This window comes from Bradysia coprophila, chromosome II (assembly GCF_014529535.1).
Source record: "Bradysia coprophila strain Holo2 chromosome II, BU_Bcop_v1, whole genome shotgun sequence".
Classification (NCBI taxonomy): Eukaryota; Metazoa; Arthropoda; class Insecta; order Diptera; family Sciaridae; genus Bradysia; species Bradysia coprophila.
In genome coordinates, this window is record NC_050735.1 from 1,922,866 (window position 1) to 2,035,413 (window position 112,548).

At 36.2% G+C, this 112,548-nt stretch overlaps 13 protein-coding genes across 27 annotated transcripts; 9 read left to right on the forward strand and 4 right to left on the reverse strand.

Moving 5' to 3' along the window:
• The first annotated feature begins 1,237 nt into the window (after positions 1 to 1,237).
• LOC119084567 (facilitated trehalose transporter Tret1-like) lies at positions 1,238 to 14,652 on the forward strand. Of its 2 annotated transcripts, XM_037194639.1 has the most exons (12): positions 1,239 to 1,485; positions 1,546 to 1,585; positions 12,215 to 12,344; positions 12,423 to 12,576; positions 12,647 to 12,875; positions 12,931 to 13,087; positions 13,153 to 13,447; positions 13,503 to 13,573; positions 13,639 to 13,762; positions 13,833 to 14,013; positions 14,086 to 14,226; positions 14,299 to 14,652. In XM_037194639.1, coding segments are annotated over exons 2-12 (1,692 nt in total). In that variant the 5' UTR covers positions 1,239 to 1,485; positions 1,546 to 1,583; the 3' UTR covers positions 14,507 to 14,652. The 2 variants fall into 2 exon arrangements, with proteins under 2 accessions (XP_037050613.1, XP_037050534.1); XM_037194718.1 differs by having other exon boundaries at positions 1,238 to 1,585; positions 13,153 to 13,441.
• A 2,276-nt stretch (positions 14,653 to 16,928) lies between these two features.
• Positions 16,929 to 21,107, forward strand: LOC119084438 (gamma-tubulin complex component 2 homolog). Of its 2 annotated transcripts, XM_037194448.1 has the most exons (9): positions 16,929 to 17,065; positions 17,145 to 17,627; positions 17,686 to 18,574; positions 18,638 to 18,806; positions 18,865 to 18,974; positions 19,037 to 19,245; positions 19,423 to 19,527; positions 19,944 to 20,095; positions 20,943 to 21,107. In XM_037194448.1, the coding sequence occupies exons 1-9, from the start codon at positions 17,048 to 17,050 to the stop codon at positions 21,016 to 21,018; spliced, it is 2,211 nt and encodes a 736-aa protein (XP_037050343.1). In that variant the 5' UTR covers positions 16,929 to 17,047; the 3' UTR covers positions 21,019 to 21,107. The 2 variants fall into 2 exon arrangements, with proteins under 2 accessions (XP_037050343.1, XP_037050426.1); XM_037194531.1 differs by lacking the exon at positions 19,423 to 19,527.
• Positions 21,108 to 21,118: 11 nt separating this feature from the next.
• On the reverse strand, positions 21,119 to 21,740 carry LOC119084708 (glutaredoxin-related protein 5, mitochondrial). The gene has a single exon (XM_037194816.1). The coding sequence runs from the start codon at positions 21,623 to 21,625 to the stop codon at positions 21,191 to 21,193; it is 435 nt and encodes a 144-aa protein (XP_037050711.1). The 5' UTR covers positions 21,626 to 21,740; the 3' UTR covers positions 21,119 to 21,190.
• A 1,638-nt stretch (positions 21,741 to 23,378) lies between these two features.
• Positions 23,379 to 24,904, forward strand: LOC119074214 (beta-1,3-galactosyltransferase 1). The gene is made up of 2 exons (XM_037180216.1): positions 23,379 to 23,808; positions 23,882 to 24,904. Exons 1-2 carry the CDS (start codon positions 23,565 to 23,567, stop codon positions 24,775 to 24,777), a joined length of 1,140 nt encoding a protein of 379 aa, XP_037036111.1. The 5' UTR covers positions 23,379 to 23,564; the 3' UTR covers positions 24,778 to 24,904.
• Positions 24,780 to 27,019, reverse strand: LOC119074204 (acid phosphatase type 7). The gene is made up of 9 exons (XM_037180204.1): positions 26,719 to 27,019; positions 26,496 to 26,653; positions 26,239 to 26,432; positions 26,011 to 26,160; positions 25,747 to 25,947; positions 25,549 to 25,682; positions 25,406 to 25,491; positions 25,209 to 25,346; positions 24,780 to 25,061 (listed from the first exon to the last, which is right to left on the reverse strand). The coding sequence occupies exons 1-9, from the start codon at positions 26,825 to 26,827 to the stop codon at positions 24,924 to 24,926; spliced, it is 1,308 nt and encodes a 435-aa protein (XP_037036099.1). The 5' UTR covers positions 26,828 to 27,019; the 3' UTR covers positions 24,780 to 24,923.
• Positions 27,020 to 28,594: 1,575 nt separating this feature from the next.
• Positions 28,595 to 30,171, forward strand: LOC119078855 (arsenite methyltransferase-like). The gene is made up of 3 exons (XM_037186605.1): positions 28,595 to 29,020; positions 29,579 to 29,766; positions 29,829 to 30,171. The coding sequence occupies exons 1-3, from the start codon at positions 28,675 to 28,677 to the stop codon at positions 30,120 to 30,122; spliced, it is 828 nt and encodes a 275-aa protein (XP_037042500.1). The 5' UTR covers positions 28,595 to 28,674; the 3' UTR covers positions 30,123 to 30,171.
• A 320-nt stretch (positions 30,172 to 30,491) lies between these two features.
• Positions 30,492 to 31,778, reverse strand: LOC119086025 (60S acidic ribosomal protein P2). The gene is made up of 4 exons (XM_037196601.1): positions 31,619 to 31,778; positions 30,960 to 31,231; positions 30,698 to 30,775; positions 30,492 to 30,625 (listed from the first exon to the last, which is right to left on the reverse strand). The coding sequence occupies exons 2-3, from the start codon at positions 31,228 to 31,230 to the stop codon at positions 30,711 to 30,713; spliced, it is 336 nt and encodes a 111-aa protein (XP_037052496.1). The 5' UTR covers position 31,231; positions 31,619 to 31,778; the 3' UTR covers positions 30,492 to 30,625; positions 30,698 to 30,710.
• A 2,616-nt stretch (positions 31,779 to 34,394) lies between these two features.
• On the forward strand, positions 34,395 to 36,958 carry LOC119085881 (probable protein phosphatase 2C T23F11.1). Of its 5 annotated transcripts, none has more exons than XM_037196397.1 (6): positions 34,395 to 34,529; positions 34,945 to 35,031; positions 35,097 to 35,172; positions 35,592 to 35,804; positions 36,174 to 36,599; positions 36,662 to 36,958. In XM_037196397.1, exons 3-6 carry the CDS (start codon positions 35,104 to 35,106, stop codon positions 36,953 to 36,955), a joined length of 1,002 nt encoding a protein of 333 aa, XP_037052292.1. In that variant the 5' UTR covers positions 34,395 to 34,529; positions 34,945 to 35,031; positions 35,097 to 35,103; the 3' UTR covers positions 36,956 to 36,958. The 5 variants fall into 5 exon arrangements, with proteins under 5 accessions (XP_037052292.1, XP_037052312.1, XP_037052301.1 ...); XM_037196417.1 differs by having other exon boundaries at positions 34,475 to 34,701; XM_037196406.1 differs by having other exon boundaries at positions 34,475 to 34,593.
• Positions 36,959 to 39,734: 2,776 nt separating this feature from the next.
• On the forward strand, positions 39,735 to 42,180 carry LOC119085632 (probable cytochrome P450 9f2). Its single transcript, XM_037196073.1, has 7 exons — positions 39,735 to 39,891; positions 39,948 to 40,221; positions 40,290 to 40,425; positions 40,645 to 41,262; positions 41,318 to 41,747; positions 41,819 to 41,842; positions 41,906 to 42,180. The coding sequence occupies exons 2-7, from the start codon at positions 40,010 to 40,012 to the stop codon at positions 42,073 to 42,075; spliced, it is 1,590 nt and encodes a 529-aa protein (XP_037051968.1). The 5' UTR covers positions 39,735 to 39,891; positions 39,948 to 40,009; the 3' UTR covers positions 42,076 to 42,180.
• Positions 42,181 to 45,693: 3,513 nt separating this feature from the next.
• On the reverse strand, positions 45,694 to 48,571 carry LOC119085657. Of its 2 annotated transcripts, none has more exons than XM_037196108.1 (5): positions 48,421 to 48,571; positions 46,755 to 47,914; positions 46,595 to 46,691; positions 46,395 to 46,523; positions 45,694 to 46,030 (listed from the first exon to the last, which is right to left on the reverse strand). In XM_037196108.1, the coding sequence occupies exons 1-5, from the start codon at positions 48,445 to 48,447 to the stop codon at positions 45,890 to 45,892; spliced, it is 1,554 nt and encodes a 517-aa protein (XP_037052003.1). In that variant the 5' UTR covers positions 48,448 to 48,571; the 3' UTR covers positions 45,694 to 45,889. The 2 variants fall into 2 exon arrangements, with proteins under 2 accessions (XP_037052003.1, XP_037052009.1); XM_037196114.1 differs by lacking the exon at positions 48,421 to 48,571 and adding an exon at positions 48,098 to 48,399 and having other exon boundaries at positions 45,699 to 46,030.
• Positions 48,572 to 51,686: 3,115 nt separating this feature from the next.
• On the forward strand, positions 51,687 to 53,383 carry LOC119085745 (carboxypeptidase B-like). The gene is made up of 6 exons (XM_037196223.1): positions 51,687 to 51,820; positions 51,881 to 52,093; positions 52,158 to 52,569; positions 52,656 to 52,757; positions 52,814 to 52,968; positions 53,032 to 53,383. Exons 1-6 carry the CDS (start codon positions 51,750 to 51,752, stop codon positions 53,336 to 53,338), a joined length of 1,260 nt encoding a protein of 419 aa, XP_037052118.1. The 5' UTR covers positions 51,687 to 51,749; the 3' UTR covers positions 53,339 to 53,383.
• A 3,110-nt stretch (positions 53,384 to 56,493) lies between these two features.
• Positions 56,494 to 104,816, forward strand: LOC119085200. Of its 7 annotated transcripts, none has more exons than XM_037195991.1 (10): positions 56,494 to 57,134; positions 79,655 to 79,798; positions 101,372 to 101,634; positions 101,709 to 101,861; positions 101,924 to 102,458; positions 102,518 to 102,923; positions 102,986 to 103,144; positions 103,208 to 103,533; positions 103,683 to 103,829; positions 103,891 to 104,816. In XM_037195991.1, exons 3-10 carry the CDS (start codon positions 101,373 to 101,375, stop codon positions 104,186 to 104,188), a joined length of 2,286 nt encoding a protein of 761 aa, XP_037051886.1. In that variant the 5' UTR covers positions 56,494 to 57,134; positions 79,655 to 79,798; position 101,372; the 3' UTR covers positions 104,189 to 104,816. The 7 variants fall into 7 exon arrangements, with proteins under 7 accessions (XP_037051886.1, XP_037051606.1, XP_037051679.1 ...); XM_037195711.1 differs by having other exon boundaries at positions 56,542 to 57,134; positions 102,986 to 103,150; XM_037195784.1 differs by having other exon boundaries at positions 56,542 to 57,130; positions 102,986 to 103,150.
• On the forward strand, positions 73,138 to 75,166 carry LOC119085932. Of its 2 annotated transcripts, none has more exons than XM_037196495.1 (2): positions 73,138 to 73,604; positions 74,239 to 75,166. In XM_037196495.1, exon 2 carries the CDS (start codon positions 74,255 to 74,257, stop codon positions 75,077 to 75,079), a length of 825 nt encoding a protein of 274 aa, XP_037052390.1. In that variant the 5' UTR covers positions 73,138 to 73,604; positions 74,239 to 74,254; the 3' UTR covers positions 75,080 to 75,166. The 2 variants fall into 2 exon arrangements, with proteins under 2 accessions (XP_037052390.1, XP_037052382.1); XM_037196487.1 differs by having other exon boundaries at positions 73,139 to 74,131.
• Positions 104,817 to 112,548: the final 7,732 nt, after the last annotated feature.

Below are 112,548 nucleotides of genomic sequence, written 5' to 3' on the forward strand. Positions count from 1 at the left end.
CATGATCTCTTTATGACAATAAACTTAGCCATGAATTTTGACTCCGAAAAAGAAAGCAGCATCGATGTGGTCAAACGAACGGTGAACTGCTGCCAACTATTCAAGGAATCCTCATACGCGCCGGAACTGCAGTATTTTTACAAAATATTGTTGAACTATGGACATTTTCCCGTGCAATGCCCGGTGAAGAAGGTCAGAAATTTTTGAAGTTTTTCTTTTCAGTGCAAAAAGCGAAACTGAATGGCGAATTTTAGGGTTTGTACTACGTTGAAGATTTGACGATGAATCCGGAAGGACTGCCAGTAGAATTGGTGAATGAAACAACCGCTTTTTTGACCATAAAATTTTCGGTTAAAGAGAAAAATAGATTCAAAATTTTGGGCGCCTACCAACTGTATTTTACAATTAAAAAAATTGGGAATGCCGCTGACTAATGAAACTAATTCTGCAGATCGCTTAAACATTAAATAAAATTTGTGTGTTTTAATTGCACTGTATTGTATTGTGAATTATTAAATGGACCGAAAGATTGTTCGAATTCCAAAACAATTTTAGGTTTTTTTGCGATTGAAAGACTAAACGCTGTGCGACCAGGACATATAGTTTTAAAATTGCTAAAGTTTCCAAAATTTGCTGTTCAGATATTATTATGGTTGTGGGTGCCATATCTTCGCTTCGAATCTCTAACGGTTTTAGGCTGAAAACACACGGGTAATTTTGCGCTGCTGTGATGGATAATTGTGCTGCGTCTTCCATTGTAATCCGATTAGTAGCATGGAAAACGCAGACTACACCCGATTACACTACTGTGAAGTAAATAAAAATTCGAAATTTCTTTATCAACAACCGGTTAAATTGTAATTTGCGTTATTGCAGAATTGTTTAACATAACTCGATTCCACTATCGGTTAAATGAACCACAATTTTCATTGATATTCGTAACATGTGTAAGTGTGTTATGGACAGTCATTTTAGCATAATACGAGTAATTGCAACGAACGGCGCTTCGATTTCAATTAAAAACGACAATTCTCTCTCTACAGTCAGATATTTCGTAACAATAATCAAGATTTATAAACAAGACACGTGTACTATAGTAAGTGCACCTACAAAAAACCAGAAATTATATGCAAAAATCACCTCGACTCTCTGGAAAGTTTTCTCTCATCAAAGCTTCGTCAATGAGAGGAGCATTGTCAACCTCACCTCACATAGACCTCACAGCAGAAACACTGTTCGTTGGTACCCATCGCACTGTTGATAGTTCAGTACAGATCAATCATTTGATCGGTTACAATGTTAAAGGTTTTGTGTTGGATTTTGATATAAAAATTGAATAGTCGTCTGTGAAGTTACTATTGTCATCAGTGTTTTTGTTCAATTGTTTTAATTTTTTGTCATTTTTCGACCAAATAAAAAATATTTTTTTTTTGTTATAAGCTTATGTTACAAGTTGATGGAGTTTGTGATCACGTATGGATATAAATCGTAATTTAATTTGTGCGGCAATTTTAATGACGAAAAATTGAATTGAACTTTGATTTGTTTAAAAACACAAATATTTCACACAAAAAGTTGCTGAAATGTGAGTTTTTTGTGTTGTGTTGTTTTATTTTTTGTTGTTTGTTTTTTTTTTTTGGTTGTTTATTTATTTTTTGCTCCATGTAAACACCAAGTCTTGCATGCATTTTGATATCTACAAATAATATGGATAATTGTACGAGACCTCTATGTGAATGTTTTTCGAAAGTTTGCTGGTTATTGACACACCTGTGCTTTTCAAATTGATTTATAAAGTTCAATCTTCAATGTGTTTACTATACCAAAGTTAATATGCTTCGAAGAGTATTGAAAATAGACTGAACAAACATTGCATTTAGGCTAATTTAATTTTTAAAAAAAGTTATCTTTTTATCTACCTAACAAGATATGTGTGAAGTATCTAGTTTTAGGGGACATTCATCCATAAAGGACGTTTGTAATTTAGTGTTGTCATACAGATTTATAACTCGAAAATTATGAATTTTTGAAAATCAAATTTATGTTCTATTTAGGAAGAGGGAAAAGGTATATTTATGAAGAGGGCGGAAATGCATTCTACAGAAATTCTACTTCAGAAATTCAGAAATTTATGGAGTTATCGTATCCTATACCTTTCATCGGTCGAGCACTTGTTTTGACGTTCTTAACATTCAATACATGACGAAATATCACGTTTTCGCGTGATTATAGACGTCTTTGTCGCCTCGATCTTTCAACTTTTTCTTGGTAGTTTCATAGTAGTTTCCATCACCTTTTCTATCTCAATATGCCCAGATCCCTCAAGGAGAACCAAGCTTTAATAACAAGTTTTCCTGTCAATGTCCTAAGTGGAGTTAACTACGAAATACGATGAATGGATGAATAAATACATTTTCATCATACGATGATTTGGTCGTTGCTGGTATAATTGACAATCTATTTATCATCGATTTTTGAGGGTTCAGTAACCATATTTGGACAAGGGATCTCGGGGGATTCTATCTCAGTCCCATAGATAATGAATTTTGTGTTTGAAAAAATTACATCTTAGGCTATTCAGACGGGCTAAAGTATTAGGGGTGGTGAGGGTTTTTTTAGAAATGTGTTTCTTTGGTTAGGATATAGAATTTAGTGTGAATGAAACAAAATGACATGTTTCGTCTTTATCAACGCAATCTGAGACTAAGATAGAACATCTTTCGTATAACTCATTATTTCCTTCATGCGAATGCATATGTTTATGTAATCCATAATGATGGAGTGAACGTAGACTGAATGCAATATACTCAAATCAAAATGTTAGATAAACATCTGGCGTATTTTTTGATCTTCTGTGCTATTGTTTTTGTTGCAATGACGATTGTCTTATACATTTCGTTCAACAGAGCATTTACAGAAAACAATATCGCGAGCCAGTAATTTTTGAACTGATGAAACGTTTCCCACATTGGTCTGGTAAATTAATTGTAATTTTGTCACGAAATTTTTAAACTTATATCGGAGACATTATTGTACATTGTACACAGAAAACATATCTGTGTAGATTGTTTGATTGCACAAAACAGTGAGACTAAGTAAAATGTCTTTGTTGACTGTTTACAATAAATATAAAAACAATTTTTGATAAGATTAACATTTATGAGGAATACCACTGATGTGATATTGTCTGCTTTTGTTTAATGTATACATACGGGCTTAGAGCCTAGAGTATTAACATTTGTAAACGACAAGCGTTTCGCGATATAATCAATATGTAATTTCTTCTATTCGAAGTATTGTACAGTCTTTGATACAGAATCTTAAAAAAAAACTTTTATTGAAACCTCACTTGCATTGGAATCTTCGGATTTGGGATATTTCATTAGATGAAACGCATGATTATAAAAAAATAATTTATTGAAACTGCTTCTCACAAATTATCATTTCGACTGACTAGATTTTCATCCCCTATACTACTACGATTATGCTAATGAATTTGATTCTGTGATCAACACTCCAACAACTTGTTCATCTGAGGAGTTGTCTTAGATTTCTATGTAAGAAAACAAGAGAAGACATGACGACAGCGTACAGCCGCTTCGACGTATATGGTCAGATGTTTACTTAGGATAAAACACACGAAAGATTAGACATTCAAATTTTCTACTATCTTCTCCGAGTTGTTTAGTGATGAATGATTGGTCAACTTTTCCGAAATAAACCAAAATAGACCAAAATAAACGATGATCTCTGTTTAGTTTGCTATCTCTAGCTATATCCCTCTCTGTGTTAATTAGAGTGTTCGGATGGGTAAACTAATGAGATTAAAGGTTTTGGTTCAATAGAAGTAAAATATTTAAGTTTTATAATAATTCACGCCATAAGCGCCCTTTCATAATTTGATTCGATGAATCGATGGATGAACCAATGGACTGAAAAATATATTTCAACGCAATCAATAACAACAATTGGCCATTAACATTAAGTATTATTAACTGAAGATAGAAAAAATAAAAGTACCGATAGAAAATGATGAATTATCGATAGAAAATGATGAACTACCGATAGAAAATGATTAATGATCGATAACCCGGTACCAGTTTATAGTTTAGTACTTTTCATCGGTAAAAACTTATTTGTAGCTTTGAATATTTTTATCGGTTGGTAATTTCGCTATTTGTACTTTATTATTTTTTTATTATTTTTTATTATTTTTATTATTTTTTTACCGTGTTTATCTGTCATTTATTATTTTTTATCTTTAGTTTTGAATTAATTTATCGGTCGAATATAATATCCCGAATATGCATACCTCCTCCACTTTTCGCATCAATTTTCTCTACTCGACGCAAATTACGTTTCGTGGTTATTGTATAGTAGCAAAAAGCTTCCGAATTACAGCCAATAAGAAGTGCAGTCTGGACCACCGGCTTAACATGACTTTAGAACCATGCATTAAAGTATTAAAAAAAAAAGTTAGGTGCTAATTGATATCTCGCCTTAATGAAGGCTAGACCACCAAACACAATGCGACTACCCAAAGTAAAGCTTGAGTGAACTTAAGACCTTACAAATGCGATTAGCTTGAAAATTCAATGTCGAATTGTCTGGCACGGGAATCGAACCCGAATTATTTTGGAAGAAGGCTAGTACGTAACTACGACGTTAAAAATACCAGACATGGGAATAAAGATTCACGGATGTTTTCAATATAAGTGCACGTACCCTGAATGTTATGACTTAATTCATTCATTGTAGCATTTGCAACATCTGAAGAATTTTCACGTACATACCAATTTCCTCGAACTTTTGAAACAATAATTGAATAGTTTTGTTCCGGAAACTGAATTCGTGTTCGACTTCTTTGAAGCTATGGAAGGTCTTAATTAAAATCACGTTCTCGATCTATACATTTTAATTTTTCAAATTTGATGTTCTTCTATGCAAATTATTAATTAAAATCACGTTCCACTGCTACATTTTTTAATTATTTTTCCTTTAAATTTTACATGCGTTCGTACAGTAACTGTGGATTTACATAGCAACGTAAAAGTGACAGATGCAATGTTTTTTAAATACTGCAACCCGAAATTTCATTCATAAAATTAAAATTATGAATGAAATTTCGAGTTGCCGTATGAGAAAATTTTTGCATCTGTCACTTTTACGTTGCTATGTAAATCCACAGTAACGCTAAATAAAAATTAAGGTCAGATGAGTGTTGACATTGTTGAAAGTGTATTCCAATAATATAAAATAATAAAGAAAAACCAACGATCTGAACAATAATAAATTCATTTCCATTTTTATCACTTTTTATATTATAACTTTGGACAATAACATTCTCGGTACTTAAACAATAGATTTTTTTTATTGTTTCTTATCGTATAAGTTCAACAAAAATTAAGTGCAATTTTCCAAACAACAACTGTCGCGAGGGGTAACCGATTCGGTCTTAAATACTGTCAGATGGTAAAACAAATGCCGATGAAATTCCATTAATTTACGAAAATTATAATATTATGCTGCCTTGACACTCCACAAACAACGATGCGCTTGCTGGTAAATTGTGCGAGAGCTTTACCTACACACAACACTTTACTAGACTAGACTAGGCTACCATACGCTAGCAAGTCAACTGAGCAAACGAAAGCAAAGTGCATTTTGGAGGCTTACTATATAGAACAAGATTTTTATTTAGAATCTTAGAATTTTGCGTCGATTAAAAATAACTTACAAGAAGTTGTCCCGACTAATTCTGTCGTGTTAAACCAAAATATCGTGTTGCATGTGGGGTGGGCTCTGAAGAGCTTTCGAAAACTTTGAAATTCTCTTGGATTCCATTGGAAAAGTGGAATATTTCAGTGGGATACAAAAGAAGCTTAAAGCTCTCGAAAGCTTTTTGAAAGCAAAGACATCAACTCGATACGTTGGTTTAACGCGAACTTGTTCATGTTCATTTATGGACAAACTTCTGTAAATAACAAATACCAAGCAAATGATGGTAAATGAATAATTAATGGTGGTAAGATAAGGACGTGTTCAAAGCATAGGTGCGAGCTTTCGCGTAAATGTCCAGAAATTGCAAGGTTTCCCCTCGACGAGTCGCCTATGCATGTGTACAACATACGTTTAATTGCGATCGTTTTTTTGTTAAATTTTGTATTTAAGAAAAAAATTAGCGATGAGATAATTAATTGAATGAGAAAACATTCATTCACAATAAAGCTGCGCCATTATTATACACTGCATATCGAGCTATGACATGATTAATAACAAAATGTTGAGAGAATGTGGAAAATGAAAGTTTGACTAAGATATGATTTGAATTGTTTTTATCCAAATTTCGTCTTTTTTCTGTTTCTTTCAAAGAGCTTTAAGCTCTTCTGTATTCCACTGAAATATTCCACTTTTCTAATTGAATCCAAAAGTAATTCAAAGCTCACCAAAGCATACACGTTATTTTGGCTCAATACGGTGCGTTTGCTAATTGCTACTCCAATTGTAACTTACTTCAGTTGGATTCTATACCCATTTCGTTTCCGAAGTCGCTACCCGTTAAAGTATAGCGCAGCATCTGTTCAGCGGAAGTGTTTTCTTTTGTCAATTTCTAAATTTGAATAAAGTATAGTTTCCACTTAAAAAGAGCACTCCGTTTAGCCTCCGTTTACATGACAGTTGTAAAATAGAACAAAAGAACTGTCACGCAAACGGAGTGGAAATTGAATTTATTTGAATTTTTTACTCCGTTTACGTGACAGTTCCTTTGTTCTATTTTACAACTGTCATGTAAACGGAGGCTAAACGGAGTGCTCTTTTTAAGTGGAAATTATACTTAAGAACTTGCAAGATCTTTCTTTTCAGTACCACATCTGAGTCAAAATATTACCTTCTTGTCTATATTATTTATACCGTCTATGTCATTGAGTATTAATTGTTCGTTTGAGAAAATTCGAACCACTGAAAATTTAGGTCGAATTCATACTTTTAATGAGTAGAATTATACACGTAGCTCATTCATGCTATTGGTACTCGAATGAAATTCGATGAAAAAATTTAAATGCGAGCCCTAGTCGTAAAATTATGTCAAATTTGTAATGCCGTACTCTAAGCAACATAGACATAACAATTGCACGAGCTCACAAAAGTGTATATTAGGAACGGAAATAGCTAAATATTTCTGCTACGAAGATAAGACATGGTATAGAACGCAATTAATTAATTTCTAGTTTTTAGCTCGGTTCTTAGCAACATTTAAGACATCGATGGTACGTCGGTCGGTCGGTTTCTCCTTCTGAAAGACTGAATTGTAAACTTGTTTATCGTTATGTATACGAATCGAAGGCTAATCTGTGCAAAAATTTTATAGCGGAATTTCCTGAATGTTTAATTCGTGTCTCGTCACTGTTCATCGAAAATTACAGAAAATAAATATTGAAGAAGTTCAGATAACCGTTCTTTGTTGATCTGTTTACCATATTACTGTTTCTCTTTACTGGATTGCTTCTCACAATTCTCATTCTTATTCACAATACAAAGAATCACATCTAGTAAAAAGTACTTGACGATAGTAGATTACGTCCTTGCTAGTTCAATAATTCGATTTGTTATCTTACGTTTGGCCTCGCTTCCAATCGGCAATGTCCACAGAAGAAGTTCCACTTCCATCATATTTGTCGCATTGACAAGGGACTAAAGGGATTAGCGATGATGTGAAAAACAACATGCTGCTGTAACTCTAGAGTCAGCATGTTGTTTTTCACATCATCGCTAATCCCTTTAGTCCCTTGTCAATGCGACAAATATGATGGAAGTGGAACTTCTTCTGTGGACATTGCCGATTGGAAGCGAGGCCAAACGTAAGATTAACTCTAGAGTCAGCATGTTGTTTTTCACATCATCGCTAATCCCTTTAGTCTTCTATAACCTGTTGCTCACTATTTACCAGAAATTCTGAATCTGACTTCTTATTAATATATTTCTTGGAGGAGAACGAACTGAAAAAACGTCAAATTATATATATTATAAACGAATTAGTGCTTTGTTAGACAAGTTATAAATTATTATAAATTCAAATATCATTTAGTCTGAGCATTACAGAACAAAAAAAGAAGAAGCTTTTCATGTTAAATCGTGTGTGTATGTGTATGCTATTGTAAAGATCCCAATTTAGTTGTGCAAACTATAATTTTTGTTCGATTCAACTCAATAGAGTGGATCACACTTCTTCAAGGTTGTAATGCTGACGTTTTATTTTTTATCCGGATCATTACAGTCTCCAATTAATTTTGTTTGTGCACAAATGTTTACAAAACGTATTCGATTGGTTCGAGAGTACACCTGATTTTGAAGGGGAACTTTCAGGCTTAATTTGATTATGTGCAGAAAGAAACCAGGGTCGTTGGCATGGATAGTACATCTGTGCAGACTGAGTATGAAAAGAGTGAAAATCAACTCTTTGAAGAATAAGAGATTTCAGAAAATTTTCTATTTGAACAAAAAAAGTGTTTTCTAATAAGAGATCTTTCATGCAAGTAAATACAGGTCGTACCAACAAAATGCAATTAGGTATAGGTTACCACCTGTCGTTGTGCCTATCAACGTTATCATAGGACTGTTATAGTTTTGGTCCTGGATTTTTGTTGAATAACTGAGTGCAGATTGTTAAAACATCTGTGAACATAATTCACAGCAAACCACAAAACAAAGAATTTTATATTGGCATGAGCTGTAAGAAGTGGCGACCACAGTCTTGCTACGGTCCTGTCGTAAGCGACTGTAAACGTTTATAATTTATTTATTTTACAACATCATCGTGTTGTCATTATCTTCAAATATTGCACTTGGCTGTATTATAACCGTTCACACAACCTTTATAGGATAAAGAGTCTTTTCAACTTGGCATTTAACATTTGGTTTTTTTTATATTGTATATTCAGATTGTCGGAATAACTAAAAGACAAATTTCTTATTTTTTTTATTGGTTTACGGCTACGGGAGAAAATTTTAATTTTCGGTTTGGTAATTCCCAAAAAACCTTCGACCAAACAAAAAGGTGCAAAGTTAACAACGCTGATTTATCGATCTTTTATCTATGAATCATCATCACTAGATCAGGGCCTATTTTTGGTATTTTAGTACTGAAAAATTCCCGAAAAATTTCGAATTCTAACTTCTAACGAGGGATTTGTTTCTTTAAACAGCCTACCGAAATCGGACGCATTTTCCAGTGGACTTTTTTATATGTGTCTAGAAAGGTATTCGACCCTAGAAGCCAAAACCACGTTCAAAAAAATTCTTCGAAGTTTGCCTGGCTGGTGAAAGGTGATCAAAAACCGAAAACTTGCACTTTTCATACAAAAATTTCTCCAGTTACACGAGCCTTACAGGGTCGTGTGGGGTGTCATTAGAAAGGTGATCACATGTACTATTGAGCCGAATAGGGACTTATTGAGTTTAAAATTCATCGACACTGAAATATGTGCAGTTAAAGTTTTCAATCGAAGACTACTGTTCTTACTGAAATTTCTCGAGTTACACAAAACGTACATGGTCGTGTGGGGTATCATTTGAAAGGTAATTTAATGTGCTTTTGGGCCAAATAGGGACATAGGGAAGTTCTTATGAAGTTTGGATGCATCTATGATGAAATATGTACACCTAAACATTTCAACTTCTATTTCATCGTAGATGCATCCAAACCACATAAGACCATATTTGGCCCAAAAGAAAAAAACTGTCAAATGACACCCTACACGAGCATGTACGTTTTGTGCACCTAGAGAAATTTCAGAAAGAACAGTGTAAGTCTTCGGTTGAAGCACACAACAAATGTCGAATTTGCCGAATTTTCCGTGTGCACATATTTCAGTGTCGATGAATTTTAAACACAATAAGTTTTATTCGGCTCAATAGTACGTGTGATTACCTTTCTAATGACACCCCACACGACCATGTACGGCTCGTGTAACTGGATAAATTTTTGTAAGAAAAGTGCAAGTTTTCGGTTTTTGATCACCTTTCACCAGCTAGACAAACTTCGAAGAATTTTTTTGAAAGTGGTTTTTCAAAAGAATCCCTCAACATCTTTTTCGGAATTTCCCAAAAATAAGCCCTGCTAAATACATCATCAACCGTTTCTCATCTCTGCGATAATTTGCTGCGATATTTCGTAATTCCGTAGTTGTGCATGTTTTACTAAATTTATATTACCAATTACAATAGAATCATAAAAATGCAACAAATAACTATCGAACATTCCAGTAGTGTAGATGCCGTCAACTAATTATATTTGTGAACAAAAATCTAACTCGAACGGTATATTAATCCACCTGCATGCTTGCGAATGTATTTTTTTCGATAGCACGTAGGACCTACGTCGTAGGTCATACTTGGTATAATATATATTCAATCCCATACTACCTTACGCCTAACATCGTAAGCACAGCGATTATCGAAATATTGCGAAACAGAAGAACAATTCTCATTACTTACTTAAAATGTCGAGCAAAACCCTGACGATTTCACTCAACTATGCAACGTATGCTTTTATTTATACATCGGAAAATTGCAAAACACGAGCATAATTATTCTCATTATTGCATAACTAAAAATTTCGAGATTGACCTTGATGATTTTATACTCAATTGAATGCAACTGCTCATCGTGTTCTACAATTTTGAACGACTAGAATTATTCTGAGCGTAATATAAATTTAGAGTTCACGTGACTAAATTGTTCCGCAATCCAAACTTTTGGTATCGAATACCATCAAGTTATATAACAAAAAGTGGTTGAAGTGAAAAGAGACCCAATTTAATTCAATAAAGTTCAGTTCCGTTCCAATTTCCTGTGTCATGCTCCTCAAAGCTGGAAAACTAAATCATTTTCAAAATAAACGAACGAATTCACTTTACTGATAATGTTTGAAATTAAATTTGCACAACTTTGCCACTCATTCAGTATTATGTCGCTACCTTGTGGTTTAATAGCCCAATAATTAATGGAACTATTTATACAATCGACGATGTGTTTACAGACACAATAACAATACCTGTTAAGCATATGTATATGTATAAAACGCTACACTGATATGACATTGATAATGAAAATTACGTACTGTTCCAAGGACGGACCAGTCTATACTGTATGTCGCTAATAACCGTTAAACAATTAACTCAAATCAAAATATTAGCTCAGAAGCTTTATGCAACATTATGATAATTTAGTAAATGCCATGTCAATGTAGCATTGGATTTCTTTATTTCATGTGAGATATGAGCTTCCTCTTTGTTATTCAAGAGTCTAATGCCAACAAAATCTGTGTTTAAGTCAACTTAAGCTTGTTAAGCCTGTCCCGGTGATGCAATCATACTGCTTATACAGTTTTACCAGTACCGCAATCTTAAGTTAAACTATGAAAGTTGTGTAAGGACTTATATGTCTAGGTTCTCAAAAAAACCAGTAATGACACCTCTTGGGTTAATATAGAAGGAAGTGGGAGAAAACGTTTCTAGTGACCCTTCAATGGACAAAGAAATTAATAGGAAAGGGACGGGATGGCTTAGTGGATGTACAAGCCTTCCACCGATTCGGATTAGTCAATTCCACATGAACATTTTCTGACAATTATATCGCATTTGTAATGTCTTGAAATTCACTTAAGCTTCATAATGTGGGTAGCACTTAATTTTTCTTAGACTTGTTAAAGACTATTAGTGTGGTGTCTAAATAAACAAACAACTCTGAAATGAACTTGTTCAGTCAAATCGAGCAGGCTTCCACCAGAATGATCACGTCAGACAATTCCACATGGAATTCTATCGATTATATCGCCTTGGTAACGTCCTATAGTCAAGCTTATCATAATTTGGGTTATTGTAGTGTGTTTGGTGGCTGCGACGATGTGCACACCGAATGGCACGTAGCCCAAATACGATAAATTAAATTTTTGAGCATATCCCCAGCCTACATTTAGGCGAGATATCAATTAAGTAATCTAATTTCCTCAGAGAGGATTGTCCTATTGCATAGTTCGAGTCGTGGTTTAGAAATCACGTTAAGCCGGTGATCCAGACTACGCTTGTTGCTGGCCGAAAAAGGCCGTTAGTGAGGTCTCTAAACAAGCATACAAACGTCTTCCCATAATGAGAGATTTCGGACTCATTCGTTCTTCTGGTCACGACTTACAAACGATTTAATTTCCTAATTTTAGGAAGGCAACATACAGTGTCAATAACAACAATTCCGTGGTTGATGCAAAAACTCAAAACCGTGATGGCAAAGCAACTGACTCAACAGAAGACTTTAAAGAGGTCAGCTCATTTCGAACGATTTTCCCACAGGTAAGAACAACGAGTACGCTTTGACCAAGATAATTGATAAAATCTTTTTTATCGAACAAATTGTGGTTGCATTCGCAGGTATTAGCTAGCTCGGCTAAGAATTTGCTACTACTAGATCTGGGCCTAGCTGCTGCCTTCCCGACAATCGTTATACCAGCATTGCGTGGGTTACAAAATGAAAAAAATCCGGATGAATTCTTGCAATTTTCGGCTGTGCAAGCGTCGTGGTATGGTAGGTTTTCCGATCGACATTTTAACTCTATGTATGGTCTCATCCGAATCTGATTCTGATTTTATCACAGGTAGCATGGGTTATATTTGCCAACCGATCGGAAGCGTTTTCTCCGGATTAGTGTCAGAGCCGCTCGGTCGCAAGAAAGCAATGATTTTGGTTAATATTCCTCATATCATTGCATGGACAATGCTGTACTTTGCGTCGTCGTTAGAGGAAATTTACATAGCCGCTGTTTTACTTGGATTGGGCATCGGATTCATGGAAGCTCCAATCATAACATATGTCGGAGAGATTTGGTTAGATGAAAATTTGATAAACATGCTCACTAATCGAATCCCGTCAATTTCGTAGCCAACCGACCTTAAGAGGCATACTGACGTCATGTGCTGGAATTTCAGTGATGTTGGGTTTTTTCATTGTTTTTTGCTTGGGAAGCATAATGACATGGCGATATGTGGCGATTATTTGTCTTATTGTTCCGTTGATAACAGTTGTGGCGATATGCTTTGTAATGCAACACTGCACACAATTGTATCACGACACATCACTTATTATTGTTCCTTGTGTGCACAGGTTCCCGAAACGCCCATGTGGCTCCTATCAAAAGATCGACCAGATGATGCATTGAAATCACTTCAATGGCTTCGAGGATGGGTGCCAGCGAAAAATGTCGAAAAAGAATTCGCTGAAATGAAACGCTACAGCGTTTATTCGAGCTCGTGCGCGTCATGCCAGAAAACCAAGTCAGTTTGTGAGCATCCACCGCCAACATTCATACAAAAGCTGCAAGAACTCACTAGGAAGAGAAATTTGAAACCGTTCGTCCTGGCGCTTCTATGTTTCGCATTTGCGCAGCTCTTTGGTTTGGGTTAGTTTGGCTGATTGATCGAACATGAATTTAAGTAAAAATTTAACGATTTTAGCTCCCATTCGTCCGTATATGGTTCAGCTTTTTACCGTTTATGGAATACCGATGGATGTCAATTGGGCAACGGTACGTCGACTTTATTTGTGACAAAGGTGTAGTTGTGTTACATTAAATAAAACAAATGTTTTCAGTCTGTCGTAGCACTATTGGGACTGCTAGCAAACATAGTTTGCACTTGCATCATAAAAGTAACCGGAAAACGAAAATTATGGTTGGTATCAATGGCAGGCACTTTACTGAGTTGTTTGGGACTGGGTGAGTCTACCAAAAAAAGAAACGCTCTGTTTATCTAAATTGAAATCAATTCGAATGACTTGAATCACAGGAACGTACGCCTATAACTTCATACCGTCTGGATGGAGTTCGTTCGACAAACATGAACCGATTGTAGTCGAAGGACATTTTAACTACATTCCGATGATATTGTTCTTCACGTTGGCATTTTTCACCAGCGTTGGAGTAACACCCATTCCGTGGATATTGTTGAGTGAAGTGTTTCCGTTCAAGTAAGCAGTGAAGCTGAATATGGAGTGGAAATTTTGGATTTTTTTTTTTTTTTTTTTTCAACGATGAAACAGATCGAGAGGATTTGCAACTGGCATAACGGCAGCCATAAACTATCTACTCACATTCATATCTGTAAAGACATACCTAAACTTCGAAACATGGTTCACACTATCGGGAATTATGTGGATTTATGGAGTTGCCGGATTATTTGGGTATGACTGCAATCATAACACTATTGCTGTGTAAATCCAATCATACAATCCAAAAATGCACTTTCTTTACAGGCTGTTTTGTGTGTACAGATTCTTACCGGAAACGGAGAATCGAACATTGGAAGACATTGAATTGTATTTTACGGATAGTAGACGCAAGTGGACGGACATTAAAATAGTTAAGCAAACGAGTATCGATGGAAATGTTGAGACTACCGACAAGGATAATCGTTCCGAGAAGGGCTGTGATAACAAAGCTTTTGTACAAAATCTATATTAAGTTTTTAGAATTTTTAAATTTTACCCATATTTACGTAGATCTAAGAAGCATTTTAAGCGACGTCCTTCATTCTGTTAATATTTAAAAAGTATCTCCGAATACATGGTGTCTCTTGTCAGCGTTTTTTCTGACATGTTTTATTGAAAGTCTTCTTTAAATGATCGTTGAGTGTTTTAAAGATTTATTGTATACATTCACTAAACCAGAAGCTTGTGCTGAATCAGCACCAGCTGATCAACAAACTCTACTTGTATGATAAACAATCAAAACAAAAGGTATTGTCTTTATCGACCAGATGGAGATGTTCAGTTGTTCTTGATTCGGCACAAGCTTCTGGTTTAGCGAGTGTAATTACCGTTGTCGTTTTTGAAAAATAAATGATAAGATTATATTAAACTGCCTCGACTTTCATTTAGCATTAAATATATGTTAAGTATGAAGTTGGTGACAATACAGTACTCAAGGAGAGAAAACACGGCAGAGTAAAATAAACTTTGCTCTGTCGTGACAGCAAATAATACTCGCAAATAATATGGCGTTTTCGATGTGCTGAGGCTTTTTAAGAATTTTAACAAGTAAATGAACAATTTCTGTGGAACATTTAATACTAGAAGCCTTAAACGTACAAATCAACAACTACATTGGATGCAGCGGAAGTATACGGTTTGTATACCCGAGCCGAAGCCGACGTTTGGAACTAGTCAAAATAACAGCCACTTGTGAGCACTTCACGCATGAGTGGTACTCTAAATAGGGTTCTGAAACTTAACATTGTGTCGCCCAACTGTAAGACATTGTCTAAAACCATTTCATACAAAAGAGTACACTATTTGGCAGCAGTCAACTACGATCATTTTCGCCCTGCAGTTGGTTTATCACAAAATATTACCGAATTAATGAATTACTTCCCAGTTTTATTTTGACGAGTCTGCAGCTCGAGCCGAAGGCGAGGAAGGCAAAAATAGAGGTCAGAATAACAATTTCCATTAAGCAGTATATTTTACTAGTGAGGACCTACGGAAAAAAGTTTTATCGCATACGGTGTGTGTATTGTAGAGAGCTAAAGGTTTTGCAAGCAAAATTATATCACTAGAAAAAGAGATGTTTGCCTACAGCAATAAAATACCTCACTGATATAAGGCTGTATATAAGAGACTCGTACTAATACTTGCGCAAGCGCTCGTATACGTACACGTCTCTTATATACAGCCTTATAGCAGTAATGTACTATTAACGCTACTGTCATTGAAGGAAAACGAGTTTCCGGTGGTGCAGTGAGTAAAATTTAATCACAGTACCAACGATACCATTAGCAACGAAACATCAAAGAGGCTCGAAATGAATAGTGGAGATGGTATTTTTTGTGTTGAGGGACAAGTGAGTCAACTATCGACAATATTACTGAAGCCCTAGGATACTTTTATTCACCACTGGCCACATGTTTATTTAGACACTTGGGGAGTTGTTGCATGAGCCGAAGGCGAAAGTTATAACCCCAAGTGTCTAAATAAACAATTGGACAGAGGTGAATACGTTATTTTATCTACCGACGGCGAAATAATAGCACTTTTTCACTGCTATTATTTCACCTAGGTAGATAAAAGAAATTGCTTTAGCATAAAACAGAAAATTGTTGTGAACTTAGTTGGCTGCAAAGAAATATGAGCTCGAAGGCAGGAGGTAAAACTTAGACTCAGTGAATAATCGTACATTACTATACCAGTGAAGTAATTTGATATCTCCTATCCAGATGAGTCGTGATACGAGGTATCAAATTATTTCACGTGTAAAGTATAACGTTTTACTTTACGAGCGAGGGAAAAGGTTTTCACTAGTGAGGGAATAGCCACTTTACCACACTAGTAAAGTAAAATTACATTTTCTGCAACGGCGCTGCGAAAACTGAACTTTTTCATGCGTGATTTAGGTGGCGATCGAATGGTCTTTTTTTCTCTGGTTTTCTATGTTTTACTTTTCACCACTGGTGGTGAAAATGGATTTTTATATATGTTTTTCGTAACTAGTGGTGAAATGGATTTACTTTTCACCACTCCTTCTGTCGGCGTGGGGTAATTTGGCACAAGGTGCTAAAACAACGCATTTTTCATCTACGTAACAGCCGAACTCACACAGAATTTTTTGATACCAAAATTTTGTAAAAGGAGTCATTAAGTCGATGACATGGTTAAAAAGCATTTGCAGCTATAAACTTGCGTGTGCGAGTTCACATTTTACGTAGTTTAAAAGTGCGTTCTTTTGGCACAGTGTTCCAGATTCACCGATACCATCTGAACCATTAACCGTAAAACTCCAAGATTTCGTAAATATACAAAAAAGGCAACACAATTGATAGAACCAGCAATTTTCCTTCAAAGTGAACGTATACACAAATTGAAAGTAGACGTAACACAACTACTACGCCCCTGGGTTTTAATGTTTACATGAATGTCATCAGTAGTTTAGTATCTGTCATCAACTATTTGTTATGTTTTTTCAAACCCACAATGTTAATTTACTAAATTAAATTTAAATTGACGAGCTATGGACATTGCCAAAGAGGTGCGACTACATTTACTCCCCGCTTACTTCAATTAATTTCATCTTCACCGAATCCACTCATTTTCTTCTGTTTTTACAGATCAAAGAAAGAGTAACGAAAGCAGCGTCGGAGGGCCTAAGTCAAATAGCCTGTGGTTCCGTACCGAAATCATCACGAACTCGTAGTTTCTCATCGCAAATTAGTGACATAAGTCATTCAACTTCCGTGAACAGCTTCAATGACTTTGTTCAACTCTCCACACACAGCTCGATAAGTGCTCCTGTGATACCTGTCATCGATCAGGAAAAAGTTGTCGTCAAAGAGTTGTTGTATTGCTTGATCGGTGTCGGTGGCAGTTATATTGTGCCAGTTGAATGTACGGTCGATGGCATTGCAACGATTAAATTCAACATTTCAGATAAGATACAAACGTCGCTGAGGGACATCTTACAGGAAATACTTCCACTAGCTGGCTACTATTATGTCGTTCATAAAAGTGTTTGTGTTACTAGTTCCACAGACAGTGGACTGGTGATGAATGCTTTCAGTGCGTCCCTACGTTCCCTGATTAACGATTATTACGTGAGTACCAAAGGAATGATTTGCTCGAAATATCCTTTCATTTGAATCATAATCTCAGCTCTCCTTGGTGCAACTGGAATCAGAATACCGTGAACGATCATTGAGCCTACAAAAGTTACTGTACTTTGTCCGTCCAACCATGCATATATTTGAGATTCTAGCTGGAATTGCCGGTCAACTCGACAAATACGATGACCTCAACGGTGCGAACTTATTGACATTCCTTTACGAGAAGATCACTTCACTGACGGGTGACCTAAATTCACAACGCATTATCATCCATCTGACAAAAATGACAGCGGCTCCGTATATCGAGAAGCTTCGATTGTGGATGCTCAAAGGGGTAATAATCGATTCTCAGGACGAATTTATGGTCAAAGACAATGAAATACTGCACAGGGACGGTGCCGATTTGAATCACTACTCGGCCGAATATTGGGAGAAACGCTACATATTGCGCCGAGACAAAACGCCCAAATTTCTGGAACCATTGTCTGATTGTATACTGCGCACGGGGAAGTATCTGAATGTGATTCGGCAATGCGTTGACCATACAAATGCATGTGACAATGAGCTCATTTTCTCGCCGGACAATCTGACGACACTCACTCATTTCGTACAAAATGCGTACAAAGTGGCATCGGAAACGTTGCTCAAAGTATTAGTCAAAGACAACGACCTAATGGGACATTTATTGTCAATCAAAAAGTATTTGCTGTTGGAAGCTGGTGATTTTATCAATCAGTTCATGGACGCAAGTGATCGAGAATTGGCGAAAAATGTGGACAAAATCTTGCCAATGAAATTGGATAATTTGCTGGGTTTGACGCTACGAGTTGCATCGACCAAGTTTGATGAATACAAAGACGATTTACATTGTCAACTGTTTCCGTTCGAGTTAGTTAAACAAATGGAAAAAATTCATCTGGCTGGTTGTACGTATGATGGTATGTGTAACTCCTCCAGCTCTATGGGAACTTGCATTTATCAAACTTACATTTCATTTACAGATTACTGGCATGGTGACAAAATTAATTTGACCGGGCTGGAGTGCTTCTCATTCCGGTATGATGTGAAGTGGCCCATTTCGTTGATCCTGAATCATTACGCCATCATACAGTATCAAATGCTGTTCCGGCAGCTGTTCTACTGCAAACACGTTGAACGACAACTGTGCAAGTGAGTATTGTGCCATTCAACTAAACATTCAATCGACTTATGAACCAATAACCTCCAGATTATGGAAAGACAACAACAATACGAAGAAATTTTCACCTGAAACTGCAGAGTTGTACCGATCGGCTTTCATACTTAGACAGAGGATGATGAGTGCTATTCAAAACATAGGTTTGTGTCCACCAGCTTAGTATCATTCTTTCAGATTGGTTATTCAAAATTCCGTTTTGCAGAATACTACATGATGATCGAAGTGATTGAACCGGCCTGGTTGGAATTTGTCGCTAAAATTGGTAAAGTGAGTGACGTGGACGATGTTCTGTTGATACACCAAGACTTCCTGGAAGTGTGCCTACACAATTGCATGCTGAAAAGTCCAGATCTGTTGCGATCGGTGGTCAAACTGTGCAACATTTGTTTGAATTTCTGCAAATTTATGCAGGTGAGTCGAAAATACTTTTCGCTGCCATTTCTCCTTATTCGGTTAATTTTTTGGTAAATTTCCTTTTCGTTCCAATTCGCTGCATTTTGGACGCTGGAATTGATTGATGTTTGTTGTCGTTTTTGAATTGTAAATTTTAAATTATTTTTGCGTTTAAAACAATTGTGCGAACTGTAGCGGGCACAGCTTTACTTTATTGATGCCGAATTAACCTCGATGGTTCAGTCAGATGACTCAAATGATTCGGATTCGGATGCCGAACCGTTGAGTCATATGCAGCAGGTAAGCTATAATTTGTAATGAGACTGATGATTGTTCTATGTGTCGCGCATCCATCGTTTACTAATCAAACGTCCAAACATTGTTAACCAAAGGTCTCTCAGTGTCCAGTTCAAAGTTAACAAACTAGGGCTTTGAGTTCATTTTTATGTAAATATCAGTGATAAGAGATCATAACATTTATAGGTGGCATTGACAAGCGACAAGTAATGTTAATGACACTGTTATCACCATGTAAATAATTCAAACCGAAAATTCATTTACATTCTCAACATGCTTTCGATTGTATACTAGCTAGAAATGGAAAGTGTGTGTTGAAAATTAACAAAATCGAGTAGCGACACGCCGAGTGCACGACTCTAATATGAAATTGTGCATTTAATTTTCCATCATCTGAAAAGAAAACTATCATTTTACAGAGCGAATCATCGTTGGCACCCACCGAAACATTTTCCGAACGAATCAAACGATTCGATTTGGAATTTACATTTCAGCTGATTGGACTGATGAAGAAGATCAATGACTCTGCTTTTGATACCCACTCAAGTAAACTGGTCAACTTAGTGCATAGGTACGTAAACAATATTTATGTTTTAGTGGCCGCATAACAGTTGTGGTTTATGAAATGAGAGTCTTGAATTGCAAATGTTCATCGTTCTTGAGCTGATCCACCTTTAGACACTTTGACAAAAATATATGTGAATATCGTCACACCACTGAGCTGATCCTAAATCAGACGGGTTGACATTTTTGGATCGGGTTTTACAAAATAATAAACTGTCGCCCGATAGAACGCTGTCGGATTCAGATTTTTTTCCATCGAAACAGTCGAGGACAGAGGTTTGACTAAATGCTAGTCCTGAATCTCTTGATAGTGTGTAAGGCTCAGTACAACATGCAGTAGATTGGAATTCACATGATTCGTAGTATGCATCACCAGCGTCCCGTTTCACACATCGTAATCGTAGTGATCGTATCCAAGTTTGGATCTCCGATCTGGTCAACTTTAAGTTAACCCTGAAGTTGACCTGTTTAGAGACTTAAGTTTAAAAGTGTTGCCGAGCTTTCTATGAGTCGATTGAACTTTGCGAAACATGAATTTAACCCCTATTCCAAACCTTAACAGTGTGAACTGAAACAGATGCTAAAAGTGAAATTTCAAGGAATTGAGACACACAAGAAAAACAGTTGATTCTGCTACACCATTAAAAGGACGTTGAAGTTCAAACGGTTGAACATTTACTGCCAATCAGAATTTACTGTTAACATAACTGTTATGCTTGCGACACTAGACTCTTAATCCCTTTCGTCTTTCATACATTCAACGATTAACCCTTTCCCCTCTTATCACCCTAGACAATTCTAGATTCAATTTCAAAATTCAAAGTGGTTGCTCTAAAATCTTTTCTTTTTAACAGAATTAACTTCAACTCATTCTACAAACAACAGTTGGAGCAGATATCATGCACAAATGATATCAAGATTTCATTGTAGGTTGTATATATAACATGTAGCTCAGTGTGTTCAGTGTAAATTTAGTTATAAGTCAACGCGAACATTATATAGATCTCACTCACAATGAATAAAAATAAAATTTTTAAATGGATCACCAACAATTTTTATTAATTCCTCGTGAAAAATCATAGTCTAACCCTAACACAATCGCTCATTTCTTCTTATCATCACTTTCGTCGACCAAAGCACTCTTGATGCCCACTTTCGCCAACTCTTCCACCAATTCCCCATTCTGATGCATTTGTAACATAATGTCGCAGCCACCAACAAACTCACCATTGATAAAGATCTGCGGTATTGTCGGCCAGTTTGTATAATCTTTGATTCCCTGCCGTATTCCCTCATTGTCCAGTACATTATGACTGTCGTAGGTGACACCGTGCATTCTCATGATTTGGACGACCGCATTGCTGAAACCGCAGCGCGGAGCCTCGGGTACTCCTTTCATGAACACAACAACTTTATTGTTTTTCACCAATTTCGTAATCTGTTCCTTGTCGACTGCTGCTGGAGTTGAGCTGCAGAAACGTTTCGTTACGGTTGGAATAAGTCCGAATCGAATTGACGATCGAAGGATTGAATTCATTTTTGTAGTTTGTCCTAGGTTTTCTTTTCGAATTGTTCAAATTATTTACGAGATCTTTCGGTGAAAATTTAACCTCTGATTTTTGTTTTGATAAGTTATGCTATGACAGTACCTGTCATTGCACGATGATTGCATAATTTTTTGTGGAACGTGAAAACTCTTTCATGTAACAAACGCGCAAACCGTTACAAATCATTTTTCATGCTTCGGGGCCGAAAATGAGGGCTATTTTTCGAATTTTCTCGGGTTTCCGGCCCTCTGCATGAAAACTTACATGTGCACCTGTTTGGGACGGTTTATTTAAGGCACTTTCGCTTGTAAGCCTCACTTCGTTCGGCCTACAATCCGCGAAATTGCCTAAAATCAATCGTCCAAAACAGGTACACAAACAACCATTCATGCCTTGAGCATAAATTACGGAATTTTTCTCGTAATTTAGGCCCTCAGCATGAAAAGTTGTATACGCATCTGTTGTGGACGGCTTATTTTAGGCACTTTCGCTTGTCCGCTTGTCGCTTGTACAACCCGCGAAATTGCTTAAAATATACCGTCCACAACAGATACGTATACAACTTTTTATGCTGAGGGTCTAAATTACGAGAAAAATTCCGTAATTTATGCTCAAGGCATGAAAATGATCCGGACGCACTTTTAGAATAAATAGAAAATTGACTTGTCCATGTGTATGCATTCACAATGGTCGCCATTTTCGACGGGGCATTATTGTTGGGAATTATTGTTATTGTTGGACATTATCGTTTTTGTCCAAAAAAGCTGGCGTCCTCTAATAGTTATTCCGTAATTTATGCCCAAGGCATAAACAATTATGTGATCACCTCGGGAAGAAATAGGAAATTCCAACTCGAGCTTTTGCTCTTGTTGTAATTTTCTATTTTCTCCCCTTGGTAAACAAATAACTATCGTTTCACTTGAAATAAATCGAAATAATTTATTGATAACGACGGCGCATTGAGCGCTGGCTAATGTTCTCTAACTCAATAATTGTTCTCTAATACAGAAGGTAATGGTACCGGTTACGAGTCTCCTTTATTCTAGCCACGAGGCACTATTTTATCTCGCTCACTCATACACTTGCATCACTCGAACTTCTTTTTCAATGCTCGAAACTGGAAGAGGTGTCGTAACCCTAGCAGACTGCATGCTGATACTATTGAAGTAAAAGATTTGGTACATCAAAGTCTTGCATGTACTTTGAACAATAGACGGAGTAGAAGGAACATCTATGTGTCGCAAATTGTTGTGTTTGAAAGCACAGCCTTTACTATTTCCCTTAACCGACTCATAATGACTCATAAGCAATTGAAAGGGAATGCAATTGACTTAGCGATCGGAACTCGTATACTGTCCCTCTTTTAATTTTTAACTGTTGTGTGAGTACACCTTCTAATTATACTTACCTAAAATTGTATAAAAACACTTTTAGTCAAGGCCTATTTTTGGGAAAATACTTTTCCACATTTTCCTTATCTTTCACAAAAAATTTTTTTTGGAAAATTCTGAAAAGTGGGGGAAAATCTAAGAAAATATTTTCCCAAAAATAGTCTCTGCTTTAAGTTCTTATTATTTCATGAAAAGAGTTCTTCATTCCACGTCATCTACATCATAATATATCAAGATCAGCAGAAGACAACTGGCATTCATTAGGACCAAATATTTTTACGATACACTTGGAGACGCCACTGGTGTTTTTTTTTCTCATATATTATGACAACCAGTGGAATGAATGTCTTAAAGTATGTTCCGACAGGTCCCAACATTCATATCCGTTCCAACACTTGTTGATATTTACATTTTTTGTTTGTTGTTCGTTTGCTTTTTTGATCTAATACCGTCGCGGTAACGTTATCTGTGATAAAAATGACATAAACGTTCGAAATGTAATTTTGTTAACGGAAAAGAATTAACGAGAACTGAAGCAATGCCGCGAATACTCTTTAAATTTAAATTCATTTTCGTTGCAACTCTCGCATTGCTGACCTTAATTTTGATTTATTTATTATTTTCTGAAAATTTCAACAATTATGACGAATTTGTTGTTGTCAGAGCAATAGAACCGTACGACGACGATGAAATTTCTCCGTCCAATTTGGTAAATTTCACAAACTTTCAATACAAAATCAAACCAGATTCATTGTGCAATAATTTCGAAGATGAACTACTTGGTGAGACGTGCTGCACGATTTCTCAAATCAAATTTTTGTGCTAAAAAAATGTAAATTTGTGTCGCACCTCTAGGTATTATTATCGTAACATCTTATGTTGGTCATGACGAAGTGAGGTCAGCTCATCGACAAGCACTGACCCAGCAGAAACTACGCTCAATGGGACTGTTGCGTGTCTTTCTCCTAGCCGACATTCCGCCAACCGAAACGTTTATCGAACAAAAATCCATCTACGACGAAAGCGATCGTTTCGAGGACATTGTGCAGGGAAATTTTGTCGAAGCATACCGGAATCTCACTTACAAACATGTAATGGGATTACGTTGGGCTGCGTCTGAATGCTCGGTAGCAAAGTATATTATCAAAGTCGACGATGACACAGTGTTCGATGTGTTCTATCTGCAGACTTATTTGGAGAATTTAGAATCGACACTGGACTATGCCAACGAACACATACTGGCCGGTTATATTTTGGATGGTAAAAAACCGATACGACTACAAGCGAGCAAATGGTACGTTACGGTGCAAGAGTTTGGTGATAACATTTATCCGGACTATCTGTCCGGATGGTTATACATAACAAATCCTCGCACAGCCCGGGCACTTGTTGCCGAATCTCAAATTCAACCCTATTTCTGGATCGACGACACATGGGTTACAGGCGTGCTTCGCGATAAACGAAATATTCCGTTGACCCGGTTAAACAATTGGTTTTCGGCCAATTCCCAGTTTTTGGATTGTTGTGTTGCCGATGCGCGGAAGTACTCTTTCAGATGCGATTATCATGTAGGGCCCAACGGTGGCGATGTTAAATTGATAACGGCTTTTGTGGATGCGATGGAAAAGTGCTACGAAAATGATTGTGTTGAACGGACACCGACTCAATCGGTTAAGCAAACGTGCGTCGGACAAGTGAAGAACATAATTGGACAGCATGGTGAAGCGGTGGTCAAATCGATTAAATTGTGATCTTTTACTTAACTAATGAAACTTAGCCATACTTCGTTTATTTAATCAAAAATGTTTCTATCACATCGTTCTGATAAGAGTAAAATTTTCTAATAAAATCCGAGAGAAACGAACATTTTACGCACCCCCATTCTTTGGTAACTTTTTTAAGCTTTGGTGTATTCTCCATGGGAATCTTTAATGATCCAAAAAGAATCGATTACCTCTCCGTCTTTATCCACAGAAATTTGCTCGAAATACAAATGGGTTGTGTTGAAGGCCTTCATTCTAGTGTAACCATAGTCCTAAAAGTAATGTCAATCAGTCAATCAATAGAACGATCAAAGGGGTAGTCCATTTTCTTAGTATTTTACGAGACGAGAGTAGAGAAATGACATCCAGGGAGTTAAACGTATCTCATACAAATTAACCCAAGACAACGATCAATTTACCTGACTGTGAAAAGCGCTCCATTCCGGAATTTTCCCAATAAAAGGTTCTCGACCTTCTTTGCAACCAGCAGATCCTGTGACCAGGTGAACAGGCGCACCAGGATTTGTGTACGGAGCTTCATGCGATCCATTATAAACCTCAAAAGAAATTTTCAATCAATGATCGAGAATCGGGAAGATGTAAAGCTCAAACATACTTTGTAGTCATAAATCGGCCATAAACGCTCATAGGAATGCTCGTGTGCCCATATCTCCACATCAACTCCGTACTTGTAGAAAAGTTCTATTCGCAAAATTTAAATCTGATTTCTTTCCGAGTAACTAAATTCACATTCCATACCTTCAAGACCGAAGAAATGAGTAAACGGTAGCCCGACTCGAATCAACGTTTCACTGTGAGTACAGTCATTGTCGTTGTCATTACTACAATACATCGGTCGATGACCGAATGTGATAATCCATGGTCGTACTTTTCTGGTGAACAATGGACAGTCGGATTCAATTATGTTAAAGTGTAAATATTGATGAACAGACAAACCTGTTTTCCGGCTTTGTCGCCTCAATTAAATCTTTCTCGAGCCATTCGTATTGGTTAACCAATGGTTTCAGTCCGTAATTCATGAAGTAATACAATTCCGTTGAAATGCCAATGAAATGGACCGGCCCCATATTAAACGAATACATTAAACTGTCCGTGTTTCCGGGCATGTTGAAACGTGCTCGGTAGTTGGAAAAGTTACTGGATGAGGAAAAAGACAATCGTTATTTTCTGAACGTCTTAAATGACCTCTTGCCCCCTTACTATTTTTCCTCATGATTTCCAGCACAGACCATATACGGTGCATAAGCGGCTAAACTTTCAATTTGTCGCATAAACTGATCACCAACGAGTGCATTTTCCGAATTCATGTCGTACGCGAAGTCACCAACATGTATTATGGCGTCGTACATTCTGTTCCATTAGATTAGGAAATTACGCTTTAGCTAGACGAAATAGCCTGGGTGGAACAAAAAGAATAATTTTACTCACCGACGTTGAGTATCTTCTTGCAACCTAGCCAACGATTGAGCATTTTCGTTACCCATATCGCCGAATATAGCAACATGAATGGGTGCGGTTGTTTCGTCGGATGTTGTCACAAACCAGAATTCAGGGGACCAGCCCAATCTGCTGCCACAATGATACACGTACTTTGAATCTGGCGACAAATTGCTCAACGTAACCTGCGGATGGAATATCGATTTTGTTTTGAAATACCGCACCGAGTAGGACCGACAATGTCTTACCCTATGAATATACTGTGAATGTTTCGCCTCGCCACCGTCAACAAATTGTACGGATTCACCCGTAGCAGTTAAGGCGTAACCATTAATTCCGAATTCGACAATTGATTCCTTTGAATCATCCATGGTTGACCATGTAACGACAATTTCGCTGACATTGTCTGAATAATAATTACGGAAATAAAATTCTCGATGCAATCAAATCGGTGGTATTTTATCACTTTACCTCCGAAGGCGATATGAACTTGCTGCGGTTGGTAGTCGAAAACTTTACCATCAATCGTTCCATAACCAGAAAATGTTAGGAACGCAAAAATGACTAATTTAATTAACATGTCGCAGAATATTTGTTTTTCACAGTTTACGCCTTCAAATGCAGATCGACAAAGGAATGACGTTCAACTGAATTAAAGTGGCAACAATTTATGAATAATTTTAATGCCACGGAGATTTGTTTTGATGTTTTTATCAGTTTTTTTTTGTTTGTAATGTTTGTTTATATTCAGTCGTCTATCTACCGTCAAAATGATTTTCATAAAGAAACAGATGGCGCTGCCATGGAACTAAAGAGTGGGACATAATGTCTAATCAGTTTGAAAATTTGGAGGGACGGGACACTTAGAGAGATTCTCTTGAAGATCTACCTACAGAGAGGATCGGACGAAATTTCCAGCGGACTTTTTATGTGTGTCTAGATAGGTATTGGTCCTTAGCAACCAAAAACATTTTTTTTTGAAAATTCTTCGACGCTTGTGTGCGTAGTGAGACGTGGTCGAAAAAAACCCGAAAACATGCACTTTTCTTATGGCGTCGCATCCGCCTACAGGAAACGTACGAAGTCGTGTGAGATGTCATTTGAAAGGTAATTGCATGTTCTTCCGGGGCAAACAGCGTCTTGTTGCGTTTGAAATTCATTTAAACTGAGTTTTGAGCGCTTCAAAATAGGGGTAAAAATGCGACTATTTCGGCGAACTTCTAATGGTTGCCCTGTAGCGGAAAAGCCTGCATCTTTGAAGTGTCCACGGTTTCGATAACAACGAACCAAAACCAATACAAAAGACTGTTCAACATTTGCGCAAAACTTGCATTTTTTGCCCCATACAGTATGTATTGGTAACGATAGATCAATAGACAATTTCGATGGGTACGATGATCTTGGTAATTCCCTTGACTGAAAATCAGGGTCAAAAATGTTCACTATGATTGAAATAGTTATTTGAATGACAAGGAAGCGAAAGTAAAAAAAAATCAACCGTGTGCGAGAAGGCAAGCATGAATTGTCCATCCCTTGATAGCACGACAACTTGAGTAATTCTGAACGGATTTCAGGGAGGAAATATTACTAAAACATATCAACTGTCGATATTGTACTAACGATACCTGCTGCGCCCCAAACTGTCCCATTACCTTATATTTTTTTTTTTTTATGAAGCGGCTGCTGTGGAACCACAGGCGTCATTAAGACCAACAGATGCGAGTTTCGTGCTCGGGGCACCGAAATCTTGGATACTTATTAATGGATTGTTCCCAAGGAGAGTCTAATTTCTGATTAGAGGGTTGGTCTAATCTAGTCGTACGTCATTGTTTATCGCATCTTATTATTTACACATAATTCCACTTCAAGACCTTACTTATCTTGACACGGATGTTGTTTCCACATAAGAAACATAGTCATTTTCATGCTTCAGGGCCGAAAATGAGGGCAATATTGGATTTTTTCTCAGCCCTTTGTATGTAAGATAACATCTTGGACGATTGTTCGGACACTTCGTTCGGACAACTACTCGCGGAAATTGCCCTAAATCGATAATTATATTTAGGGAAGTAAAGCTTAGTTTCAATGTTTGTCTAATATAATTGTGGATAGGCCCGTAATCACTTTCATATTATGCAACTGTTGATTTCTCTTTCGATTTTTGCTGACAACCATGCTAAGGACGTTGAAAGCAATGCTAGGATGTGCAGAAGTACACTTTTCTGCCCTATAACATGCAAAAGTATTGTTTCTAGAAATGTACAACGCGGGTCGTATAATGATAGCGCCAACATCTTTATCAGTAATGTAAATGAGACGACGTTTTCTTCTAGATTACAATTTTTCTACGTTTTAGTTTATTGTCAGTAACCAGCAAAGACAGTCGCACATTTTAAACGCTCAAAATATTTAATCGAACGCAACAAAATGTCAACCGGATGCTGTAATAAGACCGTACCGTCCAATAACGAAGACATCAAAGATGCTGTGCGTAAAGCATACGCGGATGTAGCCGTTAAAAATTCGGCTGGTGAAGTAGCAGGAAATCCTTTAAGTTGTTGCGGTGCTCCGAAAGAAACGGACGTCAACTACTCAAAAACGTTAGGCTATTCCGAAGAAGAGATCGGAAGCATTTTAGATGGTGCTAATATGGGACTGGGATGTGGAAATCCGACAGCAATTGCGGCGCTTAAGTCAGGTGAAACGGTGGTAGATTTGGGGAGTGGCGGCGGATTCGATTGCTTTCTGGCTGCGAGAAAGGTTGGAGCGTCTGGTAAGCGTAATACAAATAGTCCAAACGCGTTATGGCTCCGTACGCAATCCACTTTTGCAATGCTGTACATTTGTAACTCGATTTTTCTGATGAACTTTCTTTCGAAGAAACCAACCCGTAAATTCGTCCAACAACCTGCAGGTCAAAGGCAACTGGGCTTTTATTGCAAACACTCAAGAAATCAACCAGTTAATTCGTCCCAACTTGGTTTTTCTTCCGAACTCTTAAGACATCCATCGGTATATCCAACCGACAACCCACATTGATCAAGGGCAACTTGGGTATCTTTCAAACTTTTAGTAAATCAACCAACTTCGACCAACTACCTAAACGTTAATGTTGGTTTTTCTGACAAAATCCTAAAAAATCAACCGATAACTTAGACCAACCACCTAGAGACCGTGATCAAATTTGGTTTCCTAGACACTCGTAGAAAAATCAACCCGTAAATTCGACCGACAACCTCCAGGTCAAGATCCACCTCGTCTTTTCGTACAAATTCACCAACCGGTGTATTCAACCAACGAACTTTGTGACAAAAAATGTTCCACATTGCAGGTAGAGTCATCGGAGTAGATATGACACCCGAAATGATCAACAAATCGAGAAAGAACGCGATGAAAAACGGTCTCGATAAGATTGCAGAGTTTCGACTCGGCGAAATCGAGTACCTACCTGTAGCTGATGGAATTGTCGACGTAATCATATCGAATTGTGTGCTAAATCTTTCGACGAATAAAAATCAGGTAACTGAAAAGTAGTAGGCAAGATGATGAATGAAGACTTAAAGACCGTTGCACATTAACAGGTGTATCGAGAATCATTCCGAGCACTCAAAAGCGGTGGACGATTGGCCATTTCGGATGTGGTAGCAACAACGGAAATGCCAGAAGCGATCCGAAAAGATTTGGAACTGTACAACAATTGTATGGCTGGTGCAACACCAATCAAAGATTTGAAGGAAGGTCTAACCGCTGCGGGTTTCGTTGATATTCGAGTTATAGTGAATGAGCAGAGTCGTCAGTTCATTGAGAAATGGTCGTACGATAAAGGAGCTGAAAACTATGTCGCGTCTGCGAGCATTGAGGCGAGAAAACCGTAGACATGTGTTCTGAATTTTGCGTAAATAAATTGTGATTTGAATAGCTGTACGATCTTTGCAATTGTTAGGTTGATTCGAACTGCCTTCTAACTCATTCTTTGAGGACATTCCATGACCTTGACTTTTAATGAACATTTAAGGCATCGCGAATTTTGAGCCCCAAGGGCCTAAGGTGAAAGGTATTGATATTCGTCAGAGCCGTCTAGCGATTATACTTCGTGGAATCATTACATTTAGCTTAGCTCATTGCTTCTCTCAAAAATCGTTGACTCACCTAATCATCACTGATTCTCACTTCGCGCTTTTACATTCCATGCTTCCGCAACAGCTTCGATTCATCAGAATTAACAGTCCGTAAGGAATAGACAATTTTTGCAGTCACGTCAACATTTTATTCGTAAATTACTTCATAGAAATAATTTTAGTAAAAAAAATATTTGGAAACAATACTGACCACCGTCAAGGTGGAATTTTTTGCAGTCAGTACTGTGCATACTGTCTCTCTGAAAATGGAAAAGGGAAATCGATAAGTCAAATGCTTCGAAATTTTTAAGGTGTTTTTTGCACCGCCTTACCTCGATAAAATGTTTATTCGAATAGACCGAAACCCATGTCGTCGTCTTCCGATTCAGATTCCTCCTTCTTTTCTTCTTCTGAAAATGTGAGAAAAAACCGGTCAGTACACTCATCGACAAACATAAAAATATTCGATTTTCGGCTTAATTCATTCAGCTTAGTTTTCCGAATCACATAGGATCATGCGAAAGATGGTTGTAAAATGTGTTCATCACAGAATGTTCGGATTTTACGGTGATTTTTCATTCGATCGAAACTTACTTTTGTCGGCCTTCTTTTCCTCAGCGGCAGCAACTGGTGCAGCAGCGGTTGCAGCAACAGCACCACCTCCGACTGGCATGGCGGACAATTTCTCGCGACCTTCCTTGATGAGTTCGTCGATACTCTTGCCTTTGAGCTGAGCAACGACTTGCGAAAGACGGGCTGAATCAACTTCAATTCCGACAGAGCTGAGAATCTTTTCGATATCACCGGCAGCTGGAGATTCCTTGCCACCAAGGACAGCTAACAAGTATGCAGCAACGTAACGCATTCTGAATAGAGACAAAGAAAAAAAACAACGTGAAACAATTGCTCATAACCTCACATTTTTCTCAGAAGAAATTGTCAAAAATTTGCGTCATCAGATATTTATGGTTTGTCACACACTTATTTACAATGTAACGGAGCTCCACTAAGGGGTCCTTCAGATATAAAATAAGTTGATCATCATGTGAACAGAAAACAGCATTTCATTGTTTTTGGCATTTCGGCTCCAATATCAACATAAGTATTTACGCGGTCATGTCGATACAATCACATCATCTTAAAATCAATAAAAATCGAAAACATCCGGACGTTTTTCTACTTCTGCACGCCTTAATTATGAAGCTGCTCCATTTCTTTACAATAAAATGTGATTTTTAGACAGAATTACTTACATTTAAGACCGTTTAGGGCACGAAACGTTTTGAGATGCAAAAAAATACGACTTGACGCCTTCAATAGCAGTAGACGAAGAGGTTGATGTCAATGTTTCGTTTGACAAAATCAAGTTCGGTGGAGTGTGTATGTGTGTGTTTAGTAAAAATGAATGAGTTTAGTAACTTTCTCGTTCATTCTCTCAGTTGAAACGCGATCATCGCTGGAGTTTTACCACCTTTTCTGTTTCTGTTGGACATAAAAGGTTTGTTCCAAGTAACTGTAAACACGAATTTTCACTGGCCGAACGAAAACGATTTCATTATCCACACAGATCGGTTTTCGTATAAATGTTAATAAAATTTGACAGTAATTTGACAATTTGCCTGGCATTGGAACAGACCTATTTCTAAAGTTACCTTCAGTGTTTATGTACTTTGGTGTCATCCGCGTATCTGCATCTGCGTGACCTTCCCAAAATTTTTAGTCTTAGCTACGATAGTTTTGAACGAAACCCATAACCTTCTGCAGTTTGTTTGTTCAGGTCTGCTTAAATCAAATGAGTGTTTAAGGAGAGCAAAATATAGAAACACCAACAACGAGCTCGAGGTCCCTTGTCAAAAAGCTTCGCTTATTTTGACAGCCGAGATTTAGAGTATCTTCAACGTGCAGTTCTATTTTTCTGTACTATTGGTTTGCCGAAAAGGAACGCGAGCATTCACAGAGCCATACAACCTCAACGTTTTTGCGAACAATTTGTCAACAATAATTTTTTGGTTAAGGCTCTGTGGATAACGCTTTGAGAGTTCAAATAACCTTGGAACAGACCTATATAATTGGAATAGAGTGTTAAGCCCAATTCAGAGTCGTCCATTTAGTTCATCTGTGTACTTGACAGATGTGTTCAAACAATAGAATGAAGGCGGAGTTAACGTAAACGGTAGAACATTTGATGAAAATTGATGAATTTTTCTTCTAAACGGATGAATTTTTTTAGACTGAAAGCACCTTTATGATGAAAGAGAAAAAGAAACATTTTGACAAGTACCCCAAGACAATTTATAATAGACTGGTCTTCGGTCCTCTCGCTCTCAACGTAACATGTTGAAAGAGAAAGCAATATTTAGACAAGTACCCCGAGAGCTCGTTCAGAAACGATTTTTTCTTCACTGAGTTTCGTTCAGTTAACGATGACAGGTGTAACTGTGAGGTTAGATTTCTCACGATGTATTTTGGTCGTGAAATGTTACCCAAATGTCATGAAACTTCGGTGAAGTGAATTTACAATGGATGTGTTGTGGTTTGAATTTTTTTTTTGTTACAAAATTATCTGCTGATAGAAATCATTTCGGTTTCTGTGGACCATCTGATGAATCTATATGCCAGCGTCGACAGTTCAAGAACAAAGATTTTCCGATGTCGAATCGATCTTCCACCGACCTAACAGAACATTTTCATAGAAACGGATTTTCATAGAAACGGATGTTGTGCTAAAAGCAATCCTGTACGAGTCGGGGGTTGCAAGCAACCACAGTACAGGCAGTATTTGCTATATTGTTGTCGAGAACATCAGACCGCTGATATTAAAAACGAAGTAGCAAGCATCCAAGTGCAAAATGCCAGAAACGTCCATCAAATGGCAGAGAGGTTTTTGCGAGCAGAACCACCAAGTTTCATGTTGCCGGCGAATATGTTGCGTTTTAGACAATGCTTAGCTTACTACAATATGCCGTAGCATTGATGAAAAGCAGATCAAGCAGATGAAGCAGCTGTTCGACTTCGGCCAGACGGAGAATTAGTACATTTTGCCCGGTCTCATCGATCCGAAAGACGGAAGAAGGAAGTGAAGATCATGCCCAGGTAACCGCTCAATACTATTACGAGACATATGAGGAGACGCCTGATGCAATTCAGATGATCAAAGAAATGGTCGAACTGGATGGTCGATCTTAAAAAAGCGCACTGTGGAAATATTTTTTTTCTGCGATTTTTCATTGAGTCGAATGAATTCTGAATAATGGATTTGTGATGTTCGTCATGGTCAAATAAATTTCTAAGGTAAACTGTTGTCAGTTTTTTGTGGCACATCCTTCCTCTTCATCGATAAATCAGTCGCTACTTTAGGTCTTCAATGTTTTCAGACCAGGATCCGCTGGCTACAATTTGACACCTTAAATCTGTTTCAACCTGACCCGATCTACTGTTATTCGGAAGTGTGAGCGTAAAACTCTAGCTGTTTTGCAGTCCAGACTGCAGTAGTGGACGTAAAATAAATGAATTAAAAATTAAAATGTCTATTTCTGTAAGTGACAATACACTCTCAATCACTTAACTGGAGTTCACGTTCCTACTTAAAAGAATTACCTTTATGCATCATGATATTTTCTGAAAAGCAAACGGTGTGTGAATGTAAACATAAACAGAAAGTTAACTCGTAACTTTCACTAACGTATCTGAACGGCAAACGTCAGACAACTGTCAGTGTAACATTAAACGAATCGTCAAATGTTCACTGAGTGAAGAATTTTCCGTTCCTGAACGAGCCCTCCGAGGCAAGTTAAAATAAACTAGTATTCGGTTCTCTCGCTCTAGTCTGGGCAGTCTGTATTCTTATGTCAATCCGCGCGCTAGGCGAGAGGACAGAAGACCAGTTTATTTTAACTTGTCAAAATATCTTCTTCTCTTTCATCATAACAGTCTGTTTATGTTACCGCCAGAAGGTTTGGAACCTTTGATTCTGACCAGGACATAAAACGACTGACTGGTGCGACCGCTACAATCGCTATAAATGCAACCCCAGCAAACCGCACTGGAAAGAGTCCGTTTAATTGAAATGAACATATGGACGTGCGTAATCCAGACTCTCAAGTTGCAACACACAAAACCAAAATGTCAAGAAAATGATACCAGAATAATTAAATTAAAAATTTCGTAAGTTGTACGTTTCTACTTATCTTATGAATAGCAATATTACACTTGTACTTATCTATGCGAGGTAATATCAATAATTGTCGTAGATGAGATTGTCTCAAAATCTAATTTTAAAAGTTGTACAAGTAGCTGATTAAAATTCGGATTTTTATCTCGAATTACCAGCCTAAGGGTAACATAACTTCCAATTGAATTTACATTGTGATAATGCAACAGAATTCTGTTTCGTTCATTCCGTTAACACGTAATTATTGCTCTAAATGTTGCATTTGATTCAGTGAGAAATGTTGGAATTTTCTGTAATTTCCACGACTAAAACATGAAAAACATGAAATTTTGATTTTCGCTCTTGATTAAAATTGCGTGGGATAAATGTCAATTGATGAAGTTTTTCTATTGTTTTTTTTTGTTGTAGGTGAAGCATCACTGCATTCTTTTTAGTTTCATTTAACACGATCATCGTCTATTAAACCGTATACCACGCAAGATAATTACTTGGCTGGTAAGTGATATTAGTAGAATTAACGGAATAATTGCTGAACGTTTCGATATCCATGCTATTTGCAGACTAAAAATGGGACAAACACTATCCGAACCAGTCACAACAAAAGAATCGAGTTACTGCCAAAACTCTCAGTTCCGGGTAATTATTCATTATTTTTGATTTTATTCACCGGATTACCTTGGCTTCGGTCAATGAATTTAAACAAATGCGACATAGTATCTGAGTCATTACATCGATTTCATCACAAAAAATGGATTTCTTTCTCCGTGTCATCAATAATTGTTATCGATACTGAAAGAAAATCCCATGGTTGCGTAGTTGTTGCGGAGAACTTATAAATCATTGTCCATAAATCGAACAGTCAAAGATTTGTTAGGTTAAGTCGCCATCAAAATCAAGCATAATTGGCGCTATTTTTTCAACAGTGTACATCCTTCCCACTTATTCCTTTGCATTTTTTTTCACTGATCGTAAACGCAAAAGGAAAATCACGTTCTCGTGACTCACTAAACTTATATTACACGTGTGATTTCTAACTGAGTCATTATGCATCACAGGTCGGCTCAAGCTGTATGCAGGGATGGCGAATACATATGGAAGACTCTCACACACACATTTTATCATTACCTGATGACCCTGAGGCCGCTTTTTTTGCGGTTTATGATGGACATGGCGGCTCTAATGTGGCTGAATACGCTGGCAAACATTTACATAAACACATCGTTAAGCAGCCCAGTTACAAAACGAATATTGCTGAAGCCTTAAAACAAGTAAGTTCCAGTGTGCATAGTGTGTGGAACGATGGGGGAACGGAAATTGGTTTGACTGTCAGTTTGTAATTAAAGAAGGGTGGCGATTCGAGGGTTCGATTAGATAATATTCTGGATATTTTCATCATTTTGCGTGTAAGCCTTGTCGGTGGAGCCTTGACACAAATGGCACCAGGAATCGGATTGAGAAAGAAAACGATAAAAAATAAAACTCTGGTCAGGTCTTCGCTAAGCACGAAGTTCAAGGTCGGAATTTACCTTAACTTCTGTCCTTCGACCAAGTGCAATGCTTTGATCGATAAAACACACACTTCTTTACCATCGTAATGGATATCCACTAAAAATAGATTTTCCTTCCTGTGCCCTTAGACCTTCCTCGATGTCGACGATGCAATGCGAGTGGACGAAACGATGCAAGAACAAATGGCCGGCTCAACAGCGATCACCTGTCTAATCAAAAATAATCGATTGTACTGCGCCAATGCCGGTGATTCACGAATGATTGCTTGCGTAAATGGAAAGGTTGACGTGCTGTCCGACGATCACAAGCCGAATAACGAAAAGGAACATAAACGCATCTGCGAGGCTGGCGGTTTCGTCGAATGCAATCGTGTCAACGGGAATCTGGCACTGTCGAGAGCGTTGGGCGATTTTATGTTTAAACGGAATTTGAATAAGATACCAGAGGAGCAAATCGTGACGGCTTATCCGGACGTGGCTGAACGGGAAATATCTGAGGACTGGGAATTTGCTGTTTTGGCCTGTGATGGTATTTGGGATGTATTGCGAAATGAGGTAAGTGATCGGAGGCCGGCTACTTTCGGAGTGTAAATTGATTTGTTGGGTCTCCCTCCTAGACTGTTGCTCAATTTTGTCGGCATCGGATAGCTAACGGTATGGATCCGGAACAAATTTGCGAGGAATTGATGGAACGTTGTCTGGCTCCTGATGGTCAAATGGGCGGATTGGGAGGTGACAATATGACTGTCGTTCTGGTTTGCTTTTTGCATGGAAAATCGTACGCAGACTTAGTAAACAAGTGTGCATCCGATAAGGTTTTGGACGTTCCGCCGATCAAGTTGGAATCGGAGGAACAGCCTGATGACGATTCAACGAGTGAGTGTTCGTCGCCGGAACCAGATTTAAAGTAGACGCGTACACGGTTTCATTTCGTCTTTTTTTTGTAATTGTTGTCAACGTTTTTGGGTGGTTTTGGCAAGACGTTGATTTATTTTCTTAATTTTTGTTAAAAAAACCAAAACAACACCAAATATTATCACATAAAATCACCTCGAAACTATTCCAATTCCGTTAACTATACGTAATTATGTGTTTGATAATAATTTTTCGTTTTTTTTTCTTTTCGTCGTTTAAAATTTTTAGTTTTTAAATTTTTAAGTTTTTTTTCCATATTTTGAACGATATTATTACTCAGACAATTTTCTTTTTTTCTTGGTCATTTTGATTTTACAATCTATTGTTTCTCAATGATATTCCACAGATTTCTTTCATTATTTGTGTATTGGTTAATGCAAAGCAAAACATTGTAATAAAAAAATATTTTCAGTAAAATTCGTTGCGACTATTATTTCCAGAGAAAGGATATCGTTTCTTCGAGGTAGAACGAGCATATGGGAGAACATTCTGTCAAAAATCTATATAGACTGTTATGAGCGAGAAAACAGCGAGAAAACCGTAGACTAGTTATTATAACTTGCCTTGGGGTACTTGCCAAAGTATTTACTTCTCTTTCAACGTGGTACGTTGAGAGCGAGAGGACCGAAGACCAGTTTATTATAACTTGCCTTGGGGTACTTGTCAAAATATCTCTTTCTCTTTCATCATAACACTCTATAAACTGGACTGTCATTCGTGGTGTATGTTCTACCTTAAATGGGTTACAGTTATCATTTCAATGATAGCTTCGGCTAAAGAAAAGGTTGGTGGAAAACGCTCGATCGAGAACATGATTAATGCTCCCTGGAAATTTCGTTTCACCCAAGGCAACCATGTTTTTTTTTTGAAAAGCGGACAAATTGTATGAGCGTTTTGCTCGCGGGACGAACGTGGACTTTTCCACCAGCGAAATAACATGCCACAAGGTTGTAAACAAGGTCCCATTATAGGAATAAATACAACGGTTCATAATGCAGCAAGAAAGCTTTTATGAAAATCAAGAAGAAAATCCGAATCGCGAAAGATTTCTAGATTTTTAGTGATTTTCATAAATTTTAAAAAAATTAAGAAACTTCAAGAAATTTAAGAAGATTCTACAAATATCAAGAATCAACTTTCTCAAATTTTCTTCATGACGCGAAATATTTATTTTTCTTGATAAAATGATTCAAGATAAATCGAGAAATTTAAATAAATTCAACCAATTTTTTCCACAAAATTATGCCCTGATACTGATTTCTGATACTTATGAAAGAGCAACTTAAGCCAAGAAACGCAATAACGTGAATTACGCCTTGTTTGGATGAGCGGGAAGCGGTGAATAAAACTTGTCAAATTAAATTGTCCAAACAATTACATATGTTGTTCTGCTCAATTACATGAGGTTAACTTCTTTTTACTTGACGGCGGCAAAGCTTTATGTCAAGTTATTGAGTAAAATGCCTCACTTGTCAATAAGACATTTGGTATGGAAATGGTTTTGTCAACATATATTTTCACCTAATTAATGATGAAAATGACAGAAACAACACGGAGTTATATATGGCTCCTCTACCACCTCATACCACAAGCTAAACATAATCACTTGTCTCTCAGGAAATATAAGTCATAAACCAAAAGGTAAAGTTTTCGTTGTTAGGCAATCTTGGCAGTGGCACCTTTTGGACCATCGGTTTCTTTGGAAGTTTTGTAGAGTTTTCAAAGCTCTACATTCCGCTATAACATTGTTTTCAAAAATATCCTCAACTTTTCGAGTTATAACCATCGATAACTTAAAGTTCGTTCGGGGGAGTTCTTCCCGGGCTCCCTCGGATCCATTAACCACATATCCGGACACATTTTTCGATGATCTACGTTTTCCGCACACAGGCTATCGAGGCTCTTAAAATTTACAAAATTCGATCCGTCCTACATATTGTATTTTATTTTATTCTTTCGAACGAGCTGAAGAACAGACAATAGAGGACTTGTACAGTACAGTAAGGTTCTTTTCGTAATTTTACCGTATAAATACTTTTCTTCTAATTTCAGACTTTACCTCAACTTACACCTAAACGTAGCATCTTTATTGTCTAAATAATTTTGTTCGAAAAAGAGAGCAAGAAAATTAATTAATTGAGTACACAGTGTGTACTACACACTACCAAAAGACCATTATTTGTTTACAGAAAATTCGTTTGGTTCGTTTTACAAAGCACACAATTAGACCAATGATTATTGTTCGTCCATTTCATTAAAATTTTATTTACAATCTAAACTCCCTTCATACTTTTTCGAGTTCATATTACCGGATCATACGACGAAGTTGATCATGTTTTTCAGAGTTCGATTTTAACTACCATCTGTCATCAAATTAGAGTGTGGAAGACTGGTAAATAAACATATAATTTCATATGTAAACTTGCCATAGTATGCAGCTTTTGAAATAATTCATTCATGAAATGCATTACTATGTGTTACTTTACACTATTCCACAACAAAAGAGGTAATATTACACGACTATATTGGGCATTTTTTTCAAATATCTAATCCCGTGTACAACTGTTGAAAATTTTGCTGCAAGACTAACAGAGACTAAAATTCGTTGTAGTATAGCAGCATTATCTTCATAAACATGAATGAAATTTTCCACAACATCATATCAATGATGAAACGACTACTATACAAACATTCAGCAAACTTAATAAACTGTTTGTTTCGTGTGTCGTAATAATGTGTGTGCCGATTTATGTTTTTCCTTTTTATAAACGACGTAATATCAAGTTCTAGCTCAGTTGCGTACCGAACTTGAACTTGAGCAGAACGGTATATTGTGTACCATTGTACATGAATAAATAGAGAGACGTCGTCGGGTCGGTTAAATAGTTTGTTTAATAATTTGCATAAAGTGACCATTTAGACGTTTTAATTGGTATACGGCTGAGAATTGTTCAAGAAAAATTGTTTCTAATTTCGTCTTGTTTCCAGTTTCCCACACCCACACATCATACGAATAATATTTACTTGTCGAAACAAGATTTGAAGGAAAAATGCTCGATATCATATTGATATTAGTGACTGTATCTCTGTTCAGTTATGCTTTCTTCAAGTGGGGTACGATAAACGATAATTACTTCAAGGATCGCAATTTTCCGTCTATGAAACCAACATTTTTACTTGGAAACATGGGTGCATTTATGATGAAACGACAAACGGCACGAGAATTTTCCGATTCCCTTTACAATGCGTATCCGACGAAGAAGTATTATAAATTTTTATCAATTCACTTTCCATTTTCAATGTGAGTCGATGACATCATTTCACTTTTAGATTGTATGGAATGTTCGCTTTTCGTGAGCCGAGTGTGGTGGTACGTGATCCAGATACTTTGAAGCAATTGACCATCAAAGATTTTGAATTTTTCGAGGACAAACAATTGATTGGAAATGAGTCAGATAAATTGATTGTGAGTTGAATTCTATTTTTAAGCGCTCGGAACGATTGCTTGTTGGTCTCGTTTTGTGAGGGCAAAATTAGTTCCAAGATTTTTTTTTTCTGTTAATTTGGTTCTTCGTTAAGTCTTCCTTACTCATGCCGTTGAGTTTTTAGTACAATAAAGAGGCCTTCACATTCGTGAACAATAAAATCTAATTAAATTAGACTAATTTCCTCAAATTCTGAACAGGGAAAGAGTTTAATTATGCTGAAAGGCACCAAATGGCACGACATGAGATCCACATTGAGCCCTGCCTTCACTGGTAGTAAGATGCGGCAAATGTTTGATTTACTTATCGAAAATTCCATTAACATGGCAACGGAAATGAAAAATAAAAAAACTTCCCTCGAATTGGACATGAAGAGTCTTTTCAACAAACTAACAATTGATATGACCGCCAACTCAGCATTCGGCATAAAAATAAACTCATTCGAAGATCCAAACAACGAATTTTACGTTATGGCCGAGGATTTGTTGAATTTTAATCGGCCGAAAACCATCGTCAAATTCGCCTTTATGAATCTACTGCCCAAACTGGCCAAATTTCTTGACATTCAGGTGTTTGATGCTGAAGTTGCTAAATTTTTCAAAGGAATGGTAATGTCGAATATGGACACTAGAGCGAAGGAGGGAATTTTCAGACCCGATCTCATAAATTTGCTGATGCAAATTCGTAGAGGTGAAGACGTACAGTCAACAGCTACAGACGAAAATAAAGGAACGGATGGATTTGCGACGGTCGAAGAATTCAGTGCCGGTAAAAAATCCAATAAAATTCAATGGACCGACGAAGAGATAGTGGCGCAGGTAAAAGTTTCTTATTCACTTCAAACATTTCAAAATAACCCGCTATCGCTTTCAGTGTTTCCTCTTCTTTTTCGCCGGCTTCGACCCGATCTCCAATCATCTCGGCTTCACAACATACGAATTGGCTGTGAATCCCGATGTGCAACAGAAACTGTTTGAAGAGATAGAAGAAGTTGAGTCCCGATTGAATGGCAAAAGGATAACCTACGATCAGTTGCAAAAGATGAAATATTTGGACATGGTGATATCGGAAAGTCTGCGAAAATGGCCACCAATCGCACTGACCGATCGGCTTTGCGTTAAGGATTACATGTATGAAGAGGATGGCGTCAAATTCAAAATCCGAAAAGGAATGATGCTCGCTGTTCCATCGATATCGCTCCATTATGACGAAAAATATTTCCCGAAGAGTAATGACTTCGATCCGGAACGGTTTAATGACGAAAATAAGAGGAACATTGTACCGGGCACCTATATACCATTCGGTAATGACCATAATAATGATCCTTCTTTCCTAACCGGTCTTATCTTGCTAACGATCTCTTTTTTCGTGTAGGAATCGGGCCACGTAACTGTATTGGTAAGTTAATCAAGAACCAATCTGGTCTGGAGTAGCCAGTCTCAAATATTGGAAACGTTTCAGGCTCGAGATACGCATTGATGCAGGCTAAAGTGACCATTTACTATCTGGTGTTGAATTTCAAGCTACTCCCATATGAAAAGACGCAAGTTCCATTGAAACTGGATAAAACACCAATGGGAATGTATACTGAGAAAGGCATTCACTTGAAATTTGAACCGCGCGATAACTAACCGCAGTTTGAATACTGTGACCACTGTGACAGTGCTGATATTATTGATGAGATTATAATTCATTCACTTTCTGTAAGTATTAAAGTGTCTAGTCATCATGCTAAAGCAATTTTTGTTGTTGTTGGGGGACTTGTTTGTCACTTTGTTATCAATGGTTTAACAACTCGGCATTTTAGGTGATTATAAACAGAAAAAGATTATTGTCATGCCGGCGGCCGTAAGCCCATCGATTAGATCATCTTTACTAGTATTGTTGTTGAGGGAGTTAATTAGTTACTATGCCTGTTGCGGTTGCTATTTTTCGAATTTATTGACATGATAAGCCCACAGTAAAATCATCGTCAAAGCATTAGTATACAACTGGACTTACCGATTAGTAGTCTTTGATACCCGCATGGAACATGAATTCCTCAAAGTTTGTGAACAGTGTGAGATCATTCATAAATTGCAAAACATTTTTAAAACTAAAACTTGAATAACTCGAGAAATACGCGCTCTGCAAAGGTAAAACTATATGCACTATCCCTCATTTGGCGTATATTGGGGAGGGAGAAGTGTTAATTCCCAGAGCGCGAGTTATTCTCGAATTATTCAAGGTTTAAGAGCGATATCGCCAAATTTTCAGGTGATTGGGAAACAAGCGATTTTAATGAGTGATAGCTCGTTGGATTCGTCTTTCAATTCTAGGAAACACGTATCTTTAACTTTTTCTTAAAAAAAATTGTTTTCTGTGAAAAGCGCTCAAAAGTGAAGACATGTCAGAGGGTACCGAAAACAGTTTTTCGGCAATAATTCAAGAAAAAATTATTTTAAATTGTTGTAATGTTGTACGATTGTCGGCCTTGGAAAGACCTACAGGTAGAGTATACGCACCGCTTGGTGCTAGTTGATCCACGAGAGTTATGACTAGAAATATAGTGAATGTTCAGAGAGTCCGCATCGGGAACATCGAAGCTGCAGAGTAGGCGGACTCTCCGAACATTCACTATATTTTTAGTCATAACTCTCGTGGATCAACTAGCACCAAGCGATGCGTATACTCTACCTGTAGGTCTTTCCACGGCCGACAATCGTACAACATTACAACAATTTAAAATGATTTTTTCTTGAGTTATTGCCGAAAAACTGTTTTCGGTACCCTCTGACATGTCTTCACTTTTGAGCGCTTTTCACAGAAAACAATTTTTTTTAAGAAAACGTGAAAGACACGTGTTTCCTAGAATTGAAAGACGAATCCAACGAGCTACCACTCAATAAAATCGGAGACCGCTTGTTTCCAAAGTTAAAAAAATCACCTGAAGATTTGGCGATATCACTCTTAATTTAGATGACAGCACTGAAGAAACATTAAACGTAATGTACGAGTGATGAAAGTAACAGATCGTTCTCACAGAAATGCGGAGAATTTATTGATCAGCGCCTTGTACGTAATCAGAAATGTTGTTCTTGAAGAAGGTCGTCGCTGCGCTATACTAATTAATTCATTATTAGAGTTAAACTTAAAAAATATTTCCTAAACTGGTAGATACGTAAAAGCAGGAAAAGTAGGAAAATAGTTATGCAGTTTTGCTTGCTTTCTCACCAATAGCTACTGTTGTACAAACCCGATTTTCTCACAAATTTAATGTTCTAATTCGTCTTGTCTCTTCATTTGACATATCGCAGTGCGATATTATCTCATACGATTTTTGAGCGAAAACATTCAGAGGTATGCTGGAAAAACTAGTGAAAAACCGGCAAAACAAGCAAGGTATGCTTTCTCGCCTTTTACAATACTTATCGACCGACTCGACTTTCCTAAAATTTAGATTCAGATTCGTCTAGTCAAAACCTTTCATTTGGTATATCGCACACCATATCCATATCTATGTATGTCAAATGAAAGGTATTGACGAGACGAATCATAGTATTTAATTTAGAAAAATCGGGTTTATCGATCAGTGGCTATTGGTGACAGAGCAAACAAAACTGCATATTATCCTATACTTTTCTCGTTTTCCCAAACCTCTTGGGGACCAAATCGCTACTCTTGCCATGGTAGTACGACTTCAACTTGCAGTGTAGTCACTTAGTTACTTTTAACGCGTTAGTAGGGTAGTAGGCGCTGTGAAAATGGCTGGACGTGAAAATTTTTGCTCGTCGAATTTTTCTAATTTTTTAAGTTATTTCTTGGTTTTTGTGGTTTGTTTTATTTCAAAGTTGTTTACGGTTGTTTACGGTTGTGTCCGATTGTTTTCGCGAGCGATTGCTGTTTCCCGAATGAAATTTACGACGGACGGAGACGTAGGCTCATGGGCGGTGAAACGGGACGGTTACCAGCATTTTCTGCTCAACAAGCTGTTCAATGGAATTCATGAATTTGAGGGAAATGGCAAGAAATAGGGGCCGAATACCAATGCGGAAACTAACACGAGGGATATCGAAATGAACTGTATCCAGGTGAAACAGTAAAACTCAATGATGAACGCAGGCTCTGATTCTGGTATCAATATGTTGCAAATACGGTTTGTACCGCATATATGATACTGAACTGATACGATCGGGACCCAGTGCAGCACGGTTCGGAGAAAACTCTGACTCCAGTTGAAGCAGATACGGTTTGTATCTGTTTGTATACTACTTTCGCGTGAACACGAAATATCTATCTCACTTAAATAATCTTTCCAGAAAAGAACCAGAAATTTTGATTCGTGTATTTGAAGACAGTTTTTCAGTTAGAATGCTAGGACTCAGGACCAAATTTGCAAGAATTGGCAGAAATTTCCTAAAATTTAGGAAATCAATTTACCAAAAATAGGCCCTGTATGAGACTCATCGAATGTAAGACTAATAAAATCATTTGTGTCTAGTGTACCTTGTTACACATAAAATGCGAACATTATTTTATTTTTGACCATTTCCAACGGAGTTGGAGTTGGCGACTTCACGACAATTTTCAAGTCAACAAAGTGATTTTTCTCAAATGAAATACATTGAGTGGGGTATCGTTAGAAAGGTATCACCGTTGACTATAAGATAAAAATTAACTTCGATCAAAATATGTCCACTCACGGAACTTTTGTGACAAAACGGTTTCAGAGCGGTGTATGAAATTTCAAGAAATGAAAAATTTTGTATGGGGAAGGAGCTGGTCCGATTTTACTGAATGCTGTTCTGAGCTCTCAATGGGTTCCTGAATCGATGTGCGTTCTTAGTTTTTGGGTGCATTTCGGAAAAACTTCTTTTTTGTTCAGGAGGGGCGTGTTCCCGAAAAAAATTGGCCATTAGAAAAATGTTCTCCTCATCTTCTGGCTGTATCACGATAGTTTTACTGACTATTATCTCGTAAAACTATAATTTAAAAAAATCCGCTCGTAAAAACGTTATTTGGGGTTGACATGGCCCTCAGAAAAATTTTCGGGAAAAAAGTTGTTCCACGATATTATCAGAATAGAACGTCGATTCATTTGAGCCATAGCTCGTTTGAATCGCTGTCGGCTTGAATCACGATTGTTCGAAGTTTTGGCGAATTGACTCTTATACATTATACGTCAATTTTATTTTACCACATCCCGACGCAAAGGAACTCCTTCTTCCATCTCTCATTGATTGATTTAAAAACAGCGAAAAGTTCACAGCAGTTTTTTCTAAACAATTTTTAATCGTCAAAGTAAATACTCTCGATAAATTAACATTTTCATCTTCATAGTAAATTGTCTTTTAAGTCTCAATTTTCATTTAAGTACAACAACATTAAGTCAACTCGGTGAATTGTTGCAAAATCGAAAAGAAAAATTAACAAAAAAAAAAAAGGAAACTTCCGACAGGAACTGAATTATAATTGGGAATTCTGGCTCAGAACCACTGTTTGTAATCGCAAACGTTCCAGTGCTTCGGATCTGGTACAATGGAATCGTTTGCAGAAGATTGCAAGTGCCCACTCTGGTATCAGTAAATCAAATATAATGTCCGAGTACTGTAATGAAAATGTTAAAATTAAATCAGAAATGAAGAAAGACAGAAAGACAATTGTATGTGTAAGCTCCGTAGGCTAGATGAGATGGGATAGTAACAATTGTGGTCGTGATATGAAAGAATATTTTGGATGTGAGGTCAAGGTAAATCGTACAGATTGAAATATTTGTCCTAAATTTAACGGACATGATCGGATCGGCTTAGTTTTTAGGTCTACTGATGAAGTCAAGTTCCAGTTGAATTTTTTTACAAGATTAGGAAATCTCAGAGAGCTAATTTCCAATACAGCGGACATGGATGACACGCAATTATATGTCATATACAGCTAAAGATTCGTCACATAACATCAATTAGAGTGTACTCACGTTGTGTTCCTCTTCAGCATTGCGCACTAATGTCTTCTCCAAAAAGTCCACCATTGCCGTGAATTGTGGAGTTGAGACAATATCCAGTGCAAGCATATCGGGAAAGTCAATTGGTCTGTAGCTTCTTTTCTGAAATTGGATTTGTAGGCAAGAGACAGTCTTGAAATTCGTATTCGTAGTTTGCGTACGCCCAGGCTTACCAATTCTTTGACATGGGTCTTATACAATCCCGTCAAATATGGTTCATGTTCCGGATAAGTTTCCAAAACAGCGTCAAGTGGGTCCGTCATTAAATTTCTGTGTATTTGAGAAGACAATAAGGGTGAGTTAATTCAGAGGTTGTTTTTTGGTTCCATTTACCTTATACTAATATCACCATCTTCGGTTTTGCATTCCTGCTTGACCTCATCGTGTACTTTCTTCTTTTTGGATTTTGTCTTCTCTCTATCCTTCCCTTTGCTGGATGTCTTTTCCCGTCTCGGTGACAAATCCATTTTTCTCTTGATTCTGTGGGAGCTCGATGAAACTCTTTCTTTCTCATCGTTAGAGGCCTCATCGCTGGAACCAAATAATTCCTTGCTTTTGTTCAAAATTGTTGTCGTTTTTTCATTGTCGAACGGTTTATTCCGCTTTGATGTCGGCTTGTACACCAACTCTTCTTTGATTGGTGTGTCGATTCGGCAGGTTGGTAAGTATTCGGATTCAAGTTTGTTCATTACATTTTGAGATAATTTCTTTTCTGGATTATAAGTGGCAGTGATAGGAGGTGAGGCAGCAGTCGGATCATATAAATCACTTTCGTGTGGTGATTTCTCTGCTTGCAACAAAGTTGGTGAGTATTCGGAATGGACATTCAGTTCGGTTGGAACACATTTCTCTGGAGTGTAAGTCGGAACTGTATCAGTCGTCGTGAAAGCTGTATCAGAAGCTGTTGGCTTCGGTAATGGAATGTATTCTTCCACCTTGTTCAAATCGTCAGCATTCGGTTCTTCGAGATTATATAAAATGGCAGTATCGTCCAACACAGCTGGAGGATCGTCCTTTTCTTTTTTAATCTTTGGCAACATGTCGGAAATTTTTCGATTATTCGATTTCTTATGTTTCAAGTTATTGAGCCTATCATGGCCGGCTTCTTTGGAAGTCTCTTTTATGTCAAGGGATTTACTTTTCTGTTCCAATTCGGATGCGATCCGTTCGAGGTACGAACTTAGTTTGACATCAATTTTCAGGAAATATTTTCCGACGCCTGACGAACTTAAATTTAGGATTTTTACAATGTGAGCTCCCACGTCAGACGAATCGCTTATTTTAACCCATCGTGCCTTTACGCTCAGTCGACCACTATCCATTTCAAATGTTTTACTTTTTCGTAAAGTGCTTGGATCGCTGGCTAGCAACGGGTTTAGTTCGTCGAATATTTGCATCCAATTTTCTAACGTAAGCAGTTTGTCCGCTGATAAATTCTCTTTAGCAAGTATTGTACTAAACTTGAAATACAGAGGAATGTTGATGCCGTTAACCTGCAATTTTTGTTAGAAAAACAATTATTGAGTTGGATATGTTGGATACTGTACCATTAGCTGGATTGGATGTTTCAGTTTGAATAAGTTTTGGTGAAATTAATTTATTGATGACCATAATTTCACCAAACAGTTTGTAGATATGCCTGTAAGGCACAGAATCGGTTATATTTATCGTCAAACCAAAAATAGCTTCGACATTGAGCAGTATCAACGGAAATTTTTCAAAATGTTTTTAGCCTGATGTTAGGCCAGCATAAGGTCCTGTACTGAACAAACCGAAAAAAGAAACTGTAAATGTTTTAAGGATCTAAGGACACGTGCAGCAACAGACAATAAGCCTTTGCCTAAAAAAAGAACAATCAGTTGCGGCTGATGTTATCGTGAAAATGTAAACAAAATAAATTTTTACGTGGCGTTCGCAACATAATAATTTCGTGATAAACAGTCCCTCCTGTTCGTAAAGTTTACGCAGGCAAAATCTATTCAGTGGTGGTTAGGCTCACCTTTCGACATTCTAGTAAGAAAGACATTTTTGAAGTAAAAACACTTTCTATTATTTTCACAAACCAGTTGAGCAACGACAGGAACAATAATGCAACAAAATAAACTTAACATTGAAACGGAAAGTAAAATTTTCTTCTAAACGACTTTTGGCAGACAGATTTTGAGTAGTGTCCATATGGTTAATCAAGAAACCATGTCAGCAGTGCTGAGTTGCCGGTAATATTTTGAATAAAATTCAATTTGTTTGAACGAAACGGGAATATTTTGTCGTTTCTAGAGAGTGATGTCTGTGCGTTGGCACAGCAAATTCAACTCTGGTCGACATGAAGATTCTTTCGTTTTGCATATTTGTTTGAATTTATATGGAACTGCAAGAGACCGCGTAATAAACGTTTAATTTTTTTGTAGAGCTCTCAAACGAAAGACCAGGAGGAATTTAGAGTTATTTTCCACCTTTTATTTACTAATTCCTGTGAATTTCTGTAAAACAACAAGATTTCTTAAAAAATTTACTGCTGACGAAACTTTTTTAGTAATGGTCTCACGGTGGGGTTGAAATTCACGCCGTAAGTGCGGTCGATATTCAAAATGAAAAGTGCGGTGGTCTTTCTAACGTAGCGTCATTTTCATAGCGTTGAAATGTACTTTTCGGTTCACTTTTTCATCGAATCGTTCACTTAAAATTCAAATTTTAGGCACACTTACGGCGTGAATAGAGTCACGACACCACCTCTGATTTTATTTTTCATATTCTGCTTGAGGGACTCGAGTACTACACGAAACTGTTTCCGGATTCGCTTGGCCGTTTTGGAGAATCGGCATTGATGGCCGCCCAGGAATCCACGAGTGGTACACGTTAAAATAGCTTTACTCCACAAACTGGCCACGAAGCTACAGTCAGCGAAATTGAAAATTCGACATTTTTGAATGCACGGTAGGGCTGAACCAAATTTAAATAAAAAGGTCGGATAACCTCAATTTTTTTTCATGAAATGTTAGCATGGGCTGAGTGTAGATAATATACATAAAAAATAAAAAAAAATCACCGAGCCGTTTTTCAGAAAGTACTTTTTAACTGTTTGTAGACTGTCTCATACATGTGTGGGACGTTTTTTTTGATATGCTAAGCTAACATGAGTATAGCCAAGTGCGCTCAGCTTTCGATTGATACCATACTTGCCATATAAGTTTGGAAAAATTAGCAGCTACTGTCCCTACTGTGTGGTATAAAAAATGGAGAGTAAGAGACATTTTTATTTTGTACAATTGAATAAAAACCTTACTTTTGTTATTCTTTCATTAATTTGTAGAAGGCTCGGAGTTGCTCAATTCAATTTCATTTAATGTCAAATCAATTTCGACATCAATTTGATGTCATCATCAGTGGCTCGAATGTTTACAATGTTTCGTCAAAATTCATTCCAATGCTACTTAAAACATCGGTGGTCACGAATAAACAGAGTAATCGGTTAATGTTTTGTTTTTGCTAATCGACCGTCGATCTATTATTTTAAATTAATTTATTCAACCGTAGGATTCAACCGATTACTCTGTTTATTCGTGACCACCGATGTTTTAAGTAGCATTGGAATGAATTTTGACGAAACACTTATGTGTCAATGGTAGTCCTAAGTTTGTAAACATTCGAGCCACTGATGATGACATCAAATTGATGTCGAAATTGATTTGGCATTAAATGAAATTGAATTGAGCAACTCCGAGTTTTCTACAAATTATTGATAAAAACGCTCATCAAAACCCCTAAGTTATTCTTTCATCTTATTTCTGTTAAATAATAAAAAAACCAAAAAAAAACTAAAAAAAAAAATTTTGCTCCAAAAATCACTCATTTTTTATACCACACAGTAGGGACAGTAGCTGCTAAACTTTCCAAACTTATATGGCAAGTATGGTATCAATCGAAAGCTGGGAGCACTGGCTATACTTACGTTAGCTTAGCATATCAAAACAACGTTCTACATATGCATGAGACAGTCTACAAACAGTTGAAAAGTACTTTCTGAAAAACGGCTCGGTGATTTTTTTTATTTTTTATGTATATTATCTACACTCAACCCATGCTACATTTCATGAAAAAAAGTTGAGGTTATCCGACCTTTTTATTTAAATTTGGTTCAGCCCCACCGTGAATGGTGATGATCTAGACGAAGAGAGTATTGGTATACCAATATCACCATTCAAAAGGTTTCAAATTCAAAAGAGGATTGAATGCTCTATTAAACACCAATAATGGATTTTACAAAAGATGTCTGAATTGCACGATATTCATAAAAGTTTGTTTTCACTATGCTCGGTGAAATTTGGGCGTCGCTGCTTACAACAAAACAGTAATGCCTGATCAGCCTGTAGTATCAATTGCCCTCATTTTCGGCCCGAAGCATGAAAAATACGTTTGGTTGTAGTCGTTTGACCAGCTCTGAGAAAAGTGAGTTTAACGAAATTTTCATAAACTGCTCACGTTTTTCAGAGCTGGTCAAACGACTGCAACCAAATCTATTTTCTGAATTATTTCTAATGTCAGTGATGTCAGTCCCCGTCATATTTCTAAAAAAAATATTCCCTATGTCGTTCCAACCATCTCATAGGTTATCCTGTACCAATGATAAGAAACGGTCCCTTATCATTATTCCTCCAGACGTGATTCTGATAAAATGACTGGCAATAATACTAGTATCAAGAAAAAATATTTAACTTTTCGGTATCTACACCATAGGTACTTTAATCTTGGTGATGCAGTTGGCTGACAAAGATTAAAGATGTATCAGTGTTACAATGCTGATAAGATGGTTAAGCTATCTTAACTGTCGATGGCGTATTTGTACAATTTCCATTAGTCTAGTTGTTAATAAATAAATGTAATTTGGACGTTAGATTCAAGTGAAGACTGTTGATTGGTTGTGGTTTGCAACTTCAAATTTGTCATCATTGTAATTGAAACGTTCGGAAACATCTGTTATCCATAGAGATGACCAAAAAACGTGTTGATGATCTCCAACTAAGGTTGTCTTATATCGTAAATTTTTTGGCTGACTGAACGAATGAAGTAATTGATTATACCTAACACCAGGCGATACTTTAAACAAAAGGAGCTATATATTTGATTGTTAGACTACTTACTTTGTTCAGCATATTTTGCAATCCGTTTCCGCCAATATTTTAGATAATTTTACTCGCCTATTTCGGCATCCAAAATCAAGTCCGTCTGGGTGTTATCACTTTAACACGATATATGATAACTGAAATGTTATTTAAAATCTGGACATTTTTCCAATCTAGATTCAGTTCAAATTTGCAACATCACAGAAATATGAAGCTTCAATTGCTCTTCTTTGCTACGTTGATTTCGTTAACGTACTGCGAACAATTTTCTTATGAAGGGTAAATTTCTAAGAGTAATGGAATTCGATCTCGATAAAATCTATTTTGTAATTTTCTCAGTTATAAGGTTTGGTCAGTTACCCCCGATTCAGATGAACAGGGAAGGCTTCTGTTGCAATGGGAGGACAATGCGTCTATTGATTTCTGGGAGCAAATTTCTAGAATAGGATTATCAAGCCGCATTATGGCCGCACCAGACATTCAGCTGGAATTTGAAATTTTTTTGAACGACAATAAAATCAAACATAAGTTGATCATCGATGATGTAGAAAGGTGCATTTGATGCATGAACCGAACAAGTAATAAAATCTCAAGTTTCTTTCTATGTCTAACGCAGAGTATTTCAACGTGAACGACGCGATCTTCAAGAAAATAAACTACACCAACTGGAGCCTAATAGCCGTACAGGTGCTGGAAATTTTAATCTTTTTTGGACGTTTCCTGAAATCAACAGATACATCACCCAATTGACAATGCTTTATGGTGACCTTTGTCACACTGAAACCGTCGGTTTCAGCTACGAAGGGAGAGCGATTAGAGCGCTGAAAATTGGTAGATTCGATGGAACTAAGCCGATTGTGTTCTTTGAAGCGGGAGTACATGCTCGGGAATGGATTGCCCCGATGACTGCGCTGTATCTCATCGAACAGTTAGTGATTCATCACAATGTGCACACTGAATTGCAAAGCATCGACGTTATCGTGATTCCAGTACTCAATCCAGATGGTTACGAATATTCAATCGCACACGTAAGTTTCTTTATGGCTTCCCACTTTGTTTCGACCATGATACAGTTGAAGATAGGCTAATGTCCTGATACTGATTTAATTGACAGCAACGACTATGGAGAAAAACCAGACGTCCAAATGCGAATAGCACTTGTATTGGAGTAGATGCTAACAGAAATTTTGGACACGAATGGAGGGTCTCCACTAATGTATACGAGGTCACACCTTTCCGTAATTTTATTTAATTTGAATCTACTTCCTGTAGCCATGCAGTGAGACGTACGGTGGTGTAGCTCCATTTTCAGAGCCTGAAGCAGCTCTCGTTCGAGATTTATATGCACGTTATGAGGGTCAAATTAAATTGCATATCGGTATTCATTCTTACGGCCAATACTTCCTGTATCCCTGGGGATATGATTTGTATGTTTAGCTTTTGTTATATCAATCACCATCCAATGACTCAAAGCTTCCAATGTTATCCAGCGTCAACATTGACAATTGGGAAGAACATGACCTTGTGGGCAACAGTTTTGCCGATGCCATTTACAGTGTGAACGGAACAACATTTAGAGTTGGCAATGCTGCTATGCTATTATATACTGCATTCGGAGGGGGCAGTGACTATGCGGCGTTTCAGGGCATAGATATGTCAGCAACTATAGAACTTCCGGGAGGAGGAGATTATGGATTTGATTTACCGGCCAGTAGAATTGAGTCGGTTGTTCAAGAAACATGGCTGGGATTGGAACAGCTTCTACATTATGTTGCTGACGTTCATGGCGTTGTATGACGAGTTTGAAAAATGAAGTTTGAATGAATAAATTCGAAAAATCAACACTTTCTTGTATGAAAATGGAGGAGATTTAACGCCGCGTTACTCTTTTTATTTTGAACATTTTACTTGGGTTAGCTGTTGTCTGGCTATCTGCTAGGCGGATGACTCGTGTGTTTAACACGGCGCGCGAAGATTAAATCCAAAGTTTACAGCCTTGATTAAATCGACGCAACAAGCGATTACTATCCAAACAAGAATAGACCGGCTATAAGCCTAATAATTGTGCTAAGCCGCGCATCTGAATGGCATTACCTTCGCCCATATATTTACCTTGGAAAACAACAACAATTCCCGAGTGGACAAAGAAATTTTCCCTCAGAAACGCAACACGTTTAACGCCACACAGTGTGCGTTTAAGCAGATAAACAATAGAGAACGTTAGCTAAATGGCCGCTAACGCTATTTTCCAACGCTAAATCCCCCGCTAACGCTAAAATCAACGGTAATGCCCTGTCAATAAATGGCACCATTGTGAATGCATACACATGGACGACGAAATTTTCGATTTATTTTTCATTTATTATTTTAAAAGGTCATCGGCTCAAAATTTTATTACTGCAATCCGAAGATCTAATTTGCAGTAAGGTAGCGACACTGAGCTGGAAAAAATCTATTCACTTTACAATGCGCTGTTCGACGACAAACTTCCTCCACTACACTACAAACACTTGGTTAAGCTGCAATTGAAACACCTGAAAATAATTTTGTGATTATTACTCCCACGATGTGATCGGATTAACATTTTATCAATGGAATTAGTAGATCTGACTTATAGGAAGCCAGCGGAATAAAGCTGGAAAAGTTTTATTCACTTTTGATTGCAATAAAACGTTTTACGAATCACATTTTCCAACTGTATGTTCGTCGTGTGGAGGATACTATTTGTAACATTAAAAAGAGAATAAAAAACGTTTCCAGCTCAATACCGCTTGCTTCCTACAAGTCAGATCTACTAATTCCATTGATAAAATGTTAATCCGATCACATTGTGGGAGTAATAATCACAAAATTAATTTCAGGTGTTTCAATTGCAGGTTAACCACGTGTTTGTTGTGTAGCGGAGGATGTTTGTCGTCGAACAGCGCATTGTAAAGTGAATAGATTTTTTCCAGCACAGTGTCGCTACCTTACTGCAAATTAGATCTACGGATTGCAGTAATAAAATATTGATCCGGATGACCTTTTAAAATAGTAAATGAAAAATAAATCGAAAATTTCGTCGTCCATGTGTATGCATTCACAATGGTGCCATTTATTGACAGGGCATTACCGTTGATTTTAGCGTTAGCGGAGGATTTAGCGTTGGAAATTAGCGTTAGCGGCCGGTTAGCTAACGTTCTCTAATAAGCTTCGTTCAGTCAGATTTTGTTTTGTTGAATAAAAAAAAAATATCGTCAGGATTGCTGACTCAGGAAATTGATTTATCGTCGATTGGGATTATATCCCTTACTTTCCGCTGTTGTTACTAGTCTACCTTGAAGATTTTGCGAAGTCCGGACTCCGAAGTGTCTTAACATTTCACACGACATGCACAAATTAGACTGAGATGTCGAACCGTGGTTGGGTGTAATTTTACTTCTGCCATGGTAGAATTAGCTGTCAAACACAATTTACGCCGTAAGTGCGGTCGAAATTCAAAATCTTTCTCACGCAAGTCTCCTAACGCAACGTCACGTCATTTTTTCATACAAGGAAGCGTTGAAATGTATTTTTCGGTTCACTTTTTCATAGACTCGTTCACTTGAAATTCAAATTTTAGGCACACTTACGGCGTGAATAGGTTTCTTCCAAGGTGAAATAAAATGTCAAACCGTCATCCATATAGAGCCGTAACCTCAACACTATTAACATTGCAATTGTCAAAATAACAAAGACAAATAAATTGTGGTTATGGTTCTATGGATGACATCGGTTCGTGTTCGGTTCATTTTGTTCGGCTTAACCGTTGCTTGGAATAAACTTATAGAACCGTTTGAACCAGGGTCGTTTGAACTGCCATCCACGTTAAATACAAAAGAATAAATAAACGAAACTCAAGTGAGATTACGTCTGAAAGTACCGTATCTTGAAGATGATCTGTAACCGCACTCGTAAAAAACAAATTTTTTGAAGTTTTGGTCGTTAAAGTATAGTGTAAATAGCAGAAACTCCTTCACAACAAATTATAAAATCCTTCTGAAACCGAATTTAGTAAGGAATTTGTTCTATCATTATTCGCATTATTCGTTCGTTCGTCAAGTGAGTCGGCACCAGCAGTCAGCGGTGGGTTTTCATTTTTACAAATTGGCACACGTGACTTGGTACATTATACCCATAGGTTTGTTCCAAGGCCATATGAATTGTCAAATTTCATCCTCAGAACCATAACCTCAATAATATCTCTGTGTAAATCGCGTAGGCGAATTTGCTCGATTTGTATGAAATATCACGTAAGCGACGTTGCTGTGGATGAACTTGTCGTTGTTCGGGTTGTCAAAGTTCGTGTTTACAGTTACTTGGAACAAACCTATTATACCCCCTGAAAACCTGTGCTTCAACATTCAGAGTTTTCAAATGTATCAATGCATGTGTGTCAACTTCTAAAAATAAAAAATCCAAATCCTTCCTTAAGCTCGAAAAATACAGTCTCTATTGTTCCAACGCACCAACAAACAAATTCACCTACTATGAAAATATCACATTGGGTGACCAGCGTAGATCTTCGTAACCTTCGTGAACTATCAAAGTATATAAACACTGAAGGTAACGCAAATCCGCAAGAACACACGGATTCAAAGTTTCGGGTGAATATAGTTTTTATAATGTTGGACACAAGTCAAATTCACTTTGTTAGGTTGCAACACATGCCAAAACTCAATACTAAACAACACACTTCCAACAACATTATGACGCCAAACGTCACGGATGCAACATAACAAATCTTATATTCACCCGAAACTTTGGATCCGTATTTCTTGCTATTCCCTGAGGATTTGCGTTACCTTCAGTATGTCTATGTACCTTGTATAGCCTTGCATACAACCCCCTGCATTTACGATACAAAAATTTCATAAGGAGTCTGTTCATATTTTCTTGAACATACTGATGGTGCGCGGCTTTGATGCCAGTGACAGCTTTGACTTTGCACAATATTTTGTTTTTGTTTACATTTTTCTCGCGATGATTTCTGCCTTTTGCTCAAAAAGTATAAACTACGAAGTTTGCTGTCGCGTTTTATTAAAGTGAAATTTAAAATCTTTATCGGGTGAATCAACTAAAAACTGTTTTGTGAACAATTCTAGCGAATAAAATGTGATTGCTGCTCCAACCAAATAAGAAAATCATCGCGGTTACTTATGTCAGTATTTTACTTTTTATTTGTTATTGAACGAAAAAGACTTGTTTGCATTTTTTAAATCAAAAATTGTAGCTGACTGACATCCAGTTTTCTGTTACACACATTTTTCGGCATTTGAAATAAGAAATTACATTTCAGTGGACACGACATTAAATGAAACAATAAAAAACATTCCGTCCTTGTCTCGTTCCCCACAAGTCCCATACATCATTTTACATCGCGTGTGCTCACTTCATTCAACTTCGCTTATATATTCAACAAACAATTTTTTTTTAGATTTTGGTTTGTCGTTCGTTCTTGTCTCAATCGTCGTGTACACAAAAAATAATTTAACACGAATAAACGCGGTGTGGTGTGGCTTTGACAATTTGTCCAAAAGAAAAGTGTGTAAAAGTGCAGATAGTAACACTGTAGGTGAGTCAAATAATTGTTAAAATACGAATTGTCAATCTATTTTCGGTGCACAAAGTAAAAATTCAATCTGTCGGTGTGCGATATTGGTTGAGTTGAAAATTTGCATGAAATTTCCACGATGAAAATCCCTGTCATATTTTGATACCACACCACCTAATGGCCGAGTAAATGAGTTTCAGTATTTTAAAATGAATGATTTGTGTGTCGTAGACATTTTCAGTTTAGCTAGGTTTCTGTTCCCTTGCTACTTTTCTCGTATATTTTCACAGCGTGTGACCCACATAATAAATCTCAATTCTATCAACGCAAAATCCTATTCGATTTACTAAAAGGTTTAACTTTTAGCAGATCGACCAATCACATTGTTTGTTTTCCATCGAAATGTGGACTTTGCCAACGCTAAAACTCTCCGTTGTTGTCTTTTTTCTTTCAATTACTTTTTTTTTTAAATTCGCAATCAAAGCTGAAGTGTATTTGGAAAGTTTGATTTTTATGTCCACGTCGATTAATGAATTCTCGGTGTTTTTACTGTTGTTGTTATTGTTGTTGTCGTTCATTTTAATACATACTCGCCGCATAGACACACATACTTTATTTTATATGTGACTTCTATCAAACATTGATCGTAGATTGGAGTTTAATTATCGCAAATTACCCGAAATATTACTGCTGGTCGGTTGTGAGGCTGTCGATAATAAAAATCCGAATCGAAAGAAGAGAAAAAAAAACGTTTAATGCAAACTCGATCTGCTCTCGCCATCATAAAAATGTTTGTACACATTCACCGAATATGGTTATTTGGTTTTTTGGGCTGTAGCATAACAAACAGGTATTTTCGTTTGATGTTGGATTTCAAGTACAAAACCGAACTACAAACATAATTTGTTTTAAAGTTTTTAAAATCGTTCTTTTGGCATTCAATTGTCGAGATCCACATAAACTTTTACGCTGATGAAATTGCGTCATCCGTTTTTCCCATTCATTGCGATGTATAACTCATTGAGCACATTTTTTTTTGTTAATTAAAATAACCTGTCGCTAGCATCGTTTTGTGTAGTACGGGAACTATGTTCAATAGAAAAAATAAAATCAAGGACATGTGGTCTGTGCAAGTGTGGGTGTTCCAGTTTTTCAATAAACAGTTAATCGTAACTAGGCCAATTAACATGCTTCCCAAACTTATTCCCATTCAAGAAAAAGCTTTTCTCCATGAGGGGATATGTGGAAGGCATTGCCAATAAATTCCCCCAACTACGTTTTCTTGTTACTACCAGCAAATTATATACATTCTCACACCTTCGCTTGTATTTTGTGCAGACTACAAATCAAAAATTTTCCGTTTTAGTGTGTTTAGTAACTCGATACATCTTAATCTCACTAAGATTTGTGGTCTGTACGACACAGTTTTTAGAAGAGCGACGCGGTGGGAAAGTTTAAATTAAGGATTTTGTTCGGTGAATGTACCTTTTTCACATTCTTCACTTCATCAGCTAGCCATCTGTCCATTGAATTTGTATTTCGACAGAATTTCTCTTTGTTACTAATCCAGTGAATTTTCACATAATAAACTTTTTTGTCAGGAAAAGTTGGAAAATAATTGGTTTTCAGGATTTGAATTCATTAGTTTTTCCGGGAACTTTAACCAATTCCATATTTTTGAAGCTGAGCTTTTTAATTAATTTTGTTTTAATTAATATTTTTTCACCATCAGTTGCACAATCAAGCACAGCGAGATAAAAATAAACATGGAAAATATGGCTGCTTTATAGGTCGCTCAGATTCTACGTAAGGCCTTCCATATTAAAAAGAAATTCATTGACAAAGGATTGGGCGAGTTTTCTCCTAAGCGGAGTGGCTGTTTATTTAAGTAATTTAGCGCTGGATATATCGCAAAATGAAAATAAAAACCAAACAGACAGTAAATAAAATGGAAAATATATTTCAGACGATACTATACTTGACCTGATGTCCGACTAATCAATTTCGGTGACCTTATCGAATGACCCAATAAAATGAAGTCATCTTTTCTAGAAAATGGGCGGAATGAGTTAGGTCTATTGTTTGGCTACCTGTACTCGATTATGTTAAATTGAGACATGATTTTTCTGAATGAAATATGTACAAAACGTTGACAGACCATCATTGTTCCACCATTACGATGCAATGATAATGTGCGTCTGTTTGCAATCACTCGTGATTTACCGTAGCAATTCAGCAGTATTGTAATTGATTTATTTTCCATTCACATGTACACACATTGTACACACACAATAAATGCACAATGTGTTTATCAAAACGAAATATAACAATTCGTTAACAAAACAACTTAATTTCCCTTCAATTTCCATGTGTCGTCGTGTATCGGAGACATTTTTTTTACAAACATAAACATGTAAGTAGTATGTAGTAATCGTATCTCTCTTAAATGCTTAATCAAAACGAATAACAACTGAAATGTATACGTATTGTAATACATATGATAAGAACGATCCACTACCATGGCACAGTTTTAGTTCAGGGCAATTACATTTGACACGATAGTTTTGTTACAAGTTTTTTTTCTCTCGTTTTCTTGTAACAAATGATCGGGTAAAATTTTCATTTTGTTATCTTAAATGAATTCGTCATCTATACGGTGTTTAAGTAGAGCGAGATGGAAAATCAACTCGGGATCTGCTGTCATCGATAATACAAAAGAATCTGACAGAAGACCCCGAGATTGAACAATAGGTTGTCGTTTCGCCATCTCTCTCACTTAAACACTCTATTAGTTTATTAGTTACTCTATGATTGTGTTAAGAGCGCTCACCCCTTGGTAAAACCAAATTTTCTCTTAAAAGTAACACATTTTTGCATGCTTTAATGGTTTTACTTTTTCAAAAAAAGATTTTGGTTCAGAGAAATCATCAAAAAACCAATATTTTTGCGCACAAATATAGGCTAGAAAATTGCCAAGGGGTGAGCGCTCTTAATGATCAAAAAAAAAACTATTCAATGTGTTGATGCAAAATCTTTTACTTCAACTGATTGAGAGTAAATTTTCATAATAAGATTGTAATAGCTCAGGCTTTGCCATTTATTTTATCCGATTTTGCGATAACATAATATGTACAGTATGTTCCTGAAAAATCCTAAAATTTCCTATAAAAAATTGTCATTTCCTAAAAACTTACAAATTCTTACAATTTCCTAAAAATTCCTAAAATTTCCTAAAAATTCCTAAAAATTCTTAAAAAATCCTAATATTTCTTAAAAATGGTTACAATTTCCTAAACTTTCCTAAAATATTTTTTACAAAAATCCGGATAATAAGCCCTGTGACACTTTTGACAATTTGCGCAACACTATAAACACCAAACGCTCAACATATAGCTTTCGATAACTAAATACTTAACCGAAATTTGTTTTCATAGATCGTTTGTATTCTTACCGCTTCAAATCGTTGTTCCAGCTTCGTTGCCATAACGACTATACAAAGCATTTTCCAAATTGTATACAATAGTGAACAGTTTTTCCGAAAACTTGTTTCGTGATAACGACTAGCCTATTAACAAGTTACGAAAGTTTGTTTTTTATTCGGCATACGAACTGAAACAGAATTTTGTATTTAGTTTGATGTACCTATTCGCATTAGATACTTTAATAAACAACAAAAATATTTTATGTTTTGTTGTATACACATCATTTTAAGCTTATCGTGTTCAGCTGAAGATTTGTTTTTTGTTTCGTTCATATATGAAAATCCTCCAACCATTTTGGTACGACCACGTGCTTTAGTGATATATACATTATGTGTAATTATGATGTGCTTGAAGCCAACCAAAAAAAATGTGATTACTGCATACAATCGGTGAATGTGTTCAATAAATGAAATTTATAAATAAAAATTTATCTAGTGACATGGCTCCACATATTCAATTCGACTGTTTAAAGTTGGAGCGATAATCATTTTTTATTAATTTCATGTTGGTAAACGATGACCTCCAGATGAGGCTCATTTTTTTGATAATTTTGTTTCCAATTTGTTTTGCACTTTTTGTCGATCATTTTCATGACTTATAAATACATTTCGACAGATTATATCACAACAGCACGAATTTATGTTCCAGTCACTTGACTAACCATTGGTCACTTGACTGGCTCGACAACTGACTCGAAGAGCTTTACTTGTAAACTCTAAAAGCTTTACCAAACATTTTCTTTTTCATTAACTAATTCTCAAAGTCATTGCGACCGTTTAGACTTTGCCCTGTCAATACACCACAACTTCTTAAGTTTCTAGTCTTTTCTTATTAAATACCGTTCAAGGAGACACTTCTATCTGGAACACGGTTTTTATATACCTGAAATGAAATTTATTTGATCAATGTACACATGTTTAATTTGACTTGAGGTGCAAAATAAACTATTGAAAATACTCAGCTATTCATTCAATATACATACAGCAAGACACTTGTGTTAACACACTGTGTTTATATCGATGGAAATTATTATCAAATAATTTTATTCCGAAAAACACATGTCTGCGTTCATTTTGTCGGAGATGGAGACTTGGTTAATTAATTCGAGATCTTTGACTGAATACATTTCGCCCGTTAAAATGGGGTACAATCGGATCAGTTGTCTGAAATTTTTGTGAGAAACTAATCGTCTATTCGATAACTGATAGTTTAGCTATAACCTAAATTTGACGTCAAACAGTTGGTGATTCTTTTAACCAAGAGATCACACTGACAGTTTCTTTAAAGATTATTTTACTTTAAAAAAATTAACTCACTCAAACAGGGTTTTCTGAAGAGTACGCTAGAAACAATTCTACTCAACAAAAGAGAAGCAAAACGTTTTTTTTTTCTTTAAATAAAATTCTGATTCACTCATAACCGGATAAAATACTAATATTACGGATTGTTAGTATATACGTTACGGGTAACATACGTCTAGGCGTGACGTCATTGCGTCAGAAGCCGTTGTCATGCTAACGAAATAATTTTGTTTCTCTTATGTATACATACAAATACGTTGCGAGTGTTGAGAATTGTACCATATAGCTCCGCAATGCTTACTGTAAGATAAGAACCAAATAAATGAAAACAATGTGGAAGGAGCTATAATCCGAAGCAGTGAATAATTTTTTTTTTGTCTTCCGATGTTATTAAGAATGCTGCAATAATATGTTGATTTGAGATTTTACATTTAATTGACTGTGGCTTAGATATTTTAAGCATTTTTTTTTTTGTTGGATTGTTTTAATTTCGAATTTTTTACAATGACGACACACACACGCACTGTATCTATGTGGTATTTGAAAATTCACCAGCGCTATTTGATATTTTACATCTATTTTCGTTGTGACTGGCGTTCTTTTATTTTCGGAATGAACTTTCTTTCGGCATTGTGAGCAATTCATTGTAGAGAAAAGAAAGTGGATACTGAAGAGATGAGATTGTTTCTAAATATAACAGAACAGCTACTGTAGAGTGAGAAGTTTTCCGATTAACCAATGTTGAAATGACACCGTAACAATTGATACGAATCGTTTCAAAGTTTTATTTAGTTCAATTACATTAATAACTGCAAGGAAGTTCTGATGACAAAAAAGAGCGACTGTACAGTACATGTATAGACTGATACGTAGTGCATGTTTACGCACTGTGTGGTAAGAGGGACAGGACAGATTCGTTACGTATTATCACCTGTCGACTCGGTATTCTATGTCCGACACACCAGTCCATAATGTTTTCTTTAGTATTGATGACATGTAAGGTTCGGACAGACGATATATTGTTGCAGGGCTGCCACTCCTCCTGAAACTTCTTTAAATCCAAAAATGTCAAAAATCATTCTAAAACCACCCTTAATGAAGCTCCAGACTGTTGACACACCTCACACACTATTTTATCATGCGACGCAGGTCTTCCTTCACTTTTTACCTACTAGAATTTCCTTTTTGAGGCATCACCAATCAAAAAACTGCTAAAATTCTCCTTGAATAAAGCCTCCTAAATTCCTAAAACTGGAAGCATTTTAAACCGTGGCAGTCCTGTTGTTGTATGGAAATAATTTCCGTGGTGACCGGACCGGACGAGGACTGGTCTGCAATTCCTTAGGAAGTCCCATGTACTCTTGACGGTTGAGTGATGACGTCACATAAGTCCAAACCTGCCCGACCAGCTATTGAAACATTGCACTCCAGTACATCAGCTCGATACATACATGAAACACTGTGCGTGTAACATTGCAAAGTCGAAGTGGGTTGTTCACAGTGTCAGTATTGGTTACCCTGTTCCACTTTTGTGTTCGTTATTATGGTCTTGTATTTCTCATATTTGTTTCCGAATGTAGGGTAGAAGCATAACCCTCTGCTAATTGCAACGCTTAATCTTATTATTATAGTCGTGGGATTAGTTTCATTTTCCAAAGAATTATTTTATTAGTTCATTTCGCTGGGGATACTCCATTTCTTCTTCGTCAGAACTTGTAACTCGAAATGTTTTGATTTTCTTTTTTGGTTGGAAGAATTTTTAGAGAGGAAGTTCTCGGAAATGTAATATAGATTCGTTGTTGTTGGTTATCCCATGTCACTAATAATAAGAAAATCCATTCGTGGCTTTTATTTTGCGCTGAGAAAATATTTCGTTTTAGTGGAGAATCTGTCCCACTTTTCATTTTCATTGTAAAATCTATTTTTGTTCGAAACAAACTCATTGTGTTTTGATACGTAGAACGCTTGCTTCATACGCAAGAGGTCTGGGGTTCAAATCTCGTCAGGGCGCGTAAAACAAAATTTTTTTTTCCAAATTTCAATTTCATTGTCAAGTAACTTGCAATCTTCATGCATAAAAAATTATTTCAATGTTCGGAACACCACCGAAGCAATACAACATTCAAAATAAAAACTCATTTAAATTTTGGAATTGATAACCTGATCGCATTACATATTCGAATTATCCAATGTCAATTGGTGGTTAATTTGTTTGTCGATCATTTTAAATTTTCTAAGGCTTTGCTAGCAACGCATTAATTCCATTTTCGTTCACAAGGATTCGATATACTAACAATAAATGTCCAATCCACCCATCCACTTTATGAGCAATAAAATGTTTGTTTGATTTTCAATTTCTTGTAAATGACTTCACAGCTATGAAAATAACTTTCCTGTAATAACATAAATAAGTAAATCAGACTCAGACATTCTACATGATGCGTTGCAAACGACTTTTGTTTATTGTATCTAATGTGAATACAAAATAAAACGTTAAAATGCCGCTACCCATACCTTACACTGTATCCTATTTCATTTTAGTTTTATTTGATCAAGAATAGACAAACACTTATGCGACAAAACTATTTTTAATCACAAACTTTTTTTTTTGTGTCTTCGACATCCATTTTCTGAAACACCAACTCTTCAAGTAAAATGTTTTGTTTGAAAATGAACTTTTTGGCAAGATACAGAACTTGTGTTAAGCATTTTAGTGATTGTACCCGGACGAACGACTAAAATTTTGCGTGGTTTTTATGTATTCGCATATGAAATTGTGTGTCATGGCATCTCACGCATGTGGTATAATGAATTTTCATATACTTTACAGTCCTAGAGTTGAAAAGTATTTCTTGATGTCGATTTCTAGTTCATGTACAAAGTTGTGTCCACAACTCGGGAGAATAATCCTCGTTGTCGTGTGTTTATTCACCTCGGTTTTGTCTCGCATCAACAAAATTCACACTACTAAAACTCGTCCTTTCAACTTTTTATCACCAGCTATGAAATATTTGTTTACATTGTACAAGCATCGACACCATGTAATAAGCATTCTTCTCTCTAACACATGCTTATTGAAGGTTTATTGAATTCGCTAAAAATCCATTAAGCGAGGATCAACGTTTTACCTAAACGAAGGCAGAAGTACTAGTTAGAAAAAGGCATTACATAACTCAGGAAAATAATGAAAATCCTCGTTTCGCCTATTTACTATCCTCGAAATCGCCTCAGATCAACAAAACTTGAATTTTCAACGTTTTATCGTTGTATGTCCATCCTTGAAACAGAGAATTGTAATTGGTTGAAGATTTACTGGTCTTTGTGGTCGAACGATATTTGTCTCATGTACAATGACGACTAGTTTCTTGGTTATCTATCTAAATTAAGTCTCTCACATTTTAACGACTGCAGTAAAGTAGTTCATTAAACAAAGTTAGATAAGAAAATGTAGACGACCAGTTAATACTGCTGCTGCGGGAGAAGTTAGCTGAATATTGGCGTGAGGGTATTCAAAGTTTCGATACATTCAAATCACATTGTCACAACTACGTTTTCTTGTTCTTTTTTGTTGATTTAAATAAAGAAAAGTTTAGATTCCATCGACAACGAAATGGTTGGCTATTTATAAATAAAACATTATTTTATATATATACAATCTCGTATATACAACCTCATATTAACCAGGAAAATAAAAAAAAAAATCGTACAATCATCGAGAAGATGAAACTGCTTCACGTGACAAAACATTTGACTTGGCATTTTACTCGTAGCGAAAAATATAATTATAAAGTGGACGCTGACATTCCTAAGCATTTAAATTAAATTAAAAAATACGAAACGGACATTGTGAAAATCTATATGCAATTTTAGATCCATTTAATTTGGAAACGACATGCGGTAACGATTCGTATTGCTAGTCTGAGGACAAAATAGAGACACTGATGGCATGCCTAACCGTAATATCGGTTCGGGAAGAATGAATTCAAACGTCAAAGTTTGGTATAGAGCTTGGAACAGGCCAAGTTCAGGTCAGATCAGATCAGGAAAAATACAACCTGCGGGATTCAGGTCTGTCAGTAATTTCTCAAACCTGAAATAAACTTGACCTGACCTGATATGAAACGAACATGATCTGACCTGCCTTGACCTGAGTTAAATTTTCTAGTAAAAATATAATTTTTTTCCCTAAAATGTCAGGTCAGGTCAAATCACTTTACTTCAAGTTGAATCACGTTGACAGTTATTTCAGGTCTGGTCTGTTCCAATCCTTTATGTCAGTGTCCGATAATTTTTCTTATATTTTTGATATTTTTAAATCTCTCCATACAGGTGTCTTGTCTTGTTAAATGATGACCTAACACTACAACAGAATTTAAATAACTGAACTTAACTCCATAAACATATTTGCATCTATGCATGTATGTACTATAATATGAGTTAGAACAAGACAGAAGTATACTGACTACACATCTTTGGTCAATGATTGATAAACGTTAACCTTCCCAAAAAAAGTGTGTGCAAAATTTTAAAAAACAATTACAATTTCAAGGAAGAATTTCAGAAGATTGTCCGATTTAATCGATTTATAGATTAGATTAAAAGTAACAAAGTCTGAACCGATCGCAAATTATTTTGTTCGAAAATCCCTTTGGCCGAATTTAATTTTGAAAATAACCTTCGACTGAAGTTGTTAAAATACACGAAATTCACTTAAAAAAAAAAACAAACTTAGACGCCACATGTATAAATTGCAAATTAAACAAACAATTATCGTTTGTCGATTCGTACATACGCTTGATATCTTATCAGAGTTACTACGCCAATATTATTTATTTCAAAACTTGAATTACATACATGGAAATGATTAAGTACGTACGTACAATGCTTCGGAATGAGCACCATCGACCGAGAATTGATTAGTTTGCATATTTTACCAAAATCTACAGAATCAGGAAATATATTTTGCAGTCAGAGGTCGGGCTCACCACATCTAAGTGTGGGGAAACCATTTTTTTTTCTGTTATACAATCATTAGAAATTAGATGAATTGAGAGGAACGTTTTGTGTACTACACTTAAAAAAATTTACGAATTATCACATTTTCGTTTTCAACAGATTCTACATAATTTCTAGATCCACAGATTTGACAGTCTTGATATTGAATGGTTTTTTGGTTTGTATCTCAGTAAACTGGTCGTTACAAGTGTGTGACAAAAATTTCTATTGGGAAAAAATTCAAATATTTCATTCAATATAACAGCAGTCAGAATGTTTGGGACAAGATATATCAGATCCTACATAAAACGAAAATGTGATAATACCTAATTTTTGATAGCTGTAGTTCAATTATTTTGAAAATATTCGTTTACCCTTTAGTTGAATATGTTCAATCTATCCATATGCATGTCCTATCCATGTGCACATTGTGCATGTTCTTTTAGCGAATTTCAAAGAAAATTGCAATAATCTGTACTTTATTACTGGCATTAACATTTCTGCTCTCGTAATTGAGTTTTAAGAACATAATTGTGAACATGATACAGATATTATGCGAACTGTTAATGAAGCAGCTTCAGCATTTTACAAGAACTATTCAACTGCTCATCGAAGTGAGGTATTTTAGATGACAAGTTATGTTTGATAACGCTTACGTTCAGTCACATACCACAAAATAATGAATGATCCAGGCTCTATAACCCTTCATGAATTTGTTAACCCTCTAACCCTTTATGAATTGTTAAGACAGCTTCAACGACAAATTCTGTTTACGATTTTTCATCCATTTATAACCTTACAAATGAGTAAGTGAGTGAGTTGAGATAGAAATGCCCTGACATTCACTCGTTATTATGACATCACCCAATTAAGTACCCTCTCTAGTATAGCAACTAGGTACATTTATCTGTCTAGAACGATAATCTCAAGCGTATCCCTCTAAGGAGTTTTTGTTTATCTCGATATATCTGTTCTCGACAGGTAAAATATGACATGCATCTATTGTCAGACTGTTATTTTGACGTGTAGGCATTATGGCCCACACATTCGGCTAGGGCAATAATGTCCTACACGTCAAAATACCAATCTTGGCAACAGGTGCATAATATATATTATAAAGGTGGAGAGGGTATTGCATCACCCATATAAGATGCAATTGTATACGAAGGGCACCAGTTCAAATTTCATTTCGGTAGGACAGTGATTTATAAGTCGGGTTCGATATGCGTTTAGATGTTGGCAGATGTATTCAATAGAATGTGCAGTCCTTGTTTAGCATGTGTTCCCTTGTGTGATTAATCCGCGTGTAACATACTGTTAGTCCAGCCAGTGTCTTTACAGTAAATTTACAATAAATAAATGCTACTTCCGACTAAGCAATATCATACTTCATGTTCGCTTGTATAGAAAGACGGTATCCGATTTCAACTCAAGTCTATATTTTAGATTTCGTAGGCCTGTTCATAATTTGTCTATGGTTTCCGGACCAATACAGTTTTCTCAACCACATAATTTCGTAGCTTTTCGAAGTATTTTCTCAAAATGTTTGAGTTACGCAGAAGTTACGCAGAAGTCATTAATCTCGTTCACCTATAAACAAAACGTTCAGCATAAAACAGGTAATATTCGCTCAATAAAAATGAATTCGATTTTGTATAAAGCTTCAAGACAACAGTGTATGAATGTTCGATTGTGTACATTGTGTATAATTAGCATTAGCATGAGGTCATTGTCCATTCGAAAATGAAAACAGAAAAAAAAGTTTTTTTTTGGTTAAAGTATAAGTTGTTGTATATAGTCAGTAAACTGAAATGTAACCGGTGCAAAATTTTACATCTTATTATACACACTAAGTACACACAATTTCGTTATACGATGAACTGTAAAACAAACAAAAAAACTCAAATCCAAAAGCTTTCCAAGTTTTCAATGGATGTTCAAATGGAACAAATCCAAAAACTATTTCTGAATTTACCTCACAAACTCTGTGTAGATTTTTTTTTTCTTTAAATCTCTACACATTCGTAAGGTACCAAAGGAAAATGTAGAGCAAAAGTATGAACCAGGAAATGAATTTTCACTCATGATTTTTGGCACACAATAATATATGATTTTAACATGTGTTGAATGTGTTTATAATATTTTTGTTGGAAACATAATATAATTATGCTCGCTGCGATGCAATTGATTCGCACTGTGAAAATGTGGTACATTTAATAAACTCTAAAAACAAGCAGATGAAGTAGAAGACGAACATGACGAAACTAGGTCAAAATGGTTTATTTTATCCGAAGTAGGAGCATTAATGGATACCACATATTATATTAGTAAGCAGTGTTGCTATAAGCTATAAACCGTATTTTATTCAAACAATTAGTCTGCTCTACGTTCCATATATCGATTAGTCAGTATATATTGTTTGTATCGCATTGAACTGGGTTTGTTTTTCAAGATTCCTAGAATTTCTAGATTCTAAAATTCTCAAAATCTCATAAAAATTCGTAAAAGTTCCTAAACATTCATAAAATTTTCTAAATATTCCGAAAAATAAGCCCTGGCAATGAAATGTTTGCGAGCGAACGATAACCAATCATGTTAACAAGTGTGATGCTGATGCAACAGATATGAACAGAGTGGTTTGCTCACATTATGATCCGAAAATATTTACATCGATTCGGCGAAAGACATTCAAATCATGCGAAGAATATTATGGGAATACAAATCATGTTTTACAATAATGGTGACTTGATTTAAACAAATCAACGTTCAATGTTGAATGTTACTAATTCCAATTTCATGGTGAAAGATCAGAGCTTTGTATGTATGTATGTTATTACCAAGGCAATAGTTTGGGTAAACTCTATTTACTCCACTTGGGAAACCCATTAAATTGGCCAAATATTTGCTTATTACTGTTGAACTTCTTCTTCTTGCTTTGCCAAGCTGATTCAAACAATTCAATTTCCAATAACTGAACCACGAAATCTAGCTAAGCTTACTCAACCGTTTAAGTTACATGTTTCGAGAACACACTGCACGACTACTATATCTTCAGGTTGTTCTCTCATATAAACAAAAAAAATACTGAACATTAAACATGCCAAGAAAGCGGTCTGGTTTAATTTAGGTTGAAAAGATAATAAAACTTGGGTAAACAGCAATGAATTAATTTGAAGATTTTCATTCCAAATTTGATAAGTTATCTGGATTGGATGATGGATGGATGTGAATGAATGATATATACTAATAAAATGTTCCAACTCGTTTTTACCACATTAGACGGTTGTATGAAAAGCCGTTTGGTACATTTGAATTCAGTCATAACAAATTTTTATTGTTATGTTTTGTTGCATATTTCAACATTTCGTTTCGTTCAACACCGTTTGATACACTAGATCAAGTGATAATTAGAATTATTTTTCTAACAAATAGTCTTTAAACAATATTATTATACATACGATATACCATTTACTACGGTGTAGTTAGTTGTGTACACGCATACTTAATACGAGATTCACGAGAAGACTATTGTAGAGTTTTGTTAGAGAAGATAAAGATAGATTCAAGGTTTCACAATAATATAACAGACATGAAATGTTCTGCTGGCAAGCAAAAAAGTTTTCTCTAAAGAATGAAAACATTTTGGAAGATTATTTTTTTTAAATTTCATTCGAGAGAAATAAAATATCATCTCAACTCGGTCTGCCGAAAATCTATTTTATGTAAATGAGTAGGTTGGACCGGCTACTTTAGCCAACCGAAATGTACTTATAAAGTCGAAAGCTAAATGACAAGAACTGTCGAAAGCTAAATGACAAGAACTCTATCGATAATATGCATTCAATGAATGCCATTCATGTTATCAAACTAATTAAAAAAAAAAGGGACGCATCGTTCGCCTTTGCAAGAATAAAGGATACACCCTACGTTATAACCTTTAGTTTCTATTCATACGAGAAGCGTTCGATTTATTTCTGCATAGCGACTCAATGGCGTAATGGTTAGCACGTTTGCTTTCCAATATTCGATTGAGTTGTCAGTGTCGGTTGTTCGAGCCTCAAGCAGGCCAGAAAAAAAAATCGGTTGTCAGCAGGGTTCAGGCATAACGTTATTTTTATCGTTATTTTTTTGTTCCATGATGTAACGGTACAAAAACGGTCAATTTATAACGTTTTTTTCAGAACCGAAAATTAAAAGTTACGGCTCGTAACGTTACGCCCGTAACGAACATCTATAACGTTATTTGTACCTGTAACGATATTTAAAAACTACGGTTTCAGCATACTGAACGATTTTTAGAAATAGCATTATAACGTTACATTAATGGTTGAATTTTTTAACGTTAAGAATTGTTACGAAAAGACAAAAAGTTCAACCGATAACGTTACAACTTGGAACTTCTCTATAAAGTTATAACGTTAAGGAACCCTGGTTGTCAGACGTGTACAAAAATACACAGCTGGTTGAATCGATCTATAAAAATCTGGTATGGTTGTGTGTGTACAGCTGTCACACGGCTTACCGATCAAGACATTGTTGGAAGCTGCCGGTATTCTACTCCTGCTGCACTGCTATAGGTACAACGGCGCAATATTCAAAAATCCTTCAGAGTGTAAAATACTCAGAAGGCGTGGTTCGGAATTCAAGTTAAGCATGTGTTAGGTCATTATAATACCATGTAAAAGTACCTTCACTATAGTGATCATTTCAACTTAAATGCCTATAGATGAATTGCTAAAATACAACGAAAGTAATAAAAGAAAGCAAAACAAACAGAGCTTTTGCTCTTACCCACTCATGGTTCACGTTAAGTGACTTTAACATAGACGACAAAGCTGTTTCGACCTCAGGATTCAGTGGCAGTCTGAGGATAGCGTATGGTTATTGTTCAGCCGGGAGGACACTTTTTTTTTTAATTGACAGATTCGTCTACCATTTGTAGACGTGTCCTCCCGGCTGAACAATAACCATACGCTATTATTATTCATTTCTGCATGTCGGACACACTTTTGACATGCTAGTCTTCCTTCTAAATAATTTTTTTTCATAGCATGTGCATTCTGCCTAATTTTGAGCAACAGGCGAGGCGAAGCCGAGGTTGACAACACATTGTATGCGCAATTCATGTACAGCGATTGCGATCAAAGTAGTGCGTAAATGGCGCCTTCGGCTCGTATCGATTTACTGACTATATAGCGAAATAGCTCCGTTCCGAAGTTTTTTGAGCTGTCAAAGCGTCATACATAGAGCCATAACCAAAAAATTATTGTTCGCAAAAGCTTTTGGCTCTGTGTATGCTCTCGTTCGTTTTCGGCTTGTTAAAATCGTATTTACCGTACGATGGACAAACCTATTACGCAATAATTGCGAAAATATTATATAAACGTAAAAGTCCAGTGAGGCACTTGGCGCTACTTCGATCGTATTACTGTACATAAATTAGATTTTTTGAAAATTCTCAATTTTGACAATCTTTGGAATAAGCCTAAAGTCAAGCTATTTCGATTCGATTTGCTACGGATCATCTTAGTTTGAGACTGAATTTGTATTATTATTGTGTCAGTCAAAGTAATTACAACATTTACCACAAAACGCTCCTGTGATTGTGAAAACAAAATCTTTTTGCCGAATAAAGTTTATAATGCATGTCAAACCTATAAAGAATTGTTGCCAGCGATGAAAGATGATAAACGCTCAACACATCTTTCTCCTCTTGTTTCTCATTGTAAACAGCCGAAAATGGTGTGCGCATTAATTAAAATCAATTTGAGGTAGTTTTCATTTGAAATGCAAAATGTTACGTCTTTCTTATTTAATTACAACTCGCACTAAAATGTTGCCGCGTCTCGTTTGGCATTTCGGTCTTCTACATTATCTCACAATAATTGGTATTCCGTAATTTTGCCTTTGCGTCTTTTCTACCGTTTATGTAACAGAGAGCAGATGGTAATTATTTGAATTCTGCAAGTGTTCTTACTGAAACAATGTTTCCATTGGCAAGAGAACTTTTCAAAATAATTTGTTTTCGACGAAATTAGCTATTTATGTACTCCGAGTCAGGTCGAGTAGAACGATGATAGTAGTGCGTAAAGGGATTTTCACTATAGTGCGTAAAAGTAACGTAAAAATGAAGATCTCATTACTGTGCATCTTGTTCCTTAAAAGAAGTTCCTTTAATGTGTGCCTAAAGTATCATTTCCGAATGCGATGTGTTTCAACATCGGAATCGCCTCGGACTGACAAATTTCACATCTTGACATGATAATTCAGATTCAGGTCAGGATTTTTTTTAATTACCTGACCATAGGTCAGTGACCTAACTTCAGCCTGATTTTTTTCAAAATTTCCAAACAAATATTTTAGGTTATCTGAAAGCACTAACAACGCGACAGAGGTAGGACGTGCTAAAGTTCTATCCAGCGAGAATTGTCGAAATTGAAGCCTTCAGGCCCATTATAGCTAAGCATTCAGCTTATTATCTTGGACGAGAGCTTCATCGCGATCGTAACAGATTGCAGGCATAGTGAAATAAGTGCCTAGTGAATTAGAATCAAACGAGTTAAGTGAAATTTTTATCGTATAGTGCTGAGAGTGGCCATATTGTGTCAGCATGCATACCAGAGCGAGAGAGCTAATCATCACCTTACATCTACACAGACTTATTGGTTTCGGTAATCAGACAGAAAGTCTCATCGGGTGGAAATACAATACAGGTAAGGTAATTGTACACACAATCAAAAACCAATTTGAAACGCCATACGGCTCATCTTGGGTACTCCTTTTGATGCCACAAAATCACACAGCAAATTTTAACAAATTTGCTGTGGTAAAAGTCCAAGATACAGACACTATCTTGTTAATCGAAACGACCGCAAGGTTCAACACTGATACGAAACAATCACTTAATATGCTTAAAATCATCGATATGACGAGTGATATTGCCAGATGTAAGTTAACTCCAACAAGCATTGTAAACCCCTTCTCACACACACCGCGAACCAAACATGACACCACTCGAGAATATACAACTACTCGATCTCTTTCATTACCAACACACCGATTCTCCCACATTAAATCAAACTCCATCATTGAGTCGCATTCAGCCACATGGTGGCAAATTAATTCAAAAGTTTTAGCTCAAATAAGGAAAAAGCTTTCGGTTAATGGCAAGCGTAATTCGAATTATTTAGTTACAACAAAACCAGCAAACAAGTTGAACCATCGCTATTCAAAATTAAAGGTAATAAATGAAACAAAACCCATCGTAACACTAAGACTCCCTCAACTAACCTCAAAATACTTTTCAATCTCACTAAAACCAAATTCATTCCCTCTTAATAATAACAGATCGCAAACACCGAACATGTCAAAGGATGTAATAAGCCCTAGAAGTGAAAATCGACTCCTACAATCGGACAACGAGGACAACGAATTAAATACAACAATAGTGTTTGGACCGAATCGTATATACCGAACCATTAGCGAATCGTCGTTGAGCGGTATATCAGCAAACCTCAACAATTTGGAGGTAACGAATTCCTCTAAGCGTAACCACCGTTCCATGGTATTCTCGGAAGATACAACAGAAAAATCGTCGTCGTCTACTCCGAAAAAATTGAAACCATCAGTCACAATGCCGCCGCTTGTTTCCGAAGTGGTTAAAAATGACTTCCACATCGTCGACATTGTTTCGGACGATGCAGCAATTGAGTTCTTCAGTGAGACGCAAGGCACCAGCATATACACCGCCGTGCTAAAAGAAATCACTCGAGCGAAAGACATCAGCAAAATCAACTTTGAGGATAGCTTCCTCGACCGGGGAAAATTTCGCTACATCTGTTCAAATGCCACAACTCGGGATTGGCTCACTTCGATAATCCCAGGTATTATTCCATGGGGAAACGCGAAAATTAAGTCAATCAATCAAGGGGCCCCACCAACTCTGTTCAAGTACACAATGATCGTGTCGATGCCATCGCTCGAGCCACCCGATATTTTCACTCTCATGGCAGCGCAAAATGTCAATCTGGATACCTCCAATTGGAGATGCGTTTTTCGGTCCAAAGTCGAAAAGAATAAGCAAACGTGGATCGTCAACGTCGATGAAAATTCACTTCCAGCACTTAAGGAAGTCGATTTCAAACCGTACGCCGGCAGCAGCCGGATAAAAATGTTCCCGAAAAAGTGAATGAAGCAGCAGCGATCACTAATTTGTAAAATCCATTCCCATAAATTGAATAAAAATGAAAAATTTATTTCCCAGCATACAAATCAACTCTTGTTTTTACCATCAAGGCGATTATCGTACTCAGTAGCCACACTCCCAGTAGGATGTTATACACAACGCCTAGAGCCACTTAACGTAAACTGTTTCCAAGATGAAGAAAAATAGATTAGAATTTTTCCAAGGAAACATGGAACACTGCAAAGCAGCCAGCATAGAAATTAATTATCTGAGATTCGAATCACAACGATTTATCGGCATGATCCAAGAGCCTTATATTCTCAGGAATGAGATTAAATTAATAGACAAAACGAAATATCAAATCATCTCATACAAAGGCAGCAATAAATTAAGAGCGTGTATTTTAGCATCTAAGAACTGCGACATCTTCCCGTTAACACAATTCTGTACGGGGGACTTAGCAGTAATTTCACTGAAGGTTAAATTGAACAAAGTTGCAAATACAATCGTGATAGCATCATGCTATACTCCCTCGGAAGCGAACATTCTTCCCCCCAGTGCTGAGGTTACTCAGTTAGTGGCGTATTGCAAGAATAACAATCTTCCTCTGATATTAGGTTCCGATGCGAATTCGCATCACACAGTCTGGGGCAGCTCAGATTGTAATCCGAAGGGCGATTCATTGCTCGAATTTATTCTGAGCTCTGACCTTGTAATCCTAAACAAAGGAAATGAACCCACCTTTAGAAATAGTATTCGAGACGAGGTACTAGATATAACTCTAGCATCGCTACATGTAGCCAATCTTATTAAAGACTGGAGAGTGACCGATGACATCTTGACATCTGACCATAGGTGTATCAGATTTGCTATTGACACCGACAAAATAGACACGCTGAAATTTAGAAATCCAGCAAATACAGATTGGAACTCATTCCAGAGAAACTTGTCAAAGGCAATACTGCCTGTAACTGGGCGAATCGAATCAATTACGAATCTAGACAGCAGAGCCGATGAACTTTTAAATGCTATCATAAATAGTTACCATGAGTCGTGTCCACTGAAGACGTACAAAGATGGCAGGTCAGCACCATTCTTTACATCCGACGTGAAAAACTTTAGAACGACTGTAAGGAAGGCTTTTAATGAAGCCAAAGGGAAATCGCCCGATAAGGTTGCCGCTAGAAGAGCTGCGCAAAGTATGTATAACAAATTCTTACGCAAGAGTAAAAGGATCAAATTTCAACAATTTTGTAATACCGTTAACTCACACTCAGGAGCCTCCCGGCTATTTAAGTCTTTATCGAAAAACTCAACTAATCCTTTAGGATCATTAAAGCTTCCCTCGGGAGAATTTACGGATTCTACAGAAGCCACCCTTCAACATCTGCTAGAAGTACATTTTCCTGGTAGTACTACAGCCCCGACTCTAATCAATCATGATTCGTTATTATTGAATCCGTCCACAGATGACGATAATATGGCAATAGCCGAATCCATAGTATCCAAGGAAAAAATAACGTGGGCAATATCTACATTCTCTCCTTTTAAGTCAGCAGGAGAAGATGAAATCTTCCCCGCCCTATTGCAATATGGTTCTGATTCGATGAACGATCACCTGAAAGAAATCTATATTGCCAGTATTCGTTACCAACATATTCCCAAATGTTGGAGAGGAGTGCGCGTTGTATTTATACCCAAATTGGGGCAACAAACTTACACTGCAGCGAAAGCATTCCGGCCGATCAGTCTTACTTCTTTCTTGTTAAAGACATTGGAGAAATTGATAGATCGCTACTTGAGAGATGGAATACTTAAAGAGTTTTGCATACACAGTCGTCAGTTTGCTTATCAGCCAAGAAGATCATCCGAAACCGCTCTGCATCACCTAGTGCATAGAATAGAAAAAGCATTTAACCAAGATGAGTTTGCTCTTGGTTGCTTTATTGACATAGACGGAGCATTTAATAATATGATATTTGCTGCAATAAGGAAAGCATGTATCGCACATGGAATCAACCTTACTGTAACTGTATGGATTATTAAAATGCTTAGGGATCGAATTGTATCCTCCTACCTTAATACTGCCAAAGTAAGCGTTTTCGTAAGCAAAGGCTGTCCTCAAGGGGGTATTCTACCGCCTTTACTATACTGTTTGGTTAAAGACAGCTTACTATCTTTACTTAATAATGCTGGCTTTTACTCTCAAAGCTTTGCCGATGACCTCGCAATTCTCCTAGTAGGAATCTGCATCTCGACCCTGTCAAACTTGATGCAATCAGCACTAAAACTAGTTGAATCCTGGTGTCATAGTAGGGAGCAATCAGCGAACCCAGATAAAACGAGACTGATATTATTCACTCGTAAAAGGAAGGTTACAGGACTCAAAAAACCCAAATTTTTTGGCAAGGAAATCGATTTTTCCGAATTTGTAAAATTTTTGGGCGTCATATTAGACTCAAAACTATACTGGATCATCCATTCAGAATACGTCATTAAAAAAGCGGTAGCATCCCTATGGCAATGTCGCAGATTATTTGGCAATGACTGGGGGATTAGCCCCAAAGTACTCCATTGGATTTACACAGCCATAGTAAGACCAAGACTATGTTATGGAGCAGTAGTCTGGTGGCCCAGATGCGAAGTGAAATCTGTTCAAACCCAACTGAGTAAATTACAAAGATTAGCATTAATTGGAATCACTTCCGCCATGAAAACTACCCCAACAGCAGCACTCGAAGCACTATTGAACATAGAACCGCTACATATTCACATCAAGTCTCTTGCCAAGTCGTCCCTTTTAAGGTTCAAACAGTCTGAACTCTTGATCAATGATGCCAATTTCGGGCACACTAAGTTGTGGTCAGCCATGTCCCAACAAATACCTGAAGTCAATATGCCCTGCGACTTAATCATCCCAACTTACAGATTCGAAAAATCATTTAAAGTAAATATACCGGATCGTAGTTTCTGGGATACCCGAATGCAATTGCACACAATCACTTCTCGTGGTTCACTGATGGATCAAAAAAGGACGATCTAACCGGGTCGGGAATATTTTGCCCTAGCATAGCTAAAGAAATATCCGTGTCACTAGGAAATTTTTTAACAGTATTCACTACAGAAATTACTGGAATCATGGAATGCTGCAGAGAAATAATTAATAACCACGAAGCTAATGTCTCACCCATAAATATTTGCTCAGACAGTCAAGGTGCAATTAAAGCGATTAGCGGCTTTAAATTTTCATCTTCAATAGTCCTTGAATGTCGCGATACTCTAGAAGAACTATCTGGAAAACACCAAGTGTCACTTATTTGGGTTCCAGGGCACACGAATGTCGCTGGTAACGAAAAAGCAGATGAACTAGCAAGATTAGCTTCTAGTACACCTTTCATAGGACCTGAGCCAGCAATGGCCTTATCATTCTCAACACTTAATCGGCTCATTCTGAACAGTAAAACCAAAGAATTCAATAATTATTGGAATACCCTAGACTTTGCCAGACAGGCAAAAATATCGATCAGAATAAACAACAAAAATTCGAAATACTGCCTGTCACTCGATCGGAATAACCTCAGAAGACTTGCCGGCATACTTACAGGTCACAATTCTCTAAAGAAACACCTCCACACAATTGGGGTGGCAGACGATCCACACTGCGAAAAGTGTGGTGAAATCGAAAGCACAGAACACTTTCTTTGCGAATGCCCAGCATACATTATGGCTCGATCACAGTATCTAGGTTCATACGTAACCAAGTACACCTCGATATGGAGTATCGCTCCATCAAACATCCTCAAATTTCTAAACAAGACTAAAAGAATATAAACGACCGTGGGTACGCACAACAGGCCCATCTGAGGCTTAGGTGCAGGCGTAAAAGCCACCCACTTATTCTATCTATCTATCTATCTGAAAGCTGACCTGACAAGTCGGACTTCAACTCAAAAATCAGGCTCAGTTTTTTCCGGTTAGTTGAGGCCTGACCTGACCTGCTCCGATCTTTCCGGTTGAAAGTTACCATGTCATTTCTCAGGAAGCTTAATACTCACTTTCAGTGAATGAATAGGTAAAGTTCGAAAAAAAGAAGTCTGTACAGTCGTGGTAGTATGAAATACTTTTCTTGCGCACACGCAACCACAGCAACGTTTCATTTGAAATAAAACACCATCCAAAGCGATTCACATTGACTTTAACATTGCGAGAGGCAAATTTTTTCTTCAGTTTCCAGAGTAAACAAAACCAACAAAACAAAATTATAATTATTTTGCACATTTTCTAACCTTGTTTATCAAAGCTAAAGAGTGTCTTTGTCTCGTTGAAATATGAATTTCCAATGCAAATCGAATACATTTTGTTAGTTTGTTGTAAAAACGATAGAGAATGCTTTGTGCAAATGTTTATAATGTTCGAAAATTGATTATAATTTGATAACCAGTTCATTCACTAGATGGTATACATAACGTACTTCTCTCAATCATCTCACACATAGACTCCGCCATTTATGTATATTCTTTTGCTAATGAAGTATAAGCCTACGATAATAATATTTAATCTTGGAATTTATATTTACAGATCGTTGTCGTAATGAGCAGGTAGCAACAACAAAAAAAAGTTATCCGTCACTGCTCACACACGCTCAACTTTAATTAGAACAACCGAACTTTGTTGTGATAACCCGAGGTTTCGTTACGGCATGCTCTAATTTCAAAGCCAAAGGTAAGTTTATTTTGTTGTACAAATTGGCTGACCATTCCTTAGTAATAGAGATGTTAATTGGCTATACGTGGCAATGAAGGTTTTTGCAATGTTGATATAAATGTCGAGATAAATAAAGGCTTCCTGTAGCTACTGTTGAGTCATGTGTAGATCGGAAACGTAGAGTTAAGTACGCTCATCAAGCTCTCATCTACTACGATTCCATTAGCTAACGGTTATTGGTCTCACTGATAAAAATAAGACGATAATTCCCCGACGAAAGAAATCATTTGCTAAGCTGGGTTACTTTACAAAGACCCCATGACTCGGTTTTCTTATCTGGGAGAATGCAATGCTCGTTGCTTTAATTTAAATTATTTTCTTAGTTTAACTGAGTCACGTGAATTGCATAGGATTAACTACACTAAAAATTCTTACGTTTCGTGTTTGTCAATACGTTTCAGAGAATTTAAGATTTACATTTCGAATAACAAAAGATTTGGGTATTGCAACACTATTAACATAAATTCCTTATTCATGTGATAATTTCGAAAACAAATTACTGCAATGGCAGTCATAAGATATTAGGTGTTACCAAAGGTTTTGATTGTTTGAGATAGATTCATATACTGCGTCTCAAATGTCATTTCGGATGATGCATCTCGTTTTTCTTGCCTACATTTGGGCGAGATATCAGTTAAGCACCTAACTTACCTAAGTAGTTACATACTTCTAGGCGTGGTTTGGAAGTCACGTGAAGCCGCTGGTCCAGTCCAGACTGTTATAATTTACTTGTCCAATACTTGTCTTTATCGCGAAATATATGTAAATAAAAAGGCTTGGACTTACACATGTATTGTCAATAAACTACTACTACTACAATGACCGTACAAGGTCAATAAATGTCACAAAAAGTGAAGACTGTAATAAATGCTGTTTTCCCATCAAAAGACCAAATGTGTGTGGATCAGGGCCTACTTCTTAGGCTAAGAAACTTCGAGAAATTCAAGAAACTTCCAGAAATATTTCTTGAATTTCTCAAAGTTTCTTGATTTTCTCGAATTAGAGAAATTTCAAGAAATTCCAGAAAATTCAAGAAATTCGAGAAACTTCGAGAAATTCAAGAAATTTCAAGAAACTAATTTCTCGAGTTTCTTGAAGTTTCTCAAATTTCTCGAATTCGAGAAATTTTAAGAAATTCGAGAAAATAGTTTCCAAAAAGTAGGCCCTGGTGTGGATTGCGCTTCCATCAATTCCAAATTGCTATTGCTGAGAAGTCCGGTATGGATGACCCGTAACAGGTGCTTAAAATGGAATTTTTGCTCAACGGGTGAGATAATTGTCAACCCGAGTCGAATCCGAGATTGACAACATATCATACGCGCAAAACATAGACATATTTATATGTTTAGTCATCATGTTCATCTGTTGCATTACAAGGTGACAGCCAACTTTTGTTCTTTTTTCACCGTCTTCAATTCGCAGGATTTATGGGATTTTCTTGAAATATGGACACATTATCCGAAACAGGACTTACGGTAAATATACGCACAGTTCATCATTCTTTGATCAGTTTCACATGAAATTTCAATAGAAAATGATAAGGATTGATGTAATCTCAATCGTGAGGTTGCTGTACGACATTGAAAGCGATTAAAACATACTTGTTGACTCAATTAAACCAAATTATGGAATAAATAAGTACACGTAACCGTACGCAATTTTGTTAACAAAATCCAATTGATAAAACAATTTTTTTTTTATTTACTAAAGCGTGTTCGCATGTTTGACGTAAATACATTTAGCATATCGAAAGAAAACCTGTGCAAATAGACTATTTCGCGGCTTTGTCACAGGAATATACCTTATATAAAGTGGGTTATTGTCTTGCAGTGAATGAAATATAAGAACAACAAAAAATTGCCAGCAAATTTTTACGGATCACTAATTTTAGCGATAAGTAGGTGCCTGCATAAATGTGTTTCTGTGAGATAACAGCACAGTATATTAGAACATAATTAATATACAACACACCGAACCAAGGTCAATTAAAATTTATTTCCAACATCGAAACGCACACGCAAACATTTCTTTTCCGTCATTGAGCAGTCCTGAAAAATTCGCAAATGCGGTGTTTCGCCACTCACTTCAAAATCACCCAAAAAAATGGTATATCGTTGAGATAAAAATACTTTGTCTTATCGTTCGCTTCTTGTATTGTAATAAAACAAAATCGTTAACTAGATCAAGGTCATTCTTTCGTTATCGACTTACTAAAATGCAGTGTTGTTAAGGAAACACAATCTCATCGTAACTTTTTTATTTTACTTCATTTAATTCGTTAAGTTGATACTTTGACGCAAATGAATTACACAAATTAAATATTCTGTTTTTATGTTAGTTTGTTATTGAAGAGCTGTTTAGCACTTATATAAGCAAACAGTTTTTATTTCAATTCATTAATGAACGGTCTGACTACTATCATGGAATCGATAGTGGTTAATTATTTTTAATACCTTCCGCGTACACAGAAAAACGTTAGTTGTTCAACAGTCTGAAGAGAAAGAAAATTTTCCGTTGCGGATTGAGACAACCGGAACAATGGTATCATATCAAGAATTTTAGACATCAGAACTGAGGTAGTAAGTTGCATAAATATTGGCTTTTGTTTCATCAGAAAGTTTCAATAATTTTTGTTGTTTTATTAAGAAATCTTTCAAGTGAAATAGGTCGAAATGGATAAGGTATCTTGCACGTTTGACTGAAATAGTTTCGAATCGATAAGAACGAAAATTAATTAAATGAAAGACAAACTACATTACTAATACTACAATTGTAGCCTCCTCTCTTCAAACATTTTACTTTTCCTGATGATGCCCAGTCTAAAAGCAAATTGTTTGGAGAGTTTGATTTTGCGCATTCAATTTTTTTTTTCAATACAAACAAAAGTTATAAAAAGTAAAGGAAATCATATTCACGAGAACGGGTTGTTGAATGTTATCTTATAATATAGCATTACAACTGGATAATATCGAGTGGATGTACTTCCGTCAAATGTTCTTTACCAATTTAGGTATGGGTTACGAAGTGTCTACAAAAAACACCACCCCCAGAGTATTTTTCAATAATAATTTAGGTAGATTGTAAGATCCTGCATTGACTGTAATTTCACCACTGGGAGTTCATTTTCCGAATTGATTTATTTTACAGTAATAAGGAAGATATAAATATGAAATATGCTCAAGCTAATGTCAGGGACTATTTTTGGCAGTAAATTTTCCCATAGTTTCCTAAATTTTTCACATTTTCCAGAACTTTCGTTTATTTTTCTAAGTTTTCCTTTTTGGAGAACATATTTCATTATTTTCCCAATTTTCCAACAACTTTCCAAAATTTCCTTAATAATTTTTCCACATTTTCCTACACAATTTTCCCAAATTGTTAAACATTTTACTAAAAAAATTTTTTGAGGAAGTTAAGGAAAGTATTATAGGAGAATGATGTTTGGAAACTAAGAGTTTTCCCATATTTTAGTATATTCTGTCATAAAATTACTGCTGTCACTGCGCTTATTTCATGTAAACCAACTTCATATGGTGACACTTGTTCTGTAATGACAAATGTGAAGTTGGTTCACACGAAAATAAGCCGCAAAGAATGAAGTACTATGAAGAAAATGTGGCGCCTCTACAGGTCAACCCACTTGTCCCAAACAGTCAAAGGAATTTGCTTCAGCTATTTTCAATCAAAACTGTTTATATGGTTAAAGCTGCTAGACGCACGTGCGTTGTAGTGGTTTGGTTATACCGTATAAAGAATTATAAACGGTCTTTCCTTTACTAGTGAGGGAAAATGGACTTTCCGTCCCTAGGGAAATGTCTTTCCATCCTTCGTAAAGGAAAACGTCATACTACACTCGGGAAATAATTTTGGTATTTCGTATCCAGATGGGCTAAAGCCCTCGGACACTTTTACTCATCTGGATACGAATTATCAAATTCCTTCCTTTGTATAGTAATATACTATAATTGGATGTGTGGATCAGCTGAAAAACAGATGAAGTAAATTCATGCTTACACTGCCTTAAACGGTACGACCTAGGAAAATATGGAAAATAGTCACTGGCTAACGTTACATTTTCTGCGGATACGGTGCCTCTGTTATGTAACTATTTTGTGTATTGTTCATTAACTAATAGATAGACAAAGCATTTTCCGACTCAATCATTTTGTAAACGAAAATTATAAGGAAATTGTTTTGCAAAATTGTGATTACAATTTATAGCAAATTACGTTCCTGTTGGGAAATTTTTTGTTAGAGGCGAGTGAGGTTTATAGCCCGTAACCCGACATTCTATTCTGCTGCTGTTTCCGTCAGTGCTACTGGAACATTTACATGCAACAATCAGAAGAAGTGGAAATGAAATTATTCGCTTTTAATGCAGCCTTTAAACTGCTTAGTGCTTAGACAATACAATCGTGGAAACGGGTTGGTTTGTTTATTAATAAAATTAGCAAGATAATCTCGTGCACACTACGAACATTGAACACACACACTCAATAAAAAAACGAAACAGCATTATCCTGATTTTACTCATTTTGTTTGTTGTCTATTTATATAAATTTAATTATGACTGTTATAAAATAATACACCGGTTCTATAATTAACCGTCGACAAGACACAAAACGTTCGGTGTGTGCACGTTCAATTAAAATGAAATATCGCATATCAGCCAGATATATAAGTTACTCTAAATTTACATATGTATACAAAATGCAGAAAATGCATCAACAAATTTAACAAACATTGTAATGATTGGACATCAGAGCGACCGCATAACCTATGACATTTTGCTAACTATTTGCGTTCGTACGTTCTGTTTCGGTTGTTTTTAACATGGCTAGTTCGAATCAGTGCATTCGCTCTATGATGTGCATTTGGTGCAGTGATCGACGTTAGAAACCGATTTCAATTGCAATTTACATTGTGTTTTTTTTTTCTTCGCGAAATCGACAGGAATTCGTTTTTTGTCTATTTTCGTTTGAATTTGAAAGAAAGCCACAAATTTATCTAAATAAATTTTATTTGCAAAGATAGTAAATGCATTCGAGAGTGCTCAGTAACATTATCTGCCTGCAATTCGATGCATCTTTTACATTTGTTGTGAAGGCAACTGTTCAGAATATCGCGGGTTAGTTTTACATAAGTCGGTCTCGGTTGCACTTACGTACTAGGCCCCACCTTTTGGCCGGGTCAGGTCCCTTGACCGACAATTTTAATAATATATTTTGAATCAATTTCATTTTATTTTCTGTTGTTAGTTAAACTTCCGAAACATCACAAATAACTGATATGAAAACCTTCGCTTAAGTCCAAATTGTTTGGAAAATTCATTTTTGTGTTCTCAATTTTCTTAAAAATTTTCGGCAACTTCCCACTAGTATGAGTTGTTTATTATTCCGTTTCATAGTCATATTGACGTTAATCAGAAGTAAGTGATGCGAATGTAGAACGATTAGAGGACTCTTTCAATTTGGTAATATAAAAAAGTACGATAGATGTTTTTCTCTCGCTTTTATGTACAAGAGGAAGTCCCCCAAAACTTACTACATTCACAACTTGAATAAAATGAAACGACTCGTGCGAATTACGGCCCTCGCTTCGCTCTGGCCGCAAATTTCACACTCGACTCGTGTGAGTTTTAAAGTTTTCTGTTTGATTGTTTTTTCACGTCATCCCATACACTTAAATAACGATTCAAAAAATTTTCTACATTTATTATGCCATGGCGTGAAATCTGCTACTTTTGCCCGTGACTGCTGACTATCAACGTAACTGCTGACTATCACCGTGACTGCTGACTATCACCGGGACTGCTGACTATCACCGTGACTGCTGACTATCACCGTGATAGCCAACTATCACGAGTGATAGAATGGATATAACTAACCAACAAAATCAAATTCCATCAAAGTAATCCTTTTCGATTGATCCCACATAGCCCATCTTCGAACTTAACCTCAGGAATCAAAATTCTGCGTCGATTAAGTAAATAAAATAAATTAGATAATTACTCAAGTTATCGTGTTCACAAGCAAAATATTGGTACAAACAATTCCGTTTTTCTCAACATTAAACATTTCATACAACTTTTGGGACAAAACATTTTAGGGTATTTTCTGGCATAAGACCCTGACTTACAGTCAAGGGAATAACCCTTCCACTTCTAAGAGGTTTTTATTTGGTAAATTTTTCCTCGGTCTCGGTTGCACTTACGTATAATTTTATGTTATCACTGAAAAAACTCTCTACTCATTCCCTTTCAGTCCCATAAAAAGCCTGAATTACTTATCAAATGCAATTTGCTTTCCAAATAAATACAAATATTTTTTACAACTATGCGTGGCTCTACGTTGTGTGAGCTTCGGTAAAGCTCAAAAGCAAAAGTTCCAAAATACACTTAGGCTGCAATCGCAGTCAAAAAAAGCATGCCGTTTTGACTCTTGACACATCGTTTTTAACGTGAGAAAGAGGCGTGGTTTACGTAAACGAAAAAAAAAATCGTAATGATTTTTTTACTGTGTGGGGACACTTAAGAATGTTAATAACAGGCATTATTTAAGAGGGCAGACTAGGTGTGAAGTAGGCTGTAATCGAAAAATTGGTTTTAAAATTAATGTAGACCATTTAATGAAAATCTGTTCCAGCAATTAGATGAGCAATATGTTTATCTATCTCTAAAAAACGAAAAACGATTTACAATAAGCAACAGTTGGAAGAAAACCGATTTCCAAAATATGAACGTCGCTTAAAGTTAGGCTATGCAATATTTTTTTGGAAATCGGTTTTCTTCCAACTGTTGCTTATTGTAAATCGTTTTTCATTTTTTAGAGATAGATAAACATATTGCTCATCTAATTGCTGGAACAGATTTTCATTAAATGGTCTACATTAATTTTAAAACCAATTTTTCAATATATAGCCTACTTCACACCTAGTCTGCCCTCTTAATGCATTTTAAACATTTGGCATGTAAATTTTGTTACTTGTGTTCATATACAAGGCTTTACGCAGCTGTAAGAAATATTTAAACACTGTAGGGTAGACGAGCGTTAGCGCTATGCTTCAATGTTTATGTTGTCAGTTCTGAATTCTTCCAGATCTCTATATTTTTCTAACAGGTTCGATAATAGATAATTACGTAACCGGTGACAACATTTTTTTTATTGAAACCTATATCTATATGCATCGTCGTTACTTGCATTAAACAGAAATATTAGAGATTAGCGGGCTGCCCGATTTTTCGGATCAACTCGCAATCCGTATCGCGCGGGCGAGTTACACTTTCTCCTTCCGGGTTAATTTTAATGAGAAATTCGGATTTGAACAGGTTCGGACGGACTGAACCAACAACACCCGACCGGACCAGTGAAATTTTTTTTTAAGTCTAAATCTGTCGAAATCAGACATCTCAAGTCTCAAAATCTATTGTCTTTCAAAACTCAATGAGATTTGAGATATCTGATTTCGACAGATTTAGACATTTGTGAGAACTTTTTTTTACTCAGGTTACGTTGAAAATTTGTCCCGAAGCTTTTTGGCTAGTTTGAGACAGGTCTGGTTCCGAAAAAGCGTCAACCCGCTCATCTCTATTAGACTTTTTACAGATAAGAAGAATTCATTGGACATTCAAGACAGGAGAGATCATAACAGAAACAGAGTTCCTTGGAGAATTTCTTTGCACACACAGTTTGCAAACTGAACAGAATTATATCATTTTGCGTGTCACGCTTTGTCAGTCTAACAAAAAAAAATCGTCGACAAAAATGATTTTCAATATGAATCACCTAAAATCATTTGTCTATAATTTATCGACTCTAATCCGATGTACACTTTTTTTGTATGCGTTTAAATACCGCTGTCTAACTGCCTAATCACGATTGGAACACAAAACCAAATTTTTATCAATAAAACTTTGTGTATGATCCCATTGAAAGAGAAAATCGAATCCATTCATTTACAGAAAATTGTTGATTTTGGCTTTGCCTCCAAAATGTGTTAATTTCATTAAATAATTGTGTATTTACTGTACAATAAAACTATACAATACACACGTTCAGATCTGTATCTGCATTATAGCATCTTTAAATAAACCGAAGAAGAGTTTTTCAGTTTTTTTATTGTACCAAGAAACAGTGTGTATCAGTTACCATCAAATTTAAAAAAATATGAATTTTGCAGATAAAATAGTGCTGGTATGGTAGTGGTAGTATACGATGTAGAAACGTCTACATTTTTATCATATGACAGCATTTATTCAACGTGTGAGCCGAGTCGACGGAAAATTTTTTTTAAGAGTTTGCGGGCATCTATGAACAATAGAAACTAGAACCAAGGAAAACTTTCTATTTTATCGGCACAATACCTCGCATCCTTTTGATGATTGCTGTTCTCCTTACTTATTTCAAAATAAAAAAATAAAAATAATAATTTCAGACTCAGTGTAGTGGTTTCTCCACATCTATCCACCCATATCCTCCCGTCATCCTAACGGAGTCCAAAATATTACCAATTAATCTTAAACAAAAACAAAATGCATTTCCGCGCTGTCCTCTTCCCTCACATTTCCACTACAGATTGCATCAAAACAAATTAAATTATTTTCCGATTCATCTCCGCTAATTAAACATAAACAGGGCGACGTAAATTACTTTTATGGACAGTAATTGTATGCACTCTCATTGAAAATTCCCATTAAAAGCAGTTTACAAGTTAATCAAAAAATAATAATGGCACACCACACATCATCTGGCATCCGAAAGCTTTTTTGCAATAAAGCACATTCTCATTACCATTCTGACCCATGCGTACAATTCCATACATACATGCAATCGTTCAGGTCTAATCAATTCAATGGAAAAAGCTTTCCTTCAAACATTCCAACGGTGTGTTCGTATGTATAGTGTGTGTATGTGGATGTGTGCGTATATATACTCTAATTGCACATAAATCCAAATCCACGTCGTTGCCATAGAAACCGTGTGAAGCCTCTCTTATGTACTGAAATTATGTTACAAGCATTCCATGCGGATGTGCTGTGTATGTGTTTGTGTGTGCGTGTATTTGTTGAGAGCTTTAGTGCTTTTGCCCAGTCAGTTAGTTTGATTTGATAGCATTCGGTTCAGCCAAGTAGTGTTACATCAGTTTTAATCGTTAAAATACATTCAATTTTGTTTGTCGTGTTCGACGTTTCAATTAAACTACATAGGAGAAGGGAAAAAAAATTGAGAAAAAAAAGAATTTCACTTATTTTCATTGAAGACAACATTGAACGTTGATTGTGAATAAATTCATTGGATATCCGAATGTGGTGTGCAAAATCCGATTAAATGTGTTTTGATAGAAACGTTTCGCTTATCGACATGTTTTCGTATACCAGAAATTTTTCTCCGTTTGCAAATTGAAGTGACGATTGAACACCTAGTGCTAGAAATAATTTTTTTTTTTGTTTTGGTCAATGAATTAGTTATATTTTGCTTTGCACCGAAGGGAAAGAAAAGTGTTTAGTCATATTAAATTACCAACCAAATCATTCAAGCAATGCAGATTAACTATTGGTGTTAGCGGAATGCTTGTGTAAGTATACACAGAAGAAAAAAAAATGTTATCTTACCTTTAACAACTTAATATGTATATTACAACTGGCCCATCCAATTCTCATCTACTGGGCCATTGATTAAATCGTTGGATAATGTCCTTGTACGTCAATGTAAATCTCAAATGATTCTTCAGTACTTTTTCAATCATCTACGGCATGGTGCTAGTTATCTATGGTGTTACAAAAATGGTTTCGATATACCAAGTAATTTTAGTCAAGCTGGTTCAAGTGAAAATACGATGTTACTGAGAGTGCTAAAATTTGATATCAATTTTTCGATGGTCGGTAATGTTCGTATTCGATTTATTTGTTTGTTTTAAGTAAGCAGTCGTTTGAACACAGCATAGTTGAAATCCAGTGAGATGGTGAGAATCTGTATGAGTTCAAACGTTTTTTTGAATTGGATTTCATCTAAAAAAAAAATTTTTACTGCCATCTTGCCTGTAAATGCTTCTCAAATTGATAAATCCCATGAACTAACTTCACGTTAAGAAAAACAGTTCACCGGACTATATCGTGTGCTCCAAAAAAAGTCCCATTCATAGATTAAATACAAATGGTTTGTAAAATGTTTTATAAAAAAAAAAACTGATTAAAAGATATGAGAAAGAATTCTTTTTATTTAACAATTTTATCAGCAAAACGCGTTCAAGGCATCATGATTTATTATGTGTACAATCACATGATGGGTGTTATACGCATTGATAACACAACCGAAACGACATCAGTTGACGATACAATATATTTAGCTAAACGTTTTGCTCGTGTCTTTTACGAAACCATTTTTATTTATAGACGAATCCTAATTATTTTAAGAAATTTAAATAAATTTTTATTTTATTTATACGGCAGATATATACGATACAATATAGGCTAGGCATTACGCACTGCACATGTGTTAATATCATACGTATACATTTCACGAATATATGGTATCGATAACACGAAAACTATGGGAGAGATTTGTGATGTGTGCCATACAGATAAAATAATGAAAACAAAAAAAAATGAAATACACAAACAGTTCACATTCGGTTTCATCCATTTTTCTGTTCCATATAATTGTGTTGAATTTACAGTTTACAGTTTTTATTAATTTTATGGTCGTTGATTAGACCCTATTAACGTTTACGTTGTATACGTGTAGTGTGTATATATGGTCTAACCTTTTAAATATAAAAAAATTTCTTCCGGTTCTGTGATGGCTACAACACGGTCGTCGGTGAAAGAATTTTTTTTTTCTGTTGTATAAACAATTGCATAAATTAATATCATGTTGACAAACTAAACTGACGAGCAGCACCACCGGCACACAGAGGATAGAAAATGTGAAGAAACAGCAAAAATTGAATATATATTTCAGTTTGTGATACAATTAAAAAAGAGTGTAGGCTTCTCGTGTGTAGTACACCTTTAAGTGTAATTTTGTCGTCGTTATACGCATTTAAGTTCACAAGTCAGATCACGTACATTATGTACATAAATATGTGTTATGTCGGTTTATACCGTTCGTGCACTATGCACAACCAATTCTACCAACGAAAATTCATAATTTATTATTCGGAAAATCCTTGAAATTTGTTTAGGGACAAGACAATTAGAATATTTCGATTTTCTTTCTTTTCGCTTTTTCGATAGAATTTCAGCGACTGGATGTCACATGGTGGTTACACTGCATTCACAACAAATTTTTACTTGCGCCAAGACCTGCGCGAAATCGTTGCGTAAATCGAACAGCGCTTTTGTCTGAATTTTCCATAAAAATCATCACTCAGTGTGTATGACATATTCGTTATACGGTTCCTCAAGGTAAGCGTACAAGTAGCGCTATTCAGTCAACTTTGACGGATTATCAATTTACTGGCAATCAGTTAGTATATATAAAATTAGTTGATGCTCTTATACAACATTCATGACTCGCGATTATATACGTACAAGTCAATAATACAACGACACCAGCTACACACAGGTACGGGGCCGCTTTTACACACCAAAAAAAAACGTTCTTACGGAAACTTTGTCGGAAAAATTATTGAATATTTTTTATTGTCTAGGCTAGTTAGGTTTCACCTTACCTAAAAAAAAGGGAGATATTTCTCTGTGCTTCTTTAAACAGCGGCGGAACACAATACCACTTCACGCTGTATTTATATATGTGAAAAATTTATTGAAATTTCGTTACACACCGTGGAAACCGTATACATGCTAACAAATTATACACAACGGCGACGCCGACGCCAAACATTGCATAAAGCTGATAGGATTGTAAATAGGCCGAGCATATTTCACTCGTGTATCACATGAGTGTTTTTGTTGTTGTTGATGATGGTTGTTGTTGTTGTCGTCGGTTGAATCAAACTTATAACTGACTTGAAAAATATTTGTGTTTGAAGACACATGAACGGGTATGAGGTCCACTATTTCTTGTATTGTTTAATAAAAATTTCTTACGAAAATCAGACAATAACATGAACGTATTTCGGAATTTTTTTTAAGTAAACAATCATTCATGACATAATCTATCATCTATTAGGATCTAGGGTTATATACATAACTATATACATATATACACTGGTTTACATACACACATCGCACACACAGAGTACACTCTTGGTAGCTGTGATTTTTTTTTTCTGGTCTTCAAACTCTATGAAAAATGGCGAACTCAGTTTTGTATATGAGCTCTACATTTTGTTGTTATTTCATTTCGGTTTGTTTAACCAGCAACTTGCTGCTTATGTGCGTTCCGAATTAATTGTTTAACTTGCACGTTACGTAAGTCGATCTGAAAATATGTATAGTTTTTAAGGTGTCAATAACAGAGAGTTGAGGCGAGATTCGATTTAGTGATGTTCTTGGTTTTCTTGACGTTTATTTTTGGGTATTAATTCAGACACCGTAGTATTGAATGTTTTTTCTCAGGCCGATACTTATCAGACCATGGTGCATAGCATGCATATGAACTTCTAGAAGTAGATAGTAAAGCCAGAACGCTACGCTAGCTTGGAAAGATGCAGAATTCTGACATTTGACCGGATGTAACAATTTTATTATAACAAGCAAAGGACCCTGAAGAAACAGTAGATTACGTGTCCTCGCCTTCAGCTCGAGCTGCAACCGCCACACTTGGCAAAATAAAAACGATTCCAAACGATTACGTAAGTTGTTTTACTCACTGAGCCTCGGGAATAGTTATTTGTTTGACGAGGTAAGAAAAGTTGTAAATTGCATTTCGAGGGTGTTGTTTTCCTACTTTTCCATTTTTTTCCCGAGGTAAACACAACGTTTTTCAAAACAAAGGCTTCCGAAGTTTGAGCGGAGCGGAGAAAGTGACTATTTTCTCGCCTGCGTCGTGACAAAGAGTTTAAAACCTCATGTCAATGAAGTAATGACTCATTTCCCGGTAGGGCAGTGATTAAAGTTAATTTTAAAATTGTCCTGGCGGATTCATGTCTCTGAAATATATTAGTTGACGCTCTGTTACAAACAATTCATTAGAACCATATCCCATACAGAAAAACTGAAAACAAAAACATAAATCTAATAGCCGACGTATTGATATTGATGTATGCTTGACTCTACCAATAAATTTTCTAATCAAATTCAGTTTGATTGACGTAGGTAAACATTTCACAGTACGTTGTGTGTATATATGTATAACATAAGGAAGACTGATTCACACATTACACCAGAGTGTGAAAAGTTTCTTTATAACACAAATACACACCCGCAGCGAACAAGCTCTTGAGCATCCCACTCAGGCAGATACAAGCTACTCGTTTGATATTAATATGCTTCACAAAAAAACATATACAAAATAGCATTACACAGGAGATGACTTCCTTCTTTTTTTGCGTTTTGTAAAGTAATACAAGTACCGAGAGATACTCCTTTTGTATCAACCAACATGATGACATGAAAGCTCACACTCGCAGAGAGCTTTTCATCAACCACATATATATACAACACATTGTGTAGAACCATTTTCCATCAAGCACATTCCAACATTTTTCCTTTGCTCTTGGATTTTCCGTTAATATGTAACGCTGTGTATTATGTACGAATTGGATGAAATGGCTCATGGCTGATGAAATTCTGTATTATATACAATTTTATTGGGTCTCTAAATGGTTATATTTATTGTGTATAGAATGTTGGCTGAATTTGTGCCGTTGTCATGGCATTTTGCTGCATGATTGACATGGTAACAACATCATTTTCGCAGTAAAGAGAATGTATCTATTGTCGATTAAATTTACGATCTAGGATACATGGTTACAGGTGTATTTTGGTTGCTAGGAAGTTGTAATCATCAGCTCCAGTTGATCCAGCTGTACGCATACGGTATGACGTACACGATAATGAATAGAATACCAAGAAAATTGGATTTTTTTCCAAGAATTTTTTTTTAGATAATGTTGTTCGAATACATGAGTATTTGATTCGTTCAACGCTCAGTTGAATATAGAAAAAATTTACGTTGAAATCTACTTCTTCACGATGTCAACGTTATAACTAACCAGAAATCTCATGACATTTATACTAACATCATTCAACATTTTAAAATGCATTAATAGACTTAGACACACACTCAAAACTATTTCTATTAATGTACCGGTCACGAGAGTTTAACACTAAACTTTTTTTTAGATTCTTTCTTTTTTTTATGACAAAAAAAAAACTTGTCGTCTGTGTTAATCTGACCGCATTTTTTTTTGGTTTTCTGAACGTAGAAAAAATGCAAGTGGAAAAAAAAGTTTCATTCGAATCGGTTTTCGGATTAAAATTTTCCTTTTTTTTTAAAAAAAACATTTCATCAAACCGAATAAAGTTCGGAACAGAGAATGTCAGATAAAAAAGAAAATGAGATGGAAATTCGACATGAAACGAAAAATCATTCTAATTTTCTTGTCAAAGTGTTTGCGGTGAATCGGGCTACCATTTCAATACAACAAAAAAAAACGTTTTTTTATGCAAACGATTTTCATTTATTTCGTGGCTCGAATTCGATTCCGTCGGTTTTTTCTATTTTTGTTTTCAGTCATCGCGTTACACATTATTTATGCGTATACCGAATTGTGTGGACATTGTTTGAACCTGTCGCTTATTCCAACAAGCTTATATTTTGTGTATATAGCAGATTGTAGCCTAATGGTTCGGTAATTGTTTTTTTTTTTGTTCTGCTTCTTCTTCATCACCCATTTGATTTATCTAAAATAGACCTAAAAATAAACTGCCTGACTCCACTAACAATTGTCTCATTCGTTTTTGAAATGGTGACGCTTCTGTTTGTCACTTCATTTCGGAGATATCTCAATCCTGACGAGGCTGCTTTAAAAATAACACTGAAAAAAAACGACGAATTCAACGCTTGAAAATACATTGCATTACAGTAATTAGCGTGTTTTCACATCAGATTGATGTATTAATTTTGTAGCATACAAGCATACATCACTGTGAATGTAGTTCATAAAAATGTTAAGTCGGTATATGCACTAGCCGCAAAAACGTTTAATTTTTTGTTGGAACAACAAACCGAACAACAAATTATATAAATAGATTTTTGCTGGATTTCTCGATTCGCAGTCATTGAGATAAGAAAACCTCATTTTTCTCGACTCAATTTTAGTTTTTTTTTCGTTGTTCTGCAACAATGTAATCGCTGAAATCGGATTTTCATTCATATTCAATTTCAAGGTATTTTGTTGCGTTACGTTAAACATAAATTTTTATTTAATGATATACGAATGGATTTGGATTTGTTATCAACAAAACTATTTAACAGCTTTGCAATTAATTTGTAATGCAGTGGCAGTAACGTCGTTCGGTCGATGTTAAATAAACATATAAACAATGTTCGTTGACATTGTAACAATTACGCACATTGGTGATTTACTGCTTCTCTTCAGAAATGTTAGCACATACCACTGAGTCTCTCTGTACAATGTTAGATCGAGAGCCTTTTTGCATATCAGTCTCTCCATAAGGTCACGGTTAAATGCCTTATTATAAGACTACCCGGTACCCGATACGACACTTTCAACAATTCCACAACTTTTTGAGAATGGAAAAAACGAGAGGTGTCGACCTGCCGTCGAAAATATAAATTGGTGCAAAGTGAAGGTATTCTTGCTTAATTAAACTACCAAACACTAGTTCCTGATGTATTGCGACAAAGAACCAAACAAAGGGCAATAGAGTGCCTGTATAAATGAAGTGACCCGTATAGTGGTAGTTTTACCCTATCTATGCAAGAAACGTTTAGGGCAAAAACTTTGATTGAATTTATTAATTGACCTGTCTGACGGGACAACCCTTTCGCTAAAAAAGTTTTTTTTTTTTTAAATTCTATTGTTAAGCTCGGCGTTTGGCACAAGAATTTTCTATACCTCTGGCACCAATTCCGAGTTTCTGCAACGCGTGACTGCTGAGATATACACTAGTCCTAGGAGCTTCTTTGTTCTTAATCGACAGATTGTTTTGCTTACATCCAGTCGATTGTTCAACGAAAAAACTCAGCTTTTCCTACTGGAGACTGTGTTTAGTTTCCTTCTTTTCATTCGAACAATGACCTTCACATATCCATATCAAGTGTGGTCTATGGCCTATAGTTATTTACGTATCGGTTGTGGACGATAGATTTTAGACAATTTCGGGAGTTATATCCCGAATGAAGTAAGGGCGACATGCGAAAGTGCCTAAAATTAACCGTCCGCAACAGATGCTTCGGATGCTTATACAACTTTTCATGTAAGGGGCCGAAACCCCGAGAAAATTTCTGTGGAATTAATATACACAAAGGCTCTTGGTCTACTACGCCATGAATTTTTATAAAAATTATTGTTGCCCTTCTTCTCAATCAACCAGATCAATTAAAACAGACCCTTCAACCGAAGTTTCTAAATTCATGGAATGTACCTAAGGGATTTCTAGCTGTCCCACACTAATATTTCGTAAGAAGAAACATAAGACAAAAAAATATTCCCATTGTGGCATCTTCGCATTTCATATGACAAGCCGCTCAGCATACCTTCGGAATACATTTGCATATTTATTTAGGTCATTTTCGCTGACAACGTGACAACTTAATGTTACATCATATAATTTGCCAGCCTAATAAATATAAATCCTTCCGCAAATGAACAAGAATGATATCTTTTTCCTATATCTAAACAGCTCTGTTAATGCTCCACACAATAAAAAAAAATACATTCTCAGTGAACATATGTGTGATGATCCACACTAAAACGGTTGTTCCATGGAAAAGAAAAGAACACTGAGAGTTAATGTATACGCACTGCTCAGTCAGTCTTCTCATGTGTATTGCTTCAGCGGAAATATCCATAATTGTTCATCGAAAGCAATCGCGTGCTTGCTTGAGATGGTATACACCTTCAAATATATATATATATATATATATATATATATATATATATATATATATATTCATTGCTGAATGAATTTGTGCAAAATAATTTGATGACATAGAGTAATATCAAACCTATATAATATTCGCTGGGACTGATTTCGATGATGACGTCATTTGAAGCTTATTTACTCGTGCGATGACGTAATAGAATATCGTAAACTATTCGCAATGTAGAGCATGCCTACAATTTTTGGGTATACACATACAACGACAGTGGCAAAGTGAGTGAGTGGTATATAAAGGAATCGCAGGGGTGTAACTTAGAACAATTTTTATTGTCGCTGCTTAGAACATTTTTGATTTTTGTTCCAGCCCTGGTGAATGTCGTTCAAAAACATCGACTCGTTTTTTAATTTTCTGAATGTTTATAGTTTTCGGCAACAACGATTTTCTGTTATACTAACTTTTAATTGTCTTCGGCAATTGCCTAAAATCGATGGTATTTTACCTTACGACAATTTTTATGGTACACCCGTGAAGGGAATCGTAGAGAGATTTCGATAATATGAACATTAATGTTGTGGAGGAGAATTTTATGCGATGAAATTCAATGTTTGCGAATAAATTTTTGGAAAAACGTTAACTGCGAGCTAAATAACATTGTTTGTCAACAACGATCATAAGAAAAGTGGCTGGATAAATTGCGAAATTTTCGAAAGTGAATCGTTGTCACTAGAACACTTCACAATAAATGGAAATGACTAGCAAACAATGCTATGCCATTACAGACCGAAGAGGTTAATTTACATAATACCAATTTAAATGCACTTTAAAAAGTGGCACATTCTGGTTTTCTCTTATGCATTCCTAAAAAGCCACCTAAATCGATACTGGTTTGTGGCGGTCTATTTTAAAACAGTCTTTTATCTGGAGTGCGTTCGCTCTGTGATCGCTTCAATGCATTTTAATTTGCAATGTATGTGAAATGAAAGCCCTCAACAAAGCCAATATCATATTGGTGTGAAATTAGCTATGAATTCAACGTAATGTAATAAATTTGTAATTCAAAGCAGAGACAGTGTCTCTGAGACACTGTTCGTTATTGAATTGTATGATGATGACTCAGTGTGCATGTGGGTGAAAAAAAATTACTTTCTCAGTTCTCATTGAAAATAGGATTTTTCTGAAAATAAATGAAATTCATAGCCGAAAAGGACGCTATTTTACTTTGCAGCCCACATACTGATGATTATTGTCGATGAGGCACTCGAAACCTTTTTCCTTGCCTCGCATCATCAAGTCCATTAAGAGCGCTAGATACATAAATAACTAATGTAATGGCTTATTCGATTTTTATTTAAATTTAATAGCACATATTTGGTGCAATGAATCTACAATTTTTTTTTGCAACTAATGGCTAGGCTCTTACTCTTGCCAAACTATTTACAATAAAAAATGTGTTAGCTGAGTACATGTTGACTCTATCTTCTCACATTCATCGATATTAGAGCAGAAATAATACCAACATAATGGTTATGAGCATGGTCGTAGTCATTCCTTATTTAGTCATAGACTCTTGTAAATACACTTCTTACAAAATGTTTAGTTTTGCCGGTTTCATTCTCATGATTAATTAAAAGTTAAACTTTTTAAGACGAAGAAATGAGAAAGGGAAAACATTGGCCACCTCGTTTCGTTACATAAAATTTTAGTGCAAGAAATGCGAGTCGGGACTCTGAACATATTAGGATGGCATATGGTTGTACCACAAATTTTCCATGAATTAAAATTGTATCAAAAATGACAGGTGAACTTTTTGACATAATTTTTTTTTTAAAGAGACGTGGTGACACTGGCCATTTTATATACAAATTTTATGCTGTCTTATTTGTCAACTCTGTTTTCTGGTGAAATACCTTCACTCTGGCAAAAATCCATGAAGTGTCCCAACAGCCTATCCCTATACCCTCAAATGTTCACTGAACCGGGATAGTTCTTTTTTATATTAAGTTAATTGTAATTATCCACTTCTTTGCTAAGCGATTTAAATCGTATCTTCTACCGCGTGTCTGCTGACACATGCTGCCCGCTTATCTTTAACAGACTAATAAATTTTGATTGATTGATGTGTCATAAATTTTATGTCAAGAGTTTTTGTTGGCAAGGTAGTGAGTACTTCGCTTAATCGAAACAATTAAAAAAAGTTCAAAGTTATTTACACGTTAGTACGTCACGGAATTTGAATTTTGAGTGAACCAGGGCAGGGGAGGATCCAGCTTTTGCACTGAAATTTTCAGAGCACTTACGGCTTGAATAGTGGTCAACTATTGCTTAATATTGAGAATTGTTTCACTAAGTTTAACCAAATTTCATTGAAAAATTCCCTAAATTTTGGTGAATTTTTTAGTAAGATTTTGGTGAAATTTAGTGACACATTTCTCAATATTACCTGCAACCCTGAAGAACCTCACAACATCCTATAACATTTTCTAATGTACTCCACAAGAACATGATAAGTTGCCAAAGTTTGTAAGAACAATGTGGTACAACTCACAACATATTTACCCAATCGTGTATAATACTAACCTCCAATGTTTTCTAGACTAATTTTCCGATACTCATTTACCCATATTACCACGAAATCATATTGCAGCTTGACTGCCGCTGAAAATTGGAAATAACCCGAAAATGTTACCAAGCCAATCGTGTTTGTATTTTCTTACAAAAAATAAAATTTCTTGCCGAAATCGATTTAAAATTTTATCAACGCGCATATTTTTGAAATTCAATAAACATTGTGGTGAGGTAGTCATGTGAACTGATTTTATCGATTTCATGAGCACTTTACCTAGTTTTCTTGTAGCTTATAAGGGTGCATTGATTTTTTGTTCGTTGTATTTCTGTCCCATGCACAAAAGATACAGAATTCGTTGTATATATCAAAATTGTGCGGTTGTTTATTTCGAAATTCAGATAAATAATTCAGAATGAATTAGGAACGTCTCGCTGATCGTATTAACGTTTTTGATGAAATCTTTCTATTTTGTTGTTTCAACGATAACTTTAAAGTTCGAAAATATTTTTCTTTAAATTTTATTCCATACCCCAAAAATGAAACCGATTCAATCATTTCTCGCATGAAATTGCTGTGTAAGCCACACAAACCACATATAGTTATTCAATTTTTGATCCGAAAATTGAACATGAAATATTAATACACGGTTACGTTAAACGATGCTGATTCTTTCCTTGAATTCAATTTTATGATACTGATCACGTTATATGTGGTGTGCGTGTGTATTATATATTTAGCATTCCGTCATAATATGCGTGCGTTTGGCTAATATTTCGATCAAATAAGTTTATGTTAACAGGTGTTGCTTCAATAAACAATTCGGAAATGTGGAAAACATTTTTAGTTTTCAGCTTGATTTTCTTTTCAGTCTGAATTGAATTGAAAACGAGATGAGATCTTCTGGTAGAGACGGGATAGTGTGGATTCATATCCACATCAGGGATTGTTTTTGGTAGTTTTATTTCTGAAAATTCGGAGTAATTCCTGAAATTCGGAGTAATTGCTAAAAGCCAAAGTAATTCCTAAAATTTCGAGTAATTCCTGAATTTCCGAAAAGAATCGAAATCTTTCGGAATTTTTAGAATTTGAGAACTTCATATAGAATTAGAATTTGCAAAAATAAGCTCCGATGGTCATTAATAGTGATGAATGTCCTAGTTACAGGGTTTAGGAAACGGCAAGCGTATTGCGGTAAATGTAAAACATTTAATCTTCCTCAAGTATCGCCTTTAGTTTGAAGCAAAAACCTTTACTTCATTAATTTCAGTATACGATTTCCCTATTAAAGAGGAGACAAAATTGCTAACTGCTTTCTTGTCATTGTTGTCGCCCCGAAATAATCTATATATAATACCCAAACCAACAACAATTTTCAGCGTAAAATTTCAAAGCTTCACACAGTATCTGTTCGTAGGAAGGAAGGAAAACTATGCCGACATTTGATCCGACAATAGGTAGACACAAGAAATTAAGAAAGCGTTGGCGGTTATTGGTAATCTTAGAAATATTTCTCTGTTATATGTGTCTGCCCACCAGAGTAGGAAAACAAATTCAAAATTCTAACCATATCCACCGACTACACATGACATAGGCGAATGGTTTTCTTATGGTAATAAAATGTTCCGCATTGGAAAGTTTCACATCATCGTCTAACATACCATTCAAAACCATAGTAACTTCGATGTGATACACACAACGCAAGCATAAAGCTTGTATAGCCAGTAGTATAAGCCAGTAATTGCGGGTGGTATACATAAACATCAATAACATGAATTTGTATCCGTACTTGTCCATGTCCAGTAACAGAAGTTGTTGAGTGGCATCCACATAAAATGATCATCGAATTACATGCCATTTTGGTCTTGAAACGTAACTGGAGTAAAAATCGATGAAAATATAATTCTGTTGGCATCAGCTAAAGTGAACGTTTAAATGCTATTGCTGTGCATGCAATGTAACATTTCGTAATCGATTTTCTTCTATCATTTACAGTATGTCACCGGAAAGGCCTCCATCAAGTGACGGCGGACCAGCATTGGAATCACCAAATATGGTTCTGTCATCGATACCAATCGAATCTGGTCATGTATTGCAACAACAGCACCACCAACAAATACAACAACAACAATATCATCAAAGCATTAGCCATGCTATAACGAATGGCAATTTTGCTTATGCAACATCTCCATCGTCGACGACGTCTTCCAAATTGTTGGTACTTCAACCCAATCAATTGAACGACAGTTATATCACAAGTAAGAAGACCTTCACGTGCACCATCCGCGGCCACGTATTAACGGCCAATTTTTGTCTTTCCGTTTTCAAATAGCAAATGACTCAAATGCGGTTGGCAATATAGTTCTGTTAGCCACCGAACAAATGGAAATCGGAAGTGTAGAGCACAATGGAGTGCATAGTAATAGCACAACCGATGAAGAATTGACCTCGTTGACTTGGCTGCACGATAAAAATCTACTTAAAGGTAACACACTCTAGCTGACTTCGGAGTTCAATTGAATCAATAAAATCACGATCATTACGTAGTCAATAATTTAGGTATCAATTTGACATGCACCAATGGCAATGCAATTAAGACTATCGACGAGAACAGTCCTCCGCGACGGAAGAATTCGGGTGCTATATCGCCAACCAGTGATTTTCTAGACGATTCCTGTGTGTCGGAAGACAATGCCTCGTCGGCCAATTCGCTGTCCGAAGGCATCAGTATATACAGCACAGAAACAACAATACCGACCAGTTACCAGTTCGTCAACAATAATAATTCGATAAACAAAAATCGCAATCAAATGCCAACATCGACCACACAAGTTATACAGTTGGGACCGGCGGGCACTGTCATCGAGTACATGACCACAAATTTGCAGGGTAAAATAAACACGGCGTTGCAACAGACGTCGAACACATCAACGGTCATCACATCGACTAGTACAACCGTAACGGCTACGCCGACGCATCAGCATTTTCATAAAAAATATTTGCGAGAAGAACACAATAAGACTTTAAAGGAAATGACTGAGGCCAACGTTTCATCGTCGCCCGTTAAACTGGAGCATAATAGGTAAGTGGCTGCAGAATTGCATTGACGAACAACACCTTCACCTGGACATTTCATTACAGTTCGTCCAACTACGATACCACCAGTTCAATAATTAGTGAAAAAGATTACCAAGGTACACCAGTGCGGCAGCAAATCAATCGAACTGAGCCTAGCAGTCCCGATAGCTACAGCAGCCCAACCAACCAGACTCAAAATCAAAAACAATCGCCACACAAATTAAAACATCCAACCAACATGCCATACGATCCTCTCATACACACCAACAACAAGCCACCACTCAGTTTTAGCTCCCTCATTTTCCTAGCCATTGAAGATTCCATCGAAAAGGCGCTACCAGTGAAAGAGATCTATGCGTGGATCGTGGCACATTACCCCTACTTCAAGACAGCACCAACTGGATGGAAAAACAGCGTTCGACATAATTTGTCGCTGAACAAATGTTTTCAGAAAGTTGAGAAGGCACCAGTACGTTCATTGAGCGCGATAATGTGCTAAGATATTCAAAAATTTCTTTCATTTTTCAACAGAACATGGGAAAAGGATCTCTGTGGCGCGTAGAACAACAATACAAACAAAATCTTATACAAGCGTTGACACGGTCTTCGTATCATCCCTGCTCCAATTCGTTGGAAAAGAGTCCGTTCAAAGTATCGCCGCGACCGGCCGAAAGTCCGCCAGGATTTAAGGTGACTGTGAGGAGTCTGTTTGTTTCGGTTGACAAAATTATTAAAACGGTAATTTCTCTGCAGCCCGGTACTCGTCCGCTCGATGCCGATTTATTTCCCCGCCTCTCAAAGTTTATGGCCGAAATGGTCAGCAATGATGATACGCCGAGTCCACCCGGCACACCAATCGAAGACGATTATCATCAACAAATTTACAATAACAACAACAACAACAGCTCCAGCAACAAAAATGTAATACTGTCGGTGGCGACTGGTGGTCACATTGTATACAATAATGAACGAATAGCAAGGGATTGGGGCGTGGATAGCATTGATGATGTTAATGCGGCAACGGCAATGTTAGCACTGAAACATGGCCCGAAGGTGTTTAACGAAAGTTTCCGGAATGGGTGAGTGCTACAAAATTGTTAATAAAATTTGTTGGGTGGATTTAATGCCCTCAGACATTGGATTTAAAAATTCCTTTTTTGTTGCTAAACGGTTCTCTGAGCCGGGCAAATATTGTCGTCTACTTAATCAATTCAATTTCTTATTTCAGTCATCCACCGATCATAACATCATCACCCAGTGAAGACCACACTTACTCAGCAGGTGGATTGGGTAGTAAACGGTCTAGCAACAATAATAGTGATAACAACAGTAATGGCACATCATCCGATGCTGCGTACGAAAGTAGCGAAGAAAGGTAATGCCCATTTTCCTCTGCATATCGAATGCTGACCCATTAATATCTGTTCCCATTCCAGTCATACCAACAATATTTTAACAAAAGAAGAGCTAGAAGCTCGCCATCATGCCGAAGGTGTCGATGCATTTTTAACATTCGCTACCGAAGTTTCGTCCATGTCGTCGCCAATAAAACGTCCACCGTCTCCCGATTCGTACAACGGCAGCTACGCTATTCCAATCGGCTATTACGAATCGCCGGTTATCCATCATAACAATAACAATCATTTTGCATATTTATCGTCACCGCCACCGCCCAAAAAGTCACGGTCGAGAACGTTACGGACAAAGTTAAAGAAGAAAGCCTGGCTTCGGTAATACACTGAAGGGTGGGGTGGAGTTTAATTGTTAAGTTTTGGTTTTTATTTTTTAATTTTTAGAAACACTCGCATCGACAGAGACATAATTTTTAAAATGTTTAGTGGAAATGAGAGATGAAGATTTTTTTTTCTTTTGCATATAAGAATGTTTGGTACCCCGTTTAGTTCGGGGGACACAAGGTCGTCAGAGTTTGACGAGGCTGATAACTTTAACTCGTCGATAAACTGGCAAAAAAAAAGTTTCGAGGCGATAAGTCTGCCGAGTTGACATTTTTCTCTGTGAGTTAAACTTATCAGTGCCGATGGGCACTGGCGAGAATTGAGCTAAAATGTTATGCGGAGAGCTTAAAGATTTGCGTTTTTTTAGCAAACATTTTGCTGATTTATAAATCTAGCAAACTTTTAAAGTTTCTAAGTCTATTTGGGACGGATAACAGATTCTATTTTCTGGTTAAAATTGAATTATCGAGATCGCATAATTTTGAAAATATTTAATTGTTGCAGAAAGACTAAGGAGAAACAATTTTTTTTTGTTTTTTCTTCTTTTTATTGTTTAACTAGTTTTAAGTCGAATTTGCGTTAAGAATTGATTTATGATTAAAAAAACATTTAATTTTAAGGCAAAACAATTTTATCAATGTTGTTGCAGAGAATTTTTTTTACGTTTCATTTATTGTAGCGCTGAAAGTTACTGAAAAAAGATGGTAAGAAAATTAAAACTTACCGAGCATTACGAGCAGGTCAGTCAGTTCAGTCAGTCATTTCCATTTATTCCGTTTGTTACATGCAGATTCCCATGCCTTCAATAGAACGTCTGGTGTCTTCATTTAACTGAATATTCACCATATTACGGGCACTTATGCTACAAACATCCGTGAATCTATTCTCAGTGTGGATATGAGATTTCTAATGTTGCAGATTGGCAACGGTCTTAGGAAACACCAAATCGGACGTAAATAGCAAATGATCAAAATTGTCGCCCGAGCTGTGCGTGCACGACTTAGTCGTCTGAAAATTAAAACAACTTCCATGAACAGAACAGGATAATCACAAGAAGCGACAGATCTTTCCTCTTGGTAACGTTTCAACCAGAGAAGTCATTTCAAATGAGATGGCGATGAGATGGCGTTGCAGCCGCCTCAGCGGATAGAATGTGTATGACATCGCAGCGCCAGCTGTTATCATTTCTCTGATTTAAATGATAAAGCAAAAAAAAAATTGACCAGTCGAGCCCTTACCTAGAGTACACAGAGACAATGTTTCGTCCCACTGATCTCAAAAACTCATTTCTATAAAATTCTCGTGGAAAACAGTACACTCGGAATTGTCAGGGACGTAAGTGTCGAGAATTTTGTGATCGCATGCGTTCTACGGTAAGCAAAGTGGGCAGAGTTTAACCAATTATGTATAGAATCAAAGTCAATGTGATCAATGCGGAAAATTGTGATAGGGCGAAATACATTCCCTAATTCTCCGACAGGATTTTAAGTCCGATGCAGATAAATTTTTTGGTAAATTGATAATTCTAACATGTTGATCCAGTCTGATGTTCAATGCCGTCAAATACATGGTCGATTTGTCATTCGAGCTTACGTGTAGAGATTCGTTACTCTAGAGAGAATCACACAGAGACGTGCATGAAAACACCAAGACGACAAACGAAAATGTGACCTTCAACGTGTATTCAACTATAATTCACGCACAAAAGGACAGCATTGATTTTTGGATTGTGAGGGTGATCGACTGTGATTTTATATTGTGAATCGCGACGAAACGTCAAAGATCAAATGAAAACGTACGGTCAAATAGTATATTATGGTCATATGTCATTTCGATACCGAAAAGAATGTGTTGTTCGCACTAAAAGCCTTTTTTTAATGAAATACGAAACTTGAAGTTTTTGACGAAGTGCATCAAATTTTGACAGATGAGACCTTACTCCCATAGCTGGTGAAAAATGTAAGATACATCTGCACTGCATGTTACACATTTAAACATATTTAAACAAAGTGAGTTCAACAAACAGTGGAAAAAACAGAAAGAAACGATATATATGAAGAGCGTTTTCCACTCGCTAAAATAGCTATTTTGCTAACTAGTTACACATCGTGTGCCATCTTTATCTTACTTCTGATTATAAAACTACCTGTCTTTGTTAGTTTACATGGACGAGCAACGAGCTGATCAAACAGCTGAATCAAAATAGTGCACAGAATTGAAAGTCGGTCACTGTATGTTTTAACAAATCTTTGTGCCACCGAGAATTGAAATACGACTCTTTTCAGCACTCATTTTAATGTTGTAAAGTTACTTATTTCAGCACCCGTTTGATGTGATATTACAACACTCAAAGCAGTGTTGATATGGAATTTGTATGAGTTTTTACAGCATTCGTTTGAGAAAATGCAAAGCAATGTGATCGATCAAATTTGAAGAGTGATTGTTTACAATGAAAATTATGATTTTTTGTGCTCTTGTCTATTTCAATTCTCGGTTGGCACAAAGCATGATGTGTTACACGTATTGTAATGAGATTTTTTCAGCACACGACCCAATTTTCCTTGGGTCTAGTGCTGAAAAAATCAACATTACAATACTTGTAACACAACATACTATTTCACAACGGAAATTTATAAATTGTAAACGTCAAATTTGTTGTCTGATGGGGCATTACACGGATAATGAAATCCAGTTGTACAGGACATACAGGCACACTACTCCGTAATCTTCAATGAAGCAACGATCTTAAAGTCTTAAAGGCGAGATCAGCAATTCGGATTCATTGATTTGTATAGAAAGGCAGAAAAGTTTTGAGAATTTTTATTTGAGCTGATCATTATCATATGAGGAAAAAACTGGGAACAAAATTTTTTAGTCAAGTTTTGGCTTGTTTTCTTTAAGGATTTTCTCCTTTAGACCAGACAAAATTCATACTGAATGAACGTGCATTTGTGGCTTTACTGTTGTTAGAAATTATCTGACTATTCTGAATCACAATTTGTGATCCATCGATGTATCGTACTTTGTTTATGTTCTGATTAGATTTTCAGTGATTTTCAATGTCTCATCTCCAAAGGGTAGAATGGCAAGTGTAATGAACTTTAAATAAATTTAAATAAAAATTGTGAAAACGTAAACAAAAACAACAAAAGATTGCTATTAATCATTATAGGGAAATTCTAAACTAACTTAAGCAATAATCTATGTTTAAATAAATATAAATTAAATAATTAAAGAAAAAAAAATGAAATTAAAATTGAAAATAAATCAATAAAAGTTGTTAGATTAAATGGAAAAAAATGTTGTAAATAAAAGGATTAAAAGAAATATAAATATATATTAGACAGATTGACAGAGAATAGAGAGAAAAAAATATTAAATATTAAATAAATGGAACTCATTAAAAGAAATTGAAAAGAAAAGAAGTGTCGAGTAAATGAGTGATCACTTTAACATAATACTGATTTCAATTCGATTTTTTTAAAAATTATGTGCCAAAAAAAAACTTTCAACAATTTATTCACTTAACCAACCACTTAACCTAACCAAAATTATAACTTCCATCGTTCCAATGCTATTTCAGTCCGATCTATTCATTCCACAAATGCGTAATCGAAGTAACGCAATCACGTGGCAACTAACTTTGTTTTTCACAACGCAGGCGAGAAAATAGTCATTGTCTCACCTCAGTCAAAGCGACGGAAGCCTTTGTTGTAAAAAAAAGTAGGAAATTTCATTTTATCGGGTGACTTGTTGCTCTCGCTACACTCTGGCCACAAACAACACCATCAAGCAAAAATTTACTGATTTTTTTCCTATTTCCGATTGACAAGTAAAATATGATAGATCGTGATATTACCAGTACTGCTGATAAGTGAGTTATCCTGAATCAATATTGTTACAAATATTTAGAGTTTACCGAATTTACTTAATTTACGGAATTTACTTTTTATTTTGGTAAATTTGTAAGTTAATTCGGTAAATTAGTCGGTAAATAGGGAAGCTTCGGTAACCAAACTTCCCCACAATCAGCTCTGTTCTGAGCAGCTTTTGCTAATGTCAAAATCTATGACAACTACCAATGATTTGACATCCCGCACTTGTATCTAAATGGTGATTCAACTTTTCGCACTCTATCAAAACGGTTACACTTTTACGCACTTAGATCGAAATGAGTGCGTTGATAGCGGTCCACTTTTGTTTTTATTCATTTTTTACACTGTCAATCTCAGATGTATGAGGCTGTATAACACCTATTGAACCTATCCTACCTGGAGACAAAGTTACCTGCTTCAGATGATTTTTTTTTTTTGCAAATTTTTCGGCATTGTAGTTTGTCAATTGCGAAAATTTCAGTAGTCACGTCGTGGCACAATTGGATTCTCTAAACTCATGTCCTAAAATGGAAAACTCAGAAGTAGTGCCAGCTAATGTTGATATCTCATTCAGAATTAATTGGATTCAAAATGCGCACAATGATGGAAGTTATGTAACAATGAGCTGTGTTGATCTGACCACACAGAAACAGGCTCTGTGTTCTCACTTGTTATGTACATACAAAAAATATATTTTAATGTTTTCTCTATGTCTTTATGAGCGCGCGATTTTTTTCCAAATCCAATCGGTTGTTTTCGTTTTAATTGTTCGTTTTAGTTTTCTCAGAAAACATTGTTCGGACAACTCAATTTTTTTTTAATTCAAATTTGCCTTATAACATTCTTAAAATTAACATTTTTAGCTATTAATGTCCAGTTTCACAATGTACGCAGTACGATATATATGTCAGCTTTACTGAAGTGTTTCCACTTACAAAAATCGGAGCAATCGCTTGTTTCATATCTGAGTCCCGTTCAACTTTACTGTTTCCCTCTTCCTTTATTTACTCGTATAGGGACTGTCACAAAATTACAAAATATCACATCAAGGGTGCAGAATTAATCTCAAATATTTGAATACTCGACACACAAGACTCTTGCCAACGCACTTCAAGCAAAAGTGCTATTTATGACAGCTGCCAAATAGAGTACTTTTTGTATGAAATTTTATCCCCACTCTTTTTACAGTGTAAAATTTTGTATGGAGCACTGTTAAGTTTCAGTACCTTATTTAGAGTACCACTTTTGCTTGAAGTGCGTTGCTCTTGCTCCTAGAATCTATATCCCGAAATTGGACTCAGTGGCAAACTCTGCTCTGTTCCTGTAACAAGTTAAAATATGTTCAAATTAAACTTTCAATCTTACAACTGAAAAGATAGATTGGGCTTAAGTAGTTTTAAGATTCCCAACACCCAACGTTATTTGTGCTTTTCTATTCAAAACCTGTAACGAGCTGGACAAAGTCAATGCGACTGTAACACTCTTCTTCCAACACAGGTCTAATCACCCAAATTTTCCAAAATCTTGAATCTTGAATTGTCATTTCTTTTGGGATTCCATCAGATTTTCCCCCATTTTACATTTTCTAAGTGCGAGCCCGACAATCCATAAGTTCACCAAAAATTTTGGATCTGTTGTCGGCCTGAGATGCATTTTGGATCTTTTGTCGGCCTGAGATGCATGTAGAAAAGCTAACGGCTCTCAATACAGTCGGTTTGGGATTTCCAGTCAAATGTGTAAAATGAGAAATGACAAAAACTCGAGTTTACCTAAAATACACAATCATAGTGCCGTCTGGCAAAAACCATTAAATGGTTCGAAGAAATTTACTTAAATTAGTGTCTTTCTGTTGTTTTTTTTTACCTTCCAGCAACGCATTTGCAGTGCGTTGCTTCCAGTCATTGAGCGTGGTCTGCAAAAGCTGTGTGTAATTTTAGGTCATGGAAAACAGATGCTATTTTCTATATAAAAACAATTTTTTTGTGAATAGTTAGATGAAATAAAAAGAGAAAAAAACATTTATTGTAATAGTACGTAAGGAGACATACATATTAAAGTGAAAATTATAAAGTTTTGTGAAAAGTAACAGAAAAAAAAAACAAAGAAAAATTGTACAACCAGAGCTATTATTATAAAAAGAAAATTAACTTCTCGAAAAGAAAAGAGAAAACACATTAGAATGCATAAAATAAACTATAAATTTGATTTTAACGGAAATGTTTTTCTCTTTTTACGATATTTATTTCCCGAACGACTGTCCAGTCAAAACATTTCTTTTAATTACAAGTCTTCGATCTTCTTATCAACGCTACTTTACGCTGGTTACTTCGTCATCATATAATTGTCCAACCCGTCAATCCCACATATAACATATGAAAAGCTGGAATCGGTTTCCATCGAGTGAAAATATGTAGATGACCTTGTGCAAGATCGAAAAGTTTCAATTTATGTTACAGTTATGATCAGCCAAATTTGTGGCTAAGTTTGATGCAGCTGTTTTACCAGCTGGTTCTCATACACACACACGCTATAAATACAATCACACTAACACGTGTTAGTCAGTGAAATGATAAGTTGGTACACCTGCGGCGAGATTAGAAGGAACATGTTAATGACAGTTGGCTTCTATGGGAGAGAATGTGAAAGAATTGCATACAAAATTGGTTCCATTCTCTCACATAGAACCCAACTGTTATTCACATGTTACTTCTATCTCGCCACAGGCGTTCCAATATATCATTTGTACAACCTCTATTAGTGGTAAAACCGTATTGAATCAGAAAACTGCAAATGAACAGTCACCATGCCCTTCAATCAGGGGCGCCGACTTCTAAGAACAAGCGAGGCTCGGGAACCACTACCCGAATGATGAGCACCACTACATCTTTCCAGTTTTACTTGAAAGAGCACTACTACTCCCATATTCGCTTGTTGTATGGGCACCACTACTCCCAAACACAAGTCGGCGTCTTTGCCTTCAATACATTAGAGCTCGTAGGTGAAACCTTGGTTCCGAACGAATAGGTTAAGAGAACCACGAAGGCAGGTGACACTGAAATTGAGAAACGCACCCAGTACAGATTGTATGTGAAATCAACTAGAAGAAAATGTTTTTAGGAAAATTCGGAATTTTGTTTTTGTTAGATCGCCCTTTTCATATTTAAACTTCGTACCCGTTGTGTGTCACTGCCATCGTGATCAACTTAGAGTTGTCTTAACATGTTCTTTCAGAACCTTGGCTAGAACCACGATACAATTATTTATTTCATCGCTAGGTGGCGTCACATGTCTTCACTGTATGTGTCTGAACTGAACGATCGGAACTTCTTTAGGACACCTACATTCCAACGCAGTTTTTATATACATTGTGGATTGACAATGGTCTTTCAAAACAACAAGGCTTATTAGCACTGAGTATAGAACACACCTCCGTTCGTCCCAGTGACGTCTGTGTGGAGTGGAGAGGTAACCAACTCGAATATTGACAATGAAAGTGCACAGATTCGGTCGGCCGTTAGTGTGGTAAGGTATTTGGACCTCCTGAGTTCAAATTCAACTGCATTGGTCTCGATCACCTATCTGTGGTTCTTTTAGCAATAAAGCTGCCGTCGTTTTGTTAAGAGCAATGGACCCTTTGCAAATTTGTAGCCTACATTTAGGCAGAAAAATATTCGTTTTTTGATGATTTCTCTGAACCAAATGGTTTTACTTCTTCAAAAAAAGATTTTGGTTCAGAGAAATCTTCAAAAAACGAATATTTTAAAAGAATGTAGGCGACAAATATGCAAAGGGATCCATTGCTCTTAAATACAATCTTGCTGCAACATCATACAAACTGATAAACTTATCCACAAAACAAAGACAACAAGACCAAAGAAAATATTTATTTAAAATGACAGAGACCTTGGTTTTTAGATCTTTAGAACCTGGAACAAGCCAGTCACATCCTCATCCAACAAACATTAACCTTGCCATTCGTTTCCAAACTATTTCAAAAACCAATATAATTACGCCGACAATCCAACCGTAAACAATAAACTTTGGTATTGGAAATGAATCAATTTCAGTTTCTTTACTCGTTCCTATGTAATCACTTCGATTTATCGAGAACGCTTTACTCTTCACCTCACCGTACAGTTCATCCGTCCATTTCTCATACAGACCGGCACTTTGCAATCGTTGAATGATATCGTTGAAGCGCTCAATAAATGGAAAATCGTTGTTTACGTGGTACGAAGACAGAAATTTTAAAATGTAAAATTCGGTGGGAATGTGATATCCTCTGATGTTCAAACGCTTCTGATGTTCCAGCAGAACATTTACGTGAGTTTTGTACAGAAGAACAGTCATTGATGTGTTGTATGCAAATACTTGCGGTAAAAGATCGGCACTTCGTCTTAAGTACACCCTATCGCTCCAGCCTTCACGATTTGACATCTGTCCTAGCACCTTAGGCAGCTCGATTAACCAATCATTACCTGAT

Excerpts from the sequence above, each read along its gene's own strand:
- LOC119084567 (XM_037194639.1), top strand. Across the intron at positions 13,448-13,502 it reads TGCGCAGCTCTTTGGTTTGG|CTCCCATTCGTCCGTATATG; the intron begins GTTAGTTTGGCT and ends TAACGATTTTAG. Across the intron at positions 13,763-13,832 it reads ACTGAGTTGTTTGGGACTGG|GAACGTACGCCTATAACTTC; the intron begins GTGAGTCTACCA and ends CTTGAATCACAG.
- LOC119084438 (XM_037194448.1), top strand. Across the intron at positions 18,807-18,864 it reads GTTGAACGACAACTGTGCAA|ATTATGGAAAGACAACAACA; the intron begins GTGAGTATTGTG and ends AATAACCTCCAG. Across the intron at positions 19,246-19,422 it reads ATTTCTGCAAATTTATGCAG|CGGGCACAGCTTTACTTTAT; the intron begins GTGAGTCGAAAA and ends TGCGAACTGTAG.
- LOC119084708 (XM_037194816.1), bottom strand. The coding sequence starts at position 21,625 with ATGAATTCAATCCTTCGATCGTCAATTCGATTCGGACTTATTCCAACC.
- LOC119074214 (XM_037180216.1), top strand. The coding sequence starts at position 23,565 with ATGCCGCGAATACTCTTTAAATTTAAATTCATTTTCGTTGCAACTCTC. Across the intron at positions 23,809-23,881 it reads TTTCGAAGATGAACTACTTG|GTATTATTATCGTAACATCT; the intron begins GTGAGACGTGCT and ends TCGCACCTCTAG.
- LOC119074204 (XM_037180204.1), bottom strand. The coding sequence starts at position 26,827 with ATGTTAATTAAATTAGTCATTTTTGCGTTCCTAACATTTTCTGGTTAT. Across the intron at positions 25,492-25,548 it reads TCATTTCTTCGGTCTTGAAG|AACTTTTCTACAAGTACGGA; the intron begins GTATGGAATGTG and ends TTTTGCGAATAG. Across the intron at positions 25,347-25,405 it reads GGCCGATTTATGACTACAAA|GTTTATAATGGATCGCATGA; the intron begins GTATGTTTGAGC and ends ATTTCTTTTGAG.
- LOC119078855 (XM_037186605.1), top strand. The coding sequence starts at position 28,675 with ATGTCAACCGGATGCTGTAATAAGACCGTACCGTCCAATAACGAAGAC. Across the intron at positions 29,021-29,578 it reads GAGAAAGGTTGGAGCGTCTG|GTAGAGTCATCGGAGTAGAT; the intron begins GTAAGCGTAATA and ends TCCACATTGCAG. Across the intron at positions 29,767-29,828 it reads TTTCGACGAATAAAAATCAG|GTGTATCGAGAATCATTCCG; the intron begins GTAACTGAAAAG and ends GCACATTAACAG.
- LOC119086025 (XM_037196601.1), bottom strand. The coding sequence starts at position 31,230 with ATGCGTTACGTTGCTGCATACTTGTTAGCTGTCCTTGGTGGCAAGGAA. Across the intron at positions 30,776-30,959 it reads GGAAAAGAAGGCCGACAAAA|AAGAAGAAAAGAAGGAGGAA; the intron begins GTAAGTTTCGAT and ends TCACATTTTCAG.
- LOC119085881 (XM_037196397.1), top strand. The coding sequence starts at position 35,104 with ATGGGACAAACACTATCCGAACCAGTCACAACAAAAGAATCGAGTTAC. Across the intron at positions 35,173-35,591 it reads GCCAAAACTCTCAGTTCCGG|GTCGGCTCAAGCTGTATGCA; the intron begins GTAATTATTCAT and ends TATGCATCACAG. Across the intron at positions 35,805-36,173 it reads TTGCTGAAGCCTTAAAACAA|ACCTTCCTCGATGTCGACGA; the intron begins GTAAGTTCCAGT and ends CTGTGCCCTTAG.
- LOC119085632 (XM_037196073.1), top strand. The coding sequence starts at position 40,010 with ATGCTCGATATCATATTGATATTAGTGACTGTATCTCTGTTCAGTTAT. Across the intron at positions 40,222-40,289 it reads AATGCGTATCCGACGAAGAA|ATTGTATGGAATGTTCGCTT; the intron begins GTATTATAAATT and ends TTTCACTTTTAG. Across the intron at positions 41,748-41,818 it reads GGGCACCTATATACCATTCG|GAATCGGGCCACGTAACTGT; the intron begins GTAATGACCATA and ends TTTTTCGTGTAG.
- LOC119085657 (XM_037196108.1), bottom strand. The coding sequence starts at position 48,447 with ATGTCTTTCTTACTAGAATGTCGAAAG. Across the intron at positions 47,915-48,420 it reads TCTTACTAGAATGTCGAAAG|GTTAACGGCATCAACATTCC; the intron begins GTGAGCCTAACC and ends CAAAAATTGCAG. Across the intron at positions 46,524-46,594 it reads AGACCCATGTCAAAGAATTG|AAAAGAAGCTACAGACCAAT; the intron begins GTAAGCCTGGGC and ends ATCCAATTTCAG.
- LOC119085745 (XM_037196223.1), top strand. The coding sequence starts at position 51,750 with ATGAAGCTTCAATTGCTCTTCTTTGCTACGTTGATTTCGTTAACGTAC. Across the intron at positions 51,821-51,880 it reads GAACAATTTTCTTATGAAGG|TTATAAGGTTTGGTCAGTTA; the intron begins GTAAATTTCTAA and ends TAATTTTCTCAG. Across the intron at positions 52,758-52,813 it reads AATGGAGGGTCTCCACTAAT|CCATGCAGTGAGACGTACGG; the intron begins GTATACGAGGTC and ends TACTTCCTGTAG.
- LOC119085932 (XM_037196495.1), top strand. The coding sequence starts at position 74,255 with ATGTCAAAGGATGTAATAAGCCCTAGAAGTGAAAATCGACTCCTACAA.
- LOC119085200 (XM_037195548.1), top strand. Across the intron at positions 101,862-101,923 it reads CGATAAAAATCTACTTAAAG|TCAATAATTTAGGTATCAAT; the intron begins GTAACACACTCT and ends ATCATTACGTAG. Across the intron at positions 102,459-102,517 it reads GTTAAACTGGAGCATAATAG|TTCGTCCAACTACGATACCA; the intron begins GTAAGTGGCTGC and ends ATTTCATTACAG.